Source organism: Candoia aspera, chromosome 5 (genome assembly GCF_035149785.1).
Source record: "Candoia aspera isolate rCanAsp1 chromosome 5, rCanAsp1.hap2, whole genome shotgun sequence".
In the NCBI taxonomy this organism is placed as follows: domain Eukaryota; kingdom Metazoa; phylum Chordata; class Lepidosauria; order Squamata; family Boidae; genus Candoia; species Candoia aspera.
Window position 1 is genome coordinate 76,396,857 of NC_086157.1, and position 123,819 is coordinate 76,520,675.

The window sequence follows — 123,819 nt, forward strand, 5'->3', positions numbered from 1 at the left end:
TCTAGATAATGGAGACTGAGGGAAGTTAATTTGCCACAATCTACTGGAAAACTCTGTGGTTAATCATAGTTTGATCATGAACCTACCACCTTCCTTAACACACTTTAACCTAGTTTAGCATGCCATCAGTGTGACCTATTCTTATTTGAGGGTAAAACAAAACAATAGTAAATCATTTGAAATTAAGCTATTCAAATTAATCATTTGAAAGTAAATGAACTGTTGAGCATTCCAAAGTAAAGAAGGTGCTTAAGTTATCCTAAAGTCACATAGAAGGAACTGCTTATACGGACTAGCAGAGCAAAAGGAACAAGGCAGGAATAGGTACTTGACTTTAGGAAAGCAATTTGATCTATGGAATACAGAAAATATGGGTATTTTTTCCCATCAATTATTTCCTCAAGACTGTACTCCATCCTACAATAGTTAAGGCTCTTTGTTTAACTGCACAATAAAAGCTTCCAAACACTCAAGCACATTTTGTTGGCCAAAAAAATTAGTACATGACTCATTCCCAATCTCCTCTGCTCTCTTACTCCATACAACAGCTTCGCATACTTAGAAATTATAATATTAGCATTCCAACAGCAATCGTTTTGACTGGCATGGTGTGCTATAGCAAAATAGGTGCTAGCACATCACCCACAATTTTCTGCTCCTAGATACAATTAACTTAGTAGCAGAAGAAAATCTCAACAACTGTAAAATTCTCATTAAAAATAATTTCTTGGGGAAAAATAGTGTTGGAAAATATGATTTCCCATATAAATGATCTAGAGGTTACAGGTTGGGAGATGGGAGAGAATACTAGTATAAATTAGCCTTTAGTGTTGCTAATATTGCAGGTCAATGGCAGCTCCATGTCCTGCTGACAGTGAATCCATGATCTGAAGATAACAGCTAAGCATTGGCATGGGACTTCTTTCCAAAGGTTAGCAGACCCTGCAGTTTCAGCTGAACATGGTATGAGTGATCTACTACAAAAACAAAAATAGCAGGAGAGACCTAAGATGCCCTTAGCTGTACTGAGGTTAGAGTAGGTTCTAATAGATTAGATTAGGTTCACTATTTTGCTACTGTCCAGAAGAAGCCTCAAGATATGTAAAAACTTTGTCACCAGTTACCTTCAAGACACATCATGGTCCATTGGCCACAAGGAGGCAGTGGAGCGTGACTAGAAAGTTATGTACTGTACAGATTTATAGATCTTCTCTGTGTCTTCTCTATTATTATATTAATAATTTTTAGAGAAAGAACTGGCAGACTAACACAGAAGACACAGAGAAGATCTACACATTTATTAAACTTGTATGCCAACCGACTCTCAATGACTCTGGGAGGCTCACAACAACCAAGCAAATCAAATCAATAAAACATAAAAAGATAAAAGATGGCAAGCATGATGAAGCAAGGGGTCTCACTCTTCCTTGCCAAAGGCCTGGGAGAAGAGCTATTCATTTCCTTCTGCTTTTTTTCCTAGGCACATAAGCAAAGCACTTGCTCTTTGACTCTTCTCTTATAGGTTGTAACTGGCTGCTAGGTTTTGCATATAGCTGTAATATAGTGTCTCTCAACCTTGGCAACTTTAAGATGTGTGGACTTCAACTCCCAGAATTTCCTAGCCAGTGATGCTGGTTGGGGTATTCTGGGAGTTGAAGTCCACACATCTTAAAGATGTCAAGGTTGAGAACCACTGCTCTAAGGTAAATAAATTAATGCACCTTTATTTCCTTTCTATACATTTATAAAATTGCTTCACCAATCCTTTGTCTCATCCTGGAAAAACCTGTCTATGTGGTTGCTAAGAACTGACTTGATGGCACATAATCTAAGTCTGGCAACGAAACGTCTGCAAGAAAACAAGGCTCAGAGAGCACCAAGGACTCCTCAAGCATCATCTTTGCTTGGGTTTGATTCCCGCTGTCAATAACCACATGCCCACACCCAGTGCTTCAACTTCCAACAAGAGGGCAGTCGGGTGATTGCAATGATTTGAAGCAGGCTTAAATTTCAAGTCGTTTCTTGCTGACTCAAGGATAGGTGAATAGCACTTCAACTAGGCAGGGGTCAGGTGTCCAGAGTAGCAACACGCTACGTTGATTCCTTCCGTAAGGAAATCAAGGTGAGGAATCGGTTATTGTGAGGTTTTGGTTTCTATCCTGTTCAGATCAGAACTGTGCTGCAACAGCTTTAAGTGTAGTCTTCTTGCTCTCCACTTAAGATCTCAGTCCACCAATGACACTACAGTATTAACCACAGTGGGAGTGGGGCTCTAGTGTGCAAAGATAACCTTACTTTGTTTGCTCTAGCAAGGAGGGCGGGTAGGAGAAGCTTTACCAGAATAGAAAAACAAACATTTGAAGAGACTGTAGACTGTACAGTCTATCTCAGTCCTTTCCTTTTTGTTTGCATTAAAGGTACTACTTTCACTTTTAATTCACGGTACTGAGCAGTCTTCCCATCTTACGAATATTTTTCCACCAGGGTTGCTTTCACCCATTTTTCAGTAACCAAATAAACAGCCACTTTTCCCCAACACCAATCCAGGCATTGGGGCAGAACTCCTAACCGAAATCTGAAAGTTGCTAGGGCTACAATACTTGGGCGGTAAAAGTTCGATCTCTTTCCTGCCATCTAGCGATCGTCCCAATTTTAGCAGCCCAGGCATCATAGCCTTAAATGAGAGGCCGGGGCATCTGGAAGACCATAAAACCACCCCCAGTTGTTCGGGCAGCCAGTAAAATCATACGCTCTTTTCGTCAGCCACGAGCAGGTGCTGCCTCGCGCGGAATCGCCAAGCAAGACGGCAGGGGATTGGCCCTTCCTTCTTTAAAAAGACGACCCACCTCCGCTTTTCTTGCCGGTCTCTGCCTTTTTGTTGGGGGCGGGTTGCTAGTAGGTGTGGTATGAAATGCCGAACCGTAAAGGAGCTCGCAATGCCTATTACTTCTTCGTGCTGGAGAAGCTGCCAGAACTGAAGCGGCAGGGTCTGGCTGTGACCGGGGTGGTTGACGCCATCCCGCATTGCTCCGACGCCTGGGCGGTGAGGGACCGTGGCCGCGCCTTCCCTTTCGGTCGTGGGGCCTGAAGTGAAAGACCGGGGAATGGCTATCCCTCAACTTGCAAGGACCTGATATTTCCTCACTAGTGATTTAAGGCGTCTTGTAACGTCGTCCAATCCTTGTTGTGATATAATAGTAAAAAAGGGAAGCTTTATGTCGCCACTACGATTTATGGACTACGCTACAAGAGGCTATAAAGTGAAGAAATGGTAGAGGTTGCAGAATTAAGTGGTAATGAACCTGTCAGATGTGGACGGCAAAAAACCAGGACGATAGTTTGTGTTAGCGTCGTCCGGGTTTTTGCAGTTCAGATCTGGTAGCTGTAGTTACAAAACTTCTTGAAATGGGGCTTCATGCTCATTTGCTGAAAAAGGCTTCTTTCTGAATTTAAGACTGTATTGCATTTGCAGCTACCCAAAACTTGCTGGAGAAAAGCTGCAAGATTTGGATACAGTTCTTAAAGAGTTTATCTTGAAAACAGAACTGATGTGAGTAGCCCTTTCCAAGATGGAGCCCTCCACTGGACTATAATTTCTGGAATTTGGCCATTGATGGGACCTGCTATTAAAATTGTCTTCCAGCTTAGGCAAGACTCATTTCCCAAATATTTCTGAATTGCCAGAATGCATAATCTTAGCAAAAAAAACCACTATTACAAAATAGAATTGTATGGTTGCCTACTAAAATTTTTGGATGTAGTAACAATATGTATTACTTTTAAAATAACGTGTTAGAAGGATGCTTTAGCTTCCACTGACAGTACTTGTTGAGAGTAAGGCACATTGGTCTATTATATGAGACTTGAAAAAATACCTTAAGCACAATCTAACGTTTGACTAAAGTGAGTGTTAGCATGTTTGGCTTTCCCAAATCGGTACTGCCTAAAAACAGTTAACCTGGATTAAGTCAATGGATGATTTGGGGGAAGACTTTATTGGAGAAAATAGTGGAAGGATTTATATAATTGGTTTTACTCCTAAGATACTTAATGAAGAGCAAAAAGAAAAGTATACAGAAATGGCCTGTCAATGGAAAGCTAAGAAGACAAAAGAACCAGCAAAAAAGGTAAATGGAAGAGTGAACTTGAAATATTTAAAGCTTGTATATATGCTTATTTTCAAGCATAATTAAGTTTAAATTGGGGAATAAACAATAAAAGTACCCTGTAGGAATATAGGGGAAGGTACTGAGTGAAAGTTCTGGTTGGATCTATTCTGCATTTTTTTCCAGTGTTTGTAATGGAGAGAGGATTGTTCTAGATTTTTCTCAAATAGGGTGAATCTTTTAATAATACGAAGACAGCTACAGAGATTGTTTACTGCTTAGCAGCCTATGATTATGTGCCATGAAGTAGTTTTTGACTCCTAGTGATAGATAGATTTTCTCCATGATGATCTATCCCTAATCTGGTTTTTCAGGTCTTCCAATGGTGCACTCATCATTACTGTAATGGAGTCCATCCACCTTGCTGCTGGTCGTCATCCTCTTTCCTTCCACCTTTCCCAGCATTAGAGCCTTAGTAATATATTGATGCATTGATTTTTTTCCCTTGCTATCTTATTAAAAATAGAAGGGAAGCTCACACAGCAAGGCTTCTAGTAATATTTGAAAATGTGCACTATAATTGCACCCAGGCCCTGTGAGGATAATTCAGAATTACAAGAAAATAGTAAAAAAAGTATTTCCGTTACTCCATTCCTTTAGAAAATACTTTTTTTGCTCAACACAGGAAAGGTGAATGACATGGCTCCTGTTCTGATGGCATAAAATAACTGTAGTTTAAAGCAATGTTTCTAGAAACTTAATTTATCTTAGTGGACTGCCCAGCCTCTTGATGAGTATGTCAGCGCTGCTATGTTTGCATGAATACATTATTATGGGTGGCTATCCACTTAATAAATTGAGTAATGCTGCTGCTATTGCAGTCACATATACATAATTATGTAGAAAGCTATGCATTCATGTGAATGACAATTCCATATAACTGTTATATGACATAAGCTCAGTCTTAGGTTTCTGTCTATATTGTCTAATCAAGGGAAATACATAGTATTGTGCTTAGAAGGAAAGATTCTGTATTTATTTTTCCTTGATTTGGTGTTTGTTGAATGGGTGATTGTCTATTTTTTTTTTAGCCACCTAGCCAAGTCCCAGTACCGTTTCCTACTCGGAATAAGATTCCTGTTACAAACCGTACAAGCCCACTTAAATGTGAACAAGGTGAAGTATAGTTTAAAAATAATCCTTCTCTTGAGCAGTTTAGCCTCAAATGTTCTGTGAATGGGGTGGGAGTCAGGAGATGATACATGTTTTGGGAGGGGTCCCAAAGAAACAGCAGGGAGAATTACAGAAATAAAATGTATATAAATCGGCCACCTCTAGTAAGGGCTCAGGAGTGTGCAAGAAAGGTAGCAACATGCTTAGAATGAAAAAGACAAGGACTGAACATAAGATAGGTCAAATAAAGGTCCTGAGTTGATGGGATAATTGTAGATGGGTGGGCTACTCAATTAGTTTAAACAAATGGTGATTAGTGTTGAAATAAGTTATTTGATCTTGTGTTTCTGTTTATATTGATTTGTAACTGTTTAATCCTTATTTACATGAGCTGATGGTAATAGGAAATTCATGTACTATTTTTAATTATGAATCATTTCATACTTATGCTTTATATTATATAATTGTTTATAATGATATATATTATAATATAAAATTTAATGTTTCAAGAATTTTAATAGGAATAAGTAAAGGTAAAGGTTCCCATTTAGGGCAAGATGTAAATATTTTGAGAAACGATCTGAATAGCCATGCCAATAAATGAGGATTTTAGTCAGTGAAATGTAGACAATATTCAGTTTTCTGGGGGGAAAGGTAGAATCATGTATTAGATATTTAAAAAGCTTTTAAACATATTGAACTGTTTTTTGTTAGAATATTAATTGCATGATATAATATAATAATTTGATTCAAATTATTTTTTCAGTTGTGCTTGAAACTTCATTCTACTTTCTGAATATCTTCAGTCATGGAGTGTTGCCCCCTCACTGCAGCCAGCGTTTCCTCCCTTGTGAAATTGGGTGTATCAAATACTCACTTAAGGATGGCATAATTGCAGAGTTTCATCATTTTATAAATCCTGGTGAGTGTTGGAAAAGGGGGAGAATGAATTTGTTCTGATTCATTTGGAAGTGGAAGGGGCATAGAGGTTCAGTCCAATTCTAAAAGCAGGTTTCAGTTTCTTCAGGCAATCTGATTTAGTGATTTCTGCATACTGAAAAAATAAAAATTATAATGGGCAAATCTGTTTGACAGTATCACTAGTGATTAATTGATAGTGATCAAATAAACAAATCTCCTGGGAAGTGTTTTGACAGTTCAAACTTCCTATGCTATTAATTTTTTTAATGTCTTAAAAATCTGGCTAAGTCTTGCAAGAGAACTACAGGTAATCCTCATTCAGTGATGACTCGTTCAGTGACCGAAGTTAACGATAGCACTGAACAAGGGGACTTTTGACTTCCTTTTAGTTGCAGCTATTGCAGTGTTCCCACAATAGCATGTTCGCCATTTGCAACCTTCACTTCCGGCTTCCAACAAGCAAAGTCAATGAGGAAGCCAGCAGGAGGTCGCAAATGGTGATCACAGGATGCTGCAACCATGCGGGATTTGCCTAATGACAGCAACTGGAATTGTAAGTCAGTGCAGTCATGTGACATTGTGCAGTACAACCATATCACTTAGCAGTGGGGTTGCTGGTCCCAATTATCATTGTTAAGCGAGGACTTGAATCCTAATCCCATAGTATGAACAAAACCGGCAACAGAAATATTGCAGTGTTTCCCATGTTGTTAGGATTTGTGAGCATGTTTTGAGAACTTGTTTTGAGAATGTTTATGAAATGCCCATTTTGCTCGCACTGTGCTGTAGGCTTTCAGGACACATGTTACTACTGTACTTTCACCCTAGTTTCGTCTTTTTTTTTTCCTGGAATACTTTAAAGGATGGGATTACAACTATCTTACCTTTTTTGTTTTCTGAAAGTATTAATGGAATCTAAAAAGGAAAGTAAGGTTGAACTGGTACTTTGCTTTTGAAGCATACCAGCCTTACTTTTTGTTGTTTATTCGTTCAGTTGCTTCCAACTCTTCGTGACTTCATGGACCAGCCCATGCCAGAACTTCCTGTCGGTAGTCAACACCCCCAGCTCCCCCAGGGATGAGTGTCACCTATAGAATATCATCTATCCATCTTGCCCTTGGTCGGCCCCTCTTCCTTTTGCTTTCCACTCTCCCTAGCATCAGCATCTTCTCCAGGGTGTCCTGTCTTTTCATTATGTGGCCAAAGTATTTCAGCTTTGCCTTTAATATCATTCCCTCAAGTGAGCAGTCTGGCTTTATTTCTTGGAGGATGGATTGGTTTGATCTTCTTGCAGTCCAAGGCACTCTCAGAATTTTCCTCCAACACCACAGTTCCAAAGCATCTATTGTTCTTCTCTCAGCCTTCCTTATGGTCCAGCTCTCGCAGCCATATGTTACTACTGGGAATACCATTGCTTTAACTATGCGGACCTTTGTTGTCAGTGTGATGTCTCTGCTCTAGCTTTATTTTACTTTTCTTTTTTAAAAAATTAAAAGTACCTGAAAACAGTTTAAAAGTTAGATGAAACAGAGAGCCAGCAAGCTCCATAACAGGTGTCCATGGACACAATTGGATATTCAGATAGTAATTTCACATCACACAATGTGAATGAATGTATTTTGTTTGATTTTTGGTTTTCTGCAGGAGAAGTACCACGGGGCTTTCGGTTTCATTGCCAGGCTGCAGGTGAGTATTGCACAAAAGTTGAAACAAAGAATTAAGAAATTTGAGTACATTTTTACTCATTTTTTCTTCATTACACTTGGGTATTATATCAGATTTTCTGAAACATTTAATTTTACCTGTATAATTTTTTCTCTGCAGCATGTTATTGTTAAGAAACTTCAACAACCTCAAAATTATACGCCTTTTCTTTAGCTTTCATTTAGCTTTTTTTTTAAGCTTTCATTTTGTCACTTGTATTCTCTGTTTTACAGTATTGATTGAACATTGAATATTACACTTTTCAGTAAGATTCAAACTAGTATTTTGCTCTGTGTGACTAAGCAAACAATGTTACTAGAACAGTATTTTCAATAATATAGCGTAGTTCAACTATTGAGAAACCCTTTCATCTGACCGTTTTATTCTACATTAATGATAAACATTTTTACTTGTATGTGAGACTAGTTTGCCTTGTTTTGTTATTACTGAATATTTTAATAAAGCATAGTCAAATCTTAAGATATTTGAGTTTTCATAATGGAACTGACATACAGATCTTGCAATTTGTAAGTATAGTTAAGTTTAGAATGTATATGAATGATACTTTGCATTTTAAAATATTTCAAATATTAGGTGATGCTACTCATAGAATTCCTATATCTGGATTTGACATTGAAACTGCAAGTTATTCAGTTGTGTTGCATGAACTCTACACATTCATCCAGCCACACAGGGGCAACTGGCCACCTGTATATTGTAAGGTACGTTGACTTGACATTCAAATTTCTGAGAAGTAATCAAGAATATCTATCCAAATATATGTTTTCACATAGAGGGATTCAGCCATGGGGATAAGGCCTCTTGCTTATATTTATTTATTAAAAGGTATTTGTTCAGTTATTCATCTAATCTGAGACTTCACTGTTAAAAAAAATTCTTGGCCCCCTTGTTCCTCAAGCATTTATATGGGTTTGATGTTTCTACCACTGTCAAAGTACTCTAAGCATTGTTTCAGATGTAACTATGAATGCTTTCAAACAGAAGGCGCCAGTGAAATTTATGACACAGCATGAATGCAGCTATTTTGTCTTTTGATTTCTGTAACAGATTTTTGGTGGTAAAGTCAAGCTGCTACACGTGATTGGATTTTGCATTGATCCATTGCATATCATTCCACAATAAAAGTGTACAGTAGTTTGAAAGTGGATTTGATAAACCGAGAATACTGGATTGAAAAAAAATAATGTATCTCTGTGATTACTGTCATGTTCACTGATTCAATGTAGTTTATACATCGTAACGTTTCACATGCCATGGCGCTGATGCGCGTTTCTGTTTGGGAGGGAACTGCTGTGAGACCTTGTACCAAGCTCTGTATGTGAAATCAGTACAATGGAATGTGTTTGGGTTATTTTCTCTGCTCGAGGACTTTGCCCACAGACCATCAGAAACCGTTTGGAGCACCTGGGATTGTGGACTTGAGAAGATTCTACAGATTTCATTTGCACCAAATGTTTTTAGTTTGAATTTGGCGCGCTTTCATCATTCTCAGCTTGCTTTGTGATCCTGCGTACTATTCTTTAATCAGATATCTTTGAATTCCTACTTATGAGTCTGATGGTGTTTTAAAATAGGCAACCATTACAATTACATACTCCCACAGACTTATTTATGGGATAGATTAATGAATGGGAAGTACAAAGTAGAAATAAATGAACTGTTTTCACAGTGGAAAAGGCCATCTCTGTTGGGACTCCTGTTTTATAATTTATTGTTTGAAACAAGTAGAAGACTTGATTCAATATATAACAAAAAAGCCCACAGATATAATCAAGTATATAGGATTTGTATTTTTGTATTATATCTTGTTAAGCAGTAAAATGACTGAAATTTAAGCCAGTTTAGTTAATAGTATGAAAAAAGTGTTCAAATTAGAGTCAAAATTCCAATTAATCCTAGTGGTAGAATACCTATTCAGATCATTTATCATTGAGGATGGATGTCCTTATAATAGCCATTTCACTTGGCTTTCTTTTAGTTTCCAAACTATTTGTGAAAAAACTGATAAATACGTTCTATTGAAAAGTAGCTGCTATAGCATATGATGACCTCATGTAAACCGAGGTTGAATTTTGAGACCACATCTCTAACCTTTAACCCATTATTATTAATAGATTCGTATAGATAACAAAATCATTTCCATTTAAGTTCATGTACCAGTCATTCTCTTCAGCAAAGGATCATTACCTTGTTGTGGTGCTGGAGCTTGAGCACCTCAGTGATGCCATGAGCTAAACCATGAAGGGCCACCCAAGTCGGGAAGGTCATGACAGAGAGGTCAGACTAAATGCGATCCCTGGGGAAGGTAATGGCAACCCACCCCAGTATTCTTGCCGTGAAAACTAAATGGATCAGAACAACCAGAGATATGTCGGTATACCATCGGAAGATGAGACCCCCAGGTTGGAAAATGGTCAAAATGCTACTGGGAGGAACAGAGGATGAGTTCAACTAGCCCCAGACGTGATGACGCAGCTAGCTCAAAGCCAAAAGGACGGCTAGCCGCCGACAGTGCTGGTGGTGAACGGCAAATCTGATGTTCTAAGGATCAACACACCATTGGAACCTGGAATGTAAGATCTATGAGCCAGGGCAAATTGGATGTGGTTATGGGTGAGATGTCAAGATTAAAAATAGACATTTTGGGTGTCAATGAACTGAAATGGACTGCAATGGGCCACGTCACATCAAATGACCACCAGATCTACTTCTGTGGACAAGAGGACCAGAGAAGAAATGGAGTAGCCTTCATAATTAATAGTAAAGTGGCTAACGCAGTGCTTGGATACAATCCAAAAAACGATAGAATGATCTCAATTTGAATTCAGGGCAAGCCATCTAACTTCACAGTGATCCAAATATACGCCCAACCCCAGATGCTGAAGTAGAGCAGTACTCTGAGGATCTGCAGCACCTATTGGACAACACGCCTAAAAGAGATATTATTTTCATCACAGGAGACTGGAATGCTAAGGTGGGCAGTCAAATGACACCTGGAATTACAGGTAAGCATGGCCTGGGAGAACAAAACGAAGCAGGACATAGGCTGATAGAATTTTGCCAAGACAACTCACTCTGCATAACAAACACTCTCTTCCAACAACCTAAGAGACGGCTTTATACATGGACTTCCCCAGATGGACAACACCGAAATCAGATTGACTACATCCTTTGCAGCCAAAGGTGGCGGACATCTATACAAGACCTGGAGCTGACTGTAGTTCAGATCACGAACTTCTTGCACAATTTAAGATCAGACTAAAGAGATTAGGGAAGACACACAGATCAGCCAGATATGAGCTCACTAATATTCCTAAGGAATATGCAGTGGAGGTGAAGAATCAATTTAAGGGACTGGACTTAGTAGATAGGGTCCCGGAAGAACTATGGACAGAAGTCCACAACATTGTTCAAGAGGCGGCAACAAAATACATCCCAAAGAAAGAGAAAACCAAGAAGGCAAACTGGCTGTCTGCTGAGACACTAGAAGTAGCCCAAGAAAGAAGGAAAGCAAAAGGCAACAGTGATAGGGGGAGATATGCCCAGTTAAATGCAAAATTCCAGAGGTTAGTCGGAAGAGATGATAAATTATTTTTAAACAAGCAATGCGTGGAAGTGGAAGAAGACAATAGAATAGGAAGGACAAGAGATCTCTTCCAGAAAATTAGAAACATTGGAGGTAAATTCCAGGCCAAAATGGGTATGATCAAAAACAAAGATGGCAAGGACCTAACAGAAGAAGAAGAGATCAAGAAAAGGTGGCAAGAATATACGGAAGACCTGTATAGGAAGGATAACAATATCGGGGATAGCTTTGATGGTGTGGTCAGTGAGCTAGAGCCAGACATCCTGAAGAGTGAGGTTGAATGGGCCTTAAGAAGCATTGCTAATAACAAGGCAGCAGGAGATGACGGCATCCCAGCTGAACTGTTCAAAATCTTGCAAGATGATGCTGTCAAGGTAATGCATGCTATATGCCAGCAAATTTGGAAAACACAAGAATGGCCATCAGATTGGAAAAAAATCAACTTATATCCCCATACCAAAAAAGGGGAACACTAAAGAATGTTCAAACTATCGAACAGTGGCCCTCATTTCACATGCCAGTAAGGTATTGCTCAAGATCCTGCAAGGTAGACTTCAGCAATTCATGGAGCGAGAATTGCCAGATGTACAAGCTGGGTTTAGAAAAGGCAGAGGAACTCGGGACCAAATTGCCAATATGCTCTGGATAATGCAAAAAGCCAGGGAGTTTCAGAAAAACATCTATTTCTGTTTTATTGACTATTCTAAAGCCTTTGACTGTGTGGACCATAACAAATTGTGGCAAGTTCTTAGTGGTATGGGGATACCAAGTCCTCTTGTCTACCTCCTGAAGAATCTGTATAACGACCAAGCAGCAACAGTAAGAACAGACCACGGAACAACAGACTGGTTTAAGATTGGGAAAGGAGTACGGCAGGGCTGTATCCTCTCACCCTACCTATTCAACTTGTGTGCAGAACACATCATGCGACATGCTGGGCTTGAGGAATCCAAGGCTGGAGTTAAAATCGCTGGAAGAAACATTAACAATGCAGATGATACCACTTTGATGGCTGAAAGCGAAGAGGAACTGAGGAGCCTTATGATGAAGGTGAAAGAAGAAAGTGCAAAAGCTGGCTTGCAACTAAACCTCAAATAACCAAGATTATGGCAACCAGCTTGATTGATAACTGGCAAATAGAGGGAGAAAATGTAGAAGCAGTGAAAGACTTCGTATTTCTAGGTGCGAAGATTACTGCAGATTCTGACTCCAGTCAGGAAATCAGAAGATGCTTAATCCTTGGGAGAAGAGAAATGACAAATCTTGATAAAATAGTCAAGAGTAGAGACATCACACTGACAACAAAGGTCCGCATAGTTAAAGCAATGGTGTTTCCTGTAGTAACATAGGGCTGCGAGAGCTGGACCATAAGGAAGGCTGAGAGAAGGAAGACAGATGCTTTTGAACTGTGGTGTTGGAGGAAAATTCTGAGAGTGTCTTGGACTGCAAGAAGATCAAACCAGTCCATACTCCAGGAAATAAAGCCAGACTGCTCACTTGAGGGAATGATATTAAAGGCAAAACTGAAATACTTTGGCCACATAATGAGAAGACAGGACACCCTGGAGAAGATGCTGATGCTAGGGAGAGTGGAAGGCAAAAGGAAGAGGGGCTGACCAAGGGCAAGATGGATGGATGATATTCTAGAGGTGACGGACCCGTCCCTGGGGGAGCTGGGGGTGTTGACCGACAGGAAGCTCTGGTGTGGGCTGATCCATGAAATCATGAAGAGTCAGAAGCGACTAAACGAATAAGCAACAACCAGTCATTCTAATAACTTATTCCATGCTCTTGAACACTTATAATCCATCAGTAGTTTATAAATTGCTATTTTTATTTTGTAAATAATTATTTGTATTTATCTAGTGCTGTTTGGGATTTTGAGGCCCTTGGAGCTGCTGGTCCATAGGTACACATCAAATGACATTTTAACTAGTTTTAATGTGCAGCTGATCTAATTCAAGTAAATTTCAGCCAGAATGGACTTAAGACATTTTAAGAGAGAGCACATTCTTCTGTTTCTCTGAGTATGTAAATAGATACTTAATTCCAAATTTCTATTTTTGTAGTCTGATGATCACTTCAGAGTTAACTGGTGCCTAAAATATATGGCTAAAGAAACAGGTAAGAAGTAACTCCCTTTATAATGGAAAATATTGCTACACAGATCTTTTAATATTCTTACTATTGAAACTTACTTTCTTAACAGGCACAGTCAATCATCTAGAGCTCTTAAGTGTGGAGGACCTTGTTGTGGAGCTGCATTATCATAAACTTCAAAAAGAGCCTTCTAAGACTTGGGTGTGTAATACACTGGATGCTTCCATATGGGATTACTCAGGCAGTACAAGGTATAATTAGTAATCTTCTTCCTCTTCTTTCCACATTCTGAAAAAGCCATAAACTTGCACATTCGTCTTTTACAGTGATTTGTCTACTGTGAGAGAGCCAGTTTGGTAGAACGGTAAAGACATCAGGCTACAAACTGAGAGACAGTGAGTTCTAGTTCTGCCTTAGGAACAGCTGGGTGACCTTGGGCCAGTCACTTTTTCTCAGCCCTAGGAAGGAGGCAATGGCAAACCACTTCTGAAAAACCTTGCCAAGGAAACCGCAGGGATTTGTCTAGGCAGTCTCTGAAAATCAGACATGATTGAACGGGGAGGAAAAATCTTCTGTGAGCAAATTTTTTTTTCAAATTACACCTTAATATTATTTTTGACAGTTCTAAAGCTTACTGCATAATGTTCATAGAAATAATTACTTCAGTTTGTATCCTGCTTTTCTATTCTCAAAGTATACAAGACCACTAGCAGACGAGTATAATACTTTTAGAATTATGAAAGGGATACATAATTCCTATGACCAGGGGGAAAAAATCTTGTTTCAGGTAATTGAATTCTATACTTAATGGTTAAGGTTTCCAAAGATACTACACTGACATCTTGACAATTGTTTGGCAGCCAACCTGCATTTACGACCATCGCAGCGTTCCACATTCACATTCTCTTGCCCTGCATGAACTGCCTCCGCTTCAACTCGCCCTACCCGCCTATCTCTCCCCACATCTCTGCCTTTTTGGCCACCCTGCACAGAATGGCTGAGATGAAGTGGCCACTGTCTTCCACTGCTGCCTCCTACCCGCTACCACCCCTTCTGTCCCCAGCTGAACTTTGTCGTCTTTGCCTCGCCTCCTCTCCACTGGGCTCGCCAACACTGGCTAGCCTAACCCCCTCAGCAGGAGGCTCTGTTAGCCATCCTGTGCAGGGCACCCCTCACTGATGCCTCCCCAACCACCAGGCTCCTGGAGGACTTCAGTCTCAGCTGGCCACAGAAACGCCCCCTCCTCGCTACCTGGCAGAAGGATTGCCTGGGCCGGCAGTGGCAAGGACTTGTGGCCCCATCCCAGCAGGGCAATGGGGTCCAGGGAGGCACACTCTGGATAGCTTTCTCCTTTGTGCTGGGCAGCAGCAGAACTTCTTTGTGCGGAGCAGGCAGAGCCCTCCCAGCCAGAGGCAGGCTGAGACTGCTGAAGTGGGACAGGCCTACCAGGAGGGCTGGTGGGGGTGAGGCGGAGGCAAACCCAGCACCAGCAGAGCCCCCCCCCCACACTGTGGGGCTTGAGGCCAGCTGGTGACAGCAAAGCCAGTGGAGGGGAAATGAGGCGAAGAAGACAACAAAAGTCAGCAGGGGGCAACAGCTAGTCGTCAGCAGCCAGTGGGTAGGTGGCAGAATACAGTGGCCTCCATCTTGTCCATTGCTGTTCAGAGCAGCCAAAAGGGCAGAGGTGGGGTGATAGGTGGCTGGGGGAGTTGAAGTGGAGGCAGTTCACGCAGGGCAGAAGAACCATGAGATCCTCACCTAATGAACACAACCAGGACTGCCATTGCTAAGCGGTGCAGTCATGTGTTTTGCTTAATGACTACTTCGCTTAGCGACGGATACTATGGTCTCAATTAGGGTCATAACCCAAGGACTACCCATATTCAGTGATAGGATTGGGTAGAAGTGTCTAGTAGCCCAAAGTACATGACCTAAATCTCTCTGGGAAAAGGCACAAAGTATACTATTCTCTTTGCTATTCTCATAGCAGATCTGAGAGTTGAGAGTAATCATTTATTGAGAGTAATCATTTATTGTTAGGTGTATTTGAAAAAAAGACTAGATATGAATATTAAATATATCAAAATATTGGTTGATGTAACAAGCAGCACAAACACCTGATTTCTTGGTTTAAGGGTTTTAACAAAATAGTCTTTTTAAGACGTGGTTAATGTTTTAATCTAGTTTAAACAGTTACCAAGAGTGTTATACTTAGAGTAAACAGCTAATAATTGCAGTAGGAGTTGTTTTGTGAAGGTAAAAGGTCCCCTGTGCAACCACCGAGTCACATCTGACCCTTAGTGGGGACGCCGCTTTTGTGACGTTTTCTTGGCAGACTATAGCAGGGTGGTTTGCCATTGCCTTCCCCAGTTGTCACCTTCCCCAGCAAGCTGGGTACTCATTTTACCAACCTCGGAAGGATGGAAGGCTGAGTCAACCTGAGCCGGCTACCTGAGAATCCAGCTTCCACTGGGGTCGTGGGGAGAGTTTCGGTTGCAATACTGCCACCTACCGCTCTGCGCCACACGAGGCTCTACGAGTTGTTTTAGTTACTCTTTTTTCAACAGAAACACAATATTTAGGTACTGTGTATGTGTAAACAAGTGTGTGTGTGTATTTTAAAATTATCTTTTTAGCAAGGTTCTTGTTTTGATGCAGGAAACACCAGAACTAACACATTTAGATTTGCTTTTAGTCTTCTGGCATCTTAAAAACCAAGGCTTTTGAGGTACTTTTGAACACGTTTTAAAAACTTGATCTATTTAAATAGAAGATTTCAGGATCACCTTGTACTGAAAAGGTGTTGATAGCCATGCATTAACTCAACAGTATTAATTTCATTAACATTCCAAATTCTGTCTTAATGTTGTAATGTGCATTTGAAATTCTGAATTCATTATGGGAGTATGATTTATACCTAGGTGTCAGTGGCATGAAGAAAATGATATTGTATTCTGTGCTCTTGCTACGTGCAAGAAAATTGCGTAAGTATAAACTTTTACTTTACTTTGTATAATGCTTTTGCACTTTAGTTTAAAAAAAGCTATTGCAATGGAATATCAGCTGTACAGTGTCTGAGGTTATTTTCCAAATAATTTGTGGTTTCCAAATAATCTGAGGGCAATCAGCAATTGTCTTAAGATTCTGCTATTTTTGTATTGCTGTTGATGTTATAGGAATATATTTTTAAGGTAATCTAAATAAAATCAGTGGTATGATTCAGTGAGTCATTTCTGGTGATGGAACTTTGAATTCCCACTGCTCCCAAATCTCTAGAGCAGATTTTGGGGGCATGTAGGAGCACAGGAAGGAAGGGAGGATTCAAAAATGTTGTTGTATGAACAGAACTTTGTGTGATGCTGCATTCAACCCAGAGTTTTTAATCTTACTTAAATTTCCAGGCATAAAGTGCTAATCAACTGTTAGGCTTATATTATAACTAATGTTAAATGGTAGGTAAGAAAGAGTATATCTATAATTTGTGGTGTCCTGGTTTCCTTTCTTTTTTTTTCATTAGGCATTTCATGAATTTATATGTAAGTGTAGTGTGTTTGCGTGTATGTTACGCAATGCATTTCTCAATGCTGTAAAAAGTCTTTATCTAACTGGGTATCTTCCAGATATATCTAGCACACAGAATTTCTACCTAATGTAGCCAGACGCCATTCTAGATAGGATTTCTTAGAGTTGAAGTCAGGCACAGTAGTGCCAGACTGGGCAAAGCTAGTGTACAAAATTAAAAATAGTTAACGAAGTGAAACTTTGATTCTTTGGACTCCATTCAGCAGACCTCAGATGCAACAGGTATTTTTTTTCAGACTTCACTCTCAAATAATGGATGAAGTCCAAAGTAATCAAGACAATTAGTATAATTTTCATCATTAATAGTTAATGTTTTGTGTCATTTGAGCAATTATATAATGGCAAAAATGATGTAAATTGGTGCAAATGATATTAAACATTTATATAACTACACAAATGATGTGAATCAAGTCAGTTATATAAATTTGTATTTTACAGGCACATCTCCTTAAGTAGTCCCTTAAAGCAAGATTTTACTGTAAAAATTCAATAATACAATAATACGTAATATAGCAATGATTGTAAGTATTTCAACAGCACTACCATGTATTGCTAAGACATGGCTGGGTACAGAAAAGGGGGTGGGGGCATTTACCCTTTCAGAAATGTGCCCAGCTGGGTTTCAGGTATGGCATTAGCTGAGTACCCAGGCAAGGGTGGGGGAGTGGCGATCATTATTAGATTGTTCCTTGCTGCTTTCAGGTGCACTGCTCCACGAGTCACCAAATGTGAAACCCTGTATAAGGAATGCCAATCAAGTTTAAGCTCTGGCTTTTATTTAGAATGCACACCAGTAAAAAGCTGAGAGTGAGGGAAGCGCGCCAAAAGTTGAATTAAATAGTCTTGCGCCAAACAGCGCTCCACCCCCACACTCCCCGGGTGTGCCCTACGAGTTCCACGGAATGACAGGCCATCAAGACTTGATAAGTGAGAGGTCGTCCAGCCCCATTTGCCCCGGGCATTGCCCTGTTTATCTTCCTGCGAGGTAATGGTCCATTACCGGGCGATTAGACCTCGATATTCCTCGAAAGCCCGGACACGCCTTTCTGAACCTCGCCCTGATCCTTTCTTTATCAGGGGCGTCAATGGCCGATCACCGGGCGATGGGACCTTGTTGTTCAGTAGATCTCCCAACCCCATTACCTTCTTTGTCCAGTTTATCGCCCGCACCTCTCCAGCCATTGACACGCATCCACGCTTTGTCATGCGAGCCGTTATGATGTCGCAAACATCGCAACGGCGATCATGACATACCGCCCCCCTGAAGAAAATCAAGCCAAGGGCTTGGAGGGATATGCAACGTGGAAGTTGTGGACTAGCTCGGGCCTGAATGTCGCGGGCAGCGACCCACTCAGGGTGGGGAAAGTGTTTCCAGCGCACTAAGTATTGGAGAAAGCCACGAAGCTTGCGGGAGTCGAGAACCTCCTTGACTTCGAAGTGCTGCTGTCCGTCAATCATGACGGGTGGAGGGGGGGAGTGCGTGGATGCCACCGGGAGGGGTCACTGGCCAGCTTGAGTAAGCTGCAGTGGAACACAGGGTGCAGCCGCTTCAAATTATGAGGTAGATCCAAACGCACTGTGACCGGGTTCACAATTTGTGTAACCTGAAAGGGGCCAATAAATTTGGGGGCCAGTTTCTTGGAAGGCTGAGGTGACTTGATGAATTTAGTGGAGAGATAAGCCAGACCCCCTACTCAAAAAGGTGGCTATTGGCGCCTGTGCTTGTCAGCCTGAAGTTTGTATGAGGTCTGTGCCTCATTGAGAGCCTCCTTAATGATGGGCCAGGAGTCTGCGAGTTTAGAACCCCAGTCACAGGCCGCCACTACTGGAGATGGGGGCTGTGGGAGCTCGGGAATGGGGACGAAGTCCCGACCCGATACCACCCTGAAGGGGGCTTGTCCCGTGCTTTGATGCACAGTGTTATTGTATGCAATCTCCGCGAAAGGAAGCAAATCCACCCAGTCCTGGTGGTAGTTGATGTAGGAGCGGAGGAATTGTTCAAGGGTGGCATTGAGGACCTCAGTAGATCCGTCAGTCTGGGGATGCCAGGAGGTTGACAATGCTTGCTCGGTGCCAATTAATTTCAAAAAAGCCTGCCAAAACCGTGAGGTAAATTGTGTGCCCCTATCGGTCACCAAGTGAGAGGGGCAGCTGTGAAGGCAGTACATGTGCACCAAAAAGAGCTTCACCAGCTGTTGCACCGACGGGATAGAGGCACAGGGGACAAAATGAGCTTGTTTGGAAAAATAGTCTTTGACTACCCAAATGACTGTTTTCTTTTGACTGGGCGGTAAATCCACGATGAAATCCATAGAGATTTCATCCCAAGGGCGTGAAGGGTTAGCCATGGGCTGCAGCAGCCCCTGGGGTTTACCAGATGGTCGCTTAGACATTGCGCAAACAGGGCAGGATGCCACATACGTTTTGACATCCTTCCTCAGCGAGGGCCCCCAAAATTGGCGTCGGGTCAAGTGGAGGGATTTGAGAAACCCGATATGATCAGCCTGTTTGCTGTCATGAGACCGGCTGAGGATAGTTGATCGTTGCGAGTCAGGGACATATAAACGTCCCTCTATCCAGGCGAGGTCTTGCTCCATGGAAACCTTGTCAGGGTTAGCAAGAAGCCAGGGATCAGACTTTAATGCGAAGGCAAAATCTGCACGCAACCCGCCCGGCATCTGTGGTTGCCCGCGGCCCAGAGCGGGCTGCGCCGGAGTCGTTCACAAGGGGGGGGAGGCTGTTCCTGAGCGCGGCTCTGGGTGACAGCGGCCAAACCCATTTGAGACTCAGAGAGCACAGTCCGACGTCGGAGACAGGCTCTGCGTCCTGGGGCAGTCGGGAAAGTGCATCTGCCAAAAAATTCTCCTTCCCCAGAATAAACTTCAGCTGAAAGTTAAAACGGCTGAAAAATTGAGCCCAGCGAATCTGCTTAGGGCTGAGGCGCCTGGGCGTGTGGAGCGCCTCAAGGTTGCGGTGGTTTGTCCAGACCTCAAAAGGGCAAGTCGCCCCTTCTAAAAGGTGACGCCAAGCCTCCAGTGCTGCTTTTACTGCAAATGCCTCTTTTTCCCAGACATGCCAGCACCTTTCCATCTCGGAAAATTTCCGGGAGAGATAGGCACAGGGCTTCAAGAGTCCGGCAGAATCCTTTTGTAATAGGATAGCCCCAACTGAAAAATCAGAGGCATCAGCCTGAATGACAAAAGGCCGTTTGGGGTCGGGATGGGATAAAATTGGCTCCGTTGTAAAGAGAGCTTTCAACCGGTCGAAAGCAGCCTGACAGGCGGGAGTCCAATTGAGCACAGCCCCTGGGTTTTTTACCTTGCGCGTTTCCCCGACGCCTTTGGTCCGCAACAAATCAGTCAAGGGCAGGGCAATCTCCGCGAACCCTTTTGCGAAGGATCTGTAGAAATTTGCGAATCCCAGGAAACTTTGGAGCTGGCGCCGGGTGCGTGGGCGCTCCCAGCTCAAAACAGCCTGAACCTTTGCAGGATCCATTTTGATGCCCTTATCTGAAATCCTGTAACCTAAGTAATCCAGGCGCGACTTATGGAATTTGCATTTGGAAAGCTTAGCATAAAGTTTAGCGTGCCAGAACTTGGTGAGAACCTGTCTTACCAATCTTTTGTGTTCTCTCTCAGTTTTGGAGTATATCAGGACATCGTCCAGATAAACCAGTACACCTTTAAACAAATGGTCATGCAGAACCTCATTAATTAGTTGCATGAAAACCCCCGGGGCCCCTGCAAGACCAAAAGGCAGTACCTTATACTGGAAGCCAAGGGACAGTTAAAACTGTTTTCCATTTGTCCCCCTCCCTGATGCGAATGCGGTAATACGCCTCGCGGAGGTCAAGTTTGGAAAAAACCTTTCCAGTCGACAAGTGTGCCAACATATCTTTCACGAGGGGGAGGGGGTACTTGTTTGACAAGGAGGCTGAATTTAACCCGCGATAGTCTGTACACAGTCTTAGGGTACCGTCCTTATTCTCGCGGAACAGAACGGGCGCTCCAACCGGCGAGTTTGCCGGTTCAATAAAGCCCCGAGCGAGGTTTTTATCGAAGTCCTGCAACGCCACCAATTCCTTTTGTGTCATTGGGTAAATTTTTGGCTTAGGCGATGGGACATGAGGGAGCAGTTCAATGGCACAGCCTGTCTTGCGATGGGGGGGTAACTGGTCTGCCTCCTGCTCCCCAAAGACGTCAGTGAAGTCTGCGTATTGTTCCGGCAACCCCTCCATGGGGGAAGCATGAACTTGAGGATCGACAATCTCAGCCCTCCCCACAGTCAAAGTGAGGGATTTCCCCTTAGCAGGCGCCTGGTAGAACCCATCCTCAAACGTTATCGTACGGGTCCTCCAGTTAATGTAGGGATTGTGGCGAGTTAGCCAAGGGATTCCCAGAACCACTATAGGCTTGCCCACCGGGGTGACCACAAATTCTATGGTTTCCCTGTGTGTGCCTATTTGTAGGGTAACATTCCCTGTACCCTGGGTGGCCGCCCCCCCACTCCGTGGAACCATTGAGTTGCTGGAAGATCAGCGGCTTCGGGAGAGGGAAACGGTAAATTTAGCCCAGCGACTAGGTTGGGGTGGATCAGGCATCTGGAACACCCGGAGTCCACCAAAGCCCCGACTTCGATGGTCTTGGAGCAGTAGCTCAGTTCAATTTTTATGGCAAGGATGGGACAGTCCTCACTCACCCTCCACCACCTGCCCAGCAGCGCTGTTTAGGACAGGTGGAAGGCGTTTTCCGCCGGCTGCTCCGGGGCGGCCAACCCGTCCCCCGCAAGGTAGACGTCCTCTTCGTCCGGGGTCGCTAGTGCCCCTGTCAGCCGTCGGGGAGGGTTGGGTGGTTTCTGCGGACCCTTCTGCGTCGGTCTAGGTGGGTGATCCGCCGTTCTAGCCTTGTGGCATTCTGCCGCACAGTGACCTGCCTTACCGCACTTGATTCATTGCCCACGGGCAAAGCGACGTTGTCTTTCAGCGTCCTATGTCGGGCCCGACTGTGGCACTGGCCCTTTCCCGCTGGGAGGATGCCTGTCTCTCTTAGTCGCCAGCATGAAGGTGCGCTAGGCGTGTTCAGCTTTCCCGGCAAGACAGATCCAGTCATGCAGTGAGTCCGGATCATCTCTGTACAGCGCCCATTGCAACACCTCTCGATTGAGGCCATCCTTAAACATATCGATCAGGGTGGCATCCGACCATTCAGGGACCTTCCCTGCCAAGACCTTAAATTCTAGGGCGTAATCTGCGACCGATTTCTGCCCCTGATTGAGTTCTTTAAGAGCGCCTTTAGCCCTCTCCTTCGCCAGGGGGTCTTCAAAGTACCGCGTCAAGGTGGCCAGGAAGGTGTGGAAGGTAGCCAGGGCTGGGGCTCCGGACTCTGACATTTGTACGTACCAGTCTGCGACTCTGCCCTTAAGTTTTGTGGCAATAGCCGAGATTTTAGCCCCTTCTGATGCAAAACAATGTCCGTATTGCTGTACGTAATTTGTTGCGTTGGTTAAAAAAAATGACAGGTTCGTGGGGTTGCCATCAAATTTTACTGGAAAGTCTTTAGCGATCCCACCAACTGGAGAAACCCCAACCTGCGAGTGGGTAGGGGTAACCCCCACCGGAATAAAACCACGGGGCCCTGGGAAAAAGTCCCGCGTCTGGCCCCTTCCTCTCAGGGCCGGCGATAGGGTGGGTGGGATGCCGAGACCCCTCCCTGCGCAGCAGCACTCTTCGTGAGCTCACCACAGTTGACATGGATCGCAGCCTGTGTTCTAATGATTGCACCTTGGACTCCAGAGCCCTGATCCTGTCAGGTGTGACGGGATCGTCCATCCTTGGTGCTGCCGGTTGTTGCCCGATCGGCAGTCCTGCGAATTCCCTCTCGGGCGTCTGGGGGTTTTGGAGTCTCCAAGTGGTGTGGGATGTCCCCGGCCGGGGGTCCGCTACGCTGTCCCACCTGAAGTGTTGTTGACTCACGACTCCCTCTTCCATCGGGGCCCTCCACTCCGGGCTCGGGCTCCAGGCTCCAAACTGGGGTGCGGTGTGGATAGGGGGGCTCGTGTCCCATCTTGGGAGTACTGGTTCCAGAAGCTGTCTGGTCGCCTCCCCCACTTGTGTTGAGTCCTTCGCGTCTCCGCTCTGAAGCACCGACTCCAGGATCGTCCCCGGTTCAGTCATCGCTAGTTGCTTCTCTTGCAAAAAAAAAAAAATTCCTGGTAGAGGCTAGTGAGGTTCATTCTTAAAAAACTCTCAGCTTTATGTAAGGAATGTCTAAGACCAAATAAAAGACTCAGACTCTAAATCAAGTTTAAGCTCTGGCTTTTATTTAGAATAGAATGCACGCCAGTAAAAAGCTGAGAGTGAGGGAAGCACGCCAAAAGTTGAATTAAATAGTCTCGCGCCAAACAGCGCTCCACCCCCACACTCCCCGGGTGTGCCCTACGAGTTCCACAGAGTGACAGGCCATCAAGATTTGATAGGTGAGAGGTCGTCCAGCCCCATTTGCCCCAGGCATCGCCCTGTTTATCTTCCTGCGAGGTAATGGTCCATTACCGGGCGATTAGACCTCGATATTCCTCGAAAGCCTGGACGCGCCTTTCCGAACCTCGCCCTGATCCTTTCTTTATCAGGGGCGTCAATGGCCGATCACCGGGCAATGGGACCTTGTTTGTTCAGTAGATCTCCCAACCTCATTACCTTCTTTGTCCGGTTTATCGCCCGCACCTCTCCAGCCATTGACACGCATCCGCGCTTTGTCATGCGAGCCGTTACGATGTCGCAAACATCGCAACGGCGATCATGACACCCTGTTCATTAAGTTGGGCTCTAGGAGTCAGTTGGGACGATTGCTACTGTACCAAGGTGTCTGCTGCATAGTGACCTCCCTTCCTGAGCTCCTTGACTCCATTTTTGGGTGGGCAGTGGAGTTTCCTGGGCTTATGGTCCTTAGGGACTTCAGTCTGCCCTTTCTAGGAGGGAGGGTCTGAAGTTGCTCAGAAGTTCATTGCCACCATTTTTATTTATTTAATTAATTTCTATAGCTGCCCATCTATTGACTATTCTAAAGCCTTTCACTGTGTGGACCATAACAAATTGTGGCAAGTTCTTAGTGGTATGGGGATACCAAGACATCTTGTCTGCCTCCTGAAGAATCTGTATAACAACCAAGTAGCAACGGAACAACGGACTGGTTTAAGATTGGGGAAGGAGTACGGCAGGGCTGTATATTCTCACCCTACCTATTCAACTTGTATGCAGAACACATCATGCGACAAGCTGGCCTTGAGGAATCCAAGGCTGGAGTTAAAATCTCTGGAAGAAACATTAACAATCAGATATGCAGATGATACCACTTTGATGGCTGAAAGCGAAGAGGAACTGAGGAGCCTTATGATGAAGGTGAAAGAAGAAAGTGCAAAAGCTGGTTTGCAGCTAAACCTCAAATAACCAAGATTATGGCAACCAGCTTGATTGATAACTGGCAAACAGAGGGAGAAAATGTAGAAGCAGTGAAAGACTTTGTATTCCTAGGTGCAAAGATTACTGCAGATGCTGACTGCAGTCAGGAAATCAGAAGACGCTTAATCCTTGGGAGAAGAGCAATGACAAATCTCGATAAAATAGTTAAGAGCAGAGACATCACACTGACAACAAAGGTCTGCATAGTTAAAGCAATGGTGTTCCCCGTAGTAACATAGGCTGCGAGAGCTGGACTATAAGGAAGGCTGAGAGAAGGAAGATCGATGCTTTTGAAGTGTGGTGTTGGAGGAAAATTCTGAGAGTGCCTTGGACTGCAAGAAGATCAAACCAGTCCATCCTCCAGGAAATAAAGCCAGACTGCTCACTTGAGGGAATGGTATTAAAGGCAAAACTGAAATACTTTGGCCACATAATGAGAAGACAGGACACCCTGGAGAAGATGCTGATGCTAGGGAGAGTGGAAGGCAAAAGGAAGAGGGGCTGACCAAGGGCAAGATGGATGGGTGAAATTCTAGAGGTGACGGACTCGTCCCTGGGGGAGCTGGGGGTGTCGACGACTGACAGGAAGCTCTGGCATGGGCTGGTCCATGAAGTCACAAAGAGTCGGAAGCGACTAAATGAATAAACAACAACAAAGCTGCCCATCTCAACAAGTGATATGGGCCTATCTCAGCTCATCCAGGGCCTGACATAGGACAGTAGCTGCCCACCTGATCTGTTTTTCTTGTCAGAGCAGTGGCAGTGTGATCTGGAATTGGGGGGAGCTCTCTGTGGCTTCCTCGTCAGGGTCAGATCACAACCATAGGATGTTCCGGCGCTACCTCCCACCACAGGGAGGCAGGACCTGTTCAGTCAGTTCACCCCCAGCAACTGATGTGGACCCAGATGGGTTCCAAAGGTAGCTGGGGGTTCTTCCTGATAGTTTGCTTCATGGTCCAACTGAGGGCTTGGTTGTCACCTGGAATAGGAGTGCAGCCAACGCCTTGGATTGGATCACACCCATGCGGCCTCTCTTTTTTTGTGTATCCCATTACTTTCCATGGTTTACAGAAGAGTTGAGGGAAATGACGCTGATTAAGAGACTCATGGAGCACTGCTGGCGGTCAACAAAGAATAAACTCAATTGAACACAGGTTAGAGTTGCTATTAAGGCCTACCTTGTGGCAGTAAGGGTGACAAAGCAGCAGTACTTCTCCACCATTATTGCGTCTGAATAGCTGACTGGCAGCCCTATTTCAGGTGATGAGCCGTTTTGGGACTCTGGGGTGCAACTACGGGGCCACACGGAGGAATTCACAGAGCATGTCGGACAAAATTGTTTGGATTCACTCCCAATAAGAAGCTGGTCTTGGTACAGGTCATATTACTTATATTACATTTGGATTTTCTCTTCAGCTACGACAACACAGTTTGTCTCAGTGTATGTTTTTTCTATTCAATGTAGATACTGCATCAGCAATTCTCTAGCAAATATGTATGAAATCCAGCTAACTGCATCTCATTTACCACTACCTGAGAAGAACTGCCAGAACACAGCAAACCCTAAGATGATAGTACTGGATGCTGGACGCTTCCAGGTCAGTTTTCTAATTTAACTGTTTTGCTTTCTTCTGCTACACTGCTTTCTTTATTGGAATATATATACATACAGACATAAACATATGTTAGCATGATCTGTTGGGGTTGCCATACAGGTCTGCAGCTAAATATTTTTCCCCTTTGAAATTTCTTGATTTTTTTCATATATTTGCCATTGGAAGTTATAGGCACTTCACATGGGTCCTGCTAATATATAAAGGGAGCCTTAATGAACAGATAATACCAAAGTTTGGTGATTTGGGACAAAAATGAGTCTTCCTAAGAATGGTCATACTGTGAAATAACTTAATGACTGCAGCTTAAAACTGCCCAGTAAGTCACAGAAAAACCCAGAAAAACATCCAGGGAACTGCAGGCCTCTTTTACCTTGGGTAAATTCAGTGTCATCACTCCATTCTCAGAAAACCACTGGGTAAAACTAGGATTCATGGGAAGGAAGCAAGGCAAAAGCCATTGTTCATTAAGAACATTGATACATGGCTGAAGTTCACAAACACGCACACACACTTGGTTGAACCTTCTGACTTTGGAAAAACGGTCTATGGACAAGTGAATAAAAAGTGAGACTTTTTGTATATGTGGATATTACTATGTTTGGCAGAAAAATCTCATGCCAGGTGTCAAGCATTGAGATTATAATATTGTGTTTTGGGGTGCTTTACTGCCTCAAAACCATGATGATTTGAAGAAAGCATGAATTTTTGTTTGTATCAGAGAATATCAGGCCATAGGTTCATGAGTACAAGTAGGACATGTAACAAGACAGTGATCCAAACATTCAAGCAGGTCTACAAGAGAATGATGAAGAATAAATATCCAAGTTGTTACAACTGTTGTAGCATGATCCAAAACAAGCATTTCATGCTAGAAAGCCCTCAGATATTACTGAGTTGATGCAGTTTGCAATGGAGGGATAGGCTAAATTCCTATATAGTGATGTGAGAGACTGATCACCAATTACTACCACAACTTATTTATTTATTTACAGCCAAAAGTCCTGAATGAATATAATGATTATTGCAGCTAAAGTTAGTGCAACCAATTACTGAATCTAAGTGGGTAATAACTTTTCACTCTCCCATTGCATGTCGGATTAATTTGTTCATGGAATAAATAAAACTGAACTGTGGTATTATTTACTCAGACTCGTGTATATCAGTAGGACCCACATGAAACTCTGGTAGTATTCAGTGGCGAAGATGTGCAAAAATTGTAAAAGTCTGAAGGAAGATGAATATTGTTTCACAACACAGAAAGTACAGAGTTTCACTGAACACTGGTATCATCATATTTTTATTGACCCTTTGCTGAGTTTTAATATTTGCAGATGTGTAATTTATGTTTCTATTTTTAATATTTATTTCAAAATGCTTTAATGCTAATAGTAAGTTGTTTTGGGAAATGCACATTTTAATGGATAAGATAGAAATCTTTAAGTAGATAAATGGTTTTAGTTGTTGGCACACTGAAGTTCCTTAACTACTAAATCCAGGTTGTATTTCTTTGCTAGAAGCAAGAAGATCTGGTGAATGAGGAAGAAAAGGGAAAGCCTGCAAATCTCAGGCTGTTTATAGCATAAATGTATAGATGATCTTGTGTTTGAATTGCAGAAAGGGAGGTTCAAGAGCCCTGGAAGTGATAGTTATTTCAGATCTCTTAATAAGGATCACAGCTCCATACCTTGTAGTGGTGAGTAGAGATTTATTTTGGAAGTTCAGATGTAATGACAACATACTACTGTTTGAAGAAAAAAAACTAGTTAAAATTCAATATCTCCTCAGTGAAGTATATCCTTTAATATGTCATGTATCTATTAGAGCCGCACTCAAATTGGGCCAGGGTTAAGGCAAATCATAAAATTAATTTAGTTTTTGGTAAGTTTGAAAATAATTTAAATTAAGTTATAGTTAATTCCTGTGGATTCTTATTTATCACAGTAAATCTTGCAATTTGGTTGCAATTTTTTGGGAGGTCAGATCAGTGGCTTTGGGGAGGTATAGGTTGTGCATTTCTAGTCAATCCTTTTTCCTTGGAAGGAAATGTGGGCAGTTAAACTTTCTACAGCTAGTTGATGATAGTGTTCTAGCAAAGGGTGTCAGATAAAGTAACTAGTTTCCTGCTTAATTCCTTGGGATTGCCGTAATAGTTACATTTTCAGATAATTGCCTCTTTTCCACAGAGAAATCTGACAAACTCTCCTCTCCTCTCCCCTTCACTCCTTCTCTTTCTAAATTATTACATCTCTGGCTGCGGAATTCTGTGAACTGCAATCCAACACAATTGAGAGTGGGGGGAATTTTAGATTGGGAAGGTTAGGCAGCTTTCATGCATAGGGATTCATTTAAAAAGTGCTTCACTGTGGCAACAGCCATCAATTAAATGATCACAACTCCCTTAGCAAAAGAACATGTGGGTGCCTTTCATCATTGTCAGAGATTTATGAACAGGCTAGCTAGAATAGGTCCTTCCAAAATAGGAGTAATATGGAAAAGGTCCTCTTGGTGTCAGAAGCCAATCTCAAGATATTCAGCTTCACAAAATCAGCTAAATAGGCTGTGCAAAATCATAATCTTCAGCAAAGGATCGTTACCTTGTCGTGGTGCTGGAGCTTGAGCACCTCAGTGATGCCATGAGCTAAACCGTGAAGGGCCACCCAAGACGGGAAGGTCATGACAGAGAGGTCAGACTAAATGCGATCCCTGAGGAAGGTAATGGCAACCCACCCCAGTATTCTTGCCGTGAAAACTAAATGGATCAGTACAACCAGAGATATGTCGGTATACCATCGGAAGATGAGACCCCCAGGTCAGAAGATGGTCAAAATGCTACTGGGGAGGAACAGAGGATGAGTTCAACTAGCCCCAGACATGATGACGCAGCTAGCTCAAAGCCGAAAGGACGGCTAGCGGCCAACAGTGCTGGTGGTGAACGGCGAATCCGATGTTCTAAGGATCAACACACCATTGGAACCTGGAATGTAAGATCTAAGAGCCAGGGCAAATTGGATGTGGTTATTGGTGAGATGTCAAGATTAAAGATAGACATTCTGGGCGTCACTGAACTGAAATGGACTGGAATGGGCCACTTCACATCAAATGACCACCAGATCTACTACTGTGGACAAGAGGACCACAGAAGAAATGGAGTAGCCTTCATAATTAATAGTAAAGTGGCTAAAGCAGTGCTTGGATACAATCAAAAAAACAACAGAATGATCTCAATTCGAATTCAGGGCAAGCCATCTAACATCACAGTGATCCAAATATACGCCCCAACCACAAATGCTGAAGAACCCGAAGTAGAGCGGTTCTATGAGGATCTGCAGCACCTACTGAACAACACGCCTAAAAGAGATGTTATTTTCATCATGGGAGACTGGAATGCTAAGGTGGGCAGTCAAATGACACCTGGAATTACAGGTAAGCATGGCGTGGGAAAACGAAGCAGGACATAGGCTGATAGAATTTTGCCAAGACAACTCACTCTGCATAACAAACACTCTCTTCCAACAACCTAAGAGACGGCTTTATACGTGGACTTCCCCAGATGGACAACATCGAAACCAGATTGACTACATCCTTTGCAGCCAAAGGTGGCGGACATCTATACAGTCGGTAAAAACAAGACCTGGAGCTGACTGTAGTTCAGATCACGAACTACTTCTTGCACAATTTAGGATCAGACTAAAGAGATTAGGGAAGACCCACAGATCAGCTAGATATGAGCTCACTAATATTCCTAAGGAATATGCAGTGGAGGTGAAGAACAGATTTAAGGAACTGGACTTAGTAGATAGGGTCCCAGAAGAACCATGGACAGAAGTCCGCAACATTGTTCAAGAGGCGGCAGCAAAATACATCCCAAAGAAAGAGAAAACCAAGAAGGCAAACTGGCTGTCTGCTGAGACACTAGAAGTAGCCCAAGAAAGAAGGAAAGCAAAAGGCAACAGTGATAGGGGGAGATATGCCCAATTAAATGCAAAATTCCAGAGGTTAGCCAGAAGAGATAAGGAATTATTTTTAAACAAGCAATGCGTGGAAGTGGAAGAAGACAATAGAATAGGAAGGACAAGAGACCTCTTCCAGAAAATTAGAAACATTGGTGGTAAATTCCAGGCCAAAATGGGTATGATCAAAAACAAAGATGGCAAGGACCTAACAGAAGAAGAAGAGATCAAGAAAAGGTGGCAAGAATATACAGAAGACCTGTATAGGAAGGATAACAATATCAGGCATAGTTTTGACGGTGTGGTCAGCGAGCTAGAGCCAGACATCCTGAAGAGTGAGGTTGAATGGGCCTTAAGAAGCATTTCTAATAAAGGCAGCAGGAGACGATGGCATCCCAGCTGAACTGTTCAAAATCTTGCAAGATGATGCTGTCAAGGTAATGCATGCTATATGCCAGCAAATTTGGAAAACACAAGAATGGCCATCAGATTGGAAAAAATCAACTTATATCCCCATACCAAAAAAGGGAAACACTAAAAAATGTTCAAACTATCGAACAGTGGCCCTCATTTCACATGCCAGTAAGGTAATGCTCAAGATCCTGCAAGGTAGACTTCAGCAGTTCATGGAGCGAGAATTGCCAGATGTACAAGCTGGGTTTAGAAAAGGCAGAGGAACTAGAGACCAAATTGCCAATATTCGCTGGATAATGGAAAAAGCCAGGGAGTTTCAGAAAACATCTATTTCTGTTTTATTGACTATTCTAAAGCCTTTGACTGTGTGGACCATAACAAATTGTGGCAAGTTCTTAGTGGTATGGGGATACCAAGACATCTTGTCTGCCTCCTGAAGGATCTGTATAACAACCAAGTAGCAACAGTAAGAACAGACCACGGAACAACGGACTGGTTTAAGATTGGGAAAGGAGTACAGCAGGGCTGTATACTCTCACCCTACCTATTCAACTTGTATGCAGAACACATCATTCAACATGCTGGGCTTGAGGAATCCAAGGCTGTAGTTAAAATCGCTGGAAGAAACATTAACAATCTCAGATATGCAGATGATACCACTTTGATGGCTGAAAGCGAAGAGGAACTGAGGAGCCTTATGATGAAGGTGAAAGAAGAAAGTGCAAAAGCTGGCTTGCAACTAAACCTCAAAAAAACCAAGATTATGGCAACCAGCTTGATTGATAACTGGCAAATAGAGGGAGAAAATGTAGAAGCAGTGAAAGACTTTGCAGTCAGGAAATCAGAAGATGCTTAATCCTTGGGGGAAGAGCAATGACAAATCTCGATAAAATAGTTAAGAGCAGAGACATCACACTGACAACAAAGGTCCACATAGTTAAAGCAATGGTGTTCCCCATAGTAACATATGGCTGCGAGAGCTGGACCATAAGGAAGGCTGAGAGAAGGAAGATCGATGCTTTTAAACTGTGGTGTTGGAGGAAAATTCTGAGAGTGCCTTGGACTGCAAGAAGATCAAACCAGTCCATCCTCCAGGAAATAAAGCCAGACAAGCTCACTTGAGGGAACGATATTAAAGGCAAAACTGAAATACTTTGGCCACATAATGAGAAGATAGGACACCCTGGAGAAGATGCTGATGCTAGGGAGAGTGGAGGGCAAAAGGAAGAGGGGCCAACCAAGGGCAAGAGGGGCCGACCAAGGGATGGATGATATTCTAGAGGTGACGGATTCGTCCCTGGGGGAGCTGGGTGTGTTGACGACCGACAGGAAGCTCTGGCGTGGGCTGATCCATGAAGTCACGAGTCGGAAGCGACTAAACAAATAAACAACAAATAATCATAATGAATGAGATCACAGCCATCTGGATTTTATTATATTTGGTAGTTCTGTGAAATTGTTTTATAGTGTGTTTTATATTGAAGTTTTATTATATATTTATTGTTTTAGATTGTTTTATATTATCGGAGGAGATGGGCGGTGACAAATTTGATAAATAAAAATAAATATTTGTCTTGAATGGTTGACCAGTTCTGTAGGTACTGGCTCCTCAGTTAGGCTTGCTACTTCTTGAACAAATGAAAATGTTACAGTAATTTCTAATAATGCTAAATATCACCCTATTTGAAGTTCAGTTACCCAGCATGGTTATATTAGCTTTGGTTTCATGACAGCACCTAGCCAGCCTTGTCTGGACTTGGAAACTAAGAGGGTCAGGCCTGATTAGTACTTGGATAGGAAACCATTGGGCAATGCCAGGTCAGTTGGCTACATTAGGAAATCAAGAATCATTCTGGAAGAAGACAGTGGCATGCCATTCCCAAGAAAATGGCCTGGTTGTGTCCATATCATCACGAACTCAATTTTAGCGTACCTTTACTACCGTAGTATTTATAGTTGCTTTAATTCCAGACCTTTGTATTAAAATCATCCCATTTTGAAATGATACTCTGTTCCATATCTGGTACAGTTCTGTGGAATAGAGATTACTCTTTATTTCTTATGTGAACCTTTTTTAGGTGTAACTCCTTCAGGAGTGAAAATGATGCATGAACCCATCCCTAGATGTGGAAGAGGAATTGCACGTTTTCTAGAAAGCACATCCAAGCAGTCCAACAGTTAGAAGTATTCAGTGCTTCCTATACGTATGATTATTCCAGTTATTATTGGGAATATAAACATATTACATTTCTTTTATCTGCTGTATTTGTTATTTGTTATCTTTTTATGAAAGAAAAATTGTTTAGGATTTTTTTTTTTCTTAAAGTAACATGGTTTAGTTACTATATGACAGGCTGTGATGAATATTTCTCTGTTTGGGAATGTTTAATGAAAATTAGAGGAGACTGAATAAAGTGAAATCAGTAGGACTGATTTCTCAGGCTCTGCCTAGACTTCTAAAGCCTATAGTACATTATTCAGAGAACAAAGGTTAGCCACCTTCGTTGCTTTCCCACTGAAGTTAATTTTGCTTTGTATATAGTATAGCAGTTAAAATAATTTTTCATAGATTAGTACCAAAAGTTGATACAGTTTTGGTTTTGTGCAGTCAGTCGAATCTATTGTAAAACTGTTACAATACCCAGGAACTAGACAGTTGTAAAATTAGAGTAGCAGTTATGGTAAAATTAGTTTTAAAAAAACCTGTAGCTGCTATTCTGCAAATGCCACAACAAAGTATTAAAGCTATTTAAATTTGTTGGATCTTGATTCCTTGAGATTATGTATTTGTTAATTTATTTCAGGATGTTTATAAATCAAAACCAGGATACATCAGTCTTTCTTAAACCAACATTACCTACTGTTATAATTTTGCTAGATGTTTTCTGCATGAACTTTTAGCATCCTAAATCTGCCATGTAGGAACAGGAAACTGCAAAATATAACACTAAATAAGATGAAAGCAAATGCAGATTAGACTGTTGTACGGATAGATATTGCACTCATCTTGCTTGAACTGACCAGTACAGGGTGTGAAAAGTACATTGTTGAATGCATCTGAACCTGCTGATTTATTTCATTAAATAGAAGTTTCATAAAAAAGGATTAATCTGTATGTCAAGGACAATAGGCCTATGAACAACACTTCAAAGGAATTACTAAACTGTGTCCCCCATCCAATTTATCCCTTCACTACTGTTTAGCAAGTAAAAACACAACATGCTAATGTGTTTCACATTTTGTTGTTGGTTCCAATGCCATTTTTAAATCAGGTTGTATATATAGTATACAATCAGATACATATTTATTGTAGTTAAAAAATTATGCAGTCCCTGTTACATTGGAAGTTTGCTTATTTAAAACATTTATAGAGCTGCCCATCTTGTACCAAACTGAGAGACTCGCAAGTTCTAGTGCATTATATTGTTCTAAATTAAATTTGTGTTTTAGCATGCATTCTTAGGAACAAGTGTTAATATGCATGGATGAGATACATTATATTTTGCCTCAGGAACTAATATTTTTGGACAAAATATATTCACCACTGAATCTAGTAATCTGTGAATGAATCATCTAGAGCTGTCATTTCAAGGAATTCTCAAGAGGATGTGTAGCTGTCTAGGAGAAAGCACTTGTATAGCAGAAATTCCAATCACATTGAAATAAATCATAATACAGTATTTTTTTAACATTAACTGACTTTTTTAGAATTTGGATTCTCCCTGCTCTGTCTTAAAGTATTCTGTCATATGGTACCCTTCAACCTTATGCTTGTGTGCTTCTAGTAATGATAGACTTGGGTTTGTTTTTGTTTTTTTTTTAAAAAGCCAGAGTTCCTTCCACTTGGCATTATCTACAAGGTACTTCATTAGATCTCTAGTTTTCTAATTCTTTATACAATAGAACTTTTATATATTGTTTATTCATCCAGTCACTTCTGACTCGTGACTTCATGGACTAGCACACGCCAGAGCTTTCTGTTGGTCATCGCCACCCCCAGCTCCCCCAAGGTCGAGTCCGTCACCTCTAGAATGTCATCCATCCATCTTGCCCTTGGTGGGCCCCTGTGTCAGGCTCTGCCTGCTAACCAGTAAAGACACAGACGCTAGCGTGGGCTTAGGTTCTGGCTTTATTGATCAAACAGAATGCATGCCTTTTGAAAAGCTGAGAGTGAGTGGAGCGCGCTGGAACGGGATTTAAATAGCCCGTGCCGGTCAGCGCTCCACCCCTTCTTACTTTGGGTGCGCCCCGAGCCCCGTTGATTCCGTTGCTGGTAGGTGAGGGGTCGTGGAGCCCCTCCTGTGCTCCGGGCGTTTCCTTGATTGTTTTCTCCGGCCGGTGATGGTTCATTGCCCGGCGATCAGGTTCGTAATCTGTTTGACAGCTCGGGCGTGCCTCGTGGTCTGGTCTTGTCAATTACCTCCTTTGCAACAATATATCTCTCTCTTCCGCACCTCCAGCTAGAGTTGATACTTTGTTGCCAGCACCTATTGCTCTCTTTTGTTAGCTAGTTGCCTTTTTCCTTAATCCGCCCGGTACCTATTTCCCTGCATTGTCATGCGAGCCGTTGCGATGTCACAAGCATCGCAACGGTGATCATGACACCCTGTTCCTTTTGCCTTCCTCCTCCCCCAGCATCAGCATCCTCTCCAGGGTATCCTGTCTTCTCATTATGTGGCCAGAGTACTTCAGTTTTGCCTTTAATATCGTTCCCTCAAGTGAGCAGTCTGGCTTTATTTCCTGGAGGATGGACTGGTTTGATCTTTTTGCAGTCCAAGGCACTCTCAGAATTTTCCTCCAACACCACAGTTCCAAAGCATCTATTGTTCTTCTCTCAGCCTTCCTTATGATCCAGCTCTCGCAGCCATATGTTACTACAGGGAACGCCATTGCTGTAACTACGCGGACCTTTGTTGTCAGTGTGATGTCTCTGCTCTTAACTATTTTAATGAGTTTTGTCATTGCTCTCCTCCCAAGAAGACGTTTGATTCTTGGGAGGAGAACTTTTATATACATTAGGTTAAATTGGAGATATGATGGAATTGTATTGGTTCTAGGGAAAGCTATTGACATCAGTGATTCAGTTCCTTTGTTTCACTAGTGCAATAAGCAAGAAGTCTGACATTTTGGAATATAGTCTAGCCAGAACATTTACATGCATTGTCTAGTTTTATCTTTAACAAATAATTGGAGATAGAAGGAAACTATATTAACTCCTATCTGCTTAAGGTCCTGATCACTTCCCCCTCCCCCCCCCTCCTGGATACTTAGGTCAAACATGAGCAATCTTTCAGTGGTAAAGTCTTGGTTTTGGGTAAACATTTGGGATAAGCATCAGATCTTCCCCAGCAGTTGCATCCCAGTTATTGGCCAGATACCTACTCTACGCATCAACTTTTTGTAAGACTCCCCTACATTGGAAATACCTATCTATGCCAAACTAAATTGGGAATATGTTAACCACTTCCCCTTCACAGTGATTTCTGTCAGAACTGTGACAATTAAGAATCAAATGGGAATTATGTACAGTTCTATCAAGTAAGACTAGTGTGCCTAGGCAAGAAAGGCAAACAAGCAAAAGTCCTTGCCCATTGTTGGCTTATCCAAACAGAATGAAAAATTCTTTCCTGACAACAGCTACATTCTTCTCAGCCCAAAGTGATTCTAGGTCATATGGGTTGAAAAAAATAGGTGAAATATTTTTGTGAAATTTCACTCTTTCTTGCGGTAATAGGAATTTCATCACATTATTTCCCCAAAAGTTTTCAGTGTATCGTTTTCTCTATTCATCAGGAAATACAACTAAATCAAAAGAACAGTACAGGTAGTCCTCACTTAGCGACCACAGTTGGGACTGGTAGCTCTGTGGTTAAGCGAAGTGGTTGCTAAGTAGAAAATCACATGACTGCAACTCTGCTTTCGTTTTCCCCACTCCCCTGCCTTTTGGAATGCTCACCCCAGGGCTGAGATAATTATCAAGAAGGGGATTAATGTTTTCTTTACACTCATTGGAGAGGAAGGGATTACAAGAGAATAAGGCACAAAATGGAGGATACACGTCAAAAGCAATGCGGTGGCACTGTCACTTGTGAGCGCGCTACTCAAACAGCCCGGTGTATTCCCCATTGTGTCCTTGCTTACTCTTATAATCCCTTCCTCTCCAGTTTCTCCACTCTGCGGGGGGAGAAACGGATCAGAAATAGGACAATGCGTACTGACTATAATGGTGATCATGTGACTGAGGGATGCTGCAGAGGTCGTTAATGTGGGCATTGGTCATAAATTATTTTTTCAGCATGGTGTTAAATTTGCACTGTTGCTCAGTGAGGCAGTCACAAAGCAAGGACTACCTGTATCAAATTAAGCCACTAGAATTTCTGAGGATTACTTACAACTAACTGGTACCATATATGGGAAACAACCAAAATCCTGTATAGTATAGAGACATCATAATCTGGAGAATTATGCAAGGAAATGAAAACTCCTTTATGACTCCTGGTCATAAAGTTGTGTTCAGATATAGAAAGGCCATTGATTTACTCACAGGTGTCCTATCAATTTGCATTTTTTGCAACTATGAAAACATGATACATCCTTTTCTGATTCCCTGTTTCTCAGTGATTGGTATATAATTGAAAAGTATTTAAGAACCTATTAAAGAAGCTTCCAGAATAAAATTAATATAAGAAATACTTTTTTCAGAAGGGATGCATGACCACAAAATGAACCAGTGTTGTATTTTGAGCATCATATCTCCCAGTTACTTGAACCTACCAATTTTTTCCTTAAAAAGTCAGGTACCCAATAGACATTTAATAATGTTAAATTAATTTTAAATTAAAGTATGTGATCGATGTATGAAAACCTTCCACTGATAATCTTTTGGATGTTTCAATCTCTTCTTCTATGTCTCCTTTTACTCTGAGCATGTTAATTAGCATATTCTAACAACTATTCATAAGTAGGGCCAGTTTGGTGTAGTGATTAAGTCATCAGGCTAGAAACAGGAAGACTGTAAGTTCTAGTCCTGCCTTAGGCACGAAGCCAGCTGGGTGACCTTGCACCAGTTACTTTCTCTTAGCCCTAGGAAGCAGGCAGTGGCAAATGACTTCTGGAAAAAATCTTGCCAAGGAAACTGCAGGGACTTGTCCAGGTGTAACACACACAAGCTCCCAGGTTTGGCTTATGGTCACTCACTCACAGGCTGTTGAGGCACACAGATCTTGTCAGGCCTCCTTGCTTTCTACCTGGGTTTTCCAGATAGGTGCAGCTTGAGCAGACAAGACACACAGCCCTGGTCAGCAGCTGGGAAATAATCAGGGACACACACAAATAACTCCAGCCGAACACTGAGGCACAACAGGTTCTTTGAAATACACAGAGACCTAGTGAATTTAAAGTAACAGCAAAACTTTACTGGTTGCAAGATACATTTGCTTTTTCTCACATGCACACACACGTGCTCATCCACACTTACCCACATCCAACTAAGCTGCCAGGCACTAGCTAGAGGGACGGAAGCCGCCAAGTCTGGATCCAAAGACGACTCGAGTGGGTGGGCTTTGAGACCCCTTTTTCCCCAAAAGTCCTTGCTTTGTTGATTCACAAGACTGGTAGCTACTCTGGCCTTGTTAATTTACAAGTCTGGTAGCTGTTGATGGGATTGGGGTGAGGGTTTCCATGTGCTCAGGCCCAACTTCCTTTGTCTAGTTCAGGTGACATTTTTCCTTTGTTTCCTTAATGACTTGCTTCCAATTTGTCTGTCTCCCTGATGGGATCTTTTAGACAAGTTTCCTGGCTTTTGTCCTCTCTGCGTACATGTCTGCTCCATCTTTAGGTAATGGCATTTTCAGCCTAGTCTCACACAGGCAGTCTCTGAGAATTGGACATGACTGAATGGATTAAAAAAAAATCCCTAAGTAGCTAATACAAGCTTTGTGTTGTAGAAATTAAAACCTTAAATTTAGATTCTGGCTCATAACTAGACATCAAAAGATGTTTCTTGCCTGCCACGCCTATGGTAGGGGGAATTCCATATTTTAGGGGCACTCTAAGCTCATTTGCGGGAAGGGGTATACCTGTTGCTTTGGTACCAAGGCAGTATTCCTTATTATTGCAGTGCCATATGACATAACAGGGCAAAATGGATCACTGGCTGAGTTGTACGTGAGATGATTTTTCAGCATTCTTTCAGCTGCAAGAATATGTAATAAATTGGCAACTGGAATAGTTGGGCTTTTCAGAATAAGGGTCCCCAAGCTGATTTACCACATAACCCAAATCCCTGGATGTATTTCAGTGAGTGATGGAAGTCAATACAGCATTCATCCTAGCTTGCCAACCTGAAAATTGTTTGCCAAGTGCTGTGGGAGAAGAATTTTCTCCGTTCTCCCCGTGTATTCACTGAAGAAGCTTCCTTCTCAGGACAAGCCCCGTGAAAGGTTATAAAACAAAGCAATACAAATCAACTTGGATACAATACTTTGTTTTCAAACTAAAGAAGCCAACTTGCTTTGCTTCATGCTTTATTGAAGCATTCCTTGAAAGCTCCACACAGCTATAATCAGCATAAACATGATAAACACTGGGCTAATGTAGGTGGTTTCAACATGTACATTTGTAAGTGTAGAGGGGCGATTTTGGTGCCTTTGAGTCAGTTTTTGACTCCTAGCGACTGCCTGGACAAGTCCCTGCAGTTTTCTTGGCAAGGTTTTTCAGAAGTGGTTTCCCCTTGCCTCCTTCCTAAGGCTGAGGGTAAGTGACCAGCCTAAGGTCACCCAGCTGGCTTTGGGTCTAAGACAGGACTACAACTCACGGTCTCCCAGTTTCTAGCCTGGTGCCTTAACCACTGCAGCAAACTGGCACACTATAAGTAGTAGAATATATAATAAATTGGCCTGTATATGTATAAAAGGAGTTGTGTCGTCATAGATGAAATAATTTTAGTTCTAGCTGATGTATAGGTATAATAAGGATAGAGTTTGCTTGCATCTGGAGACAGATTTTTCTATTGAGCTTGCATCTATTGGAGACTTTGATTGTGAGATGAGAGATTCAGTGGTGGTTGCCTGCATGGTATTGTTCCCAGCATCCAAAAAGTGCCAATATCATGAAACACCCAGCAGCTAATTTTAAAGTTACTCTATAAACCTTTTGAAAAGAGAACAAAGCATGCTATTATTAATCTAACCTTGTATTGTCTCTGTTCGCTCACTTTCCCCTCAGCTCTGACTTAAGCCCTAACAAGTTGTTGTAATCACCATTTTCAAGAAATTCCACACTTCCCAAGACTTCAGGTGATGGCAAGATGTGACAGATGTTTTTTTTCCTCAGATCTTTTCTTCCTGCAGGAGGATATGGTTTTAATTATTCTGGTTTATTTCTGTATAACAAAAGTGTCCCCAGAGAATCAAATGAAATAAATATATGTGACTTAAGCTGGTTACAGTTCAGAGCAAAATAAATAAAAAGCTTAACCAGAGACTCGCCATTTGTGAGAGGAACTTTAAAAATCTGCAGATAATAGGTCAATATTCTTGTTTATATCATACCAGGAAACATACTTGTTATGCTATTCTAGGAACATGGGAAGTCCTACAAAAACAAAGTATGTCCTGTTTAGAAAAGGTTTTTTGAACTTAAAAAATTCATTCCACAAATCTCAAGTGACACTGCCTGTATGACAACTTCTGGCACTTTTTTAATATCAGCTAAGTGAGTTTGTGCCAGGAATTATTGGTCTGCAAGTATTAGATAATGCTGAGGAAATATGAAAAGGGATATAAAAGTCACTGAAAACACAAGGGCTTGTGTAATAAACAAAAAACAGAACTTCCTCCTAGCTGTAATTCTTGTCTGACAGCTGTCTAATGAATTCTTGCTTGGCACATAGCCTTGTTCACCAATACGGAATAAATATTATTGGCATCCAGCTATTGTTAACTTCTATCATTCTTTGCCAGTTTGGCCAGTGGTAAGAAACCATGGGGGCTGTAGCCCACCAATCTTTGAAGGATCACATGTCCATCCTGATGTAAAATAAGCTGGGGGAGGGGAATATCTGCTTTCAATATGCTTTTGTTGAAATGGAGTGTAGCATTCAAGATGCCGTTTTAGTTGCGATATATCAATGTGGCTACTTCTCAGGGAAAATTCTAAGTTACTCCATTAAGTCTTGTATATGTTACTGGCACTTTACATATAATTACCTAGCAAAACCTAATGACTTTTTTTACAGAAGGTTTTTCTCTAGCACTGAGTTAAGAGCTATTCACCCAGCACACAGCTATATTGGTATGAACTGTGCTGTCCCTATTGCTGATCTCTATCCTGCTTCTTTTGACTTTATTCCAATCCCTGTCAGACACCTGACTTTATTACAAAGTAATGGTGACATCAAATTTTAAACATAGCTCTTAATACAGACAGGAAAGGTGTAGCAGATGACTTCCATGACTGGAAAACAGCCAATTATTTGTTTCTTTATTCATGTATTTATTATAGTTTTATCCCATCTTTTATTAAAGGATATCATTTGTTATCCCATCATATCATTAAAGGATATCAAAAGGAATAGAAGCAAAAGAAAGAGGAGGAATTATATGTTCATTTGTTCTCAGAAATCCAAATGGATGAACTTGGCAGTATTGTAGAGCATACCTGGTTATATGAATGTATAAAGTCGTTCTGTTGGGGTCTACCCTTGCCATCCCATCCAAGGAGAAGATGTGGATGATGCCTTGCAAAAGCAAATTGGAACACATGCAGTCATAGTGATAGACTAATTAGCCTGACATCTGTAGGGAGATGGTCTCTGAAGCAGGATCCTTCTAGGAATGTTTGACTTGTCAACAACTTTCTTCTTCATAAGAAGGAAGAAGACACAAGAGGATCACCTGTCCTTGACTTGATACTACAGTACTAAATATGGAAGATGTAATGATTGCCCTAGCCCAAATACTCAGACTCACAAGAGGCTGCTAAATGAAATCTGATTTATTAGAGAACTAAAGACAAGTACAAAGAAAGCTGAGAATGAGCAAAAGCGCGCCAAATACAAACTTAAACCCTTGGTGCAAACGTATCCCGCCTCCCTCGTAACAGCCCCGCCCGGCACAGGTGCTAGCAATCGTCAGAGTTGCTAGCCTGGGAAAGTAACCTTGAGCGCAGTAGATAAGACAAATACATTCCAAAGCAAAGCGAAAAGATAACTGTTCCCATCCTCCCCACAGAGATGAAACACGCATCCAATTAATGACATGCGAAACGTTACGATGTATCAAAGACATTGAAACGGCGAACATGACATACCGCCTCCCTAAAAATACATCTAAGGACGTGGCTTAGTGGGATAAGCAGAGTGAAAACGGGCTACCAGGACAGGGGAAGCCACATCTGGTGCAGCCACCCACTCTGGATGAGGGAAATGTTTCCAACGAACTAAATATTGTAAAGTATTGTGAAGGCGTCTAGAATCCAAAATTTCTTTAACTTCAAAGTGTTGCTGACCATCAATCATGATGGGGGTTGGAGGTGGAGGTTGGCGATGCCAGCGGTCAGAAGGAATAGTCGGTTTGAGCAAACTGCAATGAAAAACAGGGTGTAAGCGTTTGAGGTTATGAGGCAAGTCAAGTTTAAAAGTCACAGGGTTAATCTGAGTTATAATCGGGAAAGGACCCACAAATTTAGGCGCAAGTTTCTTTGAAGGTTGTGAGGACTTGAGAAACTTAGTGGAAAGGTAAACCGAGTCCCCGACTTGGAATGGAGGGTGGGGGGCCCGCTTTCGATCAGCATACAGTTTATAATCCGCTTGTGCATCAGCTAATGCCTGTTGAATCATTGGCCAGGAGTCAGCCAGTTGTGTTGTCCAATCATCTGGAGTAGTTGATCCTGCAGGAGGTTGTGGTAGATCAGGGATAGGTACAAAGTCTTTACCCTGGGCTACCCGAAATGGGGTTTGGCCAGTGCTTTGGTGCACTGCATTGTTGTAAGCCACTTCAGCAAACGGTAGGAGGTCTACCCAATTGTCCTGCTGATAATTTACAAAAGCTCGAAGGTACTGCTCCAGAGTAGAGTTAAGAGCCTCAGTGGCCCCGTCCGTTTGAGGATGCCAAGCCGTGGAGAGGGCTTGCTTCGTGCCTAACAGCTTGAGGAACGCCCGCCAAAATTGGGAGGTAAATTGTGTACCCCTGTCCGAAATTAAGCGGGAGGGGCATCCGTGTAGCCTGTACACGTGTACCAGAAACAGGCGGGCCAATTGACGTGCTGACGGAATGGACACGCAAGGGATGAAGTGAGCTTGTTTAGAGAAATAATCTTTGACCACCCAAATGACTGTTTTGCGCTGGCTGGGTGGCAGTTCTACAATGAAGTCCATGGAGATTTCCTCCCAAGGGGAAGAAGGGGCAGCCACCGGCTGTAGAAGGCCCTGGGGCTTGCCCACCTTGCGTTTAGACATTGCACACACAGTGCAGGAGGCAATGTAGTCCTTGACATCTTTACGCAATGTGGGCCACCAAAACTGCCTCCGGACCAGGTGCAAGGTTTTTACAAACCCAAAGTGACTGGCGAGCTTGTCATCGTGTGAGCGTAGTAACACATCTTTTCTGAGGCTTTCAGGAACATAGAGGCGGTCAGATTTCCAAGCGAAGCCTCTGTCAAAAGTAACAGTGTCTTTATTCGCTAGCAACCAAGTATCCGTTTTCAGTTCTTTCAGAAACTTTTGTTGCAACTGGGAGGGAATTGACAAAGTGCTTGGCTGGGCAGCGCCCGTGGTGGGCGGCTGCTGCGCGCGCGTTTGGCTTCGCGTCACAGCCTGCATGCCCAATTGGGGCGCCGTCCATAGGGTGCTAACCACTTCTGGCGCTGCCCCAGCGTCCTGAGGTTGCCTTGACAACGCATCAGCCAAGAAGTTCTTTTTCCCCGGAATAAATTTCAATTGAAAATTGAAGCAATTGAAAAATTGAGCCCAACGGACCTGTTTGGGGCTCAGTTTCCGAGGGGCAGTAAGCGCCTCCAAGTTTTTATGATCAGTCCATACTTCAAAGGGATGATTTGCCCCCTCTAACAGATGCCGCCAAGCTTCCAACGCGGCTTTTACTGCAAACGCCTCCTTCTCCCAGACATGCCAACGTCTTTCAGTTTCGGAGAATTTCCGGGATAAGTAGGCACAGGGCTTGAGGCATCCAGTCTCATCTTGTTGCATCAACAATGCCCCAATGGAATAATCGGAGGCATCTGCCTGTACTACAAAAGGCTTTGAGGGATCAGGATGCTGTAAAATGGGCTCCTTGACAAAAGCTGCTTTCAGCCGCTCAAACGCCGTTTGACAAACAGGCGTCCAGCGCAACAGCGCCCCGGGATTCTTGACTCTCCGAGTATCTCCCACCCCTTTTGTTCGAAGCAGTTCAGTTAGTGGCAGGGCAATCTCGGCGAACCCCTTTATGAATAATCTGTAGTAGTTGCTGAACCCCAGGAAACGTTGCAGTTGCCTGCGGGTGCGGGGACTCTCCCAGTCCATGATAGCCTGCACCTTGGCAGGGTCCATCTCTATGCCTTTATCTGAAATTCTATACCCCAAGTAGTCAATTCGGGTCTGATGAAAGGCACATTTAGACAGTTTGGCATACAATTCAGCTGATCTGAGTTTACACAATACTTTCCTTACCAGAGCCACATGCTCTTCCATGGTTTCAGTATAAATCAATACATCATCCAAATACACCAGTACCCCTTTAAACAGATGTTCATGCAGTACCTCATTGATTAATTGCATAAATACCCCAGGGGCCCCAGCCAAACCGAATGGTAACACCTTATACTGGAAAGCTCCCAACGGGCAATTAAATGCAGTTTTCCACTCATCCCCCTCCTTGATTCGTACACGATAGTAGGCTTCTCTTAAATCAAGCTTAGAGAAGATCTTTCCCTTGGCCAGATGTGACAACATGTCCTTGATCAATGGCAAGGGATATTTGTTGGAAATTGAAACGGCATTTAATCCGCGGAAATCGGTACAAAGTCTCAATGTCCCATCCTTTTTTGGGCGAAAAAGCACCGGCGCCCCCACCGGTGAATTTGCCGGCTCAATGAATCCGCGCGCCAGATTTTTGTCCACAAAGTCTCTCAACAGGGTCAGTTCCTTTTGTGTCATGGAATAAATCTTTGGCTTGGGCAATTGGGTGTTGGGCAGCAGTTCTATGGCACAGTCCGTCTTTCGATGGGGGGGCAACTGGTCGGCTTCCTTTTCACCGAATACGTCAGCAAACATCCTGTACTCGGCCGGCAAGCCTTCCAGAGGAGGAACCGGGTAAGGCGGAGTCGCAGCTGCCGCAACCCCCACCATCTCCTCTGGGCCACCCTTCCCCTCGGCCGCTTGATAGAACCCATCCCTGAACGTGATAGTTCGGTAAACCCAGTTTATGTGGGGGTTTTGCTGCACCAACCAGGGTACCCCCAACACCACCAAGGGTCCCCCCACCGGAGCCACGACAAAAGACAACCCTTCTTGGTGGCTGCCCAGTTGCAAGGCTACGCGCCCTGTAAAATGGGTGACCGGTTTGCCCCCTGCCATGGACCCATCCAGTTGAGTAAAAGCGATGGGTCGTTGTAAAGGGAAAATGGGTAGCTCCAAAGCCGCTACCACGTCGGGGTGCATAAGACACCGGGAACACCCCGAATCAATCATGGCCCATACTTCTACAGTCTTGGATTGGGAGCCCAATTTCAATTTCACCGTGAGAATGCGGTAACTGCCACTCACCGATGGAGGCTCGCGCCCTTCCTCTACCACCTGCCCAGCGGCGCCCTTTAGAGCAGGTGGCTGGCGTTTCCCGCCGGCGGCAGGATTTCGGTCTCCCCTTCCATGTCGTAGAACATCACATCGTCTCCCTCGGCTTCAGCCACCGCGGCTTTCTGCTTCCTTGGCAATGCAGGGGACTTTGCCGACGGTTTGCCGGGCCGTTCCTCCCCCTTTGCCTTCGGGCATGCTGCTACTCGATGCCCCTCCTTACCACATCTCAAACACAAGCCTTTTGCGTACCGCTTCTCCCGCTCCTCGTCCCAGGGTCGTTGTCCCGGTTTCCCCCCGGTGCTCACTGGGCGGCTGGGTTTCACCTCCCGCCCCGACTTGGCGGTCTTCCGCTGGGCAAAGATCTCCTGGGCATGTTCAGCCCTCCCCGCCAGCAGGATCCATTCGTACAGCGTATATGGGTCGTCCCTCCCCAGGGACCAGCGCAGCACCTCTGTATTCAAGCCATCCTTGAAGAGCTCGATAATGGTTGCTTGGGACCAGTCATCCACCTTCCCAGCTAGCGCTTTAAACTCCAAAGCATAATCTGCGACCGATCTGAACCCCTGCTTGAGTTCCTTCAGGGCTCGCTTTGCTCTCTCTTTTGCTAAGGGGTCCTCGAAGTGTTGTTTCAACGCCCAGAGGAACTCATCGAAACTTTCCAGTTCAGGCGCTTCCGACTGGCACATCTGGACATACCAGTCTGCCGCCCTCCCCTTCAGTTTGGTGGCAATGGTGATGATCCTTGCCTTCTCCGATTGGAAAACCGCTCCCCATTCTTCCATGTAAGTTTTCGCATTCGTCAGGAAGAACGAGAGTTTGGTCGGGTCCCCATCAAACTTGACAGGGAAGTCTCGCATGCCGCCTCCCGCCGGGCTGCGCCCCACCACTGGTGCTGCCGCGGCTGGTGCTTCCCTGGCTCGGGGCGGCGCAGGGCCCCGGGGCGATCGTCCGGGCGATGCTGCGATTTCCATCTGGACCGACTGGTCCCCTTCGCGCCTCCGCACCAACCGTCGCCGTTCCGGGGACCGCCCCTGGGAAGAAGGGGTTGAATGCCTCTGGCTTGATTCTTCCCGGACCTCTCGCAACGAGGTCACATCCAAGCTCAGCTGTTTCAGTATAGCCTCCAACGAATCCATTTTGGACTCCAGTACTCGGATCCGATCCGGAGTGGGTGAGCCCTCCGTTGGCTGCACCTGCACCACGTTGGGGGATAGTGGGTATCTCTGCCTCCAGGATGGGCCCCCCGCTACGGTGGCATCTCCTTGGGTCTCATCCCAGGTGAGCAGCTCGCCCGGGGAATTCACGGTGGTCTCCGGGGCCGTTTTCAGCCCCCCGGCTTCACTCTCCGACTCGGAGCTCGCCTCTTCCCGGATGGCTGACAGCTCCCCCCCTTGGGACGGTCGGCCGGACTGCCTCACGGTCGAGTCCGGTTCCCCTTCTTCCATCATCATGATGTGTTCGGTCATCGCTGGCTCTCTCCCTCACAGGGTTCGACACTTGTCTTTCCTGGACAGGGGCCAGCGGGGTTAGGATCTGAGATTCTCAGCTTTATGTAATGATTGCCCTAGCCCAAATACTCAGACTCACAAGAGGCTGCTAAATGAAATCTGATTTATTAGAGAACTAAAGACAAGTACAAAGAAAGCTGAGAATGAGCAAAAGCGCGCCAAATACAAACTTAAACCCTTGGTGCAAACGTATCCCGCCTCCCTCGTAACAGCCCCGCCCGGCACAGGTGCTAGCAATCGTCAGAGTTGCTAGCCTGGGAAAGTAACCTTGAGCGCAGTAGATAAGACAAATACATTCCAAAGCAAAGCGAAAAGATAACTGTTCCCATCCTCCCCACAGAGATGAAACACGCATCCAATTAATGACATGCAAAACGTTACGATGTATCAAAGACATTGAAACGGCGAACATGACAGAAGAGTTAGTTGAGTTAGTAGAAGTAGGCAAGCTGGATGAAAGTGATCATGTAATGCTGGAGTGCTTGATTGTAATAAAACTGAGTGTAATGAGACATGCTTCAAGTTTCAAAACTGAAAGCAATGATAAATAGGATCCCATGGCATGACAATGCAGTCAAAATGGGTGGAAATTCCTAAAGATGATACCAGTCTTTCAAGGTAGGCCAAGTCAAGGATTACAGAAATGTAACTTTATTGTAGGTTATAAAAACAGAATCTTGAAAGCCTGCCAAGAGTTTCCCTTCGCCTCTTCTTAAACAGAATCAAGGCAGGGTTATTTTGAGTTTCTTATACTTTCCTCTTTCCTAGGACCAAATTGGCATTAACAGGTCCTGTATTCCTTTTCCAAAGGAATATTAAAAAGATAATTGCAAACAATTCCAATGAGATAAAAATGCAAAAGAAGCTAAGGTGGCTATACACACAGACATAGTGGAGAACTGAAAACAAATTTTAAAAATCCATACAGGAAATGGAAAGAGCCAGATCACAAAGGAAGAGTGTAGACAGATTGTCTGGTTCTGTAGAGTTGGTGCCAGGAAAGCAAAAGCTGAGATTTGCAAAAAAATACTAAAAAATCATAAATGGTTTAAGTATTTGCCAATTAGAATGCAAAGAAAAGAATTAGATACCCGCTGTTTAGTGAACCCAGTAAAATGCTAACTGGTAATGAAAATGAAGTACTTCTCACCTTATTGTAGTTTAATCCTCTCTCTCCACTCCCACCCCGAAAAACCCCCAGGAAAGAGTGATAGGCAGAATGGAAAGACAGTTCAGCCTGAGACTGATAGAAACATTGCAAGGGAATGTGTACTTTGAGATCAAACCTTCAGAGCTAAATGAATAGAGTACTGAAGGGACTGGCTGATGGTCTGGTTCAACCCATATATTACCTTCAGAAAATTTGGATAACAGGTGGCAGATGTCTGGATAGGAAGCAAAAAGTATTTTCAAAAAGGGGAAAAAGGAAGCTTCAGCAAATTAGAGTTGGTCAGTCTGATATTGATACCTGGGAAGAATATACAGCATATCATAAAGAGTGCATACAGTAAGCACCTTGAAAATAACTGACGCTGTACTTAAAGATTCAGAGAACAGCCATGGAAATGTTCAAGAGACAAACAGCCTTCTGAAGACTGTTATGTTTAGTCTTAAGAGATGGCTCTGGGAAGAATATGGATGGTCACACATTTCAAATACTTATGAATGTCACATATAAGAAGGCCAAGATTTTTCTTTCATTACAGTGTGCAGGACATACAGAAATGGATTTAAATTATAGGAAGGCAGTTTCTGATTGAATATTATGAAAATTTTCCTAAAAGTAAGAACAAAAGTATCATTTCTGACAGGGCGGTGGGATGTATTCAAGAGGCGGCTAGACAATCATTTGTATGGGATCTCTAACTGGATTCCTGGACTGAGCAGGAGGTTTAGCTCAATGGCTTAATGGCCTCTTCCAATTTTATTCTATTTCCACCATTTTTTAAACTGTTTTTCATGGCATGCTTACATGGTTGCATGACCATGAAAAACCATACAACTTATTTTTAAATTTACATTTCTGTACAGTAGATCTGATGAGCCTCAAATACAGTTTTTGGCCATTTTGTTTAAAGGCAATCTGAAATGGCAGCATGACTAGAGATGATACTGCGACCAAGTTAATTGGATCTCATTGAAGGCTACATTATTCTAAAAATCAAGCTGCATTCCTGCAAACTGCCATGGATTGGAGAAAAGATACGAGCAATTTGAAATGACAACCTGATTTTATTGTCCTCCCTCAATTGCAAATCTAGAGAATTGGTTTGTGATATATTGGTGGATACCTATATTCATTGTGACAGATGAATCTGCATTCCAGGCCTTCCAGAAAAGAAAAGCTCCATTGCCAGATCTGGATTAGCACAGAAATGAAAAGGTTGGGGTAACCACTGCTGAGTGCAACAAAAGATAGATTTCTCCTAAAAGAAGTTGTGGGTTCTACTCATGATTGATAGAGTGTTGCCAAGGACTTCTTTCATTTTGCAGTCATGCCATTTATTTGCTTAATGTTACATTCTGCCTTAAGTATCAGAATTTCCTTTTTACCTGGTAGCTCATTCTAATATATAAATTATATAAATATACAAATTATATTTCAGATGCTACAGATATAATATAGCCGCTTCAGCTTCATCCACACATCTTCCTTGCCCCAGCACAAAGATACCCTACTAGGACATGAACTCATAAAGTCATCCTCCAGCAGCCCATTAGGAGGGCAGTTTTCACTTGACTTTCCTTGCTCTGTATCAAATGTATTTTCCAACTTCTGCTGGCACAAACAGTTGATGTGATCTGTTTGTGGCACTTCATTTTTTTGGTATGCAATGCCTCAAACACCTTGGCTAGGTTATGCAGTTGGGAACATGCCCCCTCCCTTCCAGTCACTGGTAGCCCTGCTCTATAAACATTTTGTCTTGGGCTGGCAGACTGTCCCTTTTCAGAAGGAACCTGCCATGTAAACATGAACATGCTTGGGTCTCATATCTCATGCTTTACCTGAAAACACCAGTGCTTTGGACCACCAGATCTGTACTGGTGAATACTTAAGAGTTTTAGGTGGTATGAGCAGATAATGTAACTGCTTTTAAATGCTTGTCCCTGCCTCATTCTACAAAGGACTATCCCATGTAAATGCAGTGAGGCAGTGCCACTTTGCATACATTTTGTGTACTCCATACTTCCAGGAGCTACAGCCACTTGCTGCCAAAGTTCCTTTGCAACACACACCAATTCGGGATAATTGACAAAAGTTCTGCCAATTTCCTCTTCAGCCCAATTGTCAGGAAGAACTGTAAAACTGCCTACCAGTGTTCTGTAAGACTGGTAAAACTCTGTCCAAAAATAGCTCAAGTGACAAGTCAGTGAGCTGGAGGAAGGCTGGGAGCTTCAACCCATATCCTCTTCTGTTTCACGGACGGTCAGCAAGGCCATTTTTGATAGAGCTTTACGAACTAGTATTACAGAAATCTAGTAAGCTGGTAAGTCAACTTACCATTCTTCCAGTCAACTGGGCTTTTAGAAGACTGGTAAACATGCAGTCAGTAATAGCTCAAATTACAGGTTATCAGTGTAGAGCACCTCAGCCTCAGTGACCTGTCACTCAGACAACTTGAAAGGTAGCTAAAGTTTCCGCCCCAAGCACCTTTTTCACATTTGCCTAAGCCAGTCCCCCCACACTCAGCCAAGTTCATCCTGAGAAGCAGTTCTGGTGTGAGTAACTGGCACCAAATAAATGTTTCCCACCCCACTTCTCTCTCTCCCCACTTCTGAGAACATAGCCCCCAGTCTGCTTCATGGACAAGGCAGAACGGGATGGAAGGGCAGTCAGCGTTTGCTTAAGTTTGCATTCTTTAAAATGGCTCTCACACTGCACAACACCACCTTAGTGTTTTTCTTTTTCTTTTAATTATTTCTGAATGTAACGGATTCCACAGAAAAGGTTTGGCAAAAATGCCGCACCTCACAGAAGGTGGGGACTCTTAACTATGCTCTCTATGATCACACCTCCAGCTGGAAGTTTATACTCAAATCAAGTAGTCTTATAGATATCCCAGATCCTAAACCATGTAGAACCTTATAGATTATTACCAACACATTGAGCTGCATGTGGAAACACATAACCAATGCAGTTTTGCGAGAGTATTGAGGCACTCCCATTAGAAGTGGGCCACCACATCATGAATAGCTGCAGTTCCTGGGTGGTCCTCCTAGGCAATTCCGTATCGAGTTAATTATATAGTCAAACACAAGGTAGCAAGACCATGAGTAACTCTCACTGGTGCCTCCTGATTGTAACTGGCACACCACCAAAGTTGTACAAATGCCCTTCTGACCACAGTTTCATCTAGTGAGCTGTGAATCCAAAGAAATCCCCAAATTATGAACTAGCTCCTTTAGGGAAGCACAACCTCATCCAGACCTAAAGTTGAAGAAGCCCCAGGATCAGTTGGCTTCTGCCTCAACAGTCACTCCATCTTGTTCCTCCCCATCCAACCCTTACAGCCTCTGGACACCAGGTCAAGACACCCACTATATCTCCTGTTCAGTCTGAGGTAGAGATGTATATTGAGTATCATCAACTTATTGATGACACTGTATCCTCAACTCAGATTACCTTTTCCAATGGCTTCCTGTAGATGTTCAATAAGATAAGAAAGAGGACTGAGTCTTGAGGCACCACATATTGGAGTGCCCAAAGGCTCAACCTTTTCCCCCTCATACACACTGACTTAGGAAGGAGCTGAACCTCCATAAATGGTGGCTCTAATCCCCAACCTTTGCAAGTGGTCCAGAAAGATGCTATGTTCGATTCCACTGAAGACTGCAGAAAGATCCGGTAGGACCAATGGAGTTGCATTCCACCTAAGTCCTACCATAGGTCACTAATGAGATTGACCAGTACAGTTTCTGTCCAGTGCCCAGGTCTAAATCCTGACTGCAACAGATTAAAGTAATCTGCTTCTTCCAGAGACCTTTGTAATTGCTGCCCTGCCATCTTTCCCAATAGCCTTCTCCATAAAGGGAGTTTAGAGACCCAGCAATGTTGTTGTTTTTTGCCACAGTTTATAAGAAGCTGTTTATCTGTCATTTCTTCCCAAAAGAGTCATATTAGGACAGCAGCATTTAAAACACACACACACACACACAAACACACATTAATTTAAATATAATTAAATGCAATTAATTATATTTAAATTAATGTGTGTTTCTGTGTGTGTGTATTTTAAATGCTGCTGTCCTTATATGACTCTTTTGGGAAGAAATGACAGATAAGCGGCTTCTTATAAACTGTAGCAAAAAGGGGGGAGGGGGCTTGAGCAGGAGAAGCCCCCTTCCCAAATATTAGAACCAGCAAGTTCAGAAGCAGCTGAAGGATGGATGTACTGCTATACACATGTGACTGGTCAAGTTTTATATTTCATGAAATGGGAAGCCTTATATAACTGTATGGCTCTCTGTTCTGAAAGGTGTTTGAACAAGAATAAAACTAATTTGCCAACCTCTCAAATTTGTCAACCTATAGAATGATGGCAATTCCAAAAATCCATTGGGAATAAATATCCAGTTGTGGGATCTGGTCTTAAGAATTTATATTTAGAAAAAGGAAGTTAGCTTATTCATTTATTAGAACAACAGAATTCATCTTTTCCAGAAATTACACTGTGGGCAAGGGCAGAAATATGGGAGTGGAGTAGAGGATGCAGATTCAGAAAAATAGTGTTCTATGATGGGTTGTTTTTCTGGGTGCAAAAATCTCCACCCACCCCACATTCCACTCCTGCACAAGTCTATTTCAGGGAAAGAACAATGTTAATTGGTGATCAGGTAATATAATGCAGTGCTATTCAGCCAGCCCCTTACTTTCCCTGTCTCTTGATTATCCCACCCCTGCCTGCCCTGCAGATTATTGTGACAAAAGGGGAGATGATGTCTGGGCTATTATTAAGGTATGGACACTAAGAGTTTTCCCTGTGCTATATTTAGTTTCTATTAAAAGGAGAGATGAGCTTCTTGCTCTGAGCATCTAAGAAAATGTCTTGGTGAATCATATTCTGATGTTTACTTGATATGCTCTCCATATTTTTTAACCCTTTGTCCATGAGAACCATAGAACAAAAGGATGCTAAAATTTTAAAAACTGAATACAGTGCTTGTAAGCTTGATTCTACATTTTTGCATGTGGCTGGACATACTTTATGAGAATAAGAAAATCAGTGGTTCCTCATCATGATGATTATATATTACCTCACTGATGATTGGATAGTGGAACTACCATTGAAAGCATGGTGATTTAGGGCACTTCCTCCCAATTTATATTTAAGAGGGAGGAGGGGCTTGAAGATAGGGATTTGGGAGGATAGGACTGAAGGAGGCTCAAGCATAGGGAAATCATCTATCAGAGTGATATGTGGGGATTATACAGGAAAAGGGGGCTGTTCCCATTGTATTTCAGACAAACCAAACTGGCCAAATTGGAAAAACTGCCAATTCTCCTGCAGGAACCCAAGGATGGGCTGAGTAGAGAGAGAGAGAGAAAGATCAATTTTGAGTTAATAGAATATGTATGATACTATGCCAACTTTAAAACTGCCCATTGCATTGAATGCAACTGTGTATCTGGCTGCTATTGCAGCTTCATGGCATCAGGTAATTTGAAGTGCCATATGGGCACTTGTGCCCTCCTATTCCTCCCAGCCCTAGAAGTCAGACTGCAAACTTTCTCCTTGGCTTATAAAATTATTTTAATTGTATTTCAGAGCAAAGCAAGACAAAAAAAAAGGAATGGAACATTCAAACATAATTTGAATACAGAGTCTGAAAGATTTCATACATTTTCAAATATTTTCCTTTTAGACACTGAATCACTGGTGAGCATACATGTTTTCATGGTGAGGGTTTCACTGTGAGGGTTTCAGTGCCATAAAAAATATTCACTGAATCCTACGCTCTAACAAAATAAAGATAATGATGCAATATTTGGCGAGGCACTTTGTTCCCATTTGGCTGATCTGTGGCCAGCGGTGCTTAGTGGTGTTGAAATACCTCATTTTAATTTTTTTTTTAAAATTGCAGCTTCCAAAATAAACATAGCAGATTACATAGAAAAAGAATTATTAATAAACCATATATTCAGAGCTTTGTAGCCAGCTGCAGCTAAGTTACTTTTCATATGGTTTTTTAAAAATCGTTAGCAGCAAGCATAATTGCACTAGTTCTGATGCAATGCCAGCAGCAAGCAATTACAAACAAAAACAAAAGCGAAAATTAAACATTTCTGAATAGCAGGAGAGGCGTCTACAGTTTCCTTTCTAAACAAGTGCTGTGTGGTTGCTTATGTTAGTGCACTAAAAGGGAGCATAGCTATTAAAAAAAACAGAAACAAAATAATGGAAGCAGTTGGAGGCACATATTGCTCAATGGATACCTGTGACAGTTATGTAATGAAATAGAGTGAAAGTAATAAATACAATGGCAGGGGAAATTGACATATTTCCAGTCATGGATATTGTCATTGGAGTATTAGGGGGGAAAAGCATCCTCTTAATAGATATACTATGATCTGCACCCTGTCCACCAAATGAGTATCAAGTATCAAGTGCATAAATGCTGCATGATAAACTAATCATCAGTGGGGCCATTGAGTTTATACATTTTTCTTTTATTCCAGTAAAAATACTCAGTAGAAACTGAGATGGGTTTAATTTTGCTTCTGTTTTCCAAATACAGCAGAAGATGTCAGTGTTTAAGAATTCTCATCTGCATATAGAATTTGCATAGAATCCATGAGACAGGATAACAGTGACAGGATTTTTTTTTCTTCCTAGTGAGCAGATGAGAAGGATCCTGGGAACTGGTGTACCTTTTATTTCAGCTTTTCTTACTCAGCTTTGTTCCTCCTCCTCCTCCTCCTCTGTCTTTTAAATGGATACTCGCCCTCTATTCTCCCCCCAAGCCCAATGCATATATTAAAGGCCCATGAGTCAGATAAAAAGGTAATATCTACCATATATCAATTTTTCCTCTCTCCTTCCTTCCTTCCTTGCTGAAGGGCTTGCCTCTGGGTTACTGGAACATAAATCACATTTGCAGTTCCTTCCCTTCATCCTGAATCTCTTCTTTGGAGGGTCCCCGGATTCGAACAATCTCATGTTGAGGTTGGAACTTATTTTCTGTCTCCCTAAATATTAGTTATAAAAGGAAATTAATTTCAGTGGACAGTTGTTGTTTTTATTAAAAATAGTTATAATAATGACTCATTACTGCAGCACATTTAGGAGGACAGCTGTGTTAGTCTACTGTACGGTAACCAAAAATCAGAAAGAGTTTGGTAGCATCTTTTCAGACTAACAGTTCAAAAGAGTTGGGAAATTCTGAAAAACGAGATAATTGAGGCCCAAGCACAATCAATAACAAAGGGGGAGGGGGGAGGGAGATACCTGACGAGACCAGCATGGTTGAAAGAAGACCTCTCTGATAAACTGAGAAACAAAAAGAATAAGTGTGACCAATGGAAAGACAGTCACATAAGAAAAACAGAATATGTGGAAATTGCCTAAATCTGCAAAGATGGGATCAGGAAAGCTAAGGCTCAGCATGAGATAAGCTTGCTATCAATGCCAAAAATCACACAAAAAGGGTCCTTTGGGTATGTCCAGAAGAAGAGGAAAGTCAAGGAAACAGCTGGCCCACTGGTAGAAGAAAATGGCAAGATTATGACAGACAACAGGGAGAAAGAAGACCTGTTTAATTCCTACTTTGCATCTGTTTTTTACAAAAGGAAATAGCAGCCCAACTTGTCAGAAGTGGCACTACAGTACAGGGAGCAGACAAGAAATGCAGATCAAAATAGGTAAGGAATTGGTGAGAGAATGGCTAGAAGCTTTGAATGAATTCAAATCTCCTGGGCCAGAATGATTACAACCCAAGGAGTTAAAGGAATGGGTAGATGTCATCTCAGAGCCACTAGCTGAAGCATTTGAGAAATCCTGGAGCACAGGGGAAGTGCTAAAAGACTGGAGAAGAGCCAACGTGATTCTAATATTTAAGAAAGGGAAAGAAGTGAACCCAAGAAACTACAGACCAACCATAGTCAATGCATGATCCTTAATGGGTCTTTGCCCACATGGAGGAGGTATGAAGTGGGGTACCTCAGAGATCTGTCTTGGGTCCAGTACTATTCAACATCTTCATAAATGACTTAGATGAGGGAATAGAAGGCATGCTCATAAAATTTGCAGATGACACAAAGCTGGGGGGACTGCTAATACCCTTGAAGAGAGGCTTAAGATTCAAAAGGATCTTGATAAACTTGAACATTCAACAAAATGTTCAGTGTTGAGAAACATAAGGTTCTTCACTTCGGCAGGAAAAACCAGATGCACAGGTACAAGATAGGTGATACCTGGCTTAGCAGTAGTACTTGTGAAAAAGATCTGGGAGCTGTTGATATACCACAGATTAAGGATAAGCCAGCAGTGTGCTGCAATTGCCAAAAAACTGCACTGTACCACTCTATGTTGCACTGATCAGACCACATCTGGAATACTGTGTCCAGTTCTGGTCACCACAATACAAAAAGGATGCTGAGGAACTGGAAAGAGTGCAGAGAAGAACAACAAAGATGGTAAGGGGCTTGGAGGCTAAATCCTACAAACAGCGGTTAAGGAAACTTAGTATGTTTAACAATGAAGAGAAGGCTGAGGAGAGACATGATAGCAGTTTTCCAATACATGAAGGGATGTTACAGAGAAGAGGAAGTAGTCTTATTCTCTCTAGCACCTAAGGGTAAGACAGGAACCAGTGGGTAGAAGCTTTATAGTGAGATAACTAAGGAGGAATTTCCTGACGGTGACAGCTGTTAAGCAATGGAGCAGCCTGCCTCTGAACTTGTGGGTGCTCCATTCCTGGAGATTTTCAAGAAAAGACTGACCAGCCATTTGTCCAGAATGGTATGAGGATTCCTGCACTGAGCAGGGGGTTGGACTAGGAGATCTCCAAGGCCCCTTCCAACCCTATGATTCTTTGATTATAACAAATTTTATTTTAAGGTATATGCTTTTGTGAGATGCAGCTCACTTCATCAGATGCGTGGAGTGCTTTAACTGATATAGGTTTAAAATACACTGGGATGAAGTGGGGGTGGGAGGGAGGCAGGGTAGTTATGCAGGTAAAGATTCCATGGGAGACAGATGACAACTATATTATCAAATAACAGTTGTAATAGGTTAAAAACCTGTTGTGTTTGTACAGACCTTCTGAGGTAGCCTGAAACCTGTTGATATTTGTAAACTCAGTCTGGCCTGTTTGTCTTACATAGAATCCATAGGGGCATTGCTGGTAGATGATGGTGTATATCACATTAGAGGAAAAACATGTAAAAATGCCTTTAACTTTGTGTGTGAAGTTTTTGGTGCCTGCAACAAACCTAGACTTGATGAACTTAGTGGAGAGGTAGACCCTATCTCCCACTTTGAAGTTCGGCTGCGCCGCCCTGTGGTTGTCTGAGAATATTTTGTAGGTTGCTTGAGCGTCTGAGAGACCCAGCTGGATGACGGGCCAAACCGTGGCCAGTTGCGCCGCCCAGTCATCTGGGGAACAGGGCGGGGTGTCAGGCTGGGGCAGTTCCGGGATCGGAACAAAGTCTCTACCATAAACCACTTTGAATGGGGTGTGACCTGTGCTCTGGTGAACTGCATTGTTGTAGGCCACCTCGGCAAAGGGTAGCAGGTCTACCCAGTCGTCCTGTTGATAGTTTATAAATGATCGTAGGAATTGCTCCAGGGTGGAGTTAAGAATCTCCATAGAGCCATCTGTGTGGGGGTGCCAAGCCGTGGACAGTGCCTGCTTTGTACCAATTAGTTTTAAAAATGCCTTCCAGAACCTGGAGGTAAATTGTGTGCCCCTATTAGTCACCAAACGGGAGGGGGCGCCGTGGAGTTTATAGATGTGATTTAAAAAGAGGCATGCCAGCTGTTGCGCGGAGGGGATGGATGTGCAGGGTATAAAGTGCGCCTGCTTGGAGAAATAGTCTTTTACCACCCAGATGACTGTTTTTCTTTGGCTGGGTGGTAGATCTACAATAAAGTCCATCGAGATTTCCTCCCAGGGGCGGGAGGGGCTTGCTACTGGCTGCAACAGTCCTTGGGGCTTTCCCACCTTTCGTTTTGACATGGCACATGTGGGGCAGGCAGCGACATACTCCTTAACGTCCTTCCTAAGAGTAGGCCACCAGAATTGTCGCCTGATTAAATGCAGCGTTTTGACAAACCCAAAGTGCCCCACTGTCTTGTCATCATGTGACCTGCTCAGAACTTCCGCTCGCAACTGTTCTGGCACATACAAGTTATTCTGTTTCCAAGCTAGGCTGTCCTTAAGAGATACATTGTGTAGGTTGTTTTGTAACCATGTGTCTGTTTTGATGGCTTGAACAAGCTGTTGTTGCAAGTTCGGTGAAATTGACCTGCGTCTCCCTCCGTCTGCGGGTGTTTGTGCTGGGGTCCATTGGGTTCTTGTTTGGCTGCGCGTGACAGCAGGGCAGCCCAGCTGTGCGTCGGTCCACACAGTACCCACAATGTCCGATGCCTGACTAGCGTCCTGAGGCCTCCTGGAAAGGGCATCTGCTAGGAAGTTCTTCCTCCCCGGTATGAATTTTAATTTGAAGTCGAATCGGCTGAAGAATTGCGCCCAGCGTACTTGCTTGGGGCTGAGGCGTTTTGGGGTGCTGAGAGCCTCTAGGTTTTTGTGGTCTGTCCACACTTCAAAGGGGCAGGTGGCCCCTTCCAGGAGGTGCCTCCATGTCTCTAGGGCTGCTTTGACTGCGGACGCCTCCTTTTCCCACACGTGCCATCTCCTTTCTGTTTCTGAGAACTTGCGGGAAAGGTATGCGCAGGGCTTCAGCTGATTGTCAGAATCCCGCTGAAGCAGGAGTGCCCAATGGAGAAGTTGGATGCGTCGACCTGTACGATGAAAGGCTTGGTCGGGTCGGGGTGTTGCAGCACTGGCTCTGCTATAAAGAGGCTTTTGAGGTGATCAAAAGCTCTTTGACAGTCAGCAGTCCAGTTCAGGAGCGCTCCCGGGTTCCGTGACTTTCGTGCGTCCCCCAAGCCCTTTGTACGGAGTAGGTTAGTTAGAGGTAGCACAATCTCCGCCAGCCCCTGGATAAAGCCCCTGTAGAAATTCGTGAAACCGAGGAAACTTTGAAGTTGCCTCCTCGTGCGTGGGCGCTCCCATGCCAGGATGGCTTGGAACTTGTTTGGGTCCATCTCGATGCCCCTCGCCGAGATTCTGTAACCCAAGTAGTCAATTTGTGTTTGATGAAACTCGCACTTGGAGAGCTTGGCGAACAGCTCTGCCTTGCGGAGTTTCCTGAGCACTTGCTTCACTAAGTGTTCGTGCTCTTCTTCCATCTCTGAATATATTAAAACATCATCGAGATAGACAAGTACCCCCTTGAATAAGTGGGCGTGCAAGACCTCGTTGATTAACTGCATAAACACTCCTGGTGCCCCCGCCAACCCAAATGGTAAAACTTTATATTGAAACGACCCCAGCGGGCAGTTGAAAGTCGTCTTCCACTCATCCCCCTCCCGTATTCGTATTCGGAAATAGGCTTCCCTCAGGTCCAGTTTTGAGAATATCTTGCCCTTTGCCAGGTGGGCAAGAATGTCCTTGATGAGGGGTAAGGGGTATTTATTTGAGATGGACGCAGCATTCAAACTGCAGTAGTCAGTACAGAGCCTCAGTGACCCATCCTTTTTTTCCCGAAAGAGGACTGGGGCTCCGACTGGTGAGTTTGCAGGCTCAATAAAGCCCCGCGCTAAATTTTTGTCTACAAACTCCCTTAATGCTGCCAGCTCCTTCTGGGTCATCGCATAAATTTTGGGCTTTGGTAAGAGTGTGTTAGGGACCAGTTCTATAGCGCAGTCCGTTTTTCTGTGGGATGGGAGTTTGTCAGCCTCCTTTTTGCCAAACACATCGGCAAACTCTGCATATCTGGCTGGCAGGCCATCCAGGGTTGCTGCCTCCAGATGCATCGATGTAGTCGCTGCCCTCCCCATTGCAACATGGGGGACCCGATCCCCTGTGGGTGCTTGATAGCGCCCATCCGAAAACGTAATTTCCCTGGTTGTCCAGTTTATTTGTGGGTTGTGTTGTACTAGCCATGGGATCCCCAGGATGATTAGGGGTTGGCCCACCAGTGCCATGATGAACGGCAGTCTTCCCTTGTGGCTGCCGAGCTGCAGTGCAACCTTGTCCGTGTATTGGGTGACCGGGCCCCCTCCTGCTGCTGATCCATCCAACTGCGTAAAAACAATGTGGTGCTGAAGTGGATAGCAGCGGAGGTTTAACGCGGCCGCCAGGTCCAGGTGCAGAAGGCACTTGGAGCAGCTGGAGTCAATTAGCGCCCAAATTTCTGCCGATTCTCCACAGTGGGATAGGGTGACTTTCACGTACAGGGTGGGACAATTAGCACTCACCCCGAAGTTGTCACACCCCTTGTCTTCTTCCACCTGTCCCCTGGCGCTCGTCTGGGCAGGTGGCTGGCGTTTCCCGCCGGCTCGTCTTGGTCGCTTTCCTCTTCTGCTATGGAGTAAGGGAAGTCCTTTGCTGCGGTTTCCCCCGTCACGGCTGGCATTTTCCTGGGTGTTGGGGTTGGCTTGGTTGGCGCCTTCCATGAGCTGTCCCTCGCCTTCGCTTTCGGGCAAGCCGCCGCCTTGTGGTCCTCCTTCCCACACCGAAGGCACTGACCCTTGGCGAACCATCGGTCTCTTTCTTCTTTCCATGGCTGTGGTCTCGACCTCGCCGGTCCTGCTGCTGTTCGGGGTCCTCTCACCAACTCTGCATGCTGCACTTCCCTCTTTGCCTGGAGGAAAGTGTCCTGGGCATCCTCTGCCTCTCCGGCCAGGAGGATCCACTCCACCAGGGTGTTGGGGTTGCTCCTGCACAGTGCCCACCTGAGTACGTTCAGGTTTAGACCCTCCTTGAACCGCTCAATGAGGGTGGACTGCGACCATACTTCGACCTTCCCGGCCAGGACTTGGAACTCCATGGCATAATCTGCCACGGAGTGCTGTCCTTGTTTGAGGGTTTTCAGGGCTCTTTTTGCCCTTTCCTTTTCCAGGGGGTCCCTGAAGTGCAGGTCTACTGCCCAGAGGAACCCGTTGCAGTTCTCGAGTTCTGGGGCGCCTGCCTGGCATAACTGGACATACCAGTCAGCCGCCCAACCTTTTAATTTGATCGCGATGGCGTTTATCTTCCCCTTTTCCATTCGGAAGTAGGGACCCCATTCCTCCATATAGTTCCTCGCGTTTGTGAAGAAAAAGGAGAGTTTTGTGGGGTCCCCGTCGAACTTAACCCCGAAGTCCTTTATTGCCATTCTCGGTGGGCTCCAAGCCGCATCTGGGCGTCGGGGTGTGCTTCGGGCAGTTGGGGCTCTTTGGTTTTGACGTGGGGATTCCCTCCGTCGGGCTTCGGGTGGCGTTGGTACCATCTCCTGCCGGCTCCCACTTCGTTCCGGCCGTCTTGCCATCGGGGTGGGAGGGGGGGAAGTAGCCCATCTGGCGGGTTCCTGGAAGTGGACTCTGCCTGGCGTTGTGTCGTCCTCCGGACCTCTCCTCCGGCTCTTCGGCTGGTGCGTCTCCGAGGGGGGGGGGTAAGGGGTGTCAGGCTTCTGGTGCCTGGCCCCTCCGCGCCCCGGCTGTGGGATTCGTACGCCTCTGCTAACCTCAGGAGCAGCTGCTGCATCGCCTCCAGCTTGTCCTCGACTGCGCTCAGCCTTGCTGCCGTTCGCGAGCCCTTCTTGGTGCAGTTGCCCTGCCGCTCTCCTTCGGTTCCCGACGCCGTGGATGATGGGAGGTCCCGCGGTTCCCCCGAGGCTCCGGGTGATCCGGGCAAGGGTTCCTCCGTCTCGTCAACGGTGACCCACGTGCCTTGGGACTCCCGGGTGGTGTTTGCCATCGCTTCTCCCTCCGAGCTCGATCCCGAGCTCTCCTGGGCCACGCGCCGTCGGGGCATTGGGCGTCTGCCCTCTGCGGGGTTGTGGGTTCCGTTTCCGGTCGCTGGGTAGCTGCCTCGTCGGGTGATGAATTCTTCCATCACTAGCTTGGTTCCCTCACAGATTGGATCTGGACTGGTGCTAGTGGAAAAAAAAAATTTTGGATTCCCGTCTTTATGTCAGGGTAGCCTTACTCCCAATAAGACACGGACTCACTTAGAGGGTCTAAGGATTTCCTGTTTATTGGAAGCAGATTGCATATGGAGAAAAAGACGGGAATGCAGGCGTGGTAGCGGGGTACCCCATTTATACCCGCGTGGCGGACCTTGTCCTCCTCCACCCTCCATTGTCCCACAAGCTGGATCCAGATGGGTGATCTGCAGCGATATGGGTTCTTCGATGGGCGATTCAGGCAATCTCCGCTGGTCTCCTTTGTCTTCTCATTCTTGTCCGTTGCAGGTGTGTCCCCCGGGGTAATGGGTGGAAGTTCCCCCGATCTGTTAATGGGTTTTAGGTCCGGGCAGAGGTGTGCCTCTATTGTGCTGGTGATCATTTTAGGCGTTTGCGTGCTTAAAGGATAATGGTTATCCCTTCCTCCTTCCTGATGGGCATGTTCCCTGTTGTGATGCACATATGCCTTGCAACGGGGAACATGACAGATGTCTACTTCGGTCTCTTTCTCTATACCATTGTTTCTCAATCTTGGCAACTTTAAGACGTCTGAACTTCAACTCCCAAAAATCTCTCTTAATTTCTGGATTACTATTTTTATTTCATTTGCTCCCCTTTTAGATGTCATAGCTTTTTTCCCCTCACATAATAGGTTTATCTCACACAATAGGTTTATCATACCCCCTCCCCAAAGCATTAGCTTGCTACGTCTAAATAGTATAATTAAAAAGTTGGAAATTGCTATTATTGAACAGGAATTAAAAAACACAAATCAGTTGTAAAGAACATAGTGCACAGGTAGGTTTAACAATATACCTGATGAGAGTGCTGAAAGATTGTGCTGGGTTTTGCTATATCAGGCAAGAACAAATCTGGAGGTGTAGGATAATAGTGGCAGAGTCAAGAAAATACTGGCTACATTCTAATTCACAGTATGCAAATTTTCCATTTTTATGAACCATACTGACATTACTGAAATTTATTTAGCCCAACTGTGAACATTGCTACAAATAATCTTAAGGGAAAAGAACTATGTGTGAAATTCATACCCTACCTCTAAAATAGACAGTCTCTCTCTTCCCATCCCATCTCACCCCCACATTTTTTACCAAAAGATACTCACGTTGCCTCATAGTCCTTATTCTTTGATTTCCTGCAGCAACAACAATAAACCAAGACACTTATAATAATGACAGCAGCAAAGACCCCACCAATGACTCCAGCATAAAGAGCACCATTCATGGATGCTGTAGAGGGAATAAACTAGCTGTTAGTTACCACAGAACTGATAAACCAATTCATCATCTTTGTTTGAGATTTGAAATGAGCAGGAATCCATGTTTAAGGATGTACTCTTGAACATCAGCAGAATGCTGAATAATATTGAGCAATTAACTAGCAGGACATCCCATAAAAAGAATAAAATGCTCAGGATATGGTTCTCTTGGGTGCAGAGCATGGCTTTAGCCTAGCTATCAATGAATGCTAACCAACATTTGTTATACTTGAAGTAAAAAATATTATTAAGGGAAATAATCATATTGTTGAAGTAAATAATTTATTAATAAATAAATGAAGATAGAAAAGCCTGACTTCTAGCTTAACTCCATTTTGAAGGAAGGAAACAAAAGAGGCAGAGAGAGAAGTTTCCTTTCTTACTATTAAACACAGAGACTTACTTAACTAATAATAGACCAGGTTAGAAACATTTAAAATGGGAGAAGTGAAGTTGAGGGCTGTACTGTGTAGGACCACATTAGACATGTGGGCAGGATTGGAATCTTCCATTTTTTCTCCTTTAAAAATATGATTGTTTTCAATGTACTTCCAGTATCAAAGTGGCCAGAAATTGCTGACACTGTTTTACAGTGGGGGCTTAGAGGCTGCTTCAAACAGCACTTGATAAACAAGTTATTTGAACAGAATCTAGAGCTTTTTGTTTATGCGCTCTATTTTGTTCCATCCACCAAAAATTGGCATTCTGGTGGAACATAATAGGATGCATAAACAAAATGCATCTGAGACTATTCATCTGACAATACCTTTTTCAGACAGTTACTAAATGTGCTGACACGTTTCCTTACCTATGGAGCTACTGCACAGTTATTTAGTTACAGTGAAAAAGTAGAAGCAAACAATAAAATAATTCCCTTGCTTTCCCCATGATGATGAAACACCACTAATTTTTTTAAAAAATTAAAAATGTTTAAAATGTTTTTGGTTAAAATTCTTTTTAAATGCTGCATTTCAGCACTATATATTACTACTCCAGAATATGTATCAGCTGAAACAAACAAAAAATCAATTAAAAATACATGATTCAACTGACACTAACCAAAGTTAATAGGGAAGGTCTGTTGTAGCATAGAGATGAGTAACTGGCTCCCCTACATAACAGATTTTATTTATCTATCTATCTATCTATCTATCTATCTATCTATCTATCTATTTAACCGCCCATCTCCCCCACATGGGGGACCCTGGGCGGTTGACAGTAAAAACAATTTAAAATTCAATAAAATTATAAATAATTTTATAAACCAATACTCAATAAATATAAAATACAATAAAATCCAAGTAAGGGCAGATCAAATTCAGCCCATAAAGGGATAAGGCTGGTCCCTGCAGGGCTAGGGAACTAACCAGCCCCAGAAAGGCTCTTCCTCTCCCCACTCCAAGCATGGTGACAAAACCAGATCACCACACATACTGCAAATATACCTCTTAGGGGCAGAAAAGGATCTTTGATGTGGACTAAACACAAGAGGAGGAGGATCTGATAATGTCATATAGGAACCCTGTAAAAAATGAACAAGCAAGCATGATGGTCCTATAAAAAATGCTTAACTATAGGAAAGCATTCTAGAAGACATCTGCCAGTAAAACATAGACAGTATTTCTTATTATGAGGTGCTCTGCCTGTTCTAAAAAATGTTGAGCTTATTCTATCAATGTATTGTTTTCTACTTAATTCTACCCCATCCAAGCATTCTCAAACACTTACGAGGTCGAACAGCAACTGTGATGTTGCATGTAGCTTCTCCAACAGTGTTTTTGGAAATGCAGATATAGTATCCAGTGGTGTCTGCAGAAATGTTGTTCAGCATTAGCACTCCTGGTACAAAAGAAGAAAAAAGGCCTTGATAACATACTGTAGCAGGTACCGTACAAACAGAAAAATACTGTTTTCATCTGTCTCTTCCTTTCCCATATATGAAATCAGTTCAATGTGATGATATCATGGAAGGTTAATAACCCCATAAAATGTGGTATGAGGAATCTTAGTATTGTAGTTCAGCTGCTATGTTTGCTGGCCTCATTTGCAATCCTTTTAAAATCTTTTTAGCCCACCAGATTTCTAAGTCAGGAAGTCATATAACAGTCTTGCCCCAGTTTTATTCTCCCAATGATCCTGGCAAGATAAGTTAAGCAAAGGGAGAGTAGCCCACAGTCAACAGGGGCTGGGTTCACATACTGTGCATAGTTCCTTCCCCACTTGCATTAACCATGGCACAAATGCCCTGGCCACATCTTTTTCTGCTGATTCTCAATGACATTGTCCGCCTTCCTCTTTTCCCCAGTCCATGAATAAGACAGGTTCAAGTCATCCTTAGCTCTACCACTCTTAAAGTAGTATTCCACCCCACCTTTATTTAAATACAATCCAAGGACAGCCTCAGGTATATAAAATCTGTCAGGTTTTGTCACCAATTACCTTGGAGAGAAGTCAAATGATTGGCAGTAAGTGGGAACAGAGTGAAGAGAGGCAGTATAGCAAGAGGAGAACAGTATATATACCTATCAGTATAATTTACTCCCTACTCAAAGATGGGTGGGTAGTACTTTAACTCAGCACAATGGGAAAGACTCATGACATGGTTCATTTGCTTTTGACTGAACACAATGTGCGAGCATAGCCATTATGGTTGGTAAACCATGGTTTATAGGTCAGCATGATATATTAAATCTCTCAGGGAATGTAATATGTTGAAGGTTGTACAGTATAAAGAATGTAATACTTTAGAATTAGAACCCAGATATCTATTCACTAACTATAATAGCATTGTGGTTTAATACTGTATATGAATACTGCCTTAATTTCCAAATTTATAAATTGATTTCTTGTCCTGTTGATTTATTTCCAGATAGGGAATTATGTTTTCACAAATCTAGAAGTACCATATTTTTAACAATTATACATATAAAATGAAGGTGAGAAGTTGTAGTGAAATTTGTAAAAAGCTTACTGTTCTCTGAGAAATGGATTGGCAAACAAACTTGGTATAGTAAATGTGGCTAATAAGTTGCATCCATTAATGAACCTTTAATAATAGAAAGCTAATGAACCAGTGCAGTCTTCTGCAAAATAGTGCCTGGCAGCTATATTGGATTATCAGTGGTCCATGCAGAGTAGGCAAAGATTATCTTAGCATTTGCAAAACTTTATCCATCTCTCTAAAAAATTTCATTATTTGTGGGAATCAACATGTTATTTAGAACTTCTGAGCCTCAATCCTAAGAGTGTTTCAAGTGTTTCTTTATTTGCCCAACAAGAAAGCTGTAATGTGCTATACAGTACATGTTTTAAATAGCCCAGGAACAGTACTTATCTTTGGAAGGTGCACTGGAGACCATGCACTAGATAGTAAATAGATCTAGATCAAAGACTAAAATTAAATGAATAATTTAAATTAGTTAAATGCCATTAATCTGATCACTCTCCATGTTTTTAGTAATTCTTCCCTTCTGGGATAAGTTAGTTAACTGTAAATCTAACTTTGAAATATTTCAGGAAATGTCTCTCATAATAATAGCTTGAATCTCCACAGGTACCCAGCCAAGCCATTTGTAGATTGCAATATGAAGAGCTGTTCTTGAACCAGGTAAGCTGGTTTATAATATCAGCTCCTGAACAGAAGGAAAACTGCACTTTCAGATAGAATGAATAGTAGGGAATTTCCTTTACATGCAAGTTTTCTTCAGATTGTGCCTGTGTTTACCAAAGGACATGCAATGGAAAGAGAGACTGAGTGGAGAAGCAGCATAGAATTATTGTGAGCATAGAGAATCTGCACATATTGGTAAGAAAGCATTAATTGGGAATCCTCCATTTGAAGGGGAAATACGTTGTCCAGAAATGCATGAAATGTCTTGGGTGAATTATTTACTTTAATATTTTATTGTGATCTATGTTTTTAATCATTATTATGATTCTATTCCTTTATTTTTATGCCATTATTTATTGCTACTCTTAATTTTTTATTTTATCAGTTGTGCTGTATTCTCTGTAGGCTTTTATATTGTTTTTACAATGTTGTTTTATATTGTAGGATTTCTACATTGTTTTAAAATATTCTATAGTATGTTTCATTGAGTATATATTGCGCAGGGAACTCCTACAAATGGGCAGTATAGAAGTACAATAAACAAATTAATTTGTAAATAAAGCATATTGGCCAAACAATTCAAACTCATTGCATGTTCAATTTTTGTGCTTTTATGTGAATATCTATACTTTGTCGATTTATATATGTTCTCCATTTCAATCATGTGAATCCTAACATAAAAAAATGAAACAGAGATATTAGCCTTGATCTTTTTTCACCTTCCATACTGCAAATTTACAAGTAATATTTCTCTGATATTGTTTTATAGAAAAAAGGAGAATGAAAGAAAAAAATAAGCAGTGCTATACAGACAACTTATTAGCATTTAGGGAAGATTTTCTGATCTGGTGCTACCATCTATAGGTCCATCTGGTGTACAGCAAGCATAATTGCTAATATATTTTCTTTCTAACAACTACAGTATAGTCTAATCAAGGCATGCTCAAACAGACAACATGGCATGTGTCCCAGGATGGAAGAAATAGAAGCTATCTTCCCCTTTGTCTTCATTATAGTGTTGGTGTCGGATTTTGAGCATGGCCTGGAGAGTTAAAGAACAAGATGGTGTCCACTTTTGTTTCACCTGCAGTTATTGGTATATTTCAGGTTTGTATATTTATACAATATTGAGAATGGGGCAGTGCTTTCCAGCTACAGTAAGCTAAGTATCACACCTGCAATACAAGCTTGTGGCCTCCCAGAACATGCCACATGAGCCTAACAATTTGGTCTCTCATTTGGCCTAACAATATGGCTGACTGCTCTTTCTGGCTGTGTAACTGAAGAAATGTGAGAAATAAAGTAAGGATCAGAGGAGGTGAATAATTTTTCTTCAGTGAGATGGTCTTCCTCTGAGTCTAGCTGAGAGACTATCAAACTTATAAGATATTTGATAGAGAGAAATTACCACAAAAATCACAGATTGCAGAAAGCTGACATGGTATTATTCCTTCCAATAAGAACCTCAGGCCTCACATTCAAAATGGATGTAAAGCACTGATTTAATATATAAAATGCAACTACATTTAACTATTTGTGATTTCATGCTCAAAGTAAGCACTAAAATTTGTGAGATGTTGGCTCATTCGACAATAAGATCTGCATCAGCAAAGATGGGTGCATTATTCTATCCAAGTAGCCAAGCTCACACATTTTGGCTTCAAAATTATAGATATCTAACAATATTTATTTATGAAACCAGTCATGCAAATATTACTTCAATGCAGAGATAAGTTTTTAATCAAACATGTTCTTACTTCCTGTCAATCAGTGAATACTAAGTGAATACTTTTACTTTTGATAAATTAGCACATGATAACTGGTCATTGTATTGACCCTTCATTAAAGTTTTGAAAGGGCAAGGAGCAGACATTAAAGTACTGGTTTTAATTGCCATTGCAAAAGAACCAAGCAATTATGCTGAATTACTATTAGGAGTAGAATGATGGTGGGTGTAAGTGTGGGACAGCCTCCCCTTGGAAAGAAATAAGAACGTAGAGTTTAAGAGGATGAGAAGCTCACTTCTGCGTCATTATACCATAATGTTGCTAATATGAAATGAACAGTGAAGAACTAGAGGAAAAATGAATGGTATGACAAAAATGCTCAGGAGAGAAGGATGCCTTTTTTTTTAAAGCCATCTCATAGACCACATGTAGTCTTGGGTAATTAAAAAAGGGGTACCCATTAGCAAGGCCTCTCGTTCCTTCTCATCCTGCAGCAATATCACTTTGGCTTGTTTTTATAACTTGCAGATGTGGGACTTAAACAAAGCTGGTCCTAGATAAAAAGTTCCCATCATTAATACTTAGAAATCATTATCTGTAAAATTCCTTTAAAACTGCCATTAATTTCCCATAAATTGGGAAGCTCTAAAAAGTTATAAGGAATGAAATTGGCCCTGCAGAGATTATTAGACTCAGTCTCAGACAGCTGGGTGAAAATAATGGGTGCTAAAGTCAAACATATGGCAAACCACTGATTCTCCATCCATATTTTAGAAGTTCCTTTAAGACAGAGGAAAATATAAGTTCTTTTATATGGCTCTTGTCTGTGTTGGAACAGATTCAAAGATCACACTATGTCATTTTTTTTTCCCCAAGGAGAAGTATTTTTTAAGAAATTCAAATGAAGATTCTCATTTCAATGATGAGGACAGACTTAAAATTATATAGATTATTTTAAAAATGAAAGAAAAACTTAATTTCTATGAATGGGAAGTCAGAGTATACCTCCTATGGTTGTTCCTTGAAGTGGTCGGTTTTCATTCTGTGTATTGTAACTTTGCCAGGTATACTGAGGCTTCGGGGATCCTTCATCAGAATTGCAAGTCAGGTTAATATTTCGACCATATTCTGGGGTCCCTAAAATGTTGCACTCTGGCTCGGATGGAGACACTAGATAAAAAGATGGGAGGAAAACAATAATCATGAGCAGGTTCAGTAACATAAAGAGAGAAGCATCACCAGAATACTAATTCCATACCTTAGTCTCTAAATTCTAACATTAGCAGTAATTCCAGTTTTTCAAATCCATTTATTGGAAATAATATTTTTTGCTACAGAGCTGCAATATATCTTCCCTATTTAGCTTGTTCATACAGATGCATGTATATATAATAATGGAGAAGATGCCACAACTTGATAACAGTGCACATGCTTCCAGCGCAGAAGTCTCAAGTTCTTTCACCAGCATTTCCAGTTAAAAGGTGATTTAGCAAATGATGGGAAAGTCCTCTTCTGAGACACTGTATACTTAGAAATCTTCAATCAGAGGAGACAAACTGGGCTTAACTGACTAGATATAAGACAGTTTCCTAACTTCTTGACTGTTTCAGTCAAATAGCAAACTGGCTAAAACACCCAAAAGTCTTCAGTACTGCTTCTCAAGTATTAGGACATAGTCTACACCCCAAGCACTGCATAATAATGTTTATACTATACACAACTGTGTGTGGCTATTGTATTCCACACTGAATTTGTGAAAAGAGTGTTTCAGATCATTGCAGGCACCACTTCCTGTTTACTGTACTATACTATTGAATCAAGATATTGGGCAGACAGAAATACAAAGGGCAGAATGCCTTACCAAGGACGAAAAGTTCTATGTAGGCACTTCTTGAGGGGTAATCATGCGTTATCTCCACTATGCATTCATAGGTTCCATTGTCATCCATGATCACCTCATTAAATGTGATTCCAGCATCACCATTTTCTAAACTGGGAGAGAATCTTAAACGACCTTCATAAGGTTTTGCATAGAATTCAGTACCAGAAAACTTCTTCCTAGCAAATTCTTCCTAGACAAGAAAGAAGGGTACCACATTAAAAGACTTGTTAGTGTAACATTGGGATTCCCATCGTTGTGCTGCAGCATAAATGAACACAGAGGGCACTTTTCTTGCTATCTTCCAAGCTCTTTGCCCTCTCAATGTTTTCAGAAAAGTAAGAATTACGTTGATTTCCAACAAAATAAAAAAAGGAATATGGAAGGCTACCTAGGATCTGCTTCCAGAATCTTATGTACAGTAGTTTCAAGAACAGCCTTGAATCTATACAGGCACAATAAGTGGCCTATCATGTTTGGCTGCAGCTCAATCTTTTATTCATAAATATGACTACCTGCCTAGTAAGGAGGGGAAAAAAGATAAACTGGAGTAAAGATAAACTAAATTTCCTATAGACCTACAGAACATGTCATGGAACAATCTCAATTGTTTACATTCTGACAAATTGAATGGTTCACATTGTGACAACTATTTTCTAAATGGCCAAGCCCCTCTACCTGCAGTGCTTTTCTTTGATTGTATCCATTATACATTCTCAAAATATCCAATGTATCTAATGGTCCAAAAATGTTGAGTCCCCCTTCAAGGGCACACAACTACGTTTGGCTGTATTTTGAATATGGAAGACATTGAAAAGGAGATTGTGCTCCAGGATTTCTTTCTTTTAAAAAACAAACAAACCCTACTCCAATGGATTCATCCAGCGGTTCACCCAGAAAGCACTGTGCAATTTTCCTTCTGGATAGTTTTTTGCTTTGGATGCAGTCATTAAGAGTTGAACTTCATTTGAGGGTATATTGATTTATTTGATTTATATCCTGTTTTTTCTCCAGAAGCTCGTGTCCCCCATCCTAGTTTTAACATCTTAATTGCTGTACCACAAGAAAAAGAAGAACTTATATAAAGGAAGTGAAAGGTTTGGAAAGGAAATTGATGATGCTGAACCCTGTTGTGAATGGTAGGGAACTTAAACTAAAAAATTCATCAAAAAGCACCCATGTTCTTCTTGCTCTGTTCTTTGGTGAAACTCAGTCTTGCCAATATCACCAATGCTGCTATTTCTAGAAGTATAAGTTGTGGCTGCATTAAAAAATGTAGCTGCTTTAGCTGCAGACTGATGTTATCTTTGTGCCCCCACATGCTCTGAGGTACCTTTTTGTCTTTGAATCTGAAAGGCTGCAAAATAGTCAAAGTAGACAAAACTAGACTTATTTTATCAGGGATAAGACAGTTTCCTACTTTCTTTAGAAGAGAAAGGAAAAGGGTAAAATATGATAATAATGATAAATCATCTTCATCAATTTTCCTCAACATATGCTTGTCTTATAAACTCTTTTTGGTGGCAGAAAATAATAAAATGCAGCCTCCCACTGAAAAAAAGGGAAGGCACCTCTGCCCTAAATCATTGTTTGAACACAGTGAGGAACTGGATATAGATTAACCAGCTGAGGTTTACAGTGTAATATACTGCATAAGATGGAGGTTCTGTTGTGGACAGTACATAAGACAGTCTGGATTTGGTGGAACAGATTGCTCTATATGTCTGTGAACTTCCTCTGAAGGAAAAGATCTGCAGTTTGGGCTAATCTTAGCATCACTCCTGGAAGAGCAAGGATCTGCTTTGGGCAGAACTATCTCCTTACTACTCTAAATTTGTCCTTTTCAGGGCTACCAAGGAGCAGGGATCCATGCCTTAATGGTCTCCTATTTCAATTACTGTCATGTACCCTACCTGGGGTGACCCTGGAGCAGATTCTGGACAAATCAACTAGTGAAAAAAAATGGTTGCCAGACTAGTGTTTAGCATGCACTTTAAAGAGCAGTAACTCTCCAACCCTGAATTAACTATATTGACTTCCAATTGTTTCTCAGCTCAAACTGAGAACTGGCTTTCCCTTGTACGCCTCTATGTAATGTGGTACCAGTTTTTCTGAAAGATATTTCCTCCAATAGGAACTCGCTTTAGTTATTAATAGAGGTCAGAGAAGATTCTTAGTTTCCCTAAAATACCTATTTCCTCACTCAGTCATACTTTACCCACAAACATATATGTATATATCTTACCATATGAGAGCTTCCTAGGTACCTTCCCCTCCAAAAAACAGAATCTGTTTTCTCTGGAACAGCATTACTTTTGAAGTTGCATGGTAGGGTGGCATTATATCCTCTTTCTACTTTCACTGCCTTTGAAGGTCCTAATACTGAAAGGGCATGAACAGCTGCTACCACTGAAAAAGATACACAGAGAAAGAAACAGAAAACCCTGATGTATCTCTATCATCATGATTGGGGGAAATGCTTTAAAAAATTTGTATTCCTAAACACCCTCCCTCCAAAACATTAAGAGAATGGGAAAAATGAACAAAAAAAGAAGGTCTTTGAAGGAAAACCCACAGTATGATTTGATTAGACACTTTCTACTAAAATACCAAATTGGTCTAAACTAGTTAGGCAGCTGCAGCTATCTCACATTTTTGTTCATCAAATGAATATTTATTTATTAATTTAAAAGATTTGTATGGCCACCCATATTAAAGCACAACTCTGGGAATCTCACAACAAACAATAAAACCACAAAATCATAAAAGCCATAAAACCATAAAACAAAAATTAAAATCCCAGTGCCTCAATCATCTTCCTGGGATGCCACAACAACCATCCACAAACACCATCATTCTACTCCAATGACTGGGTAAAGACCCCAAGTCTTGATGGCCTTTCAGAAGTCTAAAAGGGTGTGGGCCTGCCAGATTACCCAGGTGAAGGGTGTTCTACTGGAAAAGGCATGCTTCCTAGGTCCTGCTAGAAGCCAGCATTTCAGGGAAGGGAATTATCCAATTTGGTGGGATGGGCAGATACTCTCAGGAAGACGCAGACCCACAAATAGCCTGGTCCCATGATAATTAGCAACTTGAAACTGGGAGCCAGTGCAACTCGTGCAATGAGGTATAATGTGGGCAAACCTGGGAGCACCCCGCACTGCATGCACTACTGCATTCTGGGCCAGTTGTAGTACTCAGGTGGCCTTCAAGGGCAGCCCCATGTAAAGTGCATGGAGTAAACCAAACGGGAAGTGATCAAGGTATGAGTGGTTATGAGCAAGGCCTCCCAGTTCAGGAAAAGGCATAACTGGCACACAAGATGAATCTGTGCAAAGGCCCCCTTAGCCACAGCTGCTACTTGCTCCTCAAGCAGGAGCTGTGAGTCCAGGATCCTCTAATTGCACACCAGCTCAGTCCAGGGAAGCGCAACTCCATTCAGAGTCAAAAATGACATATCATCAGACCCTGGGGAGTCAAAGACCTAAAGCTGCTCCATCTTGCCATGGTTGAATTGAAGTCAGTTCCTCTCCATCCAGACCCTCACAGCCTCCCTCAGCTGCCCAGTCTGAGGTGGAGATGTACTGCATAACTGGCTATCATCAGCACACTGATGATACCACACTCCACGCCAGTGAATGATCTCACCTAGTGGTTTCATGTAGATGTTAAAGAGAAGAGGTGAGACACCTAACCTCTGAGGCACCCCTCACTGCAGGGCCTAGGGCTCAACCTTTACCCCCCCCCACAACACCAACTGCAACTGGCCATGGAGAAAGGAGGAGAACCACCACAATAGAGTGCCTCCCACTCTTAACCCACAAAGCTGGTCCAGAAGAATACCATGGTCAATGGTATCAAAAGCCACTGAGAGATCCAGGAGGGACAGGACAGTTGCACCACTCCCCATTCCGAGCTCTCCAAAGGTCATCTGTAAGCACAGCTAATGCCGTTTCAGTACTGTACACCGGCCTGAACTCACTGAAAAAGGTCCAGATAATCTCTTTTATCCAGGGCCCTCTGAAGCTGAGTGCCAACCACCTTCCCCAAAAAGTGGGCCCACCACTGCCTCCTTCAGGGCAGGCAATCCCATTTCCTCCTGCAGAGAGGCATTATCCACGGCTTGGACCTAGCCACATGCCACCTTCCGGGAGGCCTTAACAAACTAGGAGGACATGGGTCCAGAACATAGATGGCCAAGCTCACAGCCACGAGGACCCTGTCTACTTCCTCAGGATCAACTGGCACAAACTCCTCCCAGTTAACAAGGCTCAAACATGTCTCAGTCACTTCCAAAGGATCTGCCTAGCTAGAATCCAACTCTGTCTGGCAGTTGCTGAGAGTATTCCTCACAGCAGCCCTGCAAAGCTTATCCAGGATTGTTATTCAATTCTTCACATGTTAACTTTTCATCAGGATCTTACTTCAGTAATCTAGCCCATGCTTTGCATGCAGAAGATCCCATGCTCAGCGTCAACAGGTGGGCTACTCCATTTCGTGTGGACATTTTATAGATAGCAGCAAACCCTTAGCACACTCAACAGAGGGATGTTAACAATATGCATGAGCCACAGAACAAGCCAAAAATAATTCAGAGCAAAAAGATATTAAAAAATGAATAAAGCAATACCTCTTCTTTTATAAATGTCATTGATAACTGACATTATGGATCAAATCAAAATATTCTGAACAAACATTAACTGACTGAATAGCCCATTTAAAATGAAAATGTTCTTTTCAAAAATAAAAAAGGAAGGAAGATATATCTTCAAGAGACATGTTAAAAAGACTAGGTTAACTTGCAAGAATGCAAAGTTTAGGACAAAAGTGTGTGGCTTCTGGAGTTACAAAAATGGAGTAGTTATATACATCAGAAACTTATTGTGGAATTTAGAAAAACAGATTCAGGGTGAAATACAGTGATTTTTATTATTACAATTTCAAACTGAACAAGGAGAAAATTACTGATTGAAATCGCAGAGGAAGATATTTTGATTCTTGGAGATATGAATGATTTTTTTTTCCATTCCCCATTTTCTCTCTCTCTCTCTGTCGTATAAATCTGGTTTATACAAAAGGAATTCTGATAAATTTCCAAAAAAATGTTATAGATTTTCTCTCTCAGACACATGGAGACATAAATATTCTTAAGAGAAAGAATATATCTCTGGCTTGAAGTAGAGACTGAATGGTCTATTATTACTGCAAGAAGATATTAAATTCAATTGCCAGTTTGAATTAAAGAGCTTCTTCCAAACTAATTTAACTTTGAATGTTTCTTTATTCACAGTATAGAATTCCAATAAAGTGCTTATGAGAGGATTAAATCCCCAGGACCAGGTGTTTTTTTCTGCAACATACTATAAGACTTTTAAAGAAGTTCTGATAAATCCATTTTATTCATTTTATTATGTTGTTATAGACATATGTAATACATTATATTATTCTGATACAGTTGTGTTTTATAGTGTTGACTAGAAATTATTAACACACTATTGTTTGAATAACTTAGACCATTAAACATAGGGGGGGGGGGAAGGAAAGGTATTATATTAGTATTAACTATGATTTACAAAGTCAGTGTTAATAAGCATAAGATTATTTAGCTTTTACATCCGAAGTTGAATATAACATTAAGAAGCAGGTGCAAATTACATAAAAATATTTGTTGTACAATAAAGGTTTCTGTCTTAAGCTGATTACTTAATATGAAGGTCTCTGCTGTATTGTTATTTATTATTTCTGCATATTGAGGAAAAAAAAGAACATAGACAAAGCAAAATAGGCAACAACAACTAAAAGGAAACAAGGAAACAAGGTTATTTGGTTTCTAACTTCCCCCTTTTTGTGCTTCTACTAATTTACGTTGTTTATAAACATTTAGGCCCCCTTAGAAACCAAATTATAAATGTTTATGTTTGCCATATTGCATGAAATGTATATGAGAACCATTCTTGCTTAAATTTGGTTAAACTTCTGTGTGAATATATACTGTTAATTTTGCCATTGCTACATATTCTCCAAGTTTAAATTCCCAATCAGATATTGTTAGAATTGTATCTTTCTTCCAGTGTTGGGCAAATTTTATTCTTGCTGCTGAGCACATGTATATCAGTAAATTATGGTATTTCTTGTTGATGTTTTCTGGGATTATGGGTAATTCTATAAGAATGCAATGGAAAGAATGGAATGAGCGTAATTGGAGCTTGCTGCAGGGCATCCTAAGGGGATGATTAAGGGTTTTTTTGTTTGTTTGTTTTACTGTTTTATCATTTTATAGTTATGTTTTATAGTTACTGGTTTTACTGCTGCTGTGAGCCACCCAGAGTTAAGTTAGGCAGCCATACAAATCTTTAAAAAAAAAAATTACGACAGCAATTGGGACTGGGATTTCAGTCAGTAAGCGATGAGGTCATAAACAATCCAGGCAGTCCCGGTTGCTGTACTAACCCCAAGACACACAGGTCATTAAGTGAAAAGAGGCAGGAGTCCCAGTTAAGGAGCACGGGGGTGCCACGGGGAGGTGTTGCAGGAGGGAAAGTCCTGAGAGGCCCGACACAGGTTGTAAGCGTGCCCATGGAGGCCGAGGGAAGCTGGGCGCGACTCAGCATGAGTGCAGGGAAGCCAGGGAAGGAGGCTGTGGAGTGACTTTTGACCTTCCCTGCTGGCTTCCCTGTTGACTTTGCTTGTGGGAAGCCGGCAGGGAGGGTCGCAAATGGCGATCACATGACCACTGTCCTAAGTGCAAGCTGGTTGCCAAACTCCTGAATCATGATCATGTGACTGCATGGGTGGTGCAATGGCTGGAACTTTGAGGACCAGTCATAAGTACCACACGTTCAGCACCATCACAACTTCAAATGGTCCCTGAACAAGTGGTCAGTAAGCGAGGACTATCCATATACTTAGTAAGAAAATATTGGATCTCAGCATAAGGCTAGGTTTCCTCTATTGAAAGAGCAGGACACTCCCAAAAGGCTTGCATAAATATAAATGGTTGGATATAAACAGAAGTGTCAAATCTATCAGAGAGTACTCAATTCTAAATTGTTTACAGTACTAAAAGTATGGGATAAATATAGAAGAATTCTATATTCAGAATTCCAGACTTCTCCACAAAAAATTAATCAGTAGAGAGGTACTATTTCATATACTGTAGATTGCAGAAATTAACAAATCTTTTAAGGCTCTTTCCTTGGAATGGTCAGAAGTGCCTCTTTGGTTCCAGTATCTTCAAATAAGTAATACTGTTCAAAAAGAATTTGTTGTTGATGTTGCTGCTTTTATTTTGATCACAGACCAGCATAAAACAAATAACATAATCATTCCAAATAAAAGTAGATGGAATAAAACATTAATAAAAAAAAATAGCATGGGATTACAAAATATAAAGTATAAAACCAGGATTAAAAAACTATAAAACTACGATCTATAGCCTAGTTTGTCCACAGGAGATGTTTAAACAGGTGCTGGATGGCCCTCTATCAGGAAAGCCAGAAGCCTGAACTGCGTAGGGGTTGGATGATCCGCAAGGGCCTTACCAATCCTTACATTCTATGCTTCTCTGAAAGTGTATATTAGGGACAATTAAGAAGTTAGTCTCTCAGCGTAACACCAATCTGTGCAGAAAGGAAAGGAAAGAAAACTAGGAAACAAGCAAAGAAACCTACTGGTTCTACTGAGAGAGTCTTTGAATTAAAGAAAAATTAGATATGATAGGAAAAGAAAAGCTGGTTAAAAAATATTACTATGTGACAATGTAGCTGGAGAGTACCAAGTCAGGGAACACCAACCCCTAGCCACTATTCATGGGCAGTAGCTTTACAGATTCTCAGACAGCAGTCTTTCCAAATACAGGTACTTCTCCCTTAATGACCATTCGTTTAGTGACAGTTCAGACTTATGATGGTGCTGAAAAAACTGACTGACAACCGGTGCTTACACTTAACAACTGTCACAGCATCCCCACAGTCACGTGATCACAATTTGGGTACTTGGCAACTGGTTCACATTTATGACCGTCACAACATCCTGTGGTCATGTGATTGCCATATTCAACCTTCCCAGACAGCTTCTGGCAAGCAAAATCAATGGGGAAACCATGTGATTCACTTAATGACCATGTGATTTACTTAATGACCATGTGGCTTGCTTAATGACCACGGTGATTTGCTTAATGACTGCCACAAAAAAGGTAATAAAATGGGGTCCGATTTGCTTAATAACCATTTTGCTTAGCAACTGAAACTCCAGTCTCAATTGTGGTCGTTAAGCGAGGACTACCTGTACATGATTTGGAGATGTCAAGTGCTGACCCAGAAATATTCAGCACACAAAGCTTGCATCTGCCACTAAGTCATCATGGCCCCTTCCATTAACCAAATGCTTGTTTTGTTACATACAAATGCCAACATTGGTGTGATGATCAAGAGGGTTCCGTGCAGCTTTGAAAACATTACTAATGTCATGAAGTTATTCTTATTACTTTTGCTACTACCACATTTCACAACAGAAAAATGTATGTTTATTTTCAAATTCTTCCTGGTTTTCACAATTTAAACAGCCCAGAAGTTTCTACTTGTGGCTTTTAACAGCTCCAGTTAAAAAGCACTGGGCAGCTATCCCATCTTCACCTTCTTAATGAAAGTGGCAAGAATAAACATTGAACCAAATAATGGGAAACACGGGAAAATTATGAATGGAAAAAAAGAACTATGAAGTTACTGTAAAATTCCATGAATTCCATAAAATTCCATCACTGGAAATACCCTTGATGTGCAGTGGTCTGTGCATAAGATACTATATGCATTTTATAGAATAAAATATGAAACAGAGAGGAAAAATGAATCCCAAAGCCTGGTTTCATGGGTAATTTTTCCTCCATTACCTCAGTGCAGTAAAATGTGTTCTGGGCTCAAGAAGGAAGTGATCAAAAAAGAACAAAGTCCTCTGTTAGGTCTTTATTGGCACCACACCTTACCAATGCATAATGCAGTTACATATTTTACAATGTGGTTCCACCCACGTTACCCTCATACAATTTCCTGACAACTAGAGTAATCAGATAATGGAACCAGTTATTAGATTTTAGAAGATAGAAAAGTCCTTTCTTATTGTAGTCTCCAAGCACATTGAATAGCCATCAGCTGGAGATACTCTAACCCTGGATTCCCCATATCGAGCAGAAAGGTTGGTTTACATCAGGGGTTGCCAAATTCTTGAGCTCACTGTCCCCTTCATGAAGTTTCAGATTATCAAGCCCCAAACATTTCTTATATGAAAATGATTTAATAAATACTACTTTAACTAATAGTACTATGAATAATAAGAAGAAAAAGATCGACCCCTTGGATTGTCCTATCAACCCTTGAATAGTCTCCAACCACTTTGGAGAACCCTGGTCTACATAGACTGCAATGGCCTTCTATATTGTAACAGATTTCCCAATGTTTCCAAGGTATCTCAACAATTTTCTGCACAGTCCTTAGATCTGAATTCAGCCATGCTAGTAGGCAGACTTGTTGCCAGCAGGCAGGCTCTTACATGTGTCGTCAACTTTTGATCAGCAGAAGCAAGTGTGCCCACAAGGTTTTCTTTTTTGCACCATACATCACAATTGTCTGATATAAGTCAATTGTGCTGGAGAAACAACATTATATAGCTGGCTTCAGTTTATAATCAGGTCATAAAGCTAGTGATCAGAGAGAAAGGGAGAGAACCTAGCTCTTTGGAGGAAGTGGAGAAAAAAAAATCCCAGAAATGTATGCAAGGGGAAGGGAGGAAACAACATTAGGTGACACACATATGCTTTCTAAACCACCTGAAAATTCACTTTGTCACCAAATTATTATGAGAGTCTCTTAAACTTCTCACATCTACAAAGATTTGACCAAATGAAAGATGTGGGGCCTTAGGATTAAGAAAATGTTTACAATGTTTCTATTGTCTCCTAAGAGTCATATTTTCTTATTTTTTTCCCCTCCACCCCACCCCCACCCACCCCTTCTCAAATGGAGGCCACAAATTAAAAGAGGCTGCAATTCTGTGCACAAAGCTAGGGATTAATCACCCATCAGACAAGTAAGGACTGGTTTTGGGGGTTGGATCCATATACAAAATTTAGAATTTAGGCCAAACATTGGATTGGATTCTATTGGATAGAAACTTAATAGCTTGTAACCTATGGGATGTTCTGTTCTCTGAGAACTGGCCAATCACCTTCCTTGTTCTATCACTAGAGTTGGTCACATGTCATGCAAAGCCATAGTTTGTTTAGACACAGTTTACTAAACATTTGGCTGGGTTCACAGAATATTCTAAACCACAGTTTACATACTATACAATGGCCTGATTCACATATGATACTGAGTCGAAGCTAAGCAAACTGAATAGTGACCTCACTACTATATGTAAACTTGGTGACAGTAAATTCATGCCAGGTTCAATCCTCAACCTTAAATATTGTTGAATGTGCACAGATACTGTAAGTGTAATGTACTGTATACATTCAGAGAAATAGGACCTTATTAAAGCACTCTTAGGGTTTTATCATAGCCTTGATCCAGGCTCAAAGCATTATCTCGCCCTAAAAAATAAACCACCCTGAGACAACCAAAGCACTGCCAGACAAGAGAGGATGCAGGAGGCCTAACTCTGATTCCTCCAGAAAAATATCAGAAGCTGTCATATATCAGGGACACTAATTGCCACTTAGCCCATGATGACTATTTTATTTATTTGCTGAAATGTCATAGATCAGATAGATACTTTTTTTTAAAAAAAGTGGAAACTATAAAATGTTAGGAAAAAGAATAACATATAAGCCAGCATGGATATCATTTTATGCATATCATTTTATATTTTTTACATATGATATTGTGGATCATCTGTGACATAGCATTCAGATGATGAAATACAGTATATATTTGAAGCCAAAGTACTCAAATGTGCAAGCACTTCTGCTTGTATGAATCAACCTTCCCAAAGTCAAGAGTGTAATTTGGGAAAGGGAAGGGGTGGTAAATGCTTATTCTGATCAATGTGACCTTCCTCCATCCTTCACAGAACTTGGCAGCTACCTAAAATCTCAGTATCACCACGAAAAGAGTCATCTGCATGATACATAGACCATATTTGAACATTAGAAACCTCTGACCTTGGACTTGACATCAGGTTCCAGAATTGAGAGAGAAGTCATTCCATGTGATACTTGGACCTTCTTTTCATCAAGAGCCTGGGACTTAACAAGTTTTAAACCCTTACTGAGACAATTATAAACTATATGTTTATGCTGAATATCTTTTCCTGTTGCAGTGTTTTTTTCCTTACTGAAAGTAGTTGATAGGTCTATTTCTGTTGTCTCCCCATCCCCAAGTGAAGGTGTGTTTACCTTGGACAAGAGAAACCAATAGAAGGAGTTTCTGTAATACTCCAATCAAATATTCAAAAACCTTGGAGCACTTCTAAGGTGAGGCAGAAGTGATCGCCAACTCCTATAGATTAAGGTCATAATTCAGTATAGTGTCAAATACATGTTAGGTTTCATTTATCATATTTCATACTGTATATTTATGTTTTGCAATTAGTTGTTCCAGGACAAGTCTTGTGAGGTTCCTATACATATACAGAGAATTAGAGTGCAGGACTTTGCATTTAAATATAATAAAGAATGTAATTACAGCATCTAGGGTAAAGTTTTCATTGAGTCACCTCAATATATAAATATAAGTAGCTGATCATATAAAATACTCAATACAGCCAAGATACAGCCCAAGAAATAGTTATACTCAACTTTCTAAGTAGAAACCAGATTCTAACAGTTTAAAATTTGCTGAGATTCTTTGACCAAAACAACTTGATTGGAACTTCAAGCACCTATACTTGTAAAATAACATTTCAAGCTGTTATTTCTATTTATAGAACACTATAAAGATGGGACGCGGTGGCGCTGCGGGTTAAACCGCTGAGCTGTCGATCGGAAGGTCGGCGGTTCGAAACCGCGCGGCGGGGTGAGCTCCCGTTGCTAGTCCCAGCTCCTGCTCACCTAGCAGTTCGAAAACATGCAAATGTGAGTAGATCAATAGGTACCGCTTCGGCGGGAAGGTAACGGCGTTCCGTGTCGTCATGCTGGCCACATGACCCGGAAGTGTCTATGACAACGCTGGCTCTAAAGGCTTAGAAACGGAGATGAGCACCGCCCCCTAGAGTCGGACTCGACTGGACTTTACGTCAAGGGAAACCTTTACCTTTACCTTACATAAAGATAGCAAAATACTTGCACATACAGCCCCCCAGAACAGAAAAAATCTGCAATCTGAATCTAACAACCAGTTCCCTTGCATATATTTGTATAATATGGGCATTTTCTATTGAATCAAATTATCCATTCAGTCGTATCTGACCCTTGGCGATTCCATAAGCCAGCTATCTCCATGATTTCCAATCTTATACAGCTTCTTTCAGTTGCTTTATATTTTGGCCTGTGTCAGCTTTGATTATATCCAACCAGCGCATTCTTTGGCATCCTCGTCATCTTTTGCCACTGACCATTCCAAGCATAATGTCTTTCTCCAACGATGTTGAGCTTATGACATGACCGAAGTAACTAAGTCTAAGTTCTGTTACTTTTCCTTCTAGTGACATGACCAGTTTTATATGCTTCAACACTTCTTTATTTGTTGTCTTTGCAGTCCAAGGGATGCACAAGAGCCTCCTCCAGCACCATAGTTCAAACAAATCAATTTTCCTTCTATCCAACTTTTTCATCGCCCAACTTTCACAGCCATATGTATTTATGGGGAACACGATAGCCCGGACTAGTCTACACTTAGTTGTCAAGCTGACATCCTTGTTTTTACAAATCTGATTCATACTCATCATTGCTCTGAGACCCAGCATGATTTGGCGTTTAATTTCTTGGCTGCATTCGCCATTTTTATTGACCAGTGATCCTAAAAAGGTGAATTCTTCCATGCATTCCACCTCCTCTCCATCAATTTTGAAGTTTCCATTCCTTGCAGTTGTCATGAGTTTGGTCTTTTCAATATTCAGAAAGAGGCCAAACTTCTCACTTTCTTCTTTTGAGTTTCATAATTAGGTGCTTTAGGCCTTCCTGAGTTTCTGAGAGGAGGGTTGTATCATCTGCCTATCGAAGGTTATTGATGTTTCTTCTGCCAATTTTTACCCTAGTTTTTGATTTGTCTAGCTCCAGTTTCCTGAAGATCACTTTGGCGTACAAGCTGAATAAGAAAGGTGACAGAATGCAACCTTGTCTCACACCTTTCTTAATCACACCATTCCATTGGGCAGTTTCAAAAAGCAAACATGTCTGTCATGGTCTCTTTGTACAGTTCTTAACAAGGTGCTGTGTCCCACCTTCTTTTGCTTGAATAGCAAAGTTTAGATTTTGATTAGTCAATATTGGACCAATCTATGGAAGTTCCTGTTCTCCCTCTTTCATCTCAGCAAAATGAACATGTCTGCACAACTAGCCACTGGCAAAGAACATTTTTGAAAAAGACTTGGGAAGCCAGTTAGGACAGAGTGTGCACTTGTATTGACAACTTCTTAAAAGTAAATGGTTTCCTTTCCTACAAACACCAGCAGCATGTCTGTCTACTGTAAATACAACATAAGTCCTTTGTAATAAGTGTACCTGCCTGGATAGGATGGGGGGGCGGGGAGGGTATATAACCTTTGGACCTTGATTTGCCATTTTAGAAGAGAAGTAAAATCACTTTAGATCTTTGTAACAAACATCACAATACTAGTATGGTTGTATAACTCTGTGGAGTTAGAAATAAAGCCAAGGCCTTGCAAAGTTATGGGAAAAGTTGGAACATTAGGGAAAGTGCAATCCATTTGCAAGATCCTCTGAAGTTTTAGACCTCACCTAACAAAAAGACTTATCTTGAGGAAGAGAGATGTGCTTAAAGGATCCTGCAAACCAATGGCTTTACTAGGAAAAGAAACCTAGACTTCTTCCAGTATGACAAATAATTGAAGAGGGAAGCTTTGATCACAGGCAAAGCATAGATAGGAAATTGAATTATGGGGATAATGTATGTCTATAAATTTGGGATTAATGAAGCAATCCATTGCTGCTGAAATCTACTTGTGCAGAAAAGCTTATTGTGTTCTTTTTCCCCTTTGTCTTTATTTAATTAAACAAAACAAAGAACAAAGGGAAAAAAGGGGGGAATAGGGGAAAAATTGTTCTTAATGAAGGTACTCTTCCTGATGGACAGACTAGGAGCCAGTAAACCCTACAACCAACTATCAATTCAGCATAAATATACCAGATATAGTAAGCAAGCCAGACCTCAACAGTGTAACTAATGGTAAAGATTCAAGTTCCGTCCTTCACATCTCCAGTTAACCAGTATCAGATAGCAGGACTACAAAAGGTGGGGGCACTAAAAAAGGAGCTGCCAGTTAGAACAGTCTAGCAATAAACAGCCTACTGTCCTTGCCACCTTGCACAAAGTCCACAAAACTCTTGTTAGGTTGTTTAGGCCTACCTTGCCTGGGCAGAAAAGATCAGTACCTTGAGCAAGAAAGAGTGTTCTGAATGTGCTGCCCTCATCAAATCTGAACTTTCAGAAATCTTCCCTGTCAAGGTAGGGAAGAGGCTATATTTTCCCAGCCACTATGCACTTTGAAAGCATAGATCCACACTTTAAAACAACAACAACAACCCTTTCCTCTCTTTGTGTCACTTATCTGATCTTCAGGGAATAATTTTAATGGAATGACCTGCCTAGTTTGATGTCTGGCAAAAGGAGGACATGCCCTCATGTCCTCCATCCAGCAGGCATAGCCTTAAAATCAAATATTGTCCGGCTTTTTGAGTAGCCACAAACTATCTCTTCCTGAACAGCTTTTCTCCAAGGCACAGCACTTCCTTAAAAAATGCTAACTGCAAGTTAACAAGCTCAGATCTGTGACCTTAATTAGTTGATTAGTACCCTGCAGCCCACTTTGACTGCTGCCTGAAATTGACAAGACCTTAATCAGTTACAGGCTGAAGACTTTTGCCTCCTAATTGGCTCTAATACATTCCTGGGATTGAAAAACCAATCTCTCCAATGTTGGAAAAAGTAATTACATATACATATAGGCCTCAGTCCTTTTTTTTTTTTTTTTAGTTTTTCACTTTAATTTTTGTCATGGATGCTAAGAAAGTTAAACAGTAAGGTGCCCTCCTTTTCCCCCATTTGTCCGCCTTTCCAATTGTCCATGTCCTCCTTTTCAGATATCTGGTAACCCTATGCCTGGTGCATGCTAGGTCATTTTTGGGTTCTTAACCACTTTGAACCCAAACTGTTCAATCTTAGTCTAATGGTCTAAGTCCAGAAGTATTTCATTCAGATTAGACAAGAGTCAATTGTTTCACATCCCTTGAATTTGTAGGAGGGGGTGGGAGTGAAGAAGACAGGGTGGAAATGAGTGTGGGGGGGGGGGTGTTAACCCTCGTCCAACTCAGTACTAGCCCCATCTATGTGACATCTGAAAAATGAGCTCCTAGAAAATATGGCCTCCCAATGTTAAAAAGATTACTCCACAGCTAAAATACTGAGTTAGATGGACTCGTGCTCTGCCTGATTATAGAGCAGATTCATGTGTGTATAATATCTCATTTAACCCAAACCAGATTTTGGATCCCTTTTTGCCTTAAGGACCATATTTTCTCAGAAAAAGCAATAGTAGCTACATTGGCCACGAGAGAAAAGACCTGAAATTCCACAGAGGCAATATCATGATTAGGAATGTGTATTTCCTTAGAAGTAACCAGTGAGGACTCATATGCTGGTTATGGTACACCAAGCTACACTCAACAAGGCTACAATGAAGAGTGATTTCAGAATATCTCTTTTTCTGACTCTAGAGTATATGTTCTCTCTCCATCCCTCTTATATAGAAGTAGCAAGGCAGTACCTATTTAGGAAAGCATTTCAAAACATCCTTTTCCCCGTATCAGTATGGGGAAACAAATTGGAATAATTTCAACTTGCAGGGTGATATGCTAGAGTAATCTTGCTAATTTTTGCTTCCATTTTAATTAGTTCTATATAAACAGCTCAGTATTGTTGTTCCACATTATAAAACAGAGGACATCTTTGAAAACAGAAGCATTAACAAAGCTAACCTCCAAGAAGAGCAAGAACCAGGGATAGATTTATATTGCTTGTTCCTAGAAATATCTCAATATTTCTTTGTATATCTTTGTAACACTAGACACCCCTAAAGCCATATTCTGTGCCATATTTGAAAAAGCAATAGATGAGGGTAGAAAAATAACATTTTTGCAATGGGACACTAATGGACATTTATCCTGGGCTCAAACTATGTAACAGTAATTAAAATAGACTTCTGGATGAGGCTTTTAGTGTGCACTGTCCCGATCTTGTTGACATTTATATTACAGTCACCCATTTGTAACCCTCCTGCTTTCCCTATTACCTTCTAATGATACATTGCCTCTTCACAAAGAGGCATCCGCCTGGACGCACAACAAATTAATAACAACTGTGCATTTATCATACTGTAAAACTTCAGATTTTTACTATAGAAAATCATACAACAGATTATTGACTGACGAAGTAATCCTTCTCCCTATCCATCCCCTACAAGTGTACTAAACAGTAGCAAAGTAGCATGACTCACCTGCACTGATAATAAGGAGTGGGACCCCTTCTTTTGCTTTCATCGTGCTGCCTCTGCTTTCCCCAGCCTTTTCTTGGAGTTGCCAAAGATGCAGGTGTTAGTGAAAGTGCTATCAGATCTTGGAAGAAAGAACAATTAATTGCCTCCCAGTTGTAGTTTGCCCTGTCTTCACTTCCGCCCTGGCTTTTTCCATTCCCTCTTCCTTGTATACTTCTTTACCCTTTCACCCCTTCTAACAAGAATTGCAAGATGTGTCATGTTAGATTTGTTTTCACATCTTCTATTCTCTTGTTGAAAGGCCAAGGAAACAATGCCTTTCTAACTTGCTCCGCCTTATCCGAGGTAAACAAGCCACCCTTACAAATTTATTTTGGTAGACAAAAGAGCATGCAGAAAAGAGCCAGTGTCATTAGTGTACAGTTTCCCAAACTGTGAGGAGTACCTCCCTTGGAGATGTGTAGACAGAGTACAGGGAGGTGTGAAGAACCTTACAGTTATATATTGTTATAATAAATCCACCTTTTCCAAATTTTCATTATATTGTTTTTATTGCTCATTTGTGTTCATTTTGGTGTCTGAATTTTTAGAGGAGGTGTGTACATTAAGATTACACTAAAGGGAGGTCTGATGGCAAAAAGTTTAGGAATCCCTGGTTCAGTGGTTAACACGTTGGATGAGGACTGTGGAAACTCAGGATTAACTCCACAGAAACTCACAGGATAACTTTTTTGTTGTTTATTCGTTTAGTCGCTTCCAACTCTTCGTGACTTCATGGACCAGCCCACGCCAGAGCTTCCTGTCGGTCGCCAACACCCCCAGCTCCCCCAGGGATGAATCCGTCACCTCTAGAATATCATCCATTCACCTTGCCCTTGGTCGGCCCCTCTTCCTTTTGCCTTCCACTCTCCCTAGCATCAGCGTCTTCTCCAGGGTGTCCTGTCTTCTCATTATGTGGCCAAAGTATTTTAGTTTTGCCTTTAATATCGTTCCCTCAAGTGAGCAGTCTGGCTTTATTTCCTGGAGGATGGACTGGTTTGATCTTCTTGCAGTCCAAGGCACTCTCAGAATTTTCCTCCAACACCACAGTTCCAAAGCATCGATCTTCCTTCTCTCAGCCTTCCTTATGGTCCAGCTCTCGCAGCCATATGTTACTACGGGGAACACCATTGCTTTAACTATGCGGACCTTTGTTGTCAGTGTGATGTCTCTGCTCTTAACTATTTTATTGAGATTTGTCATTGCTCTTCTCCCAAGGATTAAGCGTCTTCTGATTTCCTGACTGCAGTCAGCATCTGCAGTAATCTTCGCACCTAGGAATACAAAGTCTTTCACTGCTTCTACATTTTCTCCCTCTATTTGCCAGTTATCAATCAAGCTGGTTGCCATAATCTTGGTGGGTTTTTTTGAGGTTTAGCTGCAAGCCAGCTTTTGCACTTTCTTCTTTCACCTTCATCATAAGGCTCCTCAGTTCCTCTTCGCTTTCAGCCATCAAAGTGGTATCATCTGCATATCTGAGATTGTTAATGTTTCTTCCAGCGATTTTAACTACAGCCTTGGATTCCTCAAGCCCAGCATGTCGCATGATGTGTTCTGCGTACAAGTTGAATAGGTAGGGTGAGAGTATACAGCCCTGCCGTACTCCTTTCCCAATCTTAAACCAGTCCGTTGTTCTGTGGTCTGTTCTTACTGTTGCTACTTGGTCGTTATACAGATTCTTCAGGAGGCAGACAAGATGACTTGGTATCCCCATACCACTAAGAACTTGCCACAATTTGTTATGGTCCACACAGTCAAAGGCTTTAGAATAGTCAATAAAACAGAAATAGATGTTTTTCTGAAACTCCCTGGCTTTTTGCATTATCCAGAGCATATTGGCAATTTGGTCCCTAGTCCTCTGCCTTTTCTAAACCCAGCTTGTACCTCTGGCAATTCTCGTTCCATGAATTGCTGAAGTCTACCTTGCAGGATCTTGAGCATTACCTTACTGGCATGTGAAATGAGGGCCACTGTTCGATAGTTTGAACATTCTTTAGTGTTTCCCTTTTTTGGTATGGGGATATAACTTGATTTTTTCCAATCTGATGGCCATTCTTGTGTTTTCCAAATTTGCTGGCATATAGCATGCATTACCTTGACAGCATCATCTTGCAAGATTTTGAACAGTTCAGCTGGGATGCCGTCGTCTCCTGCTGCCTTGTTATTAGCAATGCTTCTTAAGGCCCATTCAACCTCACTCTTCAGGATGTCTGGCTCTAGCTCACTGACCACACCGTCAAAGCTATCCCCGATATTGTTATCCTTCCTATACAGGTCTTCCGTATATTCTTGCCACCTTTTCTTGATCTCTTCTTCTTCTGTTAGGTCCTTGCCATCTTTGTTTTTGATCATACCCATTTTTGCCTGGAATTTACCGCCAATGTTTCTAATTTTCTGGAAGAGGTCTCTTGTCCTTCCTATTCTATTGTCTCCTTCCATTTCCACGCATTGCTTGTTTAAAAATAATTCCTTATCTCTTCTGGCTAACCTCTGGAATTTTGCATTTAATTGGGCATATCTCCCCCTATCACTGTTGCCTTTTGCTTTCCTTCTTTCTTGGGCTACTTCTAGGGTCTCAGCAGACAGCCAGTTTGCCTTCTTGGTTTTCTCTTTCTTTGGGATGTATTTTGTTGCCGCCTCTTGAACAATGTTGCGGACTTCTGTCCATAGTTCTTCCGGGACCCTATCTACTAATTCCAGTCCCTTAAATCTGTTCTTCACCTCCACTGCATATTCCTTAGGAATATTAGTGAGCTCATATCTAGCTGATCTGTGGGTATTCCCTAATCTCTTTAGTCTGATCCTAAATTGTGCAAGAAGTAGTTCGTGATCTGAACTACAGTCAGCTCCAGGTCTTGTTTTTACCGACTGTATAGATGTCCACCACCTTTGGCTGCAAAGGATGTAGTCAATCTGGTTTCGGTGTTGTCCATCTGGGGAAGTCCATGTATAAAGCCGTCTCTTAGGTTGCTGGAAGAGAGTGTTTGTTATGCACATTGAGTTGTCTTGGCAAAATTCTATCAGACTATGTCCTGCTTCATTTTGTTCTCCCAGGCCATGCTTACCTGTAATTCCAGGTGTCATTTGACTGCCCACCTTAGCATTCCAGTCTCCTGTTATGAAAATAACATCTCTTTTAGGCGTGTTGTCCAGTAGGTGCTGCAGATCCTCATAGAACTGCTTTATTTCAGCTTCTTCAGCAAGGATAACTTTAGGCCAGTTATTTTATCTCAGCCCAGCCTACCTCATAGGATTGTTGTTGTGGGGAAAAATGAAGGCAGATCTACAGTATGTTTATATTGCCATGAGTTTCTGGACAAGAAGCAGGATATAAATTGAACAAATAAAAAAAACAAAACCCCAGCAATAAGCCGGATTTCCCAAACAGCCAGGTAAATGTGCTAGTACAAATACCATGAATGGAACAATTACAGCAAGGCAACACTGGTATTGCATGTTTACGTTTTACTGGTGATGATTAAGAGGTGGCCTTTACTTGTCATTAAAGAAATCACAACACTTCATGCTAGGCACTATCTGTGGTATTGTGGTCTAATTTTTTTCTTCTCCTAGTGAAAAGCTGCAATATTCTGTTCATTCAACATCGTTGCTACATTCCATGCTGTTAAACATGTCCAACTTCCTCAACTTTCCAAACTTCCAAACTTCCTTGGAGTTTGTTGTGTAGGTATATACAGTATATAACTAAAGTATTTTTTTCTGGTATCCTATGTTTTCTATAGATCAGCACTATAGAAGTATGAAACTTTAGCCTCTGACAATATTCTTCCAGAGGAATGCAGACCTTGACTTAAATGTGTTCCACATACATATTAGATGATCAGTGTTTACAGTCAGAGACACATTCCTATGTTCTTGAATTAAATCCTGGAAATGAAAAATAATAACTTCCTGAGAAAATTGTGTTAGACTGCTGCAGCGAAGGCAAAGGATCTTATGACACCTTGAAGACTAACTAATGAGATTTCTGGTGGGGATATGGTGGACTGAACAGGTGTGCCCATGGGCTCTGTAGGCAGAATTGACAACACGGCACTTTTTTCAGGCTCAGACAGGTTTTTTCCTGAAGCCCAGGAGTGTTTTCATGGACAAAGAAAACACCAGAATCACCCCATCTGTCCTCCAGAACAGCAACTTGCAGCCAGAGGATCGCAAAAAGTGTTCATGCTAATCTAGTAAGAGCCGCCAGGAGGCTGGGATGTCACCATTTCCAAGCCACGCTGTAGTCTTAAAGGGACACTAAGACCAGCCACCCCATTCCTAAATCACCCAACTTATATCTTTTTAAGTTTATGTACCATAAGAGAGGCTTTCTACAAGAAGGAGAAGCGGACTCTCTTGGCCCTTATCGTTATTTTTGGGATTAATTTTTAAAAATCATTTTTAAGTTTTTGGATTTTGCTTTCCATCCAAATATTAAGGAAGGTTGAGAGTATGTAATCATCTCCCTGTTATTATTTTTGCAGTAAATTTGAAGATTTTAGTATTCTCCTACAAGTTGAATGTGCTGTTTTGAAATTTTAGCTTTCTGCTGCTACTTTCCCTGGGGAACTGCCCGTTATCATATTTTTACTTGTGTAAACACATCTTGGAATTTTTCCATTATCTCCCACTTTCACTAGTTAACTCCCTAGGGGGCACTAAAATCTACTGCATGAGACATGGAAGATTTCAATCAAACTCTCTCAGATTTTCATCAAGATTTTAAACACATTCGTTTTGATTCCTGTCAAGCTATTATGCAAGATATTCAGGACGTTGCGGAAACCATGAGCTTTAGAATGTGTCATCTGGTTGGGGATGTTATGGAATAAACTGAAGAATTTAACAATGATAGAAATGTTTCTTCTAATGGCAGGATCGAGGCTTCTGTTGAAATGCCAGATGAAGATTGGATAGTTGAGGTGAGGAAATTAAAGGGAAAGATCGAGTTGCAAGCTATAAGTGAAATTGATTTTCTGATGGAATATTATGGAAAAGAAGGGATTATTATGTATGGGAGATTTTCTGTTGGGAAGCTGGAGTTTTTAAAGGTGGCAGTTGGGCTGTTTTCTTTATGAAAAGTGCTCTGTATGTATTGTGGGGATATGTAAATGCTCTGGTTTGTTTTGAAGTGGGGTAAGGGTTTAAGAATGTTTATCTGGATTGTTTTTAGGGCTTGTTTGACTTCATTCTTCTTTAATGATTTGGATTATGATTAATAAGGTATAATAATAAATGCTTGGTTTTAGACTTAATGTGATTAAGATTATTATAACTGTTGTATTATTAATTATAAGGGCAGACAATTTATATGCTTTTAATTTGATCTTTATTATAGTAGACAGAAATGCATAGAATAGTAGTAGGAAGAAAATAATTAAATAAATGTTATCTTTGTGGGGGGAAGTTGATTAGGAGGTGTGTGTGTGTGTATTCTTCTTTTAAAATAAGGGGAAAGAGCAATTGTATTTAGTGATTTTCATATTGTGCCAATGGAATGATCTATTGAAATAATGTGATTTTGTTTTAATATAGACTAAGGGATTGATTATGGAAGATTGTACATATCCTTGCTGTTAAAAGTCAGAAGTCACCCCTTGTATAACTTCTAAATAATTTTTTTCTCTTGTGTTTTCACACGCTTTGTTTTCTTTTTTTCTTTTTGTAGTTTTTTTTCTTTTTTGTAGTTTTTATCTTTGTCCTAAACCTAATAAAATTCTTATATATAAAAAATGTATTACTGCATAAGCTTTTGTGGATCACAATTCACTTCTTTAGAGTGTCTGTGGCCAAGCCCTATAATATAACCACCTCTGTTCAGACCTTTGGATAGTCACATTAAGGGATCTTATTCAGGCATTTCTCAAACTATGAATACCCATTCAGTGATGAGTTAAAAAAAGAACGTAACAGTCACACTGGCTTCCAGGAGCTTCTGTGAAACTGAAAGATAGACAACCCCTTTTGACTGAACAGTTGTCAGTAGTTCAGAGGACATTGGATGCAGGGGGCAAGTTCTATACACTGTACAATCTATATCATCTGTACATTGAATGTTTTTGTGCATGTATAAAATTCCATTTGCCATTTGATACATGTGTAACAAGCAGAAAATATGAATGTGTAAAGACCATTCAGATTTAATGGATATTCTGCTTTGACGGACATCTCTTCTTTCCTATTAATCTCTGAAACTGGGGGTTTACTTGTACTGTATTCCCCACTGTTTTTTGGATATTGTCATAACGTCAGATCTATATTCTATTTTTTATTTTACGTAGAGATTAGCCAGTTCATCCAATCTAAGACCAAAGTTTCTTATCACACTTTAGTGCTAGAATTGTTACTGCTTTGTAGTAACTAAAAATAATTCTGTCTCTCACCTCTCTTTTCAGCATTTCTCTCTTCCTCTTCTCCTTCCCCCATCCTCAAGAATAGCTGTGTGTATATGTAACGCTGCTCCTCACTTAGGGTAATATTTCATGCATCTGATTATGTGGATGTGATACAGGAAGCATCTGCAATAATCCATCTGTTAATCTTTAAAGCACCATCAGACTTTCTGTTGTTTCCCCAATTTAATTTCTTGTTTCATTTTGAGGCAGTCTGTAATAGGCCAGAAAAACTGGGGGAAGGGGGCAGATGGGAATGAAGATCTTTAACGGAACATAATTTCAATTCCTGATCCTTAAAGGGACACATTGTGAGAAAAGCCCCTCACTGAATAAATCCCTTGAACTAAGAACAAGGCATTCCATCTTTCCTTTTTCTCTCTCCTTTCTCTCTTCCTCCTGGGGTTGCCCTGCAAACACCCTGTTCATTTATGGGCTCTACCAGCACACCCCTCAACTTTTGTAGTTTTCTTTCAATATCCTCCAAACGTTTCCCTTTTCTGTCCTATTTCAATAACCATCCTCTGTTCCTCCAATGTCAGGAAGACTGATAACAAAGTCTGAATATCTTGCCACATTGGATTGTGGATTTGCATCAATCCAATCCACAGAAAATCACAATCTTTGACACTTCATCAAACATTCTGTCCACATACAGTTGCCAATCCTCAGCTCTCTTATAAACAAGACATACACAGTTATAAAAATCAAACATACTTATAAACATGGCAACTGTTTTTGGTTGCTTTTCCATCAACAAACAAACTTGGGGGCCAATGTGCACCTATGGCAGCCCAAGATACTTCCAAAGAGACAATAAGAATCAAAACACACACACAAACAAAATACATGTGCATGCACAAACACACTCAAAAATAAACAAAATAAAGTAAAAACTACTAATAATTTTCAATTCTAATTTAGTAGGTCTCCCCCCCAGGTTTCACCCTTTTTTTTTCCCCCACAACCCCCACATCCTTCCCTACCAATCCCATAGCTTGGATTGTAGGGTAGTGGTGACACTTCAACTTTCTCTTCTCCCAATCCTCTGATTTCATAATTTCTTCCTAAAGTTCCTAACATCCATTGCATGCAAGGGAACCCGCACCAGACCCACACCACCAGTAGCCAAGGGCACCTGTCTAAATGGTGCAATGATTTCTGGCCGCGTGAACCTTCGGCCGATAGGTGAAAAGGTCCCTTCCTACAACAACTTTCCATTTTCTTGATTAACTCTTTATTTTCTCCTGTGAGATTTCTGGTTTCCTTTGGAATTCCATTACCCTTTTTAGACCGGGGTTCTGTTGGAGGAGCCGTCGCCACTACATTGTAGGGCAGCAAGTCATCCAAGGGGTCGCATTTTGTCAATTTCATGATTGAGTTGGTTTGTTTTCCTAACCATGCTGCAGCATATCTAAATTCCTCACTTCTCACTTCTCACTTTAGTCTCATTTATAGTAATATTTAAATTTTCACAAATAGCCAAATCATCAGTTCCATATGGTGGTCAAACAAAACCCCTAATCAATTTATATGTAGGCCATACTTTTACAGAATAATTCACCATGGTTTTCATTTGTAAATTTTACTTTCTGACTCCCTTTAGTTTCTTTGGCCCTGAGAGGCATCATTAGGCTGGTAGATTTTACCCAACACAAAGCATATTTTGATTCCTCCTCTGGCCAAGGCTCCTTATTGTTAACATAGATGTTTAGGGCTTGTTTCACCCAGTCTTTCCAAGACCCAAACTTGGACCACCAGACAGCTGTCCCCTTTTATGGGTTCTTAAGTCCACACAAAACAACAGTACTGTATCATTTTCTTCTTATCCTTATCCCTTGTACAAGGTAAATGTTTCCACTTCTTCAACATAACTCCTAAAGGACTATTTGGAGGAATGTTTCCCAGACTACCTTTCCTGGAGTCCTTATTTCCCGGAGAATCCCTGTTCTCCCCACTAGGCCTAGATTTCCTGTTTCCCATTCTGTCTACCTGAGACTTTTACTTTCACCTGTTAACCAATGCTTCGTCCTTCTCTGACTGTTTCCCTCACAGGAGAACAGAACTGCAGATCCGGACTCCACACTCACTTTGTACACCATTGTACGTCTCAACCACACACTTTCAAAGTCTCACTGAGGGTCCCACCCTCACAGAATGTCCCAACTACCAGGGAAGTACTTAAGTCCAATTTTCATTACCTTGGCTCATGCACGAGGTCTGACTGGTCGCCGCGGTTATATGCCTACTTCCTTTTTCTTAATACCCTTCTGCTACTTCGCAAGTAATTTTTCCTGGGATTCTCTGTCGTTCATAGATCTTGGACCACTGACCCTTGTTGCACAGGACCACTGAACTCAGTGGGACATGTCTTCCCAGCCGTCAGGGTAGGGGTCCAAACTCTGAAGACTTTTGGATCCTGAACAAGCCCCCAGTTGTGAGAAAAGCCCCTCATTGAATAAATTTGACAAAGTCTTGAGAAGCAGTAGAAGCAAACTTTATTAATATGTTCTTGCAAGGATGGGTGGCTAGCAAAGTAGGCACACCCCATTAACACAAAGCACACAGTTTTATTCCCTATCCCGGCCAGTAGAGCCCTCCTCCTGTTCCCCATTGGATAGATACTGAGGAGTGTATAGCCTATCAGAAATGCCTAAAAATATCACGTGAAGTCCTGCCTCTGTTTATATCTCCCATTCCCCACTTTTTATCTCCCCCAGTCCCTTATTTACTTCTTCCCTTATAAGGCAGCTAGCTTCCTTGGAGCAAGTAGGTCAGGGTCGTTTTTGACCGCAAAGCTTGCTAGAACTGGCTATGAGCATATTTTCAGCATTGGTTAAGCATCTTATTTCCTTTACACATGTTAAGGTAGGGAAACAGTCTCCTGTTCACCCAACCACATCCCACATCCTCTGCACTACATGTCTTAGTTTTACAAAACTACTGAAAAAGCAAGCTTAGTTTTACAATTTACTGGAAAAGCAAGCTTTCTTCCATTGCAAAAACAACATTCCATCATTCCTCACAACATGTAAACAGACATAAGAATAAAAAAATAATAAAGGTTGCCCATCAAACTTTTGATCTATTCTGCAGATAGTTGTGGTTCCTTGATTTGAAGGGATAGAGTTAAAAGCCCAGGCATGGCATTTCCCCTGCCGTTACCCAACAGCCAGCCAGTGCCTGGAGGTGTTATATTTAGAAGGCTGATAAAGTTTGAAGCTGACAGTTGTCCTGTCCCTTTGCAAAGAAATCACCGAGAGGGAAAGAGGGCAACTGCCTGTATCCTAGCTCTCTGATTAGTTTCTTACTTTAGATTTGTGCCTTAATCTCAACAAAGACAATTCTACCCCCAGGAGATACACATGTTCACAGCATAAACGGTAAGTTGTGATGAGGTTGGCAGAATTTTTTGGCTCAGACTTCCTGGTTCATAGCAGAGTCGCAATAACAACCCACCCTTGCTTGTGGCAGCCTGGCTGCATTCCTGACATTTCAGACAAACTGCAAGGGGTGGGAATGAGAACTGCAGAAGAAGGAAATGAGGGTCAGAGCTTTGGGGGCTGGCATGGGAGAGCTATTTCTACAAGGGCTGTAGAATCACAAGGAATGGACCTGTGGAAACAACAGTGGCTTCATAAGATTTCTCTGAAGTCAAAACATGATCCGCGTGGACCATTTTAGACTAGGAAGGTGATAGAGAGTTCAAAGTGGAAGCATGTAATTTAAAAAACAAGTTCTCTCTTTTAGATTACAGTCTCACATGCTCTTACCTGGAAATAGGTTCCATTAAACTCAGTAGGATATATTTCTGAGAAGACATGCAAAAGCTTGTGTTGTTCAGAGCAAGATGGTATTTGAATAGTGTTGGAGAATCTGTAAGAGGTAACTTCTAGCCTTAAAAGTTTTCTCTCCCTTCTCAAGATGAGGTTTGTTTTGTCTACTCAAGCAGGATTCCAGAGTACTTCAGTCTCCAAACACTTTCTTATGGGTTTGCAAAGCACACATGGACATGTTCAGTAACATTCCGTGGGCAAGACCCTGATACAGGAAACAGTGTTAATAATCAAACAACAAGGAAATACAAGATTATAGATTTTTATAATTTATATGTTTCTAATGTATAAATGTTTATAATTTATATAATTTATAAAATATAAATTATTAATTTACAAATTAATTATCAAAAGACAAAGTTTTAAAATAGATCCAAGTCACTATGTTGAATGTGCTAAATATACCTGCTAAACGCTAAACTACAGATTTAGCTAGCTCTAGCTACTCTGACTAACTTCCTCTTGAAGCCTAGCCACAAATGTAATACATAAATTATTCTTACATACCTACATGCTTTTAGTGCTCACCTCTATCTGCTCAAAACCTTTATTAATATTCAAATGGCTTACATTCTCCCACAATAGGTACACTTGGTTTCAAATATTATGTTTTTTAAAAAGGGATTTGGGTTTTGAGCATGCATATACACCACATTTTACTATTTATGCAAATACTTAATAACATGCAGCTAATTAGTTGGTCAGAAATAAATAGACCTCTACATTTGATAAGGTACTTCTGAAGAGCCCCATTTCCTTTCATAGTGGCAAAGATTTCCTTAGCCTTCTTCCCTTCTTCTAAAACATACAGTGTGCTTTGCATGACTTGGCAGATGAGATTCTGTATGGATTTCTATAATTTAGTTTATTGTGATCCCCCCAATCCTATTCTTCCCAATTCCAGCCCGCTTCCACCAGAGTGATGGCAAGTAGCATCGATTCAGACAGTGAGCAGGCAGTGCCAGATGAAGGAGGATCTGATGTGAAGACAGTGCAAGCTTACTATCTTCGAAGTCCTTCTCCTAGCCGGTGAGAGTTTCACAAACTAAGCCTCTCTATCCTTCCAACTGCGTGGAACAAATTGCAACCCTTTTCTTTTCTCTCTTTCCCTTTTTACACTCATCCAGCACACTATCCAAATCCTTACCAAGAACAGGGCCTAAAGAGTTCTTTCTTACAGTACTTCTTTCAAAATCCATGACTGAGCGCAAAAGCATTATTTTGCTAATCCAATTGATTCAACAGAGGTTTTGTATAAACACTGAGGCTCCTTGGGGAAAGCAGTGCTCACATTTGGTGAGGCAGGAGCAGAAGCCCACCCAAGCTGCTGTTATTTGCATCAATCTTTCTATAGTCCTGATCGGTTTGGATGCTACTGCTCAATTCTATTTTCTGCATAGACTTGGAGCCTGCAGGGAGCCAGATTGTAGAGTACTGAGTGGAGGGAAGCCTAGTTAAAAAGAGTGACATTTTCTTCAGTTGGTTTGTTTTAGCCTGTGATGTAGCCTTTCTCATTGTCACCAATCTGCCTTTCCTTCCCAATCCATTAAAAAAAATAAACTGGGGGAGGGCACAGCTGAGAGTGGTAGAGCCAGTGTGGCTGTTGGATGGTGCTGGAGATCAAAGCTCAAAGTGGACTACAGTTTGCATGAAGGGGCTTTTGCAGCCCTCTTTCTCTCTGCAATCCTCTCTCATCGCTGCGTCTTGCAAACCCAGAGGGAAACAGCAAGTAATTCCCAGTCCTGAGAGTAGACAAACCCAGAGGTCCATTGGATGTTCGCAATGGGATCTTGCAATGTCCAATCTTCATTTTTAGTTTTTTTCTCCTTTGTGTAATGGGAGCAGTAATAGACCTCAGACAGTTGTACTCTTTATTTTATTTACTTAAATAATTTATCTGGCTGCAAGGGAATAAAGTCATTAGCAGTGGTACAGGAAAACAGAAATTGCAAATTCTGGGTGTTGATGGTATTCAACTAGATTTCCTCCTTGGATTTTTAGCTGAGAAGATAGCCTAATCTGAAAACCAGAGGTGGAACAAGCTTCCAACTGTCTAACAAAGGAAACGGAAGGACATTGCTCACATATTCTCCTTTCTTGCTTTTTCTATGGCCAGTCCCTGCTTTTGAATATGTATTAGCTGAAGCTGGAGTCTTCTAATGCTTTCTGCATTTCAACTCAAGTCCACATGGACTTCCCTCTTGTCCTAGCCATCTTAGCTGCTGTTTGTTTTGAAAACTGGCTGTACATAAACTGCTTCATGACCAGTTACTATGGAAACCCTTTTTGATTAATGCTGTATGTTTGCAAGATTCAGAAACTTAGGGACCCTCTAGTGGATGAAAAAAGAAATACTTTCTTCTACTTAAAAAGGACAGGGTTGTAAACACTCAGTTTCTTAACCTGAATTTGTCAGCTAAGTACAAGGAAGATTATTCTTTTGTGTCTCCATAGTCCTTTCCATTAGAAAGGAATTCTGGCAATAATCTTGCAATCAAATGAAGACAGCAAGGCATCATTTCACCCGACCTGCCCTCAGCTGCTTTTCAAGCAACTTAGATGGCCAATTCCATTTTCTACAAGTTTTAAAAAACATATTCTTTGAAAAATATCTAATAATATCTCTGTATCTGTTTCACAAATGTTCAGGCCCTGAGGTTAGACTGACCCTGTTATTGATGTGTTTTTATGATTGGAAGGTGTCATTTACCTGAACACCATGGGTTATGCTTTAATCGTTGGGTTTTAATCTTTGTACACTGCCCAGAGTCACTGTTGTGAGATGGGTGGCCAGATAAATTATTTAAGTAAATAAATAAAATAAAGAGTACAACTGTCTGAGGTCTATTATTGCTCCCATTTTACAAAGGAGAAAAAACTAAAAATGAAGATTGGACATTGCAAGGTGGGAGTTGTACCAATTTTTAAGGAAGTTTCTTCATGTTTACTTTCTCTGATGAATATGTGGTTACAAATATGCCTCCACATGGCAAGAGTCAATACATAGTACAGAGAAATATCACTTCTTTTACGTAAAAATGATTTTATGTTGCAGTTGTTCACATTAGCATACTGTATTTGAGGGGAGCATAGATAAGAACGAAAGCTTTTCGTACATAGATAAGAACGAAAGCTTTATAGGGAAATGTCAACTATCTGTTAGATATTATTCATTCAGAGTAGCTTCTGAAAGCAACTCTCCAAACATAGACCCTCTGGAAACATCAGCCCTCTTGTACAATTTATCTCTCCTAAGTTGCTTTATTTTCAAAAAGTTGGGAAAAGCTGTAGTAGTACAGAACTTGCCAATGCTTGCTTCATTGTCATTGGTCAACAGATATTCAGTGCTATCAGATGCAGAGACTGAGAGCATCTTCATGGATCCCATCCATCTGTCATCTGCTGTGGCTGCTAAACAAATCATCAAGGAAGGTAGGATCTGAGGAGAAGGATAATCAGACCATATGAGTATGGAGAAATTGGTATGTACATAAATGAGCCAACACTGGGGAGGAGGAAAGGACTGAGAATTCTGCTTTCTTTCAGATATTAAGGCTTTAGAAAACTACTTCATCTTTAATTCAGATTTATTTTGCCTCTGCTTTCTCATCTGCAGAATTACAGATTCATTGTCTATTAATTAAACAGTTCTTTTTTCCCATGGGGAGGATTAATTACTAGTTTTTTCCTCATTTATTTACTATCACAAAACAATGTTGTTTGTAACTTTAAAAGAAAAAAGAAAAATAGAGTGAGGATTAGCAACTTTCTATGGGTTAGTTTAGAGGCCCACCATAGCTCGTGGGCCACAAGAAGTCCCAAGCTTCCCTTTTGGTCATACACCGAAGTTTATCAATTTTCAGAAGTAATGGTTTTGTTGAGGTGTGCAAAATGTAGTCTTAATGTATCTACTTTGCACTTTTAATCCACCTACCTGAAATTTAGTTCCCTGAAGCCCTGAGAAACCAGAACAAAATATTACAATGAACTGTAACTAGCAATGAGCTAGCAATGAAGAAACAACAACTAGTTGCAGGGAACTTTGGTTAAACAAGGCAATTTCTGAGTTAAACCATGTAGAGAATTCTTTGCCTTGGGTACAGGGACTGAATAGCACTATAATTATGTACCATGCCAATCCCCCATTTTAATTCTAATTTCATGGAAGCAAGGCAAATTTTCCTTCACATTAACAAAAAGACACCACTTTCTATTTTGAATTAAACAGGGTACTTTCCCTAAAAGCTAGCATCTCCCCCCACCCACCTTTCAATATTGGAATGTGATTCCAACTAAGTCCACAGTGAAATATTAGGATAGAATAGAATGCTAGCTCATTGGTCCATCAGGATTGTGATTTTAGTTCAGACCAAGTGAGTGGATAGCTAATAGTCATGTCAGTGGTAAACAAAATCAGAACATTGGTTGTAGTTTTGAAAATTAAAGTCTGGGTTCATTACAGAGCTGAAGACAAAGGAAGTGAAAGTAGACACTGTATGTCCAGGGATGCTGGAATCTGCAGAGCAGTTGCTGATGGAAGATCTATATAACCGAGTTAAAGAAAAGATAGATGATACTAGCCTGTTCAATACACCATGTGTTATGGACATACAGAGGGCACTTGTGAAAGACCATCTGGAATCACCAATGGATCCCATTGATGAGGTCTGGCCAAATATCTTCATAGCAGAAAAGTGAGTACAAAGATGTTTCTGTTTGAATAAGATTCTCAGAGGATGAGCTTCTCAGCCTGTGTTATAAAAAATGAGCAGTATTGCTAGATCAGTGATTGAGTGTATTAAATCTCAATCTGTCCATCTCAAGAAAAACTTGGGGAAATACAATAGAATACAATAGAAATAGAAAGTTACATTCAAAAAGTAAATATGACAGGTTACTTGGAAAAACACAGGGCTAAATAGGGGGGATCCTGATGTAGTTTTGTATGTTTTCCACAATAGCCAGGACAGTAGTAATAAGTAACTTATTTAAGGAGCACTCATGAGACCAGTACAAAGGGTTACGGCCTTCTGAAAATACTCACCCAAAAGACTGCTTCCTCCTAGGCTACATGAGCCTGGCTGATTTTGAAGTTCTGCAGAGAAGGCTCCTTTTCACAACTTGATGTGGGTAATGAGCCTGACAGACTGTTATGGAGAAAAGGGCCTTTTCTCCTGAATGATGGAAATCCCTGCCTCAAAAGATCCACCTGGTCTCCTTTCTCTTGAATTTCCACTATCTCAAAACATTTTACCCTAGCAGCTTTAGGTCTGCCCATTTAATGAATTTTTAGTATATTGACCTCTTGTTTTTGGCTACAATTTCTTCCTCTATTCTGTTTCTTTTCTTTATCTGATAGATGTTATAGATGTTGCTTTTTAATTACCATGAATGTTACATAAACAGTATAAAGGCAAGATGCAAGGAAACAGATAAGCTAAAACATGGCATTAAAATGATATAAAATACAATCTAAGTGAAAGATTTCCACAGATCAGATTTGGTTGTGTCACAACGTATTTGTAAAACTGTGGTAAATACTTATGACTGACGTAAACATACTGTGTCTATATTTATTCATCACCAGATTCTAAGAGACTCAACTAATTCTCTGTTGGCTACTGTTGGGGTACAGGTTAGCTCTCAAATTAGAAGCTGGAATCTAACGTCCTCTCTCTTTGCATTGAAGGAGTGCTGCAGTGAATAAAGGACGCCTAAAGAGGCTAGGGGTTACTCATATCCTGAATGCTGCTCACGGCACTGGTGTATATACGGGACCAGAGTTCTATAATGGAATGAATATCCAGTACTTGGGCATTGAGGTGGATGATTTCCCAGATGAGGATATCGCTAAACATTTCCGCCCAGCAGCAGAGTTTCTCGATGAAGCATTACTAACCTACAGAGGTAAATCAGGCAAACTATATCAGTTCACATAGTCAGGGCCTTTCCCCATTGCTGAATTGAAGCAAAGTCATCTATTAACAGAAAATTATACCAGTATGAAATTTTCTGTCACCACTGGCGATTCCTATCTTCTCTCTGTTGCCTCTGTTTCAAGTCACAGCAGTCTTCTGATATCTCTCCAAGGTCATTGGTCACAAAGCCTAGCAGGTTTTATATGCCATAGGTAACCTTGGAGAGTATCAGAATAATAGGAAAAATACTTCTTTTATAGATAAGGACAACTTAAACTTGTTTCATTCACAGGCTGAGGGTGAGATGAAGAAAATATTGAGGAGATATAGCAGAAAAGTGATGTTGCCAGGGCATGCTTATGCTGTTTTCAGTTGGAAATGGAGATAACCCTTCATATATGAATTCATTATGATTTGTGAAATTGCTTTTATGATCTTTTATACTTACAATGTAGCTTCTCTTTTGGGGGAATTTTTTACATTTATTTCTATCATTCTTTAAAAGACAATTATTGTCAAAAACAAATCTAAAACTAATACATTTGTCATTCGTCTTTGTGAATGATTGGGGAACATGTGAGTATCCAGAATGTTTAGGGCTTCCTTTCCTTTCCTTTCCTTTCCTTTCCTTTCCTTTCCTTTCCTTTCCTTTCCTTTCCTTTCCTTTCCTTTCCTTTTTTTATTACTTGATATCAGTTTTGAAGTTGTATTGATTCTTTAAAGCTGTGGTATTTGTATTTTTTTAGTTTATCAAAATAAAATATAAAATAAAATAAAAGCATCATAGTAGTGGGATACCCCCAGTGGACATCACCCCAGTGGCTAGCCAACTATAGTGAATATAAATTGCAGGAAGACTTTCATTTCTCTGAAATAGAGGACCTATAGTTTTAAATGGTTTTTAAGCAAGTATTCAGCAATTTTCTGTATCTGTATGCAAATACAGATCTCTATAAGAGCCATAATAAATAAGAGTCATAATAAAAGCTTTACAGTTTCTCAAACTTGAGAAGACTTCTGTTTCAAAAATTAGTATTAAAAAAGCAATTCAGTAAAAGATTGCAACCAATTTCTGTTCATATAGAATCAAATAAAAAACCTCACTACATGGGAAAGACCATGACTCCCCTGTCCATTAATGCTGCAATCCTGGAGCACACTTATTGTCTTGTTGAAATAAGATCAGCTACTGAGTATATACACAGAAAATTGTATTATCCCTGTAAAGGTTTACAAAAAGCTTAGTTTGAAAATATGTGTGAAATGTTCTCAAATTTCTAATTTGGGCATAAGTCACCATGGACTTCCAGATGTTGATAGAAAACTCCCAGAATCCATCACCATTGCATAGGCTTCCTAGGGACATACTGTATTTTTATTTATTTAGCTTACTTTATCAGGTTCCCAGCTTTAGATATTTGTACCATGAAGCCTAACAATGGCATATTTTAATTTTTCTAATTTTTTTTATTTGCTCAAAACATAGTTGCAAAAATATTGTAATATGATTCTGAAATTATTATTTGTATAATTTTACTTCTAGGAAAAGTTATGGTCAGCAGTGAAATGGGAATCAGTCGCTCAGCAGTGCTCATATCTGCTTATCTAATGATCTTCCATCACATGACAATATTAGAAGCTTTACTGACTATCCGTAAGAAGAGAGCTATTTATCCCAATGATGGTTTTCTGAAACAGCTCCGAGAACTCAATGAAAAGCTACTTGAGGAACGAGAAGAGGAAGATGATGAAGATGATGAAGATACAACAGATGGGCAAAGTTCTGTTGTAAGAGCTGGAAGTTGTTCCCTACTATCTGAGAAAGAAGATTCTGGGAGTATTATGGGAGCCAAAGTCCACTCTATCATGGTAGAGGAAGAAGACACAACAAGTCTCCTGGGAAGTGTAATGACTGCTTCTTCTATGGGAAAGTTGAGCTTGATTTCCAAGGAGCCTACTCTTATCAGTGAAGAGGAGGAGGAAGAACTCTATGAAGAATGGAGAAGGAAACAAGGCTTGCCTGCCAAGGAAATTTTAAAGAAGAATGGAGAAAGTAAACCCTCAGACCTCCCACTTCAAGGACAAGTAGAATCTGAGGAGGATGTAAATCAAATGATCCAAGCATGGCAACGCAAAAATGAGAAGTACCAAATAGAAAGCTGCATACTTTCCAAGGAAGAGGAGTCTAGCATGGGGCAAAAATCATGCCTTGTAAATGATACAAGTGATACTGAAAGTGTGAGTAGCCAAGAGATCAGGATCTTGAAACAAGAACTGGAAGCAAGTAGTATCAACAGAATGAGAAGAGGACGTACAGACTCTATGTCTACAGAAAGTAGCTGGGATATGTGGAATGAGAGGATGATGGAGATAGAAAAGGAAGCCTCTAAGAAATATTGCTCAAGAGCTAGATATGGTGATGAGAATCTAAGATCCGAACATGGAGCAAGAGGGAGGGATGTAGATGCAGAAAGTATATTATCTGGTACTAGTTCATTTTATAATTTCTGTCAAAAGAACAAAGACAAGTTGACAGCCTTAGAAAGATGGAAGATTAAGAGAATCCAGTTTGGCTTTCACAAAAAAGATTCAGAAGTTGAGCAATCCAAGGCTGAAGACAGTAGCCAACAAAATAAAGAGGCTATGGAAGAAGAGAAATGCTTGTCAGATATCAATCTGACAGCCTACCAAGCCTGGAAGACTAAGCACCAGAAGAAAGTTGGTAGTGAGAATAAGGATGATATTGTAGAACTTACTAAAGGTAAAGATTCCATTTGTGCCAGGAGAAAACAGAGACGAATGGAGTTACTTGAACACTCAAAGAAGGTTCTGGAGGAAAGCCAATCTCTCTGCAGCTGGGAGGCAGAAAGTGGAAACATCCCTTTGTCAGCCTTTTGGCCATCAACAGCTTCCATAAATGGGACAGAAGATCTGGCTTCAGCAATAAGCATGCAGACCAATTGCTCATCTTTTTCTCAGGCTAGAAGCAGTAATGGGGCTAAGCCAGCAAGTGTGCCTGGCATCTCCATTGGCCCAGATGAAACAATATCAATAGCCAGCATTCAGAATTGGATTGCCAATGTTGTTAATGAAACTATTGCTCAGAAACAAAATGAAATCCTTATGTTGTCTCGTTCACCATCAGTAATGGCTTCCAGTGTTAAGTCAAGTGATCCAAATAGACACATGGATGATGGCAAGTCATCTCTGCTTGGAGCACAAACTGGCTTACCTCTATCTACTTCTACTTCACTGCTTCATCAAGACCCTCAATATGCTGACACTCAATCCATCCTATCTTGCAAGACTTCAGTGAGTAGAAGCATGGAAGAATCTATCTCAAGTAGGAAAGTAACTCAGACAAGCAAGCCTCTTTTCAGCCTTTTTGCTGATGAGGTAGATCTGAAGAAGCTTAGCAGAAAGGAAAGGGAGATGCAAACAGAAATGAGAGAGAAAATGTCAGATTACCAGACTGAGAAGCTTATCAGTGACAATAAGCGTAGCACTTTATTTAAGAAGAAAAAGATCAAGGATGAAGATGAGGATGAAAAAAGAGAAAATCTATATGATAGAAATATAGCAATGGGTGGTCCTGGGAATCCATTAAGGGAAGATATTGACACCAGTGACAGAGTTTCTGCTCTCTCAGGCCAGTTTGCTACTGTTGGGGGTGTTATAAGATCAGAAGTAGAAAACAATGTAAACAAGTGGCTCAGAGGTTTGAAAACAGAAGAAAAGTCCTCCTATCAGGACTGCACTGAGGCCAGTAGTGAGAAATATAGGAAGTCATCCACTTTTAGAAAGATGGACACTGAAGCTTCTAGCTATAGAACTTCCAGATCCCAGAGAGAAGATATGGATAGTTCCTCAGCCCATCAGTATAAAAATGAATGGCAAAGAACCTCTTCCCAATTTTCCTCTGCCTCTGCACAAGAAGAGAAGGCACATTCATTTACACAGTCAAAAGTGAGTGAGGCAAACTCTAGAGAAGAAAGTCCAGACCCATGTTTTTCTAGAACTCCAGAACCCTCTTACAGCTCAGAATCTGCCAAACCTCAGACCAGATTGTATCACTTGGAAGAACATGCAGAGGAGTCCAGATTAGACATGACTGAATATGGAGCAAAGAGAAAATTCACTCAGAGCTTTGCAAAGTCTGAAGAAGGTACAGAAAAAGAAGAAAATACGGAAGAAAGGAAAGAGTATTTTGCATCAAAGTATTTAATTAGAAACAGACAAAGCACTCATAAGGAGGGGGAAGAACTGGATGATGATGCCATCATTGCTGCCTGGAGAAGCCGACAAGAAGAAAGTAAAGCAAAGCTTCGGCGACAGAGAGAGGAGTGATGGAGAGTCAAGTCATGCCAGTCTAATTCTTCTCTACCTTAACTATTTAGAGGAAAGCCTTCCAAGAATTTGCAAGCAACCAAGGTTTAAACAGCATATTTTAATCACTTTCTATTACATTTCTTATCCTCCTTTCCAGTAAATAGTAGATTAAGCACTATTTAGGCCTGCAGATATTCTTCTACCCTTAATGTTCAATATGAGAGGAATAAGTAGTTTTTTCAAGGAAAGGAAGATTGTATGTTAATAATGTTTTGTAATATTTAAATATTTGAGAACATTTCATTAAAAAAACAAGATAATAATTGGGAATGCCAATCAAACCAAACATATATTTCTGTTTTCTGAAATCATTAAACAATCATTCTAGGATTTTCTTTCAATTCCATCATTGTTGGAATAATCAGTAATCTGAACTTCTAATATTCTTTGCTTTCTAAATACAAAACCTTGCTTGTCTCTTGTGTGTATTTGTAGTGTATAAAAAATACTGAGGGTATAAATGTAATGTTGGTTCCCATGACAACTTGGAACAAAATATCACTTTTCAGTTACATGGGAAGGCTTTGTTTAAGGATTTTAATTTTGTCTGCAAAGACAATTTCAGAAATAAAATTTACCTTTTGAACCAAACAGTAAACTCAACATTATAGAATGCATGTTATACCAGCAGTATCCCTTTTAAGTGTAAATGCATCCAGGCTATGTTTTGGGTTGAGCACAATGCCTAGAGTAGAGCCACTGTACTTAAGTATTCTAGTAACATTCTATGCTATGATAAATTCCAGGAGAGTTTCCCTAAAGGCTCTCGTCCAGAACAGACATAATGGCAAGAGCAAATTTGTATAAGAGCTCCTTATAAGTGGCCTAGATTCCTTATACACCTAGTGGTTAAGATGCTGGGCTAGAAACCAGGAGACTGAGAGTTCTAGTCCCGCCTTAGGCCTGAAAGCCGGCTGGGAGACCTTGAGTCAGTCACTCTCTCTCAGCCCAACTCACCTCACATGGTTGTTGTTGTGGGGAAAATAGGAGGAGGAAGGAGTATTTGGTATGTTCGCCACCTTGAGTTATTAATAAAAATAATAAAGGTGGGATAGAAAATAAACAAATAAATAAATAAATATTCACCTGGCCCAGACTATTGTTTGTTTGGAAATTCCTAGTCTTTGTCAGTGCTTCATCTAATTTTTCAGCTTCCATTTCCACCCCCACTAAATTGGGAATAGCTTAGAGTTACCAATGTCCAGCAAAAGGAGGACATGTCATCCTTTTTGTCCTCATGTCCTCTGTCTGACAGGCATAGCCTTAAAATCAAATATTGTCCAGCTTTTTGAATATCTTTTCATAAACAGTTTTTTTCCATGGCACATTTCTTTAATAAGTGATAAGTAGTTAACAAGCTGCATTCTGTGACCTTAGTTAGTTGATTAGTACCTCTAGCTTTGCTCTGCTACCTAAAATGCTGCCTGAAATTGACAAGACTTTAATCAGTTACATGGTGAAGGCTTTTGCCTTCTAAGGGCTCTAGAGTTGTCAGCCTTGTGAGGAAGTCCAGACAGGAAGCAAGCCCAGATAAACTAATTGTACTTTATTGTAAGGTTACATTAACAGAATCTTGCAAGTCTGAAAGTACATTTCTTCTCTGCTGCCTTTACAGCCCAAGAAACTAGGGAGGTTCCCTTCTGAGATGTTTGCCATGTCCACATTCCTTCTGCGGGCTAAGCTGCCTCTTATCCAACCATTCCTTTGGCAGTGGCTCTTTCCCCTGTCTCCCAAGGTCATTCCCACATACCATTGCAAGCACATTCCTGTGATTGAAAAAACAGTTTTTCTGATGCTGGAGAAAGTAATTGCAAGATTGATGTTAGCCCTTCAGGGGTAGTCCAGACAAGAAGCACAACAATGAATACTAGCACTATCTTTATTATAAGGTTACATTAACAGATTCTTGCAAGACTGAAAGTATTTCTCTCCTCCTTTCCTATTACTCTTGGAAAACCAGGGAGGTCTCTTCTGAAATGTTTCCCATGCTATCCCCCCTTCTGTGGGCTGAGATATGTTTTACATGACAGTTGTCCAGTCTGCAGCTCTTCCTCCTGTCTACCAAGGCCATTCCCACATACTATTACAGTTCAAGCAAGCAGCTAGACGTTCCCAATACATTAGGAGGAGGAGTCCCTTCCTGCTTTTTTGAGAACTCTCCCCAGCACCTGAGCCAGGAAGTAGAATGACAGATGGTGCAGACTCTTTTACCCTACCCTTATGGATCAGGTGCAGCAGACAATACAGGGGGTGATAAGGGCCACCTGATAAAGCAGGAAGAAGCTTTACTGGGCCCTCCTTGCCCAAGTCTGACAGTTGGCTAGATCTAACATTCCACTCACCTGTCTGAACTCACCTCCTTTCCCAGCTGCACCCCACATTAGGGGAACTGACTGGCAGATGTTTTTCCCATCAATATAGAAATCTACCAATCACTGTAACTTAACTTGCCCAGCTATAAACCATTCAGATCACTCACCGGCCTTGTTAATGAACTGGAGTTGATAAATCAAATTTAGACTGATACACTTTGTGTTGTCTCACAGACTGGAAAAGAGCACATTACACTGGTTATCTGTATCTGCCCCTTGGCATACTGTAGACTGGTAATCACAAGCAGTGGAAGAATTTGGTAATGAAATGCAACAGTTGATTGAACAGACCGCCTTATTTTAAATTGCAAGCAGGGAATCACATGTTGAATCTACATTACTGTCACAGAAGTAGCAGAACAGAAACCAAATTGTGGTACAATTCTTTTGTTGATATGCTAGAATCTTTTTGGTTTCTAATTTGCAGAAATAGTGATATACAGATTATTGTTTAAATAAGGCCTCTGACACCTATTACCATCAGTGGTGAAATCTGGAACCTTCCACACTGTGGGGAATTTAAAATGCTGCATGACATTCAACCAAACTGCCTGGCAGAGATGTCAAGGGAAAATGTGACGACTGCTGAACCAGTCCAGGAATTGATCAACTTGTTTTACTGCAGGCCTAAGACACAGCTGAGTCCCAAATCACCTTCACTGTTCCCAAGTGATGTTCCCTCTCAGTTTTTACCCCCTTTCAGTTTGACTGAGGAATATATCAAATTGCCAGTTGCCTCAGAATGAAATGGATATATAGCTGTAGATATAATTGTGGCAGTCCATCATGTTTAACATGAGAGTCCTGTTTAAGACAAATGACCATTTGATTCTTTTTAAAACGGGCAAAGATGATTCAGCCTCATCTGCCCTTCACGTGCTCACACCTCCCTGTACTCTCTTTGGAGTCAGGTCGAAGTCCTTCTACTTTCTTATTTTCAAAGAAAAGTCACGACAGGGCCATAAATACCATGACTAGTTAAAAAGGAAGTTGTTTTCTCTTCCTCCCACGAGACTCCTTCTTGTGAGAAGGGCAGAGGGGGGTTCAAGTCTTTGAAGAATTCTTCTATTAAAGTAACTGCACATGAAAACAGTCTTCTCGGTTTTGTTCCTAACATCAACCCAACCAGGCTTTGTTGTGATAGCTCTCTTGATTGGTTCTGTAAGCATGGAGAAGCAGCAGCAGTGGACTGGGAAAACCGATCCATTTTGTCAGTTTTAGAAAGCAAGTCTGAATTGGGGTTCTGAATGCTATCTATGAAACATTGAAAATGACTTCTATGACATAGAAAACTGAAAAATTCATTCATGCCTCAATCTGATGCAAGATTAGCAATCTCAGATGCAAACTGTTACAAGATGCAATCCAGATATTACATTTCTTTTTATCTATGGTAAAGGCTGTGATGACCTGCCCTCTCCCATGAACTGTCCCTCTCCCAGGCAGCTCCAGAGACAATATTTTGGAAATAGTCTTGCATAGCTTGATTAATAGTGTCACAGTCAAGTTACAATTATTTTTAATCAATTTAAGAGTTGTGCACTGTTTCATACTTCTTACAATTTCCATTAATGAGGTCTTCAAGCTAAATCAACTAAAACTGTCAGGATATAGGACTAAGAACCACATTGAGATCAGATGCTTTAGCTCTAGTGTTTATTGTTCTGCCCTATACTACAGAATCCTGCTAAACTGAAAAAGTATCAGCAATTCCTACTAGAAAATCTCAGAAAGTTAAGGCGGTTCTCTTTGGGATTTCTTGGTAGGAAGCTGAAGAGAATCAGACCTACCCATGCACTTCTCCCCCTGGAGAGGGCCCCCTCCCTCTCCATCAGTAATGTCCATAACAAAAACTTGAGGTTAAGAACAGAATGAAAATTGTTTTACCAGAGCTATAACACTATCAAAATATTTTCCAGAAAGTGGGATATTAAAACAAGTTTCTTGGCATAGGATAAACCAAAACATAAACAAGAATAGCTTTGTTCCTATTAATGTAGCAGAATTGTAGAGAAAAGTCTCTATTAAAAGATGCAAAAAGATTGAGCACTTTTCTCTAGCTATTATATTGTCCAAATGATTAGTTTCTTAGAAATTAATTTGTAATCCGTCTTCCTTCCCCCACCCCACCCCAAAATACATAAATCTTCCTACACCAGTTGAGTTTCTTATTTGAAAAATAATTTCTTAAAAACTCTGTTGAAGTCTTTCCATTCTTTGAAAAAATGAGCCCAAGTTTTCACTGATGAAGTACTAAAATGCGTCACCTTAAATGGCAGCATGGACTCACTCAATAGGGTACTTCCACAAGAAGACAAGACATAAATATGTCGGAAAAACAGATTTGCTTCTTCTTATGTGACACCTGCTTCTTTGTCAGGAAATTACTAATATAGAGAACTTTCAGTCCTGTAATCTCAGTGATAATTTTCCAGGATATTTACTAGTACATCTGTATGAAATGGACCTTAGTTGGACATTGTCACACTGGTATAAAACTTCAGCAAAGAACAGAAGGTACAATCTTCTTATCAGAGGACAGATACACACAGTCTCCTTGCTCCAGTAACCTGCTCCCACAGCAGGGCTTTGATTACACAGCTACGGCTGTCATCTTGACTTTTCTGCCCTCCCCACCAATAGACACGACTGATTGTAATCACAAATGCTAGTCACTAGCGCTGATAAATACCATCTACCTATACAAACCGAAGAATAGCATTTTGTTATTTTAATCATTTAGACATACAGATTAAATGCTCACACCATTAAGCCTTTTATACCTCTTACAATATGCTGTAATAAAATGAGAACAGAATGTTGAATGAGAAATATATCTGACTGCATTCTTGAGTAAGGATTGCTGCTACAAATTTACTACTGCATTATGTTGATTTTTTAATATCTCCTGTTTATATCAGCCCTGAGTCAAGCAATCCTATTATTTTTATACTTAGTTTGATGCAATTTAAAATTTGTATGCTATGATGATGATGATGATGATGATGATGATGATATGGGAGACTGAATTAGGACTATTGGTTAAGTGGAGAAATATTCCACATAGATTTTATAGAAAAAAATAGTCATGCTTTTATACATACAACTTTCTCCAGCATTTAACACACTGTAAAATATTTAAGGAATACCTTGAAGAGGGTCTTATGATGCTACTTACAAACAGAGGACTTCAGTATAAGATCTTTGCTGATAAATACTGTGACACAAATCCGTATCGCCATCAAAAACAAATTTGAATAATTTGTATCTGTGATTTTTTTAAAAATCAAACTCCACAAAATCTTTAATTTTAACTGTCTCTGTTAAGGCAGTGCATTCCTTTGGATAGGATGCTCAATAAGGTGCACACAGGAGCTCTATAGAGGATCTCATTTGGGCAGATGTGCCTTTTTCCTGCACTGAATGGCAATTGCAGAGGGCAACTGTGTCATCCCAGAAAAAGACACGAAGTTGTAGACAGATGCTACGTTCTTGCTCCTGAGCACTCCAACATAACTTTGTGGAAATGAATCTGACCTCATTTCTCCCATTGTTTCTGCCCATCCAGTAGATCTAACAGGGCACATTCCAAGTTCCACCTTAAAAACAGTATCATTTGATGAGACCAAAAAGATGTGTCTTCTTTGTCGCAGCACCTACCCTCTGGAATAGTATATCCCTGGAGGTTTGAGTAGCCCTGACCCTGCTGCCTTTTATATGAGCCTTGAAGGACTAGCTCTTTCCCCTGACACTGAGGAATAGGGTAATATTTGCCTTTAGAGTGGGTTGTTTTAATATGTGGATATGTTGGTCCCTGGGTTATCATCTTATTTTATCTATTCTATTGTATTTACGAAGTTAACTTGTGTGGCACCCAGAGTCGTCATTGTTGTTGTTGTTGTTATTGTTATTATTATTATTTTAAATTTATTGGCTGCCCAACTCTAATGGACTCCAATTTGACAAATACAAGTGAGGAGAAGTGACAGAGATTGCTCAAAGAAGGGGATTCCACAAACATGGGCCCACTACCAAAATAGCTATCTTTGAGCTATGACAACCTAAGTGGCCTCAGTAATAGGGCAGAAAGAAGAGTCTGGGGCCAATCATAAGACCTGAAAAAATTAATGAATGCCCTTCAAATAACCTTGCCCAAATTATTAATGACTCTAGTGTTTGTTTCTATCTTGAACACAGAAACAAATGGTCAGCCAAGATAACTGATGAGCAGTTGGTTGATATACTGTACGAATGCCACCTTGAGATCCTGAATGAAAGTGAAATTTGAAAATACATTTTACATGTACTGACCATGGGTATCTTAGCTTTAAAAATAATAATAATAATAATAATAATACCACCAGAGGAAAGACGAAAAGAATGGTTATACAGTAAAAAGAAAACCTAGATAGATACAGTATATTATAGCAATTAAAAGGAACTGGAGAAAAGCAAAAAGCAAAAAACAAAAACAAAAAAAGAGTAGTTATGAATAACATGAAGTTAAGCTTATGCTTATCCTTAATTCTAGACCATATATCAACATACTGAGATCTTCTCATTTTTAGAATGCAGAGACATTTCAAAAATAGATAGCAAATTCATATCCTGGGTTCATTCTTAAAATCAGGACAGTAAGTTTCTTTCTAGTTATGTAAAATTACCCTCTTTGCTGTGCACCAGGCTCAATACAGCCAAAGCTCCTGATAGGACAAATTCCATGTTTTAGGAATATAGTTCAACATCCAATTGAGATCCTTTACTATAAGGTTTCTTCCCAAAATTGTATTGACGTGTGTATTAATCTGAGTCAGGAAGATTTTGCAACAGCCCAATCCACTGACAACTTAAGTCTGAACTCAGGCTACCGAATATCACATACAGGTTTAAAAGGCATCTTGACACCATCTTGTGAATGTTGAGGGAGGGAGGGAGACCCTGTAGATACCATTGCGAGAAAGATTCCCTGCTCTGGAACTGACTGACAGGGACCAAGAGATAGGGGTGGAGAGAACACATGCAACAAATCAGAAGTTGGTGGAGTGTAACTATGGTCATATCTGGATTATTATGGATTTCAAAGTGATTAACATGGAAATTCAAAATGATTAACATTTAAAATGTTAATCAATTTGAATTTGGAAATCCCATAGGGTTTTAATCTTTGTTCTCATCCATTTTTTTCAAGATTGTGACCCCACCAATTCTTTGTTGCTGTTAAGTTGTAATTCTTACTAAGATTCCAATGGGTCAAGCTGTCACCTTATTGTGTCTTTCTTAATACTCAGTCTGTCCAGTCTTCTATAGTGACCTACCAGGTGTTCAACTGTCTGTTTTGTTCTTTGCGTAATTGGCATTTACTATCATACTGAGTTTTTTCAATCTTAGCTTTCATTACATTTGTACATAGCAACTGTTCTTGAGCCTCTAAAATGAACCCTGCTGTTTTCTTCTTTAATGTGCTTTTTTTAAAAAACATTGCCATGCTTTTCATTATTAATTTTTCCTTGAATGTTGTTAAAGTACTGACCATATAATGGCTTATTTTGCTAATTTTGCCTTGGCATCATCAGCTATTCCTTCTTATATTTGTTCTTGGTTTCACTGCTTTTTAAACATATATTCCTTCAATACACACACACACCATAGATAGATAGATAGATAGATAGATAGATAGATAGATAGATAGATAGATAGATAGATAGATAGATAATAGATAGATAGATAGATAGATAGATAGATAGATAGATAGATAGATAGATAGATAGAAGATGATACATAGGTCTTTGCCCTTTGCTATGTGGCAAATGCAGCCTATAAATGTCACTATGTGATGTAGTGCACAGTTAATGGTCATAATTTTCCATGACTTCTGATCTGGTGATTCAAGCTCTGCTTGTGTCCAGTTTATAATTCCTGCAGAGTATTAAAGAACTGGGATAGCCCAGGTGTTGTTGGCTTAATCCACCATTAAGCTTGGGTTTCAGGACTTTCTTTACCCTTCTTATGTATTCCTTGGTTACACTGGCTATGACTTCCATGTGTTTAATGTTATTCACTTTTAGGATGCCCAGATATTTGTAACTATCCTCTAGTGCAAGGTTTTTCAATTTGTCTCTGTCTGGCATTTCAGTTCCATCACTTTTAACTAGTTTTCCTTTGTTTACTACCAATGATCCACACTAATTTACGTAGCTGAAATAAATTTTTGGTATACATTTTTACCATGTGAAGTAGTGATTAAGTTTCTAATTGTGACTTTCCATAGTCTCAGGTCATCCATATACAGCAGGTGAGAAAGCTTAACTAAACTCTTCTATATCTGATATCTCTGGCATATTTTATTCAAAATTATTGATAGTGTTCAATAATGTTACAAATGGTAATTGTGAGAGGGAACCTCCCTGAAATATTCTTCTGATGTTAATCTGGCCAATTTGTTCACCATTCATTATCAGATGTCTTATCATTATCTCTTCCACAGGCTCATTAACTTTTTAAACAATGTTTTTGATATTATCATCCACTCCAGTTATTCTTCTTTAAAATCCAATTATGTGATAATGATTCAAACACCTTCTTATAATCAACCCAAGCAATGTACAGATTTGTCCTCTTTCCTTTGCAATTTTCCAAAATCATTTTATTGATTAGAAGCTGGTCCTTAGTGCCTCTTCTTCCTCCTCTATTTCCTTTCTGTTCAATTGGTAACAGGTTGTTTCTTGTATGGCATCTGCTATTATATCAACCAAAAGTTTACGATAAGTTATTGGCATGTAGTTGTTTGGTACTGTACCTTTTTCATAATCTTTCATCAGGAGATAAGTCTAACTAAGTCTTACTTATTATAATCCATTCACTTCTTTCTATTCCTTGTATAATGGCATTCAGTTGCTCGGCTAGCCATTTATATACATTTAGTATTTGAGCCAAACCCCATGTAATCATACATTCCTGGGGATGTCCAATTCTTAATTTTTTGGACCTTTTATTGAATAATTCTGGTGTTATCCTTAGGTCTTCCATGAGCTACTCATTCAGTTCATCTTCTACTTCTTTCACCCCTGCTGCATCCTTGTTGTAATCCTTCAGGTCATCCCAGAAGTCTTTCCAAAACCTATATCGTCATCATTTGCTTTTGCAGTATTGTTTATAATTTCTCCATTGGTGCTTTGATAAAATTGTTTCTCATTTGTCATAAATAACTAATTCTACCTATATTGTGCAATCTGGGAGTCATTTTTTTTATATATTGCTATAATTTGCTGTTCCATGATTTCCAAGGTTTCTTTGATCCTTCTCATATCAAGCTGGTATTTTCTTCCTAAACATTCTTTGTTTTTTCATTCTTCAATTTATTCTCCTTCAATTGTTTCAGTGTACTGGCACATGCCCTCAGTTTACAAATCTTGCCTTCCAATCTAACTTTCTATTTTAGTGTTACATTTTTTTTCTTTAGTTTTGTTTAGCTGATGTGCAAGTTCTTCTGTTATAGCCACTGCACTAGACATGAACTGTTTCTTCCAATGGGTTATCGTTTCTATTTCTTCTACTACTTTGCTTAAATTTTGCAATGGTTGTGCAAGGTCTTTCTTCTTCACAAGCTTTAATGGGGGAAATTTTAGACATGCTTTTGGCTGATCTTCTGCTTCAGTTCTTTCTATTGGTCACTTAGTTGTTGATTCGGGTGCAGTATCACTTGTATTACAACGTTGGTAATTCCTTTATCATGAACATTTTCTTTTTTTTAATAAGAACTTTATTAGTTTTCAAAGTATAGCTAGAATACAAAATGGAAAAGCTAGAAAAGCTAGAATATGGGACTAAAGAAAAAAGAAAAAACTATAAAAGTGCAAAGAGACAGAAAACAGAAATGGAAAGTGGCTTCCAACTTTCTCCAATACAGATATAGATAAATTTACAAATATAATCTCTTACCATTAGTTAGCAAGAGTAACATTATTTAGTAACATTATTTCTATCAAAACAAACCATTTAATCCCTAAAACCCAAAATCAAAACTTCATTTTTTTCCAACACAAGCAAGTAATCTAAAAGTGGTTGCCAAGTAGAGATAAATCCAGAAACAGTATTTTCTCTTATTAACGCTGTTAACTTAGCCATTTGAGCCAAGTCCATTAATTTAATAATCCAATCTTCCACTGTAGGTATTTGTGGATCTTTCCATCGTTATGCATATAAAAGTCTTGCAGCTGTAATCATATACAAGTTCCGTATTGTTTCTCTACCTCCTTCTCCATCAAACCCAAGAGGAACAGTTCCATGTTGCTGTTGTTTTGGTATGTTCACTTTGAGAATCTTTTGAATAATAGTACATATTTGGTCCCAAAACTTTTTAGCCTTCTCACAGGTTCACCAAAGGTGATAAAAAGTTCCTTCACCCTGTAAACATTTCCAACAAACATTCATTACACCATTATACATTTTTTGACAACTTATCAAGGGTTAAATTGGGTTAATGATAGATCATTTTATAAAAATTCTCTTTTAAGTTGTAATTCAAAGTAAATTTAAAACCTTTGTTCCACATATTTACCCATTGCTCCAACATAATATTATATCCAAAGTTCTTAGCCAATTTAATCATGCATTCTTTGACATGTTCATCTTCCAAATTCATCTGTAATGACATTTTATACATCTTTGTGCAGAGTTCCATTTATCATGAACATTTTCAAGTGTTGTCCACTCTTCTAACACTACTTCTTGGGAAGGCTCTACTTTTAAATACCTTTGTGGTTCTTGTTCAGCGTCTTCTACAGGTATATTTTGTTGGCATTCTCCTAATTCAGTGGCGGTGAAAATTTTATTTCTGATTATGAATTAGCATTGATCAGCTAATCTCTGCTCAGAAATACTTGAGTCAAAATATGTTTCTTTTCATCTTTGGAACATTCTTTTTCCATATCATGTTTTTGATAAATTAGATTTATAATTACAAAATCATGATATCTTGGTTTATGGAAACAGAGTATTTTGAAGTTTTGTTGTTCTTCTAGTAGTTTTCAGTCCTGGTTGCTTAGCTGAAGGAACCGAGTGCTGTTACCCATTTGTTGACAAGTGCCTGGGTACTTCGGTATCTCACACAGTCCTTGCTGATCTGTCAGACTGATCTGTTATGGAATTTGTTTCTCCTCCTTCTCCTTCTCCATTGTTGTTGTTGTTGTTGTTGTTATACAAGCTGTCAAATCATTCACACTGTGATGTCTGGAATACTCAACTTCTCATTAAATCCAACTCATAAGTAAATACTTAGAAATCTCTTTAATGAAGTGTAGCATTCAGTACAGAAGGAAAAGTTGTGAATAGAAAAGCCCGTGCTTTTTCCCCAATAAACAACTTCAGTGAATTCAAATTTCCCCCCCACTCCCCACTCAGGAATGCCCCCTCCCCTTCATGCCAGTTAGTGAAAGCATGTGCAGCTGTCTGCAACGTTCTGTGAGAATGACCTTGCCAGTCTAAGATAGTCCAGGATAGTCCAAACAAAATGATTTCTTGACTCCAACGATGTTCCTCCATCCCTTTCTCTCAACTCTCAAGAAGAAGACATGTGTTGACTGAAACATGCATGCGAGTCCTGAGAATGTTTGATCTGGGAGCATGACACACACTCCCAGAGGCTTATGACAAAATAAAATACAATAAAACATCCACAATGAATGGTAGTGAAAAACAATTAATATAAAACATCCATGATAAAGTAGGAAGGTAGGTAGACAGACAGACAGACAGAACACATCCCTAATTGACAAACCTATAACAGCAAAACCTGAAAAACAATTCAAACAAACAAAGTCAACAACCTTAAGGCATACTCCCACAATTTGGTTAGCTAACAGAACTAGACAGTGACCCACTACCCATATCAGACGTTGTCTTGGGGGTGCGGGCAAGGTTTTGGCAAATCTGAGCAAAAGTGTTGGCACAATGAACAAAACTGTTGTAGCTGTCAGATGGGAGATCTTCCTACACAGCCCTTCCAGTGGTAGAATTCACTATCTTAAATGAGGCCACTGCTCAGCAGCCCAGCAACACAATAAAGGAGAAGTAACTGTGCTTCGCCTCCATTATTGCTGCAATGTTAGCTCAAACTTGAACACATACCTGTGTTCAGTCAGATTCACTTTTGGTCTTTTTCTGCTAGTGTTCTAGGTTTTTTCTGGTGCTTGATCTCCTGGAGCTCCTCAGAGGACCAATGTGCTCCTAAGGACTAATACACAGAAAGATGCCATTCAGGGAAAATGTCTTCAAGAAACTTCAATTTCTTCATCTCCTATTGCTGGAAGCAATGGACAGAATAGTCTGTCAGATCATTGGGTATCTCCTCAAGCACTATCTGGATATCCTCCCAATCCTCAAGACCCTCCTAATGGGTCCCCCCCCCCCCCAGCATTACGCCTGAGGTATCACTTAACTCCAGCTGAACCAGGGAGTGATCCAATCACAGCAATGGGCTAAAAGTGACACCCTCCATATTCACACCACAAAGCAACCTTTCTGAGGTAAATAGGAAGTCTAATTCCTGGCCTGAGATTCTTCGGGAGAATTCCAGGTTTGCCACTGCCTTCCTGACCCTGGTCTGCAGGATATGGAGATTTAAGTCACCCAATATAATAAGGTATGGACATACCCAGTGCAAGAGAGGAATCCAGCTGGGCAGCAGGGCAACCAGTACATGAAAATGAGACACAGCTTGTTCTGTAAGTCCAACATAAGATGCAGGCACTTATATCCCACCACCTCAGGAACAAGGCCTCTGGTTACAAATAAGATGCCCTGTAAGATCAATGCCCCCCACACACACAGCATACATCTGTCCTCACCTTAAACACAAGGTTCTGCAGGACCTGAAACCTGAGAGGGCGATATCTCCCCTCTAATCCAACCAGATCTCAATAATCCATGCCAGGTCTGCTCACTCAGAAGTGGAGATCAACACCAAATTGTCAATCTCCCTTTCCTTCTAATGGCCTACCTGGTGCCTTCTGCCATACGTCCCTTGACCCATCACAATGGGAATCATACTTTCTATGCACCCCAGAAATGTGATCTTGTCTATCCCAACCAAATGTCCCCAGTCACCTCCACACAGCACAAACACCAACCATGCACAAAGTAATTCAATCATAATGATATACAATTCACATCTACAATCTTAATTAACTTGTGAACTGAGAACAAACTCCCACCAACCACTCATGCATCTCTCTCACTTTATCACTCGCTTATTGCTCACACCCAAGGTGCAAGCCCTACTACCTTGATAGGCAACTAAGCCAGGTCAGCAACCACAAACAAACACCCAACCTTAACACATACCACTCTGCAAAATACCCTCCACAACTTACCAAATCCCCTTATTAACCTTTGTGCTCTTCTTCAGGAAGCTTCCTTTTACAAAGCTGTCTGAGAAAAATTAGGAAGCACCCTATCTGCTCTGTCACTGCAGGAGGACCCCTTAACTCCCCAGTCATCTCTTTGCTCTCATACAGAAGCTGATATTTCAAAACAAGTTCCTCTGCACATGAATCCACCAAAATAATCCAGAGGTTGAGACTACCCAGTCACAACTGGGCATCTGGGAGCTTCAGCAGGTTCCATACAGCTTCAGCAAAAGCCAAGCCATAGGTCCCACCCTTTTGCCCCACCATGGTTGACTAGTGACCTTCCAGAGCTCTAACAGAATATATATTTATATATGCTTTATTGTCCTTCTTTCAAGCACTGAGCATACTAAGATAGATGGTGAAAGGTGAAAAGTCCTCTGTGCAAGCACCGAGTCATGTCTTTGGGGGGACGCCACTTTTGTGACATTTTCTTGGCAGATTATAGCAGCGTGGTTTGCCATTGCCTTCCATAGTCGTCACCTTCCCCAGCAAGCTGGGTACTCATTTTACTGATCTCGAAAGGATGGAAGGCTGAGTCGACCTGAGCTGGCTACCTGAGAATCCAGCTTCCGCTGGGATGGAACTCGCGTCGTTGGGAGAGTTTCGGTTGCAATACTGCCACCTACCACTCTGCACCACATGAGGCTCCCAGAAAGAAAGGAAGGAAGGAAGGAAGGAAGGAAGGAAGGAAGGAAGGAAGGAAGGAAGGAAGGAAGGAAGGAAGGAAGGAAGAGATAGACAGACCATTGTTGATAACCCACAGGCCTACAGTATGTGGTTTGCTTCAAGAGGACAAAATAAATCTGGCATTTTCCTCCAAATATTATTTCTCATTTTTTTATTTTGATCATCTTCATTTTCTGGATGCAATATCATCTCTGGCCAAAAATAAAGGCAGAAAGCTATTCCTTCTTGCAGATGCCTAAAGATTTAAAATGTGTCTGTGCTTTCAACTTTTCCCTAAAGCAGTATGTAATAAGTACCTATATCCTCCACTACTGATTTTTATTTTCATCAAGTTTGACTTCAGGCATAGTCTTCTCTTCTCCAATACTCTTATATTTTCCTTGTATTTTAAAATACAAGGTTGAGAGAGTGGTTGAGACATTGGTCTCAATGTCAACCCTGGTTGAGAGACTCAATATCTGGTTGAGAGAGAGAGAGAAACTTTCTTTTGCAAACTATTATTTATATCCAGGGCCTTTTTTTAAAGAGGAAAATGATCACAATCCAAAATATGCTTCACTATCTGAAATTATTAGATAGATGCATATGTTCAATTCAGTACAATAAAACTAATTGTTGAAATTTAATCACAAGAGTAATTTCAGTAGTTTGGGTTTCCCTACACATTCCAATTTACTGGGCCACTGATGAGTAGTAGCAATTCAGTCTTATCCTTCATGAATATGTCTAATCCCATTTAAAATTGTCCAGGATTGACCATCAGTACATCTTATGGTAGTGAATTATGCATGGTGTGAAAGAATATTTTCTTTCATCTTTCCTGAGTCTCATACCATTCAGCTTCACCTCCTCACAACTTCCAGCCAGCTTCCCATAACCAAAGTCAGTGAGTAAGCCGGCAGGAAGTTGCAAGTCTCAGGCAGCTTACAAGGAAGCCAGCAGGCAGGTAAGTAGCTGCTTCCGGTTGGGGGAGGGTGCAGGAGGGTCCGTGAATAGCGTGAGTGTGGCAAGGCTTGGGGAGGGTACACAGGTAGGATTACCCAAACAACTTGCGATCTTCCCTGCCAGTTTCCCCATTGACTTTGCTTGTGGGAGGCTGGCAGGGAAGGTTACAAATCTCAATCACATGACTGTGGGATGCTGCAACTGTCATAAGTGCGAGCTTGTTGTCAAGCTCCCAGATTGTGATCACGTGACCACAGTGGTACTGGGACAGCTGGAACTTCAAGGACTGGTTGCAACCACCACTTGTTCAGTGCCTTCATAACTTTGAACAGTCGCTGAAGGAGGGGTAGTTAACTGAAGACTACATCTTAATGCAATATGTGAACCAGATCTACAGTATATCTTCTGACATTGAGGTGTATTTAATATTAACGTCCATTCCTTTAGTTTTAAGAAATCCCTTTGGAATATTTAGCCATCCTAAATAATTTGTCAAGAGCCAGTTTGGTACAGCGGTTAAGGGACCAGGCTAGAAACTGGGAGACCATGAGTTCTACCCCCGCCTTAGGCACAAAG

General features: G+C 41.1%; 3 protein-coding genes across 4 annotated transcripts; 2 read left to right on the forward strand and 1 right to left on the reverse strand.

Annotated features, from left to right (window-relative positions):
• Positions 1-2,892: 2,892 nt before the first annotated feature.
• On the forward strand, positions 2,893-32,870 carry MAEL (maelstrom spermatogenic transposon silencer). The gene is made up of 12 exons (XM_063304425.1): positions 2,893-3,043; positions 4,044-4,127; positions 5,198-5,282; positions 6,046-6,201; positions 7,845-7,886; positions 8,499-8,626; positions 13,581-13,635; positions 13,721-13,862; positions 16,533-16,595; positions 26,112-26,244; positions 27,877-27,955; positions 32,705-32,870. The coding sequence occupies exons 1-12, from the start codon at positions 2,912-2,914 to the stop codon at positions 32,806-32,808; spliced, it is 1,203 nt and encodes a 400-aa protein (XP_063160495.1). The 5' UTR covers positions 2,893-2,911; the 3' UTR covers positions 32,809-32,870.
• Positions 32,871-54,962: 22,092 nt separating this feature from the next.
• On the reverse strand, positions 54,963-87,397 carry GPA33 (glycoprotein A33). Its single transcript, XM_063305524.1, has 7 exons — positions 87,258-87,397; positions 72,838-73,001; positions 70,575-70,785; positions 69,719-69,883; positions 65,105-65,215; positions 63,224-63,347; positions 54,963-55,113 (listed from the first exon to the last, which is right to left on the reverse strand). The coding sequence occupies exons 1-7, from the start codon at positions 87,298-87,300 to the stop codon at positions 55,014-55,016; spliced, it is 918 nt and encodes a 305-aa protein (XP_063161594.1). The 5' UTR covers positions 87,301-87,397; the 3' UTR covers positions 54,963-55,013.
• Positions 87,398-96,909: 9,512 nt separating this feature from the next.
• Positions 96,910-108,422, forward strand: STYXL2 (serine/threonine/tyrosine interacting like 2). 2 transcript variants are annotated; one of them, XM_063305525.1, is made up of 6 exons: positions 96,910-97,071; positions 98,408-98,553; positions 100,862-100,956; positions 101,987-102,218; positions 103,214-103,431; positions 104,986-108,422. In XM_063305525.1, the coding sequence occupies exons 2-6, from the start codon at positions 98,447-98,449 to the stop codon at positions 107,787-107,789; spliced, it is 3,456 nt and encodes a 1,151-aa protein (XP_063161595.1). In that variant the 5' UTR covers positions 96,910-97,071; positions 98,408-98,446; the 3' UTR covers positions 107,790-108,422. The 2 variants fall into 2 exon arrangements, with proteins under 2 accessions (XP_063161595.1, XP_063161596.1); XM_063305526.1 differs by having other exon boundaries at positions 98,429-98,553.
• The last annotated feature ends 15,397 nt before the right edge of the window (positions 108,423-123,819 follow it).

What these genes read in the sequence shown, in the direction of transcription:
- GPA33 (XM_063305524.1), bottom strand. Translation starts at nt 87,300, where the DNA reads ATGAAAGCAAAAGAAGGGGTCCCACTCCTTATTATCAGTGCAG. An exon ending in CATAGAACTTTTCGTCCTTG is followed by an intron (nt 69,884 to 70,574) that starts GTAAGGCATTCT and finishes CTTTTTATCTAG; the next exon opens with TGTCTCCATCCGAGCCAGAG. An exon ending in TCAAGGAACAACCATAGGAG is followed by an intron (nt 65,216 to 69,718) that starts GTATACTCTGAC and finishes CTTTTGTACCAG; the next exon opens with GAGTGCTAATGCTGAACAAC.
- MAEL (XM_063304425.1), top strand. Translation starts at nt 2,912, where the DNA reads ATGCCGAACCGTAAAGGAGCTCGCAATGCCTATTACTTCTTCGTGCTG. An exon ending in ATTGCTCCGACGCCTGGGCG is followed by an intron (nt 3,044 to 4,043) that starts GTGAGGGACCGT and finishes TTTACTCCTAAG; the next exon opens with ATACTTAATGAAGAGCAAAA. An exon ending in GGCCACCTGTATATTGTAAG is followed by an intron (nt 8,627 to 13,580) that starts GTACGTTGACTT and finishes CTATTTTTGTAG; the next exon opens with TCTGATGATCACTTCAGAGT.
- STYXL2 (XM_063305525.1), top strand. Translation starts at nt 98,447, where the DNA reads ATGGCAAGTAGCATCGATTCAGACAGTGAGCAGGCAGTGCCAGATGAA. An exon ending in AATATCTTCATAGCAGAAAA is followed by an intron (nt 102,219 to 103,213) that starts GTGAGTACAAAG and finishes TTTGCATTGAAG; the next exon opens with GAGTGCTGCAGTGAATAAAG. An exon ending in AGCATTACTAACCTACAGAG is followed by an intron (nt 103,432 to 104,985) that starts GTAAATCAGGCA and finishes TTTTACTTCTAG; the next exon opens with GAAAAGTTATGGTCAGCAGT.